This window comes from Erinaceus europaeus, chromosome 9, assembly GCF_950295315.1.
Source record: "Erinaceus europaeus chromosome 9, mEriEur2.1, whole genome shotgun sequence".
Lineage (NCBI taxonomy): Eukaryota > Metazoa > Chordata > Mammalia > Eulipotyphla > Erinaceidae > Erinaceus > Erinaceus europaeus.
This window is the reverse complement of record NC_080170.1, coordinates 41,144,191-41,288,369: the sequence shown is the minus strand read 5'-3', so window position 1 is coordinate 41,288,369 and position 144,179 is coordinate 41,144,191. Positions and strand designations below refer to the sequence as shown.

The window sequence follows — 144,179 nt, the reverse complement described above, 5'->3', positions numbered from 1 at the left end:
GTACCAACTTTTAAATTTATTGATGATGAATCTAATTAGAAAGAACAAGCACTTATAGAACATTTCTCACAAATTATGGTAATCTAATTCTCCTCCTCTCCTCATGCCTTGATTAAAATTGCCTCCTTCCTTTGTTAGGAACTCCGCCCCTCATCCTGGCTCTGCTCTTCTGAACAGGCACACCACTTTGGGGCTCTTTTGCCAACTGTAGCCTCTCTGAGGATTTTCTCCAGCAGCCCCAGGGGCTTCCTGCCCTCTGTCCCACTTATCGATCTGTTCACCCTGTCTGGTGTGTAGAGCTCTGCAACAACCAAAAGCTCCTCATCCTCTTTGCCCTGGCCAACCCCATCCCATAGCAAAGGAGGGTGATATACTAGGGCCAAAGTCAAGGGCAGCTATGGAGTTGAGGTCTGAGACATCGTCTTTCTGCTTTTGGGGCTATTTTCTTTGAAAACTTCTTTAGCACAGAAAGGGAGTTAGAGTCTGGGTTGCTCTGAGAATGCACAGCTTTTCCTCAGTTCTGGTTGAGGCTCTAGCTCTAATAGAATCTCAGTCTAGGAATTTCACAGAGCAGATGGGGTGTGGAAGGGCAGACTGCTCAGTCCTGAGTCACTAAGCTGTTCATTACTAGAGATTCAACTTTTTTTTGTATTGGAGGGACCTATTGCAACTGTTTTTTTAGATCTCTGGGGCTCAGTTCTGTTCTTTCTGCTACTTTGTGTCTTCTCTTTTATAAGCTGGACTGATGCAGAAGGAGTGAGAAAAGCCATAAACAGTCTTAAGACTATTTCCCTGCAGTTACAATGGTTTTCTCTAATATGTTATTTTTTTCCTTGTGAAATCCTTCAGGCTCTCCTTGCTGATCAATACTTTATTTGCAATCAGTGTGATACTCGGGCTACCTCTTACAGTGACTTCAGCCTGAGCATATCATCTGACATATATTCTCCTTTCAAAATGTGTTTTCTACAAGACTGTAACTCTTATCACAGAACATTTTCCAACACCATTTATATCCATAAGACTTAATGAGATTTAATAAATGGGAGACAAAAGTATTTTTGACAGGTCAGACTGTCATTTAGAGATTTTATATTGAACCCACACATTTATTATAGAATTATCGTGTGTGTGTGTGTGTGTGCAGAAAGAAAACTTCTTATAAATGGATATGTACACACATAACACATAAGATAATATAAATACTGATTTTGCAATATTTTGCCTGCCTATAATATTGGACATAATATAGAGATGATAGAGCTGTTCTCAGTTCACAAGATACTCAAATAAGAAAATAAAAATTAAGGTGAAATTGGCAAATAAAAAATATAATTGAAAGTATTTATCTTGCCAAAAATTTTCTCTAAGTGTAGAGTAAGAATGCAGCCAGAAGATAAGAACTTCCTTAGGTACCACTAGATGTACTTTATAAGCACATTTATGAAGTAAATCAGGATATTTTCACTAGATCCTTTTTTGTTAGAAGACAGAGAAGGGAGGGAGGGAGGGAGAGGGAGAGAAAGAGAAGGGGGGCGAGAGAGAGAGATGCACTGAATCTTCTTTCAGTGTTATGAGGGCTAGGCTCAAACCCAGCCTTCAGACATGGCAATGCTACACACTATCCCAGTGAGCTATTTCATTGGACCCTCACTAGTTCCTCAGTTGTTCTTTGTGCTACTCAATTTCAAGAGAACTCGGGTGAGGAGAAACCTAGGAAGTTGTAGTGTGAAGGCTGTCTGTTCCCAAACTTCTCACCTTAGCAAAGACAGAAAAAAAAAAAAAACCCTCCAAATTGAGTTTGTTCTAATTTGGGGTACTATTTTCAACTGGATTTGCAATTATCTATTTTCATAGGCCATTATAGCTCTGCCTTAAATAAATTTCATATATATATATTCATATGTATGTATGCATATATATAGTTCTGATTCATAGGAAGAAGGCTTTTAAGACGATGAGTCATATTAAGTAAAAACCTCTACAGCTTTACATCTCACACTAGTTCTAGAAAAGTTTGAGAATCATCTTGAACAACTGAAGAGTTTAATAGGTAAAGTGTAGTTGTAGGGTCCAACTCAACCTCATGAGAATAGAAGCTCCTGTGATCTGCTCTGTCCCAGTCCTTGGTAGGAAAACCTAAGTCAGATGACCATGGAGACTTCTGACTCTGGAGGATCCCTTTGACTTTGGTTGTATCTCCTAAGGTGCAGAGCTTCATTTCTGGTCTTGTCAAAGAGAACTTAGAATCTTCTAGAACTATTATTTTTAAACCCAGGGGGAAGTGACCTAGACTGTGGGTGACCCTTGTTCTTGTTCAAATATTAAATCAGTACCTTCATGACTTGGGGCGGGGGATGGGAGATGAGAGATGAGAGAGAGATGAGATTTCACTACTCAAGGCTGATTTTTTTTTCCCCAGAAAGGTGGAGTAGAGGCTGGAAATGGAATACTGTAGCACCCACACTTGAAGCTTCCTTCAAAATGGTTAGGATTGGATGTTACCTTTAGTCACACATGTGGACAAATAGCATACTATCCAAGTGAGATATTATGTCAGTAGGACTTTTAACATCTTATGTAAAGATACACAGATACTCAACTTCACATGCATAGTGCTATAAGACTATGAAAGAGACCAAGGAAAAATGATCATCAGATTGAAAGAGTTGAAAGTCAGTATTGTTGATTCCTCTTTACAGGGAGACAAGAAAGCTATCATGTAAATGTAGGGAGAGGATGGGGGACAGAATCTTGCATGTATGTGCATGTCTATGTGTGGGACTATGTGAAAGCTTGGTAGAGTTTAGGGGAGCTCTTCCATCCTTGGATGAAGGTCTGGAAAGACACCCCACTTGTTAACCTCTCTCCTTATTGAGATGAGCCAAGAGGGAAAAGTCTCCCAGACTCAGTTTCTCCTTGTTAGTCTCTCAAGCTCACAGAAAGCCTACAAGCCTGTCACACTTAGTTTCCTCTGCGAGCAGCAAGCCAAATGGCTGCCTGCTTTAGGGTTCACTCAAAGTTCATACATCTACTTCACCTTTTGATCATAAAGGAGAACACACTCTATCACACACCTCCCCAACACCAGGCAGTGAAAACCCCAAATTCTATTTCCTTTGACCTTTGATATCTGTGATTTACATCAAGCTTTTTTTTTTTTCTACCTCACCTTACTGGTTTAACCCCTATGCTTCTCTCAAATGCCTTTGGATAATTAACTTGCTTGCATCATGGAGGCTAATCATTTTGACCTTTATGTATCTTATCAATTCTTGTCATACCAGCCCCCTACCGTAGGGGCAAGCTGACCTTTAAGAAACCTGTAATCTCTGACATATGTGAAAAATATTCTTTGTTTAATTCTCTATAAAAACTGTGCTTTTCTTCCAATAAACAAATGTTCATACCAGAATGTTCCCCGACATCTCTTTCTGAATTCACATGGCAACTAGAGCTGGTGAGGGAGGGTTGGAGGCTAACCCCCACCCCCGTTGGAACCACTCCACATGAGCACCAGCACCTATACACATGCACAGATGTGTGTGTCAGTGCATGCATTAGAGAGCCAGATATTCATGGTAGAAATGTTAAAATATGTCTAAAATTAAAAAGATAGCAGTGTGAAATGTTATTTGGAAATCATTGAGCAAATTACCAAAACTAAAAACTCAGAATTCAATTTCAAGTCCAAACCTACTGATCATTCATTCCTCTTCCACAGCTACTGAAGTTGTGCTTAACTGTATGTTTGGACTAGAGAGGGCAGAATGGAAGAAATGAGGTAACCCCAGTGGAACGGAGAGAAGTGGGGTTATTCATGGGATGATTCCCCCATAAGGCTCACCAGTACTCCTTGAATTTGAATGATGTCAATCAGCATTTCCATCAAAGATAGTGGCAGAGGTAGGAGAAATGGAGCCCTCCTTGGGTTTTGGTTATAATTCTGACCAAACTGCATTTCCAAAAGGGAAAAGCTGTCCATCATAATTGACCTGTGTGAATGTATTAGATGATTCCTAGGTGCTTTTTTTGAAGTATGAGAGACCAGAGGACCACCCCAATACCCATGCTGTTTTATTTGATTTGTCTTTATTATTGCTGTGTGGTATAGGGAATGAACCTGGGGCTTTACACATGTAAGGCATGAACTCTATCAATGAGCCACCTCCCCGATCCTGACCCCTAGATCTTTCAACTCAAGTTCTTGTGGTTCTGTATGTGCTGTTCTGTGCCTGTCCCACATATGTTCCTTGCCATTCCATCACTATATGAGCCCCACCAATTGTTTTTATATCTATCCTACAGGGGCTGATGTCTTTATAGAAATGCAATGTTTGCTCTTCCACTTACTGATTATTAAGGTGAAGAACAGTTATTCACGACAATGAGAAAAGTTACCTCTCCTCACTCTCATCTGAAACTCTAGCCTCCTCTCTGTTTTACTGTTGCTGGGAAACAGCCAGTGCAGAAGGGGAAAAAACCCTCCCGGAATGAAGAAAGCCCTTCATCCTTGGGGAAAGCAGGCTTGGCTCAGTCTGATTCACACACTGAGAAGCCCTGCTTACCCAGTGTTTCTTGTTGCATCCCCAAGGATCCATTAGCACTGGATTTTTTGGCATTTGTGGCTGACAGAGCTGGCAGAATTGAAATCACCCAGGCCTACCAGCTCCAGCCCACTGAGAGTAGGATTTTAGTGGAGGCAGGCAGTGTGTGTACCCTTCTCTGCTAACTGGCCAGAAACTACTCCCACCCTTAGCTGAAGCAATTCAGTCAGAAATGACCCTGTGGTCTCCACTGGATACTGTCTTCAGTAAGGCAATTAGAGTCCTTTCTGAAGACATTTTAATTATGACAAGAGGTACATATTCCAAATAGTTCGAATAGTTCTGTGAGGTTTGCAATAAAGCTCTTAGTCCCTTGCCCTAATCCCATATTCTTACTCCCTAGAGGGAGTCACTTTCAATTATTCAGTCTTTTGACTGGTAGCTAGCTCAATAAACTCAAATACCATGCTGACATGGCAAGTTTTTCAGTCTTAGACATAGCCTATGGATTTCCCTACTGTAAACAAATATAGAATTTAGTTTTCTGATGCATACAAAAATACACTCACATATGGCACATGTACATACACATACCCATACTTCTCCAACTTATAGTTATGTGGCAATTTTCACTGACCCGGTGTGTATAACATTGTACATTTACTTTGAGATCATAGATGAGATACCTACACTGCTAAGTTGTATAGAACACCATGTTTTTTTCCCTCTGATGTAATTCTTTCTAAGATATAAATAATTAGTCTCAATTTTTGTCACTCAGCTATATATTTAACTATCTGTAATTTGTTCCCAGACCAGAACTCTACTCAATGGCTTCAAAACTCATGGAGTAATCTGTTGGTTTGTGTCTGTCTCTGTCTCTCTGTCTCAAAAAGTCTCCTGGAGGCTTCACCTTCTTCACTTTATGCTCTTCTTCCTAGTCTGCTTCCAGCTGCCTTCATATATTTTTTCCCTAGCTAGTATACTGAGGAGTCTCCTTCATTCTCTTGTGTTCTTTTTTCCCTGGTTCATTCTCTTCCTCTCTCTCTCTCTCTCTCTCTCTCTCTCTCTTCTCTCTCCCTCTTCTCTCTTCTCTCTTCTCTCTCCATCAGGATTATTGCTGGGGCTCAGTGACAGCACTATGAATCCACCACCCCCTGGTGTCCATTTTTTCTTTTTTTATTTCTATTTGATTTGTTACCACAGAAATAAATTGAGAGGGGAGAGAGAAAGAGAAAGGGAGAGAGAGAAAGATAGACACCTGAAGATGAGTGGGGGCTTGAACTTGGGTCATTCTGCATAGTAATATTTGCTTTCAGTTGGGTGTGCCACCACCCAGACTCCCTTCCCTCTTCTCCAGATCCTATTATCTCACTCTTCTGATTTACTTTCAGATATTCCAGTAGCTTCCAGAAAAGGAGCCTGGAATTGAGATAACCTTGGAGAAAAAAAAAATTTCAGGGCAGGCAGTGGTACAGCTGGTTGAGTGGCCATGTTATAATATTTTATTCTCTCCAGGCACATCCAGGAGAGGAATAGTTTTCTCTCCACACCTTCAGCTCATCTGTCTATTGCCTTCTAGTTTTTGACATCACTATTGAGAAAGTCTGCTAGTTTAAATTAAAATTTTTAGTTTTTAATCTATTTTTCCTCTGTGGAAAAACATTTAGGTTTTTCTTCTTTCCTAAACATCCTGAAGTTTCATAAAGTTGTGCCTGAACATCCTTTTTCATTCTAGAACGTCAGGTCTTTCAGTTTTGGGAGGTTTTCACAAAAAAAATTCCCTAGTAATTCCCTCCCCTTCACATGTTCCTCCCTTCCCTCCCCCTCCCTTCCCTCCCCTTCCCTTCCCTTCCCTTCCCTTCCCTTCCCTTCCCTTCCCTTCCCTTCCCTTCCCTTCCCTTCCCTTCCCTTCCCTTCCCTTCCTTTCCTTTCCTTTCCTTTCCCTTCCTTTCCCTTCCCTTCCCTTCCCTTCCCTTCCCTTCCCTTCCCTTCCCTTCCCTTCCCTTCCCTTCCCTTCCCTTCCCTTCCCTTCCCTTCCCTTCCCTTCCCTTCCCTTCCCTTCTGTTCTTCCCTTCCTTCCCCTCTCCTTCCTTTTCCTCTCCCCTTAACCCCTCTCTTCCCCTCCCTTCTCCTCTCCCCTTAACCTCTCCCTTCCCTTCCCCTCCCTTCTCTCCTCTCCCCTCCCCTCCCCTCCCCTCCCCTCCCCTCCCCTCCCCTCCCCTCCCCTCCCCTCCCCTCCCCTCCCCTCCCCTCCTCTCCTCTCCTCTCCTCTCCTCTCCTCTCCTCTCCTCTCCTCTCCTCTCCTCTCCTTTCCTGAAACACATCCTTTATGTACCTGCTGGGTTGGGGTTATCATTTTTGTGCAGAACAGCGGTTTTGTTTGCTGCTTGTTGTTACACATGCATCTTTTCTTTCTTCTTACTTTCTCTGTTGTGCTTTCTGAAATATTCTCTCAACTTTTGTTTCTCAGTAGTGAATGTTTCCTTTATGCAGTTGTGGTTTTGATTTTCAGTAACTTATATATTTTCCCCCTGAATGTCCTTTGTTATGTTCTCTTCCTGGCTACAGAGCAGCACAGTGTGTGAAGTGGTTGAACTCACAAACTGGAACAGCTGACTGCCTTGGTATGGAGTGCTGCTCACCTGCTCAACCAGCTAGGAAACACTTGAGAAGCTACTTAAATCCTGTATTTCTCAGCTTCCTCTGCTGTAAAATGGTGACAATAATGCCCCCTCACCAAGTCTCTCTGTAACACTGGGAAAGTGTCCAGCAGCTAGAGAGTGCTCTGTGCATGTCAGCTCTTAGTATTGCAGATGTGATATCTTCCTATCTTCTCCACTTTCTGGAGGTTTTAGATACACTTTAAATGTTTTCCTACCTTCTGTCTTGTTCCTGCAGTCTTTTTCTGTTTATTTCAATCTCTTTCTTTGACATTAAAGACGGTTCTCAAACATCTTATGCTATTTTAACTGTAGGCATTTAGCAAGCAGGTAGGAGGCTCAATGGGGCGGGGTACAGGACTTGCATGCATCAGGCCCAAGTTCGATACCCAATGTTTCAGGTAAAAGAATAGTACTCTGGTCCTTCTTTCTTTCCTTCTCTCTCTCTCTCTGTAATAAAATAAATCATTCAGGAATTGGGCTGTAGTGCAGCAGGTTAAGCGCAGGAGGCACAAAGCGCAAGGACCTGTGTAGGTGTAAGGATCCCAGTTTGATCCTTGGCTCCCCACCTGCAGGGGAGTTGCTTCATAGGCGGTGAAGCAGGTCTACGGGTGTCTATCTTTCTCTCCCTCTCTCTGTCTTCCCCCTCCTGTGTCCATTTCTCTCTGTCCTATCCAACAACAATAATAACTGCAACAATAAAATAAGGGTAACAAAAGGGAATAAATAAATAAAATAAATGTTTAAAAATAAATAAATCTTTCAAAATCAGTTGGAATTCCAATGCTACTTGGATGCTGTGTGATTTTCACTGCCTTTGAGCCTGATTTGGCCTCACTAAGCATTATTTGCTGGCCGTATCATGTTAGCTCCCTCACCTCTAAGAAGGGCATATATTAGGCTATTCATTCTCTAGCCTTGGGGAACCTAAACCAGGCAGTTAGTGTAATTAGGACTGAGCCAGGTTAGGGGCTCAGGTCCTCTTGGGCACTGTGCCATGACTGTCCCTTAGGCCCAGTTTTCACTGCTTGTACTTACTTTGCTGTGTCCCTGAACTGAAGGCCCTCTCTAGACACTCCATGCCTGGGGTTGAGGTTGACAGCTGTCTAGATTTTATAGAATGAAAGAGGAAGTTTGGAAATCTGTTTCTCCTGCTGACATTGAACAAATACTTTCATTTGCAGTCTTACACATCATCTGAGATTTTTCCACTTTGGGTACCAGCCTACTGTGGGTTCCACCTTCTCTGCCATGTTAAATTTATTCCCACTGGTTTATCTGCTCTCTATTGCTAATATGCTGTGGTCATTTCCCACTTTATTATTTTTTTCTTTACCCTATGGAAGGTTTCAACTGTTTTTTTAATTGCTTTACCACTGGTTTACAATAATAAAACATTTTAAGGGTACTTGCTTGCCTATGTGGGTAGGTAACTTAACGCCAAAATTTTAGTGTCCTTTGACCAAAAAGACACCTCTATCTAATTCTCCATTTCTTCTCTATGTTCCCTATGATAATCATTATATTTTACAGTCTAAGAAGTTAAATGTTTTCAAAGTTTTAGTTACAATTTATATATGAGTGAAGCCATCCGGCAGTTCTCTTGCATTTCTTAGTTCACTGAATATAATCACCTCAACATCCATACCTAAAGATATGATGTCATTTTTTAAAACTACTGAGTAGTAGTCCACTAAGTACATATTCCACAGATTCTTTTATTTTATTTTATTTATAAAAAGGAAACACTGACATAAGAGGGGTACAACTCCACACAATTCCCACCACCAGAACTCTGTAATACCAACCTCTCCCCTGATAGCTTTCCTATTTTTTATCCCTCTGGGAGGATGGATCTAGGATCATTATGGGATACAGAAGGTGGAAGGTCTGGCTTCTGTAACTGCTTCCCCACTGAACATGGGCGTTGGCAGGTCGCTTCATACTCCCAGCCTGTCTCTCTCTTTCCCTAGTGGGGTGGGGCTCTGTGGAAGCAGGGCTCCAGGACACATTGGTGGGGCTTTCTGCAGAGGGAAGTCCAGTTGGCATCATCTTAGCATCTGGAACCTGGTGGCTGAAAGAAGAGTTAACATGTAGAGCCAAACAAATTGTTGACTAATAATTAACCTAAAGGCTGGAATAGTTCAGATGATGAGTTGGGGGGGTGTCTCTGTTTTGTAGATAGTTAGTAGACCTATTTTAGTTATATTCCAAAGGGCTCATGACTATACTAGGTGCTTTTTTTTTTTCTGAGCCTGACATCTGATTCTTTATCTAGTTATCTGGTGATGGACATCTAGGTTGATTTCATACTGTGACTATTGTGCACAGTGCTTCTATAAACATTGGGGTGTCCATATCCTTTTGGATTAGTATTTTTTATTATCTAGATACTTAGGAGTGGTATTACTGGATTTTAAAGTACTTCCATTTGTTGTTACTGTTGTTGTTGTTATTGCCTTGTCTTTCTGTGCCAGGATGACTGAGATGTTCTCTCTCTCTCCTTCTCTCTCCCCTTCTCTCTCTTCCTCTCTCCCTCCCTTCAGCAGCACAGAAACTTCTTTCATTGTGGTGGGGGACAGACCTGAACCTGTGTTGCACATACAGCAAAACAGGCACGTTATTGAGCTGTTATTTTGATAGCACAGTATTACTTTTTTCCTTTACCTATTTTTTTGGAGCCACAACTTTACACATACATGATTTCACCACTCATAGGACAAATTTTTATTCGAATAGAAAAGTGGAGGAAGACACAGGGAAAGGGAATGACATAATAGCACTACAGCTTCCCTTGATACATGGTACAGGAGTCCTTTTAATTTTTTTTTTACCTAATAAAATGCAGTTTGCTTTCTAATGTATATTTTTACCTTTTTAAAATATTCCTTGTTAGTTTATTCAATAGCAGTAGAAATCAAGAGGGAATAAGAATTACAGAAGGAAAGAGAGGGAGAGAGGGAGAAGGGGAGGGAGAGAGGGAGAAGAGGAGCGAGGGAAGGATGTGGAGAGAGAGAGAGAGAGAGAGAGAGAGAGAGAGAGAGAGCTACAGCACTGCTTCATTGCTTTTGAAACTTTCCCCCTACAGGTAGGGACCAAGGGCTTGAACTGGGTCCATGCACACTGTAACATGTACACTCTACTGGGTGTGCCACCACCTGGCTCCAGGATTCAGTTTGCCTTCAGTCATCCTTCTGTTACCCTACTCATGGGGTTTCAGAATGAGGCATAGATGTGTTTATCCAGCTCTCTTTATAGTGACACTTCTCAGTTCGTCTCTAGTGAGTCTGGGATAATGCAGAACTGTACACAGTGAAGGCCACATCCAGATTATTAATAGATTCCCTTAGTCTATGAAGATGCTACTGCTAGTCACTAGTAAAGTGTTTGGAGGGGGCTTTCCCCTGACCTAGAGACACTAGGTGTGTGATCAGCACCACAGCTCGTGGACAGTTCTGCTGTGTCCAGTCTTGCTTTCCTGCTACTGCCCCTCACTGTGCCCCCACAATCATGTCAGCTGAGGCCTCTCCTTTCAACTCCTCCCCTGGTGAAGAAAACTTGCTCTTACATTGTGTGCCAGACTTGCACTTCATAAACTGGGCTACTCCGTGCAAATAGTGGGAAGCATTTCTTTCAAAACACTGGGATGGGATGTTGGTTTCCATGTCCATTCCTCATATGAGTCTGAGTGGCTACAAGGCAGTTATCCTGCCCCTTTGCTCCTCATCCTGGATGTCAGTGTTGAGCATGGGCTATAGTAGGTGGACACTACACCAATGGCTGAATAAAAGAGAAGAGAGTCACCTGGTACCAGGATTCAACCAGTCTTGACTGCTGTAGTCATGACTTCTAGCCAGCATAGCAAACCACTGAAGGAATCCATTCCATGACTAAGGCTCTGAGCAGCCTGAGGTGGGCTGCCACAGCTGGTCTGTAGTACCTGGGGGTCTTCCTGAAAAATGACATTCCTGCTATGCCTGCCTCCACATCCTGTTACCCATCTCCTGAGCCATATGTTTAGCAACTTACATTCAATAAATCCAGCCGCAGAATCCGATTATAGCGAGTCTGGTGATAGTTAAACTCGATTGCCAGGGAAATAGAGTTAGAATCCTGAACTGTTTTAATGTATTGCAATGGGCACTTGGAGCGCCCACTCCATATGGCACTGACTCTGCTGATCACACAGCCCTCTCACCATGTGATGGGCTCAGTTGGGGTCAGTGACGAGCATGGGGAGCAATGTGTCCAGGCAGGTGGCCCCGAGGGGCCCTGTTCACTTTCCCTTGTTTCCTCTGTGTTATGGCCCCACAACAGTTCAATGGGCCAGGATCAGTCAGGCTTACATCCTTACATTTTTAACTTGGAACATTGATATTTACCATGCCAGCCCCATTCAGGGCTTCAGGAAAGGCAGAGACAATACTGGGAAGAGAACAAATGCCTCACATAAAGGTTAGTGGAGATTGTTCCCATGCCTCCAACAGGCAGGGATGTGTGTTGGAGTGGGGGCTCTTTTATCTGCACCAGCTCATCTGCTGCCAGCTGTCACAGCTTCGAGGGGTACCCATTAAGCTGCTGGGTGCCCAGTCAGAGGCAAGAGAGGCTGGTGAATCTTCAGTGTGATATTTCCCTTCTCAGATCATTCTGCCCCCAGAATATATCTGAGCACCCCCTTTCTTCTATAGACTGCCTATGGGTGTTCACTCTTCTTTGTCTTGGCAGGAGGAAGTGACTTCCTCTCTCATCATTGAATAAAAAAATCCCCTCAAGACAACCCCCTTTGGGCTCACCTGCTCAGGCTATTACAATAGAAATTGTGCTGTTCCTGGGGCAGGGGATGGCCTGGCTTAAGGTCAGGGCATCCTTCACAAAAAAATCACCCCGTTTAGATCTCTAGAAGACTTACCCCCCCTTAGGCTCCTGGCTCCAGCTTTTGTGATGCTTTCAGAGTCTATTACAGAGAGGCTGATGTAGGCACGTTATGAATATGAACCCAGTTCACAGCACCGTTCTCCCTACCATAAAGGGGGCATCCATGTAATATTCACCGGCATGCTGGAGACAATAAGTCGGCTTTCCTCTCTGGCTCCTCTCCCGTCCGCATGGAGAGGAAGCAGGCTGGGGAGGAGTGAGCAGTCTAGCTTAGAAATGACTCTGCAATGTGGCCTCCAGAACTCATGGCCATTATTATGTGTGTTTGCCTTGGGACATGTCCTTGGGGGCATTCATCCTTATTCTCAGCACCCTTTCTATCTTGGTTTTACCTTTCTGTTTCTTTCTTTCTGAATTTTTTTTAAAGTATGAATGGCCAGGAGATAGGATAGAGCCTGTCCATACATATACTGTCTAGACTTCCTCCCCTTCTTATAGACCCACGTGGGTCTATAAGCACCCCACCAAGGATCTGGTTCTTCTTGAAGATCACTATGGGATGTTTGCCATTTCCCTTCACTTGTGATGTTCTTTGCACCTAGGCATGTGAGAATGTCACAGCGCAGGATGTTGGAGCTCTTTCATTCTCTTATCTACCTCTTCATACATTTATTGTGCAACTATTGTGTGCATGGAACTCATCTCTCCTATGGCATTCCTTCTCAAGAGATTCCTTATCATCATAAACCCCTGACTTAAAGTCTCTTCCTCCTCCTTTTTTGCCTGGAATAAAGTAGAGGCATCAGAAGACTCACCTTTGTGCTTCACTGTTTGCTTTTTTCTTTTCCAGGGATTATCTCTAAAGTAAGGAGGAAGCTTTTCTTCCTTGAAATGGTAAATCCTTGAATGCCTTCGATTCACAGATTAGGCAGTTGGGAAAGGCCTTTGGAGACCCAGTCCTCAGATATGTGAGGCAGCCTCATCCCCCCACCCCCAGCATTATATTCTAGAAAGTCAGGGTATAGGTCTCCTATATACTCTGTCTCCCTTTTTATTTCTTTAAAAGTGCTGTTTATCCAGAATGTCTTCTTTGTGAGAACAATGAACATATCCATCTGGCTGACTTAAGAAGTGGGCCTTTTCTTCCTCTATAGGTTCATGATTATTTATTAGCATCTTCATATAGTCACCAGTGAGAGCTTATGATAATTGTCTCAGGCCCCCAGATAGAGCTGGCGTGGGAGACCCATGTTCACTGTGCTTGATTTCCTGGACAGTGTCGGGGCCTCAAGTTTTCCCTGAGCTTCTAGTCACAGAGGGCTAAAGTTCTCCCCCTGCACCCCCAGTCTCCTATTCTTACTGTCTCTGTTCCAGGGCTGCTGGGTTCACGTGTCACCAGTAGTCCCTGACATTGATGGAGGCAGGTCTCCTGGCCACTGTTCTAGAGACGGTTGGGCAGGAGAGTCTTCCTAGTGCACTTTTCCTCTGGCAGATGGTGCTGCCCTCCTGTGGCCCATCTCTCCTTGGGGATGGGAAATCTGGGCAACCCATATCTATACTCATATCTACATCTCACCTCCATGACCTGAATCAGGCTTGTCAGAGAATCTATGTTGCTCTTCTCAAGCAGACACTCTTATTGTGTTCTTTGTCAGCCAGAGCATTGCACAGCTCTGGATTATGGTGGTGCTGGGGATTGAACCTGGGACCTTGGGCATGAAAGATTGTTGCATGAACTGATGTGATAGCCCCTGCTTACCCCCATGTTCTTTTTTGAAAGGGCTTCCAGATAGATGTCTTGCCTTGCAAGGTAGAAAAAAAGTATGGGAACTGCAGAAGACTCTGAGACCACGGCTGAGATTTCTCTCACCCTGGGATAATTAGAGGGATAAGATGGTGGCTGCTATCACCCCAGCAGTGGGAAGTTTGAGGCTGGCTGCATTCTCTGGGGTGGGCCTCAAAAAAGTAATATATGCCCTAACGTGTGTGTGTGTGTGTGTGTGTGTGTGTGTGTATGTGTGTGTTACCTACCATAATGCAGACATTTTATTTGGTGAGATTTGTTCAATGCCCACTCTAAATCATTGTGTGTGTGTGTGTGAGCATGTGTGTACACGCATGTGCACACATTTGTATTTATTGAAAAAGGAAATAAGACCCTTACTCTGGTTTATTGGGTGTTGTACTAGAGATCAGGAATCAAATATAGGGACTTTCACAGGCAGATTCTGCATTCTGCCTATTCAGCCACCAACCTGTCCCATAAAGTCCTGGCATATTTTGTATCCCATTAATATAATGAATTTTTACACCTTTTACCGGGAATGCCATTGTTTAAAATAGTTCCTCATGCTGTTAGATGTAGCCTGAATTTTGGAGGATCTAAACAATATCAAAAGACTGTTTGAAATGTATAGAACTCCCATATTTTCTCTCCTCTGCCACTCTTGTTCTTGCCATCAAATTGGTCCAGATCACTTGGACAGTGGTCACACTGTTGTGTGCACTAATATGGCCTGGTGCTTCAGTAGTGTGCTTTCCTCTTCTCCCACTCTCCTTCTACCCTGTATCCCCTCCCCCACCCCAGAGAGCTTAGATTAGGGAACTTTTTATTCCATTTGCAAAGCTGTCAATTCTCATGAGTCCAGCTGAAGCCCTGAGCACCCTGTCTGTCCCCTGGGTGTTTAGAAGGGCATTTGCATATTTTCTGAGGAGCAGAGCCCTAAAAAGCCACCATGTCAGTCTTCATCGATACCCTTCGGGAGTAACTGGAGTGGAAGGACAAGGCTCATTGTGTCTCCACTTCAGATTTCCTTTGATGCTGGGAAATGGGGAGTGGAAGGAGAGTGTGGAGGGCAGAGGAAGACAGATGAATGGTTCATGGAGGCTGAAGTGGCAGATTGAGTGAAAGCACAAACACAGACAGACAGATGGATTGATAGATGGGCCTGAAATGTAAATAGGAGAGTTTATCTAAGCTACTTAGATTCTCCCCACTTCTTATCTCCTTCTATTTATCTCTCTGCCTGGAGCAGGGATTCAGGGACTGAGAGGAGAATAGATAGATCCCAGGAGGAGGGTGTGAGATGCCAACCAACCAGGGAATACTCAAGAAAGCAGAGCACCCCAGGGGCTTGGGGGCCAGGAGACCATCCTGTCCCCTCTGTGTCCCCAAATAAAAATACAATCCACTTGCAGCCAGAGAAGGGCACAAGGACTCAGGCTGCTACCTCTATCCCCTTGCTCCACACACGCACACGCCCCTCTTCAAGTTCTGGACTCAGACCTCCAACCCCTACCCCACCCACCCTCATGAACAGCACTGGGCTGATCAGGAAGCTGAGAGAGCAGGCCGCAGTGCCAGCATACACTCTTATCCCAAAGCCTTGCTTTAAATTCCAGTCAGGCTCCCAGGATTACAGCAGTAAAAGGCTAAAGGAAGAGGAGAGAAAAAAGAGAAGGCAGGCTCACCAGCCTGGCTGTGCTGGAAAGCTGTCAGCTGTCAAGTCTGCTTAACTGACAACCAGGTCCCCAGAGTCCCAGGAGTCTAAGTCTGCCCAGAGGAGGGGAGAATTGGACCAGGCTGGGTTGGGGTGGGGTGTGAGATTGCAACACTCTTAGTGAGCTTCTCCACTACCCCCCGAAGATGGGGACATAGCCCTGGGAGACTCTATAAGGTGTATGTGTGGGAGGGGGAGGTGCCAGGTATAGTAAGGTGTCAGCTCTGGAGCCATCCTGGGCAGAAGTTATCACTGGGTTAGGGCAGCTGTGTCCTGAAGAATAGAAATCAGACCAGCTCAGCACCTTTTATGAAGAGAGGGTCTGGAGTAGGGGCATGAAGGGCAAAATGAGGACATTCAGAGCTTTCCAGAGCCCAGTACAGGCCCTGCCTCTGATCCTCCTCACGTTAGTCTGAAGTGGGGCAATCTCTCTGGGGCCTCTCTTGGCCTCCCCTTTCCTTACTGATGCATGCTGGAATCCAGATCCCCACCCTCTCTTTTTCCTGCTCTCTGCTGTAACCTAAATCCTAGGCTTGCAAGTTCATGTTGGTCAAGGTCATCTTAATGGGGGTAAGACATAGTTGGGCTTGATTCTACTTGTCCTTGGAGTGGCAGTTCCTGTGCCAAACACTTACCAATTCTGTGACCTTGATCGACTCTCTGTTCCCTGCTCATGAGTGATCTTGAACTCATGACTGCTTTCTGCAGAGGAGATCAGCTATAACCCATGGCACTGACAACATGGTGCTCAGCAGACATTGCCCCAGCTTTCAAAGTCTAGAAGGCATTGCTCTCCTCTGATTTATCTCTGTTTCCTTGACAGCACTCAAGGTAGCACTTGAAATAGTCAATGAGGCAAAGTAATTGATGGAGGAGCAGTTGTGGAAGAGAGGTATTTTTAAGTTGGATCACAGGATGAGAAGCCCCAGGAACCTGGGCAGGTGGTTAGTCGGTCAGTGTTTGGGGCCTGGGGGAAGAGGAGGTCTCTGTTTCTAGAAGGGAAGCCAAGAGCACTGTGATGTTTCTAGGGGTGTGGCTCACATGCCCGATGAACCCCCGGAATGCATGGCCCATCACAGACTTGATTCCCAGGACACTGTTTCCTGAGTTTTACAACCCACATCTCAATAGAAAGCAAGTTTCTGGAGTTCCTCTACTAATAAGATATTGGGCCTTCCTTCTAAGCAAATCCAGGTAGAGGTCATTTTAGGACTTTGTTCAGTTGCCTTCATAGACTCACTCATGGATGAGCTCAACCAGGCACTGGGACCCCTGCCACTACCAGGCTATAGATCTGTTCTCAGTACATACAGATCTGTTCCTGAGGGGACATACCTCATTAAATTTTGTGACTTGAGTGTCCTGCCTATTTCATCTTTATCCTGGGCATCTGGGGTCAGAGAGGAGGGTTAGAATGGAGTAATTATCAAGTTTCAGAAGACAAAAAGGAGTTTTCCAGGTGACTCAGGGAGAAAGGCACTTCAGGCATAGGCCAGAGTGTAAACAAAACAGAGGGGGTGGAACATGGTTGTGGTATGATGAATCACCCTCCTGTGAAGGTGGTGAGAATCCCGGGTGGGAGGGAGAACATGGAAGGTCTTATGCCAGGAAGCACCTGGAATTTGTCCTTCCAGCTGTGAGAGGCAGGAGACATACATAGTGTGTGCTTCAAACAGAAAAGGGTCTCTAGACATTGTGCTCTCCTGTCCTTGGTCAGGGTGAATCACAGATGCAGGCTGCAAATGCATGCTATTAGCCACATGCAAAGAGGAAAAGCGTAGACTAATTTGAATAATATATTTTATTTGTCTTGCTATATTCAAATATAGTCACTACAACTGTTTCAACATGTAATCCGTATTAAACAATATTAATGAGACATTGTATAGCCTTTCTTACTGCACCAAGTCTTCAGAACCCAACGTGTAATTTTCTGGTACAGCATTTGGTCTGGCCACATTTCAAATGCCCCATAGTCACAGGTGGCCAGCATCTGCATGGCTGGACAGAACATGTCCTCGAGAGAGGAATGTAAATGCTTGAAAGCAAAGGTAAGGGGACCAGACAGTGATGTAACTGGTAAAATGCTACTATAATATAAAGTTACTATCCTCAAGGACCTGGGTTAGAGCAGGTCACCATATGCAGGGAGAAAGCTTCACAAGCAGTAAAGCAGTGCTGCAGGTGACTCTCTTTCCTCCTCTCACCCAATTTCTCTGTGTCTCTATCATAATATGGATTTAAAACATTTTTTAAAAACTATAAAAATTATAAATGTAAAGAAAGAAGAAGGCAGTGGCAGACTTTCACAAGGCTCCAGGGAACACAAGGTGTTTCCTAGTCAGGGTGTTGGCAATTGCAACAGAGAAAAGCTGACAAACTGTCAGGTGATTTTGCTTTCCTTCCCTTCTTTGTCTGTGAAATTGAGATACAGCATTTTTCTTTGTGGGTAATGGAAAGCTGCTAGGGGGTTCAGTGCACATGGCACAAAATGCAAGGGCTGGCGTAAGGATCCCAGTTTGAGCCCCCAGCTCCTGACCTGCCAGGGGAGTTGCTTCACAGGTGGTGAAGCAGGTCTGCAGGTGTCTATCTTTCTCTCCCCCTCTCTGTCTTCCCCTCCTCTCTCCATTTCTCTCTGTCCTATCCAATAATGACATCAATTACAACAACAGTAAAACAACAAGGGCAACAAAAGGGAATAAATAAATATTTTTTTAAAAGAATTTATTAAAAAAAAAGAAAAGCTTCTAGGGGCTCATAGTTAGAAAGAACCAGCCTGGGCTGGAAGAGAACAGAAGCTTAGCAGTCCCTCTCCCCAATGCTCAAGTGGCCTGCTCACTCCAGAAACAAGAACTGACATCCCCCTTGGAAAAGGGGGTGTTGCTAACACTGAAATGCGGCAGCACCCAGAGCATCCTGCTGATACTGGAAGAAATCCCTGCCCAGTCACCCACTGCCCCTTCCCAGGTGTCTATGTTGATCGGTGTCAGGTACAGGGCAGTGGGTGCCTGGCTGGCATGGGAGGCTGGGAGAATGTGAAACAGCCAGGCTAGGGGAGGTTGCAGACACCGGGCAGCAGCCAGCATTTGGCTGCAGCTGTAGAAGATTGAGAACCTGACAGCCTAATTGGTGGAGCTGGAGGACTGAGCAGGGCCAGGCTGGCATGGCCAAGTGCAAGAATGTTCCCTCAGTGCCCACAAGCTTCCCCTTAGATGTATGAGCCCACCTGCTCTTGGGAAATGCTCCTGGCCAAACCTCTGTAAACAAGGCAGGCAGTTTCTAAGTTTCTTGGAATCACTGAAGAGAAAAAAAGACATTTCAGGGAGATGCAGGATATAGCCCTTCAGAAAGACTAAGGGCAGAAGTTGGGCCATGAGATCAGATAGGGCATCTCTGCTCAATGAGAACCCCATGTAGGGCATCCAGAGTATATCAATGAGGCTGTAGTACAAAGACCCTTCTGATCGAAGGCAAGGCCCGCCCACCTCCTAGTCTAACCAAGGTGACTTTCTAAAGAATTTTCTGTTTGTTTACATTCAAAATGGTTGTTTGGGTCAGCTGCAGTCACTGGCTGGGCACTGAGAATCTCCAAATGCAACTGAGTAATTAGTGCCTGGAGTCAGTAAGAAGCTCAGTGAAAGTTCCCTTGGGCTGCCTTTGACTCATTCATTTGCTAGCTCACCCAAGCTAACTGTAGAAACAAACAATCCTTCACTTTCCTCTGGGCTAGTGTGACAAGTGATTCTCTCTTTAGGTCTGCTTAGAGACCTAAAGAGCAGCTGTGCCTCCTGAGGACTCTCCAAGCAGCCATCCCACAGACCTGACATCTCTACACTTCATAGGATAGGATAGGGTGAGATAGAGGAGAATTGCATCTCACCTGAGAGCACAAAGACAGAAGAACATCTGAGGGTTGGACCTAGGAGTTCATTTCTGCCCAGTCTTTTGTAAATTGTTCATGTGTACAGCTGTGTTGAGTTTTAAGAGATTGGGAAATATAGATTCTGTGCCAAGGAGTAATGGAGTAGGGGAGTTATAGACCTTCTAGTAGGTCTTTGTCAGTATCTCTCTTCTCTCCTCCCTTATACTCTCTACCCATCCTCTCCCTGCTCCTCCCCTCTCAGATGCAATTCTCAGAGGATTAAAATAGATAGTCTGAAGCTCTGATTTGATGCTGGAGTTTTGAGAGACTACTGAAGGAAGGGGTGACATTAATTAGAAGGTGCTACTCTAGCGTTTTAGGGTAACTGTTCATCTGGAGAGTGACATGGTCAAGAAGCTGCGATGCCAAATGAACTTCTCTCTTGTAATCCTGAGTTCTGCAGTCTGTGAGACAAGAGAGGAGAGGCACCAGTTAGCAGAGGAGAGGGCTAATGGGCTAGGATAATCATCAGTAGGTGTCAGGCTACCACCCTCCCCAGCTGCACGTGGTGGAGTTTGCTTTATGCCACTGTCACTGTGTAGTCAGACTATGACCCACATAGTCAACAACTGCCACCTCTCCAGATTCAAAGGAGGTCTCGAAACTTTACATCAGGCTCGACCTGACGCTGTTGACTGGCTACGGAAGAAGGGCAAACGCTAGAAGAAGAAAGACTCTGTAGTCCCTACTCTGGGAACCTGAGTCCAGGGCTGCAGGTGTGGAGATCTAAAGACCTTGCCCACTTGTCCCCATTTGGGTCCAGAGAGTGCCAGATAATTTTTACCTCATCTCTGACCTCATTACAAGTCTGTTTCTCTCCTCATCACCTCCTACATGCAGACCTCCAGCACTACCCCAGCCCTACCACTTCTGCAGTAGCTTTTCATTCCCAGCGTTACCTGAGACACACAGTGACTTCAGGAAGTCAAGCTTCAGGATAAGAATCTGGAGGTGGATGGCGCTGGGCTCTCAGCAATTAAGTTCCCCTCACTGGGGTTGGTGGGGTGCTGCAGGTAGTTTCTAAAATAATCCCCACAACAGATGAGTGTGGGACATCCAGAGAAACAGGCATCATCATTGCCTGATGCAGCATTTCTCATGACTGAGATAAGGGCCATGATGGCAATTACAAGGACAATGGGATTGGACAGAGGGTCTCACTGAGCACTGTCAATTTTGGAAGGAAAAAAAAAAAAAGAATGACAGGCTCAGAGGATGCATTAAAGGCACATTTAGAAGAGCCTGAAGGCCTCCTTTTCAGCTTTTAGGAGACCCTGATATCCTACTGCCAGAGCATGCAGAGACCAGAAAGCTAGACTTCATTACTACAGTGGTAGAACTCCAGGGAGGAAGGTGTTCTCTGTCTCAGTCATTCTTGCAGGATGAATCTGCACCCTGGTGATTGTGACTTAAAATTGGCTGAGCAGGTGTGAAGTCCCTTGGCTGGCTGGGTCTTCAGAACCCCCTCACTGCATCAAGAGCACAGAATGACCCTCCTCACAGTGGAGAGGATGAGGAGTTCTCAGATGAGGCTTACACATGGCAAGAGCCATGCTTGTTTGGTTCAGGATCAGCCAGCCTCCTCTCCTGCATACTGGTCTTGGCCACCAGTCCCAACTGGGAATATCTACTAGAACTGAGATTCCAGAAATCAAACAATAGATGGCTAGTCAACTTTCAGTATACTTGCCAATTACAGGGCAGTGGAGAGGTGGGAGGGTAGAAACAGTCTTCTCAGTCACTGGTGCTATAATGACCAAATTATCCACAAACAAAGAGATGGAAGTTGGACCCTTCTCTCATGCCCTATACAAAAAAGAACTCAAAGTGGATCACAAACCTCACTGTAAGAGCTAAAACCAGAAGACTTTTAGGTGAAAGCATGGGTTTAAATCCATGTGACTGGCTTAGGCAATGGATCTTTTTTCTTAGATTTGGCACTGAGAACATAAGGTAACACAGAAGGAAAAGATGATAAGCTGGTCTTCTTTGAGACTTTAAACCTTTCACTTCAAAGGACACTAGCAAGAAAGTGAAGGGGAAAATGCGCTAGATGAGGGGAAATGTGTGTATTTACAAATTCTGTGTAGTTTTTATTTTTGCATATATGTAGTTTGATTGTATGCATATGAGATGTGCTGAGCTGGCAAGTAAATGGTGTGGGAATGACATCTTAGTAAGCTGATACTTCAAAGAGAAGCAGCAAAGAAGGAAGAGTAGGAGGGTAGAATGGAATGTGGAGCAGGCTGCCCCATCATGCATCTGTGCATATGTGCCTGGACACATGCTAGTCCCACATTTTTTTTTTTTTGCCTCCAGGGTTGTTGCTGGGGCCCAGTGCCTACACTATGAATCTACTACTCCTGTACACCATTTTTTCCCTTTTGTTGCCCTTCCTTGTTAATCTGTGTTGTTACTATTATTGCTTTTGTTGTTGTTGGATAGGACAGAGAGAAATGGAGAGAGGAGGGGAAGACAGAGGGGGAGAGAAAGATAGACACCTGCAGACCTGCTTCACTGCCTGTGAAGCAACTCTTCTGCAGGTGGGGAGTCTGGGTCTTGAACTGGGATTCTTAGGCCGGTCTTTGTGCTTTGCACTATGTGTGTTTAACCCACTGCACTACTGCCCAGCCCCTTCCATGTCCCACCTCTTAAAACCACTTTGTTCCTCCCTCCCTGCCTCTCTGCCTCTGAGACTTCAGCATGACTGGAATATAAACTCTGTGCTGAAAAGCCTGATGGCAGCACTGCACTCTGGCTCCGCCAACAAAGAATTCAACCAGGAATTGACTCCAATCCGGAACTTGCTAGAAGTGCACTTAACCTGCACTATTTCAAAGAGACGATCTAATGGGCATGTTAACTAGCCATTCTCTTTGCTACTCCAGGCTCTCTTGCTATAATAAGTTATATCATCACAAAGTGTCCAAAGACCATGTGACCCAGCCTGCCACAGGCCTTTGGGTGATGAGGGATGTTATTATACTGTATTCTTTGCTTTTATAGAGTCTGCATGAGAGCTATCTATTTAAATGGCTTATCTATGTCTCTGCCACAAAATTGTAATGGAAGACCTTTTTCTATTATAGGCCCCTGACATAAGGAACCAGATGATAAATTTCTCTTTGTTTCCAGGAAGAAGATTGTTTCTGTAGGTGGGGAACTTGAATGTTTCTTTTTCCATTTTTCCACCTCTTCCCTTCTCCTTTCCTTTTCCCTAGATGGGAAGCTACTAATGCCATGAAAACAGCTCATATGTATCCTACACACTCCCTGAACCCTTTTTAAATTTTATTTATGTAATAGAAATATAAAGGGGGTAGAGAGACAGAGACAGAGAGACACCTGCAGCCCTGCTTTGCCACTCAAGAAGCTTCTTCCCTGCAGATTGGGATGGGGCATTGAACTGGGTCCTTATGTACTATAATGTGTGCTTAACCAGTCCCGCCACCACTCTGCCTCTACCCTAAACCTTTTATATGCTTTATTTCATTGAACTATCATAACCCTTATGATATACATCTCTTCTGGTTGTGGAAATTGAAGTTGAAAAAGATTCAATGATGTATCCTGTACCTCAAAATTTTCAGGGGGCAGAGAGAGGGTGTGAACCAGAGGAGCCTAATTCTAGAAAGAATTTAAAGCCCAGACTGTGCTTTCCATCAGCTGCATCATCTACTCCCCCCTCCCCTCCTTTCACTTTCTAAGCCATCCACAACATTCTTGAATTAAGGGGATGTACGGACTAAATCCATGTTTGCTTTACTTCCGGCCTCCCCTAGCTGAAAAAGCTCCATAAATAACACTGATTGATTCATTGATTCATTGATTCATTCAAAAGCCATCAGAATTGATGGCTTTTTTTTTTTAATTAATGATGCCCAGGTAGTAATTGCAGAGACTGAAGGAGAGGAGGGCATAAAGGAAAACAGAAATAATTCATTCCTTTTTTTCCATGAGGTGCCCAGGGGTGGCATAGCACCTTAGCTGGCAGGAGTCTGGGGCCTCTGAGAGAGTGGACATTACAGGTGTGGGTTTAATAATCTCATCTGATGTATGCTTCTGGAGAGTGACAGGTACTCTGTGTTCCACTTCGGAACAGATTTACTGTGATAGGCTTGGGGGCATATATATATATTCATTCTCCAGATGGATTTAGCTGGTGTGCTGGGCTACTTTTCTGGGAACACATCTATAAGCAAGCCGGCTCTAGGCACTCAGAATTTTGATCAAGTCTCTTTTCTTTTCTCCCCCTGTTGGTAGATGTAGGTCAGGCTCCTGACTCTTAATTGGTTGAGAGATTAGTGGGTAAAGAAGCAGGTTTCCAAGATTCAGGGCCTCACCTCCTGGCCAGACATGACTGGCCTTTCGGGTTCTTAGCCCCAATACTTCTGGGGAAACTCTTGATTTGGGATCCTGAGAGTTGCAAAGAATCGACAGCAAGAACTCGATTCCCTAAGTAGCCTTCAGCCTAGCAATACCGCATCCCCAGGGAGCTTATCAGAAGTGCATGATCTGCCCCTCCCCCATCTGCAGACTGGGGACACATTGGTGTCAGTACATTGTCCTCTCAAAGGCGAGGCACCTTCTCTCCTAAACAGTCTTCCATGCCACCCTTTGGGGGTTCTTTGGACAGAATAGCCAGCTGCTGGTGGGATGCTCAGGACTAGAAATCAGGGTGCCACCCTGGTAGAGCAAGCATCTTGGGTGGGGTCTGCTACTCTTTGTTCTTTGAAAGGGATGAGGTAGTTATGTATTAAGCCGACTTCCTCCCCCCCCCCCCACCTAGTGTTTGCTATGTCAGGCATTTGGACACCAAGATGGAAGTTTCTAGAGTAACCAGATGGCTCACAGCAGCTGGCATTAGTGGCTGTCTCAGGAGGAGTCTTCTCTCTGCACATGATCACTTGACACCTCACTCCTGGTGTGTGATGCATCTTTACTGACACATCATATTGTACAATTGTTCCTAGCCCAGAACCGTGCTTCCTGGAGTTTGAAATATACCTTCTAGTCTATGACCATACCACTCTGAACATATCGGATCACATCTGATCTCCGAAATATACCTTCTGGCAAGACCTAGCAATTAACACATGGAAGGTGTGCCACACAGAGCCAAAAATTGTGAAAGTACCCGATGGAAAGGTCTCCTTCCTCATTTATAGAAGCAATCCAGGGCCCAGAGAAGTGAGTGGCTTGGGTCACTTACAGAGCTAGGTGGTGAAGGAATCAGGATGAGAGACCAGGAGAAAGAGTCTATAGTCAGGTATGCTACCAGAATTTGTCATCCTACCACTCCAGACCAGGAGTGCAAGCCACAGTTTTGTGTCTTGGGAGGCTTGTTTCTTCTGGAGGGAGTAAGGATAGATTGCACAGCAGAGCATTCCCATGATACCCTTCTCTGCTGTGCTCCCAGATCTTGGCTGCTCAGGTGTTGTGGTCGTTGCCAAGTCTAAGGTGTTTGGATGCCTGTAGACATTAGATTTGTAAAGATATCAAAGCTCTTAACTGGTGATCTAGAGAAAATATCAGGCAATGCAAAGCAAAGGCCAGAGAGATATCACAGTGATCTACACCAGACTTGCACATTAGTGGGTGAGTTTCCAGGCTCAGTCCCCGGCACCACAGTAATTCAGAGCTGGGCAGTACCCTGGGTTCTCTCTCTGTCTCACTGAAGTAGTATTTTAAAAAGAAAAGAGAAAAAGAGAAAGAAATGGGAGGCAGCCTTGGGATTTGGATTGAAGCATACAAGCTTATGGAACCAGAAACTGGCTGCTTTCCTGAGAACTCTCTCCAGCTTCAATTGAAGCAGGTTCACTCTGTGTTCAAACCTTCTCAGGGGAGAAGTCCTCCCCATCCCCCTTTTAGTTCTTCTCACAGTCGATTATCTTCTTGAGAACCAACCCCAGAAAAGAATGTGAAGATCATCCTCCCTCCACCTCTTAGTAGTTCTTCTCTTCTTCCTAAAAAATTGTGTCTTCCCTTCACAATCCCAGGCCCAATGAATTGGGTCCCTGTCATCTTTCCAGAGCCTAAATGTCATTTATTTGCCAAGAGGGAAGCAGATTAGTCTGCTATTCCTAGCTCTGCTTGAGCAAGTTCTTTCACCTCCAAGCATTTAAATCTCTTCTTCCTGTGTCAGAAATGAGTAGACTAGATGACCTTGAAGAAAAAAACCTAGCAACTCCAAAAATCTAATCCTCTATTTTGCTAGTGGATTAGCTTCTAGACTTAATTCTCCCTTGGGGTATTTTAATTTTCATTCAATATATAACAGCAAGAAAGGGCTCTCATATGTGAGAGAGGAGACTTCATGATGAAATTTTAGTTAGGAATTGATGTCTGTGGGACAGGTGGACATAAGAGCTGAGTTCCATTTACTCCTAAGGCAGCTCTGCCCATTATGACAAGTATCTTTACATTTGTACTACCTGTCTGTGAAGTGATCATCACTTATGTTTTTGAGTGTGCTTGCAGAAGTAAGCTTGCAGAACAAAGCATTATATTATTAGCAGCAGGTATTAAATATATCGTTTAGTATTAGAGGCATTAGTCTCAGCATTAGGACAGATTAGCATTTGATATATTCATTCTTAGGGGTTACAATTAAGGCATGAGTTCCTGATTATTATGCCCAGTAACAGAATTGTGATTTGGCTCTTAATTCCACAAAGAGTTCACTGACATTGACAACCCAGGATTCATTAATAAATGGTGATTCTTTATTTTCAGCAGAGTCTGAGCATGGGTAGCTCACATCTTCTGCCTAGTAGAGACTGTTAAGGATACAATTTTGACAGAAGACAGCCTTTTCTTCTTTGGCCAACTCTCAGCCCTGCTTTCTGCAAACCTCTGTACTGTACATGGTTTCAAGCCTCCAAAAGTTTCTTATAGGACACTGCCCACCCTTTACCACCCCTTCCACTGCCTTCCAGAAGCTAAATCTTGGTTCTGTTGCTTTGTTTTTAGTTCTTCTATATAGCAGACTCCCAAGCCCTGTCTCAGAACAGGTAATTAGGCATATATCAGGGAGAGCAGGTGGGATAGAAACATTTCCATTAATATCTTTCAGACCTTCTATCCATATGCTACTTCACCTATACACAGAAGGGCACTTAGATTTGCCAGTGTCTACTAATACTCGTAATGGGAGCTGATGTACCCTACTTCATAGTTTAAACCACCAATGGGCAAGGAATTGAAATCCTTATGATTGGACACATCTCTTTCTAAAAACAGAATGCAGCACACCATCATCTTTCCAGAGCCTTCCCAAGACCCATCTGCTTGATAAGGAGCCATAGCATCTTTCCTGATAACTCAGGAGGTGTGTTCTTCCCAGCGTGGCCTCTGATTAGAAGCTGACAGCAGAGGTCTTCCCCAGTCCTCTTCCGGGTGGGTGGGATGCAAGTCCTGATATCCTGACTTAGTTCCCACTGTGGCAAAGACCTCCATGCCACCAGACACCTGCACGGAGAGCTCTGTGCGCAGTACATTTCTGATTGCTTTATCCCCAGATGCCGGATATTACTGAGCTCGGCATGCCTCTCATTCAGAGGAGACTCCACCCCACACACTTCTGTGTTATGCAGACATTCATCCTCAGAGAGTCCCCAGACTCTACCAGCTATCGTTCACTTCTCAAACCCCCTCGTCAGGAGGAATCAGAGCCCTCCCCCAACTCATAACCCACTTCCCACCTCCATAACTCATCACCAGCCTCCATGGTGAAGACCTCCACCATCCCATCTCCAACCCAACCCACCAGGCACTTGCAACCAGCTCCCTGACACTGGCAGTGACTGATCTAGACAGTGACTGTGCATCCCTAGATCATCCGTCACTGTGCACTTCTATCTGAAAAGCCTTCAAGGGAGTTGTGAGAAAAGACGTGGGGCTGCCTGTCTGCCAAGATTTCATGTCCTTGTGGGTTGGCTGGTGCTGTGATGATTGATTGTGATGCAGAATTGTTCTCTACATGACTATGAGTGTAGAAGTTCTTGGACAGACAGAGATCACCCATTGTTCACCGTCTCCTGCTTCATTTGGGACCAACAAAGGGAGATTTACTCAGGTAGGAAATTTATAGTTTATGAGGATCCTCCCACTTGAATGACATGGGTGTGTGCTGGGAGTGGGGTGGGGTGGGGGGTGTTATGTCTAAGCATTGTACTTAGAAGAGAAATGGGGGCCAGGTGGTGGCATACCTGGTTGAGCACATATTACAATGTGCAAGGACCCGGGTTCAAGCCTCCAGTCCCCACCTGCATAGGGGAAAGTTTCACAAGTGATGAAGCTACAGGTATCTCTCTCCCTCTTTATTCCCCCCCCCCTCAGTTTCTGGTGGTCTCTATCCAATAAATACAGAAAGTTTAAAAAAAAAAAAGAAGCAGGGAAGTGATTCTCCCACACCCAGGGGAGCTCTAGGGGAGAGAGATGCTTATTCTGTGTGGCCAACACCAGACCTCTTTCTCAGGCTGGAAAAGGAACAATCCAACAGGATGGGGGTAACCCAAGCAGCTTTCTTAGTGTGCTTAAAGGGTGACCACAGGTGCAGAGTGGGAAATCCTCTCGATGATGTCTCCAGCAGACATTGGTCCAAAGTGCATTGTATTTTTTTTTCCTTGTGAGCAAGAACTTACATGCTTTCCCCTAAGAGTGAGCAATCCTGGTTTTACGATTTGTGTTAGTAGTCCCACCTTGGGAATAAGGAGAGTGGTCTGTCTTGTTCCTCTCTTCTGTGTCTGACACATACACACACCAATCAAGGCAGTCTCCCTCACACTGATATCTACCATCTTTGGTCACACACACGCATTTAAAAACAAAATCAGGCAACTATATATGCTCTTTTCTCCTCTGATTTCTTCCCTGTTTTCCCCCTTTAAAAAAAAGGGTCTCTTAAGAATATATGAATCCAGGTACATTTTTACTCATATGTTTTTGTGACTGGAGCAGATAGACAAGGAAAACAATCACAAAATAAATATTTTTGTTTTGTTTTTTTAAAAAGAACATTTCCCTATACATCATCTCTCTCTAACTTGGCAGAACTTCTTTCTTGGACAATGGGGGCTGTTGAAGTGGAGGAGCCACAAAGGGAAGTGGAGCTAGTCAGAACCTCCCCCACTCCCGGAAACCTGGGGGTCAGGGGCCCAAGGGAAGGAAAGAAGGGGAGCATGGTGGCCTGAGTCCTAGCATCCTTGCTTGGGGCCATTTCTCTCCCAAGCACTTGGATTGGGGGGGGGGGGGGCTCAGTGTCTAGAAGGACACAGGGAGAGGCAGCATCTTACAAAATGTTGAAAACCAACATTGGAACTGCCCAAACAAGATGACTGTAAGAAATCTGATTAAAAAGAATACAAAAGTGACTCCACAGAGAGGGCACCCCCCCACCTCCCAGGAGCTCCCACCCCTCCCTCCTGCCCCCCTCCTGCATGTTTGAATGACAAAGAATCACTTTGAAAGATATGCATATTGCAGGGTGTGGCTGGTTCTTGTTCTAAATTTCTCCCCTGGCCCCTCTCTTTAAACTGCATTCATTTTAGAAAACACCTTGCTTTACAAATGGGGCTGCTGAGTTGTCATCCCTCCCTGGGGGAGTATGTGTATGCCTGTGCGTGTGTGTGCACACGTGTGCAAAGGCGGTTTCTTTTTCCTTTCCTGCCAGCTCAGTCCAAACCCCAAGGTCCCATCTCCTGAGCACCAGAAGTCTCCAGGGAGTAGCTTGTTGGCACTAAGGTTAACCCAAGCTTGGATGCTCTTTGCACCCTCGTATTCATGTTCCCTGCCCAGTGCTGTAGAGGGCTCCCCATTAGCTACAGAGCTTGCCTGTCTCGTACTCCACGGGGTTGGGCAGCTTGGAGTTGAAAGCCCTCAGGGAGGACTGGATCCTGCCCACCTCGTTGTTGGCCAGCTTGAGCCGATGACGGAGCAGGCAGGAGAAAAGATCCAGCCGGACCTTGCCAGGTGGAGAAAGCTGGTTGACCCTGTCCCGGAGCTCGATGAGCTGCAGGAGGGCCGAGTCCTGGGAACCCTGTGTGTAGGGGTAGTCCAGCTGCAGGATGAGGTCCCGGATGGCTTCAGGGTCAAAGGGCAGGCTGTAGCCAAAGACCTGCATGGTGTTGATTTTCATGTAGCCCAGGTTCTTGGAGGGGTCACTCATCTCCAGAGGCTCGTAGTAGATGGTCTCATTGGAGCTGTCGTCCAGGGACTTGATCCGGCTCCGCAGGTACACGTGGACCGTCTCAAAGAAGGTCTTCCACCTGTTGCCCAGAGTGATGGTCCAGTTTTGGCACTGGGCAGCGGCATCCACAGTAGTCCTCTCCCAGTCCGGGAAGCCACCCTCGTTCACAGGCATGAACCAGCTCTCCGAGTGGCTGCCCCCAAACGGGTTGACGTAGATGGCCATGGCCGGCTCCAGGGTGCTGTTCTTGGTGAGACAGATCTGCAGCGACAGGGCCAGCATGACGTGCACCAGCCCTGGCTTGTATTTGTTGCTCTTGAGTGTGAGCAGCATACGTTTGCGCCACGACGGGTCGAACCAGCTGCCCAGCCGCATGTCATTGCTGATGAAGATGGAGTGCACCTCCAGGCGGCTGTCCCGCTTCTGCAGCAGGTACTTGAGCTCCAGGTCCTGCAGGTCTGTCTCCAAACCCAGGAAGTTGTCCAGGGACTCGGCCACCTCGGGCCGGCACAGCCCCTGGGCCAGCACATAGCCCGGGTTGCAGCTCCCACAACGTGTGCTATTGTCTGGCGCACAGTGTGCGCAGGCGGGCCCTTCCCCCAAGGCACAGGGGATGGGGCCCTGGCACGAAGACTGGTCGTAGGGGCACGTGCAGCTGTGGCTCTGCTCCAGGAAGGTACCGGGGAGGGTGCTTTCAGCACAGTAGAGCAAGGACTGGATCCGGTTCCACCAGTAGGACAAGGACCTTCGGGAGGAAAGAGAAGCAAGGAATCAAGAACCCCCCCGGATGACACAGAGTAGCAAGGAAGGTTATGGTCAGGATACAAAGCTCCCCACTCTCTGCATGACAGGAACTCTCCTGCACCACCCTGGAATGGCCAAGTGAAGCACTGTGTCTGCTAGAGCCACCAGGTATACTTGCCAGCAAACTGCTACCAGAAATAGCCAAGCTCACCCCCTCAAATTCCACTTGATTGATTCCTTCACTTAAAATCCTGCTGGGACAAATCGTGGCCCACCTTGTTGAGTGCATGTTATCATGTACAAGGACCCGGGTTCAAGCCCTCAGTCCCCACCTGCAGAGGGGATGCTACAGGAACAGTGAAGCAGGTATGCAAGGGAAAAATGGCCATCAGAGACAGTTCATTCATAGTGCCAATACCAAACTCCAGAGATAACTCTGGTGGCAATTAAAAAAAAAAAGTCCTACAGAAGCTCTTAAACATCTCATCAGTTCTAAGTCAGCAGATCTTTGAAATCAGGTCTTCTAACAGCTGGTTCACCAAATTGTGTCACCTTCAATCCGTCCCCACATCTCTGTCCCTATGGCTCTTCCATCAAGAGGAGGATGTCAATGACTGAATGGCTCTTAAGACTGGAGTTCTGGGTGGTGGTATTATCTCGACCCTCGCCTCCTCTTCAGATGCACCAGAAGTCTCTTTTAGTCACATCACCCTGTTTTTACACAGGCCACAGCTAGTATCTGAAGTTACTATGTCTGCTTTCCTGTATACAGATCACCTCCCTGCAAATGGCATGAGAGCTGGGATGCTCATCTTCTCAGAAGCCAGCATCCATCCTGTGCATGGTAAGCATCCCCTAATTATTTGTTGAAAAGAAATTAAGTGAGCCCCTTCAAAGCCCTTGCTGGCTTCTCCCATCCATTCATGCTATCCTTCTTCACTGAGTCATGTGACAGGGCAGGGCTGAGGAGGCTTATACCCTGTGGGGTTCCACCACTTCCACCCCTCCTCCATAGTCTGGCCAAGACCTTCTTCTCTGAGGTGGCTTTCTTCTCTAGCCCCTGCTTCTAGACAAAGCTTTTATGTTCTGTGAATATGAATTTAAGTGGCTTTAAGTGGCTGTCACAGTGTTACAATTTTTGTCTCTGTATATTTATTAAGTCTCCCAATTAAATAATCCCTACTGCTTTGTATTAGGACCTTCCCCAAGGAATTCATAAAGACCTGTCCATTAAAAAAGAGCTTAAGAAGTGTTGTGAGTGGGCACCATGTGGCAACAATACCCCCCTAGGTCTGGAGGACTCGGTTGGTTGTCTGTCCCTTCACTTAATATGAGGGAGGGATAGAAACAGCCTAGTGTCTGTGTTTCTGCCTAGATGCAATCTGGAATCAGTTTTGTTTGTTTCTTTGTTTTCACCAGAACAACACTGCTCAGCTCTGGCTTCTGCTGGGACTGAACCTGGGACTTTGGAGCCTCAGGCATGAGAGTCTCTTTGCATAAGCATTAAGCTATCTTAATGGTTAATGGTTCAGCTTTAATGCCACCCCTTCTTTCCTAAAACAGACCTAGTAAACTGGAAATAAGCCAATGAAAATTAGTGTTAGCTATTACAAGATTAGCAAGTTAATTGTAAAACGAGAATAACTATATATATATATATATATATATATATATACACATATATATATGCCACTATTACATTTTAACACCTAATGTATGATGTAAGATATATTCATGATAATTTATTAGGTTGTTGGAAAAGCCATGGTGCAGTTTTGCACAGAAAAACACATCATGACTTTTTAGACAACCCAGTATTGTATGGGTGCTATATTTGCTGATAAGCTGTGATTATAAAACAATATGAAATACCCTATAGGCTATATAACAAGTAATGCTAATAGAGTATCATTATACTTTAATTACAAATACTGTTCTCCTCTGCAGACATGGAGTGAGGACACAGTGAGGACACAAGGGGTCCCCATGACAGGTGCCCCTTCAAGGCGGGGTGCAGATCCCCTGAAGCCTATCTGGGCGGGGTAGGGCCTCACCTCTCCTTGGGCAGCCGGAAGCGTGGCTGACGGTGGCAGCGCTTGCAGAGGTTGAAGAGCCGGCGCACCACACGGTGGGTCTTCTTGAGCAGCACCTTCAGGCTGGCTCCCAGCTGCTGGTAGCGGTGCTGGAGGCTGGCGTCCCCAGCCCAGAACTGCGAGATGGCCGTGGTGTTCAGGAACCTGTCATCCGGCAGCCGTTTCAGCAGCACCTGGAACTCCTCTGCAGGCAAGGATATGGGGCTGAGCTGGGGGGAGGGGGTATTCGGGTGGGGGTGGGGTCCCCAAATCTGGCAGCATACCCAATCTCCCAGTCCCTCTTTAGTAATAGGTCACTGTGAAATGTGGTTTCAGGATTCCCTCAGCCCCCTGTCCCTGATATGCTTCTGAATTTCAGAACAGATCTTCTTCCACCTAGAAGGGCCTGCATGGGCCACTGATCTCAGGGTGCAGCTCTTTGCACCCCTCTGAGTGCTCCCCTGTAGGTCATTCACAACAGCCTCAGGCCAGTCTCCTCCAGTGAGACTTAAAAGAGGTGAAGCCTCCTGAACAAAGGTCAGCCCTGCCAGTGTAGGCACAGAGAAGCTAGAGCACCCCTCCCGGGGATCATGGAAACCCGCTGGGGACAACCCCTTCTATCCCCTGCCTCTTTCCAAGATCAACTCTTGCACATCTTTCTGTCCTTCTCTGTTAATCATCCAGAAGTAGGGGACTTCTGGCTCTCAGAGCTTCCCACACACAAACTGTTCTCACACGTGCTCACATATATCTGTCCACAGCTCTGCTTTGACTTGGGGCCCACGGCCATCCTGTCTTGGGAGTAGAGAGAACCCAGGGAGTCTCCCTCCATGCACTATCAGTACTTCTCGTGGAGACAGCTGACGTACCCTTGCTTAGTTAGTCCAACACAGCTGGGGTGGAAGGACTAACTAGAACTTGGATAGGCCAGGGTGTCCACTTATTCTGATGTCATGAGGCTTCATGCCTCCAGATTATAAAACCAGAGCCTTTAATGGCACTGATAACTCACATGTGCACAGTTCTTTGTGTCTGGCATCTAAGTTCACAAAGAAGCACAGGGAGTAAGAAGATACTCTGTCACCCCCATCTGGCTTCTCAAATTTTGTCACATTGACTTCACCTGAATCATTTCTTACACACACACACACACACACACACACACACACACACACACACAAAATAAACCTAAGACACTTAAAGATGCCCAGTTTCCCCCCTTCCCAATTTAGATGTAACTCCTCTCTTAGATGTTTTATCTCTAGCACATGTTCTTTGGTTTTCTACAAATGTGTGCATTCATCTAAAAATATTAAGTAGTAGCATATTTTTAAACTCCATGTACATAATACAAAATATGCATGGTATTTAACAAAGGACATTATGGTGATATATAAACTGCTATGTAAGTATTTATATAGAGTACATGGCTTTTTTTTTTCAATGCTGTGTAGCTTTACCCATACTTATGTTCATGAGACATACTCAGGGCACGCTGACACAATAGTTTACTTGGATAATGTGCTGTTTTGCCAAATCAAGCTGGGTTCTAGCCCAGCTCACATTGCACTGGAGAAAGTTTTGGTGCTGTGTTCCCTTTCATTCTGCATTACTCCATATATACCTCCTATCCACCTAAGATGATCACTTACATGGGGCCCTAAGATTGCATGGCAATGCATGCTCAAGATGCTGGTAAGTAACTGAGGGCCTCAGCTGTTTAGGCAGACATAAAATAATAAGCCCGCGGAAACTTATAAGCCACAAAAATGAGCTTCTCACAGTCCTGGAGGCTGTAAGTTCAAGGTCAGAGAGCCACCAGGATGGTGTTATAAACAGCTAGTTCATCTCCAAGTCCTCACAAAGTGGAGGATATGGGTCAGCTCTTGGGAATACTGTCTAAAAGACACTGCTACCATCACTTCTCAGTGTCCCTGTCACTTTGCTCAGTTGCTTTCCAATATGTGGGTTTCGAAAGTGTAAATAGTAGAACCACCATACAGAGCAGGAATACAAAGCCAAGTCCCTAAAAATCTATGTTTCCATGTCACACTGAGATGATTTGTAAAGCTTTTCCCCTGCAGGTGGGGGCCAGGGGCTTGACTGAACCTGACTCCTTGTGCACTATAATGTGAGTGCTTAACCAGGTGCGCCACTGCCTGGCCCCTGTTCTGGGCACTTCTTAGGAGCATTCTAGGGGGTTGAGCAGTGACACACCCAGCTGAGCACAAACATAGTGATGCTTGAGGACCCAAGTTCAAACCTCTACTCCCCACCTGCAGGAGGAGGCTTCAGGAGGAGGGCTGCAGGTGTCTCTCTCCCTGCCCTCTCAAAAAATAATGAGAAGTTGGCCAATAGGAGTGGTAGTCTTTGTGCTGGCAATAAAAGGTTTTTTTATGCACTTTATTCAATAAATGATTGATATCCTGCACTTCATTCAGCCAATGCTTGTTACCCTCCTTAAGTACAAGTACTATGGAATCCACAGCCAGCAAGCCAGAACAGCCCCATTCCCTCAGTTATTAAGTCCCGAAAACATCTCTCTCTGGGAGGTAATCTGTCGAAAGTCTGGACAGGAATGATTTGAGATGGGAATGGGAGTGATTGACTAAGCTAAGGAGAGGCCAGGATTCAAGCTGAGTTCTGGGTTCCATATCCCTCTCCCACTGACAGGAGGAAGCAGGGCCTGCTGAGCTCACCTGACTCCTCAAACTGTTGGTTGTACATGGCCCAAGAATCCTGGATCTGCAGCAGGCTGTCCTCCATGGCTTGGATGTCAGCGTCAGGACAGTTGCACTCCGGGAAGCTGGGGCTGCAGTGGCACCAGCAGTCATTCTCCTTGCACACAAGCTCACCCTCTGAGCTGCAGGTGATGTAGCTGAGTGCTGCAGTCACAAAGCGCTCACGCAGGTACTCGGGCAGCAGCACCTGCAGGCCTGAGGGAGGGACGGGTAGGGGGTCAGTGCACAGAGCCAGCTAGCACTCAATTTCCCGCAGCTCAAGAGGCAGGAGTTTGTTCTGGGGCTCTGCTGACTTGTACAGAGCCAGGCCTGAGCCTACAGAGCTGGACAGGAAAGGGGGTTCTTGAAGCTCCTGTGCCAGATAGGGGTGGAGCTGAACATGCAAAGGAGTAGCATCAAATCCCTGGGGTGAGCGGAAGCCCCTGTGCATCAGCCAAACTGAGTGTGCAGATCATATGCATAGGCTGATTTTTGCCTCATCAGCTTTTCCTCGTGGAAACCCAAAGATGCTCCAGATAAAAGTAGAGCTCACAACTCTCGTGGGGGACAAATTCAGCCATGGTGAGCATTTTGCTCTGTCCCCCATGACATCTTGCTTCTAGCATCAAGAGAGCAGCTCTCACCAAAAGCTCCCCTGCCAACTCAGACCTGTACCCCACCCTGATGACAAAGGAAGGTACCATGTGTAGAGGGATGGGGCAGGAATTAGAAGAGTTCATGATCCATCCCTCTGATGCCTGGTCATAGGTGAGAAAACTCCACGCCCAGTTAGCACTGAGCTACCACCAGTCCCTGGTCCTTGTAGCATCAGTTTGCTGCCTGTCTCACTAGGGACTGGCTACCCCATTTCACTATGATTAGCCTCCTAAGGATATTTGATTAAAAAAAAAATAAAGGAGGTTTGGGCCAGGCAGTGGTATACTGGGTTGAGTACATATATTACCATACTCAAGAACCCTAGATCAAGTCCCATAGTCCCTACTTTTGGGGGTGGAGCTTTATGAGAGGTGAAGCAATGTGCAGGTGTTCCTTCCTCCCCTATCAAATAAAGGAAAAAAATATCCATTGGAAAAGTGGATTCATACTGCAGGCATGGACACCCAGCAATAACCTGGTGGACACTCCAAGATCAGTCAGGCCTGGAGATATGGAAGTCTGTTTCCAGGTTCTCTTTCTTTCTAAATCAGCTTCACCTGATCTTGGACAGAAGCCACCAAGTGACTTCAGGTGAAGTTTCCTACCAGTCTGTCATGCCTATGACTTTACTCTGAGCAGAATCTGCTCCTAGGTGGCCCCAGACCAAGAGGAGTGGGTGTTGGAAGCACATCATTGCAGGAGGCTCCCCTAGGAGGAGACAGTGTGACACCCTGTATGGCAGGGTAAAAGACTTTACACAGAATGGGATCCCCTCTTCTCCAATGTCCACATTCTCTTTATTGCCACAGCCTTGACAGGAAGTCAAGAGCCCATCGCAGAAGATGACTAAGTCTTGCAGCAGTGGTGGGAGCTTGTCCCGGCTTGAGGTCTACCTCCTTTTCTCAGCAGCTCCTATGTGCCCCTTTCTTGATGTACCTGTAGGGGCAGGGTAATCCTCCCCTCACACCTTTCCAGGCATTTGCTTCCTATTCCAACCCTCTCCTTTCCTTTTGCCTCCCTGTTCCTCCCTCATCCTCACCAAAGCTCTCTCTACTGCTAGAAAGAAGTGCCCTGAGCCCTGTCAGCAAGAGTGATGGGCTATAAAACTAAATGGCACAGACTATTCCAAATGAACTGCCAGACATCCTACACTGCACTCACCACTGATTTCCAGACACATGCCCGGCCGGGAAGAGAGGGCTGCTAATGGCAGGTGGTGGCTCTGAGGAAGGCAGTCCCCTCTGTCAGCTAGGCCCTGATTCCTAAAGCAGGCACAGGTCACAGCTGCTCCAGACTCCTTGGGATTTGCCATCATAGATCTGGGTGAGGACTATTGATTTTATAATATGGAGACACTAATCTCTTCAACAGAGCCCAGTGCAGTCAGATGTTGCACAGAATAGATTCTCCCCACTGCCAAGCGCACTGTCTAGACCAGCTAGCACAGTCCTACCCCTCCACTGTCTGGAATTTGGGGCAGAGAGCAGGACCTAAGCATTTCTCCATCATCTCTCAGTGGCTGTCTTTTCCTCTTAATCTCTTCTCCATACTGGGATGCAGCCATGGAAGGTCAGACTGAAAACCAAGAGGGATCACACTCAGAGCTGACAAAGGCCGGCTCCCCACCTTCAAAGGAGTCACTTCACAGACGGTGAAGCAGGTCTGCAGGTGTCTCTCTTTCTCTCCCCATCTCTGTCTTCCCCTTCTTTCTCCATTTCTCTCTGTCCTATCCAACAACAATGACATGATGATATCAATAACAACAACAAAAGGGAATTAAAAAAAAAAAAGAACTGACAAAGGACATAACAGTGTGTATGGCTCCTAGCTGAACGTGAAAAATAACTCTGTTCTCAAAGGTCAAATGGCCCCTGATGTGTTCTTAGGGGAAATCAGAGGGTTTTTCTCTTTTTTCTTTTTCTGATTTATTTGATAGGAGAGAGACCTGCAATACTGCTTCACCACTCATGAAGTACCCCCCTGTAGGTGAGGAGCAGGGGCTTGAACCTGAGTCCTTGTGCATGGTAACATGTGAGCTCAATGGGATGTGCTACCATCCAGCCCCATTAAAGCATAGTGTTCTTAGAGAAACCTCCAGACCATCCAGCTCTGGAGGCAAGTTTGTAAAGAAGGCATACTATTGCTAATAGGACAGAAACCCTGAAGGGAATTTCTAGATGGGAGTAACTGTGTCAAGTGCTAGGAGAAAGTGGTTTTGGTTGGAAGACAAGCCTTTTCTGAAATCTCTAAATGCTGCTGGGATGTTGTCTAATGCATGTCCCCCTCTGCTGGGCTAGTCTGTGTGATGGGCAGGACTGTTCTGCTCCTAGGGTACAACTTACCTAGTAATTGCACTTTGTTCTCTGGACTCTGCACCAGGACCGAGCTGACTGAGTCCAGGTTGTCGTAGTTGCTGCAGCCCAGAGGGCCCGTCCTGGTCTCAGTGACCTAGAAGGGAAGAGCAGGACGTGGATTTAACTAACAAGTGAAGCTTTCCTTCCTCCTGTCATCTCATCGTGGGCTCTGAGTCCTGACCTGGACCAGTGCCAGGGACAGCATTGCCTGCATATGCACAACACAAACGCTCCCCAGTGCTGAAGCTTTCAGAGGGTGTCCAAGGGAAGTGTTTCTGGGAAGAGGAGACTCGGCAAGGGAGAGGAAGGCCGGCCTTGGATCTACCCCACCTGCTTCTCCTCTCCCCATGAAGATGGACCCAGATGTGCACATAGCCCCCAGCAACCCTCACTCCCTTGCCACACTGCCCTCAGACTCTGGGACCCCACAGATGGAAAGCACTAGAGAAATATGAATGATGGGTATTATAACCACTATTAAACATTTAAGTCCCACCTCTGCGCTGAGCCGTCCTTAGAGAAAATCAGCCATGGGCTTGCTGCATATTTTAATAAGTGTATTAAATATACATCAAGTCCGTTAACCACACTATATTCCAAAACACCAAGTCATTTAAAAATATTATAAAGTTGGCCGACCCGTTTTTCTCCTGATGTTTAAAGTATCTGATGAAAAATGGGGAGCTTTAAATGCACTGAAATAATTATGTAAGGATGGAAACCTGGGGCTCTTCCCCCCCCCATTCTTTTTTCCACAGGATCTCCCAAGGCTCTGCCAGCAATCCATCAACCAATCAGTGAGTATTTATTGAGCAGCTACCATCCTAGTCCTGCTATTCATCAAGCATTCAGAGTGCCATTCCTGAAGCTCTTTAAGGAAGCCTGCCCTGGTATCATTGACTGTGGCAGAGCTGTGAGCTGCCTTGTCCATCCTTGTCTGTAAGTGTTGGATTCAAGCTTACTTGACTCCTTTCCACCCCAGAGCCCAGCTCCTATTTATTTGCTACACCTGAGGTCCACATAGTGTTGGGCATATAACAGATGCTCAAGAAAGGACAAATATAGGTTTTAATATAGTCTAGATTAGGAGGGGGTTCTCTACTCTGTGGTCCTGGGGATGGCAACCTTGTTCCCAAGTTCTTCCTCTAAGACCATCCTGCTTCATCTCCACAGTAATCCCCCACCCAGGCAATATTCAAAGGAAAAAAAGCTCAGCATTCAAAAAATTATAGTGCTGCCACGATATACTGCCACTGCCTTTTCACTTCAGATTGTACACAGGAACGCAAAGCCTGAGATGTTAACCTTCCAGCCCCAATAATCTGGTGAGACCTTTACTAATACATGGGACTAGCTAGTTCCATTTCAAATGGCACACTCTCAAATTACAGAGCCTAGATAGAGGCTAGGACTTAGGGGACTGAGTACACATATACATGTATCTGTAAATTAGGGGCAACTATATACCTCAAAGTAAAAATGTTTATTAATAGTCTGCTGTGGTAAGACTTAGACCTAATAAACATGGCAATCTAGTAGAAAGGTCCAAATAAAGTGCCATAAATTTCTAATCAAATATTTACTATTTAGGCCTAGACACCTTCCTCTCATACCCTCTACCTCACTTTCCTCACTCTATCTACTCAACTAAGTACACAAAATAAAGTATGATTTATCTCCTCATCTCTTCTGACAGCATCAGCGCTATTGTCATCCCTTGATAGTCTTTAGAAGAAACACTGTATACAATTACTGCCCCTATGGCAACCTTCATTAGAATCATCAAATAGAGAATTATAGTGCCAGCGATCATGGAGCCGAAAGAGAACTTTAACTTTCAAGCTTTAACTTCACAGCATTTTTTTGTTTCCTGTGAGGATGGGTTTAAGAACCATGGGAAATGTGATGTCATCACTCTTAAAGGCAAGCATCAATGATAAATCCATCCACCATCTTTTAGTGATCCTTCCTGTGCTCGCATGGGGCACAGCCAATCATGTCTAGTTAGGAAACTGAGAGCAGATAGGTTAAATAACTCGAGGTCATGCAGCCAGTGACCTACAGAGCCAAGATTCATTCCTCCATCCATGTATACATTGAGGGAATATGTTTCTAGTATTCTGGCATGTCAGCCGGGATGCAAGAACCTGCCTCCCCCCACAGATGGGCTCTGGGTCCCTCTGAGTGAGCAGGTAATTGATTGGTTATTGGACTTGGGTGGGAAGACAATCAGACTTACTTCAAAGTCCCTAAGAGATTTCCTTCCTCCCCCACTTCCCCTTTAGACTCATGGTCAAGGACTAGCCAAGTTCTTTTGGGGGAAGCTTGCCACTCTTGAAATGAGGGGACATTGTATTTAGGAGATTTGTCTGTCCTCAGGTAAAAGCAGAACTTTCTGCATAAAATTCATTTAGTTCACCTTGACCCAAAGCATGTAATAGAGTAAGAGACAGACCATGACCTCACCTCCTGTTAGAGGGGAGTCTCCATGCCAGATCTTTTCCAGTAAGGTAGCCCCAAATAATTTCCACTGTTTCTGTGTCCCCAGGAGAAAAAGAGGGTGGGGCTGGGAGGGGTCTCTTACAGGCAGTGACTTGGTGGTGACAAAAGTCCATAGTGGCTGAGGGTTGGTGTAGAGAAGGCAGGTGCCCGACAGGTTACAAAGGGCCCGGGGCCACAGTGGAGGCACATGCACTCAGATGCACACCTTCAAAGTGCCTGCTGGAAAAGCTTTCACAAAAGGGGCAATAACTGTGTGCTAATTGGTCTGATGACAGAGACTTCCTGCCTTCAGAAAGTCCTGATAGATTGTAGCTTCATTAGCACATCCAGCTTTCCATAAATACCAGCATGTGCAAAACCAGCTCCCAGGAGCCAGCTCTCCTCTCCTGCACTCCACTTCAGGGCTGTCCTCCCTCTTGCCACCTAAGACTGGCCTGGCCTTGGCATGTGCTCTTTCAGTTAGAGTTCACAGCCTTTCAAAGCCTGGATAGTCCTCTTGTGATGGAATAGAGGTGAACATTAGGGAAACAGACCCCAGGCCTCCTGCACAGTTCTGCTCCCTCCCAGGGAACTCTAGGCAGCAGGGGTCTGCATTCAGCCCTGCACAGTGTCATGACTTAGTCCCCAGAGCTGGCAGACTGGGTCATCTGAGCCTGTGGTGGAGAAGAGTGAGGGTCAGCCTCTAAGGACAAAAGTGCCACCTAATCAGAAGAGCTAGCAGTGTAATGCTGAAGAAGGGGTCCAGAAGCTTCCCAAGCTGCCTCAGTCCTTTGGCTAAAGAGAGACTTGGTGCAGCCTATTTGCAGTTGACATGGAAGGATTTGAATATTTTAATACTTGGTACAATGTAGCCCTTGGTTCGGGAGATTGACTAGATGGTAACCTCACAGCAACACTGGTTCAAGGTCATATAAATAATGAACATCAGGTCGGCTGCCCACTGTCCCACTCAGCTGGCCTCTACCTATAGGGTGTAGCATTAAGGGTGTCATTATGCATAGACATCATTAGGGGCCTGCAGCTCTGTGAAACTCTTAAGTCTCTAGCCAGAGTGTGTGAGAAAGAGAGAGAGTTCAGACAGTTCTTAGAGATAGGGAATGAGATGTGGGGGGGATTGGTGGCATCTGAGAGAAGATGGACACCTCTTTTTCAAGTGAGGGAAAAGAAGCTGTTAGAGAAACCAGAACTAGGTAAAGGTTCTCCTCCCCTGATGCTGAGCAAGTGGGCAAAGACCCTTATCCAGTGTTAGAGGGGGCAGGCAACTCAGTAGCAGTAGGATGTGACAGTGCTGGGGCACTTTCTAAAGTGAAGCCCACAGCCCTGCTGCTTAGGTTCATAATTACCAAGGATGCTAAAGCAGATACTTAGGCTAAGGTGGAAGAAATTGGTAGAGTTCCAGTATCCTCCTCTTTCTGATCCTTAGTCTAGCAGTGTGTCCTAGGGACATGCCCTAGACTTCACTTACTTCAGTGGAGATGAGGGCTTGCAGAAATGGAGGTGAGAGAACATTCTAGATTCTTATTTTTTCATGGAAACTCTAGGTCAGCCTGGTAGAAATGGAAGAGTCCTGTCTCACTCTATGTCTCAAAATTAGAGGGTTATGGCAGACCATTTACTAGCACTTGCCCTCTTTTCTTTCCACATACTTCACTAAAGATATTGGTCCAATCATTCATCTGATCTAAACTTTTTGTAGTAGACCAAGGTAGAATGGAATCAGGTTTCTTCTGCAGGGAGATGAGAACTGTGCGGTGAGAAAGAAAAGTTCCAGTGTTAATGGTGGTCACTTAGAGATTTCAGAATCAGTGATTATAAGTCAGTCCCTGAGGTTATAACTATGAACAAGAAAACACTACATTACAGAGAGATGAAAGAGAAATACATTGTTCAGCGATGACTAGGCTAACTCCAGAGCAAGCAGAGCTACATGTAAGCTCAAATGTTTGGTACAAAGGAAAGTCTGGACTGAACTTGGCCCAGAAAAGCAGAGAGATAAAGTGGGTGGAGACCGTTACTCCAGGAAACATAAAACAGCTAGGAGTGAGACGTTTCGTTTGTAAATCGTGGGTGTCCTGTCTGGTGTAATGCCTTGCTTTTGGAGACGTGTGATGACTTTTAATCATGGTCCTCTTAGTTAAACCATTCCTCTACTCGGGTTACTAAGGAATAGACTTTCTGTTCCTTCTAATGTGCTCAACCGCACTTGCACATAGCCTGAACCAAAGAGCCTAACCCAGGTGAAAAATGGTGTGTCAGAGACACGGTCATTCATTCATCCATCAGAGCAAATACATTCTCCAGCATGAGCTTGTGGGTGAGCGCTGACATCTTAGTGAGAGGCTAAGGTGAGTAAGAGCCCATCCCTTCTAGGGGATCCTGTCATCTGCTTAGCTTTCAGTCATCATCCACACACTGAAGCGCCCCCTGTACACATTTCAAACACATACCTCTCTCACTGGCCTCAACTGCCTGGGGAGGCAGCAAAGATGCCACGCAAGCATTACTCTTTAAGCTGAGCAAAGCAGGGTGAGGAAGAGCAAGCCAGGTGAAGAGACAAACACTGCAAGTAAAGCACACAGCAGGTGCCAGAGGAGGGGCAGTGGCACACTGGAATAAAGAGTAGTTGGATGAGACTGGGTTACACAACATGAGCGAGAGGGTGGGGTTGGAAAAGGTTGGCAGAGAGTAAAGACTGTTTGGAGATCAAACAAACAAATCAGCAGGGCTGTATCTTCAGTGCCACTGGAGTTGTGTTAAAAAGAGGAAGAATTATCCCTTTTCAAGCTCCAATTGTGCTATTGTTCATGCTTCCTATACCTTTTCTTACTTGATTCTCATGGTAAAATCCTTCAAGGCAGAAATTATTCTAATTGTGCAACAAGTCTGAAGGTGGAAACTGAGACTCTGAGAAATTTAGAAGCTTGTTCAAGGTCCTTTCATGAGCAATGGCCATGCTCAGACCTTGGCACAGAAGCCCATGCTCCTCCCATTGAGTCACACTGCCGGCTCGGCTGGCAGACAGTTGGGAGTCATTGAGAGACTCAAGCAGGGGGATGATGTGATGTATTTTTGCAGATTTCAGCAGCACACAGAGAAGATCTGAGAATGTGGGTGGCCTAACATAAGCAAACCAGGTAAGACTTTATAGGACCTGAAGATCTAGCTCAGGAAGGGAAGGGAAGCCATGACTGGTGATGGAATGCACCAAGTTGGTTAAGTCCCAGGATATGGTGTCATGGAGTTTTCACTTATTCCTTAAGCCTATTTCCTCTGTAGTCATTTTAAGCTGCTGCTGAAGGTAGTAGCCACACAGTGTCACATCCATGATCCCTTCCCTGGACCTCATAACCAATCCTCTGCCATCTCAAAGTCTTTTCCAGAACAGCCTCACCACTCACCTATAACTACAACCTGGAGGACCCCTTCTCATCACGGCTGCTTGAAAGCAAGGCCTATCAGCCCTCCTTGTTGGAGTCTGTTTTTCCTGTTCACCACCCTCAATTCATTGATAAGCTTCAGTGTCTAGTTTGAAATGTAGTATAGTATTTACCATCTATCTTTGCCAAGTCTTATTTCCTGCTGACTTCACCACCCTGTCCTCCACCCACAGCCTAAAACAGGCGCACTTTGTCTAATCATAGTATTATGCACCTCCTCTAGACTTTCCCTCTTGACCTGACAAATCTTTCACTTTCTGCCATCCCTTAATGGTGTCAGAATTCAATTGCTGGTCCATCACTGTAATCACTCCTCAGCCCTTGCCACTTCTTTCACCTTACACACATACACTTCATGTCTTGGCTAGATCCACCTCTCCATCTAGCCCATGCCTGCCCAAACAGGAAGTGCCTCAGAAAGCTGATACAATTTACAATATGCCAGCCAGTCTCATGTCTTTCAATAATCCTGTGTCTCCATCAAGCCCTCAGTGCTGCCCACAAACTCACAACATTAGAGCTCGTAGACATACCAACCCCTGCAAAGACCATTTCCCAATGATTCTCTCTCCTTCATTTTAGTCAGGGACAAGGAATCAACCTGAGGAGACCATCTGCATTCTCCTATCATACCCACCACTTGTCCTGTGCATTTCCCCATGCTTCCTGTTACAAAGGGTGAGTGTTTATGCTCTTCTGTAAGGCCTGCCCTCCACATTCATACACCATCAACCTCTCACTCAACTGCCTCTGCATTCATCTCCTAACTGTTTCTCTTTAACCAGCAATTTTAATCTTTACTCCCAGCACTCTCCAACTATCACTATTTTTTTCTGCTCAATTTGACAATGAAACCCTAAAAGTATTATCTCTACTTGCCCCTAATTCCTCACTCTGCTTTCTCTCTTAAATCTTCTCCACTCAGTGTTTTCTACCCTTTATGCCACAAAACCACTCTTATCTAGGTCCCTGCTTGCTTCTGTGTTACCCAGTTAATAGCCAGTTTTTCATTAGATGTCTTAACACAGCTGTTTGGTACTGGAGAACACCACAGTCTTCTTCACAACTCAACCTACTTTACTAGCTACAGTCCTTCTGAAGAATCTCATGATTTCTCTCAGTTTGAAATAATGACTAAAAATGTATATATTTGAATGCCACATTTCTTTTTCTCCATCTGTGACCTTTCTCTTCCAGTCCTTGGAGGGTCATTTCCAATTGCCTGTTAGATGATTCTGCTTGGCTGTCTAATAGGAATGCCACATCCAATGTGACTAAAACTAAGCTCTTGCTTTACTACCTTCAGATTCTTTTTTTTTTTTTTGCCTCCGGGGTTATTGCTGGGGCTCAGTGCCTGCACCTTGAATCCACTGCTTCTAGAGGCCATCCCTCCCCCCTTTTGTTGCCCTTGTTGTTGTAGCCTTCTTGTGGTTATTATTGTTGTTGTTGATGTCATTCACTGTTGGATAGGACAGAGGGGTAGAGAAAGACAGACAACTGCAGACCTGCTTCACCTCCTGTGAAGCGACTCCCCTGCAGGTGGGGAGCCGGGGGCTCAAACCGGGGTCCTTAAGTCAGTTCTTGTGCTTTGCGCCACCTGCGCTTAACCCGCTGTGCTACCGCTTGACCCCCTATCTTCAGATTCTTGATCCCCATGTCATCCTTTTCAGTCAGTAAATGGCAATCACTGTTTGCCACATACCTAGGACAAAAGTCTTGTCCTTAATTTTGACTCTTTTCCTTCCAGTTCATTAGTTACTCCTGTAGGCTTTGTCACCAAGATATATTTGGAAAATGGCAACTTCTGCTCACCTCTGTACTATCATCTTTGTTCAAAACACCATTGCCTCTCACTTTGACCACACAGAGGTCAATGGATTAGCTCCTGAGATCCCCCACCCTCCTCACCCCTCTTTCAGTTTCACATACTTCAGTTGAGTCTTCTCTGAAGGGATCACCCTCTTGCTTGGCTTCCTTCCTTTACTTCCAGATGACACTGGATAGGTGTTTTAACACGTCTCTGCCTCTAGGCTTTCATCCTTAGAAGGGCAGGGACTTCATATGCTTTGTTCACTTTTGAATTCTCAGCGCTATTTGGTGTGTATTTACTAGATGAGTAAGTATATGAACAGTACTACCTTGTACATTCAAGGTGAAATAAAAGTGGAATATATAAAACTCTCTATTCACTGTTCTAATCTTAATCTTATGTGTAGGATTAAGAAGTTCAGAATTCTTTCTAGTCTTCTCTTTCCTTAAAGTACATGCACTTCCCTAGAAGTTGCCTTCCTAAGTTGTAGAATCAAAGAGTGGAGGTTATAGTCATTGAAGCTGTAGTAATTACTACTGACCTCTTCAAGCATAGGAGATGATAAAGTTGTGCTAAAAATTTTAGTGGCTTTTCCATGGCTCTTTGTCTTATGTTGAAAGTTGTGTCTTCTGGTACCATCATCTTTCTGTTCAAGCAGTTTTCTATGTAGTCCACTATGGCACTAAGCCAGTCCTTGCCTCAGGGCCTCCAGACTCATTGCTCCCTCACATCTGTGCACAATTGACATGTGGACGTTCAGACCTGAGCTTCAAAGTTTAACCCAGAAGTGTCCTCCAAACCTATCTACTCCTTCTCTCACTTCAGGAAATTGAACCTTAGTACTCTGCTTTTTCTGGGCATCATCATGTGACCTCAATTTACTGATTTTCACTTCCACCAATTCCTTGTCAAGAGCCTGCAGGAAGGTACCCACCCCAGGCTCTGCTGTAGTCTAAGGCTGATAGTCCCTTCATTAGAAAGCCTTTGCCACTTAGCAGCCAAGCCTGGCTGTCCCTCCACACTTACCTTGATAGCACCTGTGGCTATCTGGATATGGTGAAGCCTGCGCAGTGTGCTCTCTCTATCAATGAAATAGGAGGCTGCCAGCTGATGCAGGGTCTCCAGAGCCACAGCCGAGCTGTTTCCACTACCCCCAACTACAGGGCCACCTCCTGCCGACTCTGACTTCCGGCTCAGCTTCCGCTTGTCCACAAAAATGGTGAGAGACTCTTCTCCTACAGCAAATGACATGGGTTGGTGGGTGAGACCTCCTGATGCCCTACCAAGAAGAATAGGAGACGCTGGCCAGGATGGACGATGTAGAGAGGGAACCCAGCCCATGCTAGCTACCTCTGGTCAACCCTCAGTAAACAACAGACCTCACTGCCTGAGGAGGTCCCTTGTCTGGATCCTGTTCCTTTACCAACCCCTATGGATGTACCTCAGACAGCCCACCTTCGTAGAGGAAAGAACCCGTTGTTCTCAGCCTCTTCAGAGCTAGTAATGCTCTCCTGGGACCCAGCCATGGGGTTCAGCCTCCTCACACCCCAACAGGCCTTAGTAGTTACAAAGAGGGATCAGGAACATAACAAAAGTTCATTTCCTTGCTTGTCGGTCTGATAAATGTAACTACAGTCATCTGGATACGAAGAATCCTCAGGGTTAGATGGGAGAGCCCCCTGCTAGTAAGTACTTACAGAAGCCCATGTGCCTTGCCTCCCCCACCCCCCAGGATGATATTAAACAAAGCAAAACATCCTGGGAGTGAATTTCTATATCAAGAGGCTGGCACACAGGGTAGAGTGCACATGTTACCATGTGAAAGGACCTGGCTTCATCATAAAGGCACTGAGCCACAATAACCTTGGTGGTAATTTTTTAAAAAATCAGAGAGTGGGAGTGGGGAGATTACTCATCCTGATACCTACAGTCCCAGTATCACATGTGCCCTCTAGTAAATAAAATTTTAAAAAGAAACTGACAATAGGGAAGGGAGAGTATTACGGCTCTACTCTATGTGCAACACGATGGCGAGCCACTCACGTGAAAGAGTGTCCTCACTCACCTCCCAGGGTGGCAGAAAGTAAGAAATGGGTGCCGTACTTCTTGACCAGGTTTTCAGTAACCTGTTGCAGGTTGGGCCTCCTCCCAAGGAGACGGATGTTCCGGATAAACTCTGGTGCCAGAGGCAAAGGCAGACTGAAAAAGTCTTTCCTCTCCAGAGCCAGGCTGTTCACTTTCCAACGGGCAAACTCCCTGCAAGAGAGGCGAAGAAACTCATTGGGGTTTGGAACATGAGGCATAAATTCTGTAGTCAGTATGTTCCTCTTCTACTTGCAGCCCTGCCTCGACATTTCCACTAGAGGTTAACTTATCTGCCTAATTTTAGAGAAGAAGTTACAATAGTCCTGAATACAAACAGAAAAACATCAGCAGTCTGGATGCAGGTATGTGATGTAGTTGACAGTCTCAGTGACTCATTTCCAAAGTGAGGAGATGGCTGTAGAGCTGCAAGATTTCTCAATCCTTTTGATCTCAGGATCCCCATCTTTGATGTTTAGCTCTATTGACAACAATCATCTTAGAAATAAAAGCTGAGAGAATTTAAAATTGTTATTTTGCTTGAAGATGGCAGCAGCATATCTACAAAATAAAGCATTTTGTGGCAAAACTTTTTTTTTTTTGTAAATCTAGTAGCTATCTGAGCTGCAGATCCTCTGTTTGCTTCTGCTATAATAATTGTGGCATCTGAACCCATTAGCAATGAACTTTTGGTAGTCTGTCACATTAAACCCAGTATATTATACTCCCCCCATCATCTACAGCTTTCTAACACCATGCATTGATCCCCTGAAAAATATGGGTTCAGTACATCATCCACATTTTGACACTTTTCATTACAGAAAATCAAAATATCATTCATTAATAGCACCACCAATCTCATCAGAAAAGTCTTTAAATATTAGAGAGCTGTCAGGCTCATGATGACAAATACAATTTTTCCAAAATTCTAATTTTCTTTTGAGAGCTTAAATTTTATCATCAGTAACAAATACTGTCAGTTGTTTTCTTTGAAGAAGCAGACTTATGTCATTCATATATATTTTTCAGAAAATGTTTGCCAAACATTAGAGGCTGAATAGCTGTAGTTTGTCTTTCAAGAAAATAATTACGTGCTATGGAAAAGGTGTCAAGTTCACCTCCCAACTCAGTCACTGAAAACATTTTTCTTTGAGACAGGAACCCTGCTTCAGCGACGTTGGGTGTGCATTGGTGAGCAACTCCTTTTTTCATACTGAATATTAAGAGCTCAAAATGCAATAAAAGTAATACATAGGACTATTCCCCAACCATCCTTACGTAACATTAACATGTGTGTTTATGGACAACTGCCCTGATGTCAGAAGTGTTATTCACCTTTGGTATAAATGCCAATCAAGACTACCCTATAAGGGTCAAAGAAGATGCACACTTTGAAACTTTGCATTGCAAGAATTGCAAAAGTTCCTTTTCAGTCTCATCTAGAATTTTAATCCTCAAACTTTGTCCTTCACTGAAATGTGTTCTCTTGTCTCCACCCTACACTAGTGAGGGCCAGCTCCAGCGCCTGAGATGATAGTAAATGACTCTCCCAACATCCTACACACACATTAGCTTTAACATACTCAGGTGAGAGGCATAATGGGTCTGGGTTCTGGGGTTTCAAATGTGCTAATCCACTGCTATGGCCCTGCTAGTAATTCATCCTTCACTTAGCTCCCCCAATAGAGGAGAGAAAGCTGAATAAGTTTCTGTGAGGACAAATGTTTCTGTTTGACTATGGGGACCCAGGGCCAGCAAAATTGTTCTCTTCCATAGTGTCATGCTTTGACATGTATACATCCCAGGTTCAAGCCTGGCCCCCACTGCACTGAAGAAAAGTTCAGTGTTGTGGTTTCTCTATAAACAAACTCAGTGTTTCCTTATAAAGCCTTTCTCCTCATTAGGTGCCCTCTCCTTTCTTACATCCTGCCAAGTTAAGAGATCTTAACAAAGATGTCCTCTTTAAAAGCCCAAGCCCTGATGCATAAGAAAAGTAAAGTAAGTCAGAGCTCGTGTGGTACTTATATGGAAAGTAAAGTAAGTCAAGAGCAAGCGTGTATCCTTTGATATGAAATACTCTTTTTTTTAAAACCTGCATTTGCTAGGTAACAATGTTATCCACAGGGGGCAGGGGGATGGTTTTAATTTTCCTTTTCCAACCTGCCTCAATAGCTCTATCTAGAGATCATCCTTTTGTACTAGCTAGAACCTCTGGCTACGATCCTGAATAGATGAGGAGTACATTAGACTTTAGTGTCTACATAGGTAATAACTCTGTTCCCTCACTTGTCAGTTCTCAAATGTTTCCCAGAAAGAGAGCCCAGTGCAGATGTGGGTTCTGATAACAGACTCAGATGCAAATGACTGCTTACAAATACTTTACAGTGTTTATCATTAAAGTTCCTGTACATCTATCTGCTTAGCTTAAAATATGATTCCCCAGGGCCAGGAGATAGCTAGCCCAGTAGAGTGCATATTTTACCATGCATGAGAACTTGGATTTAAATCACAGGCATCATGTGATTTAAATCTCTACTTCTGCCTGATGTTAAAAGTAAAAGAGCCCATCAGGAATGGTGGGGTGGCATGTCAAAACACAGACACACATTTCCCCTCTAAAAAAGTCCAATCAAATTCCTGCTCAGGGATATGCCACTTTTATTTGGGTTGGAAAAACAGCCATGAGTTAGACTTCCTACCACTCTTAGGTGGGGTATAAAAGCCTTTCAGTTCAGAGGTTGTAAGGTCTGTGAGGTACTGTGTTTGTTTTGCCAGTGAAACTGCACACTCTTTAGAGATTGGGTGTAAAGAATTTACACAGAAACTCCATTATTTGTCTTATTTTCCCATTATATCAGCTGGAACCAAACTATAATTTACAACATACATACACACAAATATATAACAATAACAGCAACATATGGAGAGTAGAAAATCCTCTTATAACTGATATGAAATGGAATTCTTACACTGCACATGAAATTTGAAGTCTAACAACTTTTTAAGTAACATATACAGATTTTACTCCTAATATGTATATTGGTTATTAAGAAGGGATATATAAAGGTTAACACAAGAATAGTGAGAATAAAATGCAATTTTTTAAAATCTAGTTGCCCCGCAATGGTCAGCAAAATAGAACCAACTGATGAGCTAAACCTACCTGTAACTATGCAGAGACAGTATGCAAGGTCCCTGGATTATATTTCATGCAACTTTATGTGAAGACTGTCACTATAAAGGTTGAACTTTCTCAAAACTAAAATAAAAAGTCTCAGCAAGCTCCAAGTAATGCAACCTATTAAAAAAAAAACCAGAATTTAATAAAAAGGGAGCTATGGAGATAGTTCAACATGTTAGAGCTTTGGGGATTTGCATGTCTATGGTTCCAGTTTGAACTCTGTCAGCACCACAAGCCAGAGCTGAGTTGTGTTCTAGTCAGTCTTTCTCACAAAAGTGAATATATTTTAAAAGGCAGGAAAGTATATATGATGTGAGAATCAAAGACGCTTATATCAGAAGAACAGAAGGATTTTAGAGCAGGAAATAATGTATACAACTTCTCATCCTCTACCTACAAGGAAGGGGATCAAATTGGTCCTGAGACCTCAGGAATTCCAGTCCTTTGTACTGCTGTGCATGACACCCACTGCTAATGACCAACAGTCCCATTCCTCTACCAAGGCCCAGGCAACTTCTGTCACACACATGGTGGTAAAGAGTCCCAAAGAATTGCCAGAGTTTTGAATACTTCCTTAGACTTCAAATTCCTTTGTCCAGCATCATTAGGAAAATCACACATTTTATCCATCTAGGAAGAAGTTTGGATGTACCTCACTTGCAGGAATGAGGCTATCAAATCTCAGAAATCCAAATGACTCCAGGAATGACACTAACTTCCTCAAAGGAAACCTGGGGTGTTAGAATTGGAAGAAACCTTTGCTAATCTGTTTTACACTGTCATGTACCTACAGTTTCTCTTTAGGAGACACATCAAGATCAACTAGAGATGATCAAGACAGGGCAGGTCATTGTCACCAGGGGTCAGTATGGGGGCAGACTGCATTCCCTTTACCCACACCTAGGGGGCAGCATGAGCTCCAGTTAAATTTCCAGTCCTCACATTAGGAGAAAACCCTGAGAGAAGTGATTTGCTTAAAGCAATATATAGGTAGCCTGCATCAGAACCAGAACAAAAAATTAACCTTCTGAGTCCCACCACAAGTGAGACCCAGAGAGGTTAGCAGGAACTTTCTGGAAGTTGCACTATCAGTAAGTGGCAGAGCTGAGTTCAAAACCCAGATCCATATCTTAAGGCTGTTTCTCTAACACTATTTCCCCTTGTGCAGATTCACTTAAGCATACTTTATTGCTTTTTTTTTAATGTTTACTCTCCTTAAATGAAAATATTTTCATTACTGGGAACATTCTATTCTTTTAATTACTTACACAAAATGCAAATTTATCATAAACAGTCCAGCATATGCATAGGAGCAAAACCTCTTTGGATTAAAGGGGATTCAACAAGCTCATTTGCAGCAGGAGAAAATAAGATCTAAAAAAAAGATAAATTCATAGAGAGCAGAGGGAGGGTCTTACATTAAGACCTGATTTTCTAACTTATGGGGCTGTTAAAGTAATCATAACACAGAGTAACAAATGACCTAGGAAAATGAATGATGCCATCTTTGGAAGCTTTTTATGAGCAAATGTAAAAGGTAACGGCTAGCATTTAATGAATTCTTAGTATGTGCTAGGCATTTCAAGCATTTTATAAGTATTAACCAACAGAATATTTAAAGCACCCCTGGAAGGGGGGAAAATATAGTTATCTTGATTTTATGGATGAGGAAATTGAGGCACAATAATTCATTCCCTGGCAGGTAGCAGCCAGTAGGTGGCAAAGTCAGGATTTAAACATAGGCCTCTGGTTAAAGGGATGATCATGATTTGTGAATGGAAGTGTGTGTGTGTGTGTGTGTGTGTGTGTGTGTGTGTGTGTGTGTGTGTGTGTGTGTGTGTGTAAGAGTTTCACTGGAGAATAGATGCTGGGGGCTAAGTGGTGGCTTACTCAGTTCAAACTGCCAATTTCTACCTACAGGAGGAAGCTTTATGAGCAGTGAAGCAAGTCTGCAGGTGTCTCTCTTTTTTACTTTTCCTCCCCTGGCAATTTCTCTGTTCCCTATCACATATAAAAGGTGGGAGGAGGCCACTGGGAACAGTGGATTTGTCATGCAGGCACTGAGCCCCAGCAATAACCTTGATAGCAATAAAAAAGATAAAAACAGGAACTATATTAGGAATTTCCTCTCATAAACACTCTCAAAACAAGAGCCAGAACTTGCTGTGTAGGGTCTCCACTCAGCATCAGTGAGGGGGTGAGGGGGCAGGAAGGCTTAGACGCTGGGCTCACAGTGGTGTCTCTTCTTCATCACTAAGTTCCCTCCCCTCCCTCTGGGGCCCTTCATTGAATCAAAATAATGGAGGAAACATCTGTGAGTGGGGCTGAGCCAGAAAGTGGTAAAAATGTGCTTACAGAACTTGTTAACCCGGTTCCTTCCAGCATCTGAAAATCTCAGAAGGCAGTCCTGGAAGGCAGCCTGAGCTATTCAAAGAATAAATGTGCATTTCTGATTTTTCATTTAGTACCTTTTTCTTCCCCAGTAATAAAATAATCAAGGCCTCTTTTTTTTGCCCCTAGGAAAAGGATGTTTTCTATATATCAATTATATTAAGACACTACTTCAATTATGCCATCTTTGTTTCAATTAAGACATCAAGTAAATCTCCATTTCAATTTGGCCATTTCTCCAAAATAAAAAAAATAAAAAATAACTCCCACTGTATTTGTTAAGCAATATGAGAAAGCAAGTATTTCATACAGATGTGAAGCCCCTCTGGAATCAGCAAAGGACACCAGGGGAGTCCTTAACTTTTGGATTAAGCCAAAAGTTAAAAAGAACTCTCCTATATGGCCTCTACCATCTGGTTCACCTGGCACTTTCTTCTAAGGGGCCCTTTAAGAAGTGACAGTGATTGTCATCAGCACAACTTCAGTTCGTGTCCCCTCCCAATTTAGATTAGCCTACAAGGAGCACACATTTCTGTCAAAGGGCTGATACCCATAAAATCATTACCCCAACCTTCAGAGCCTTAGGATTCAGACTAGAGGCTAAAATCCAGCATGACAGAAGCAATCACATGCACTAACACTTACAATTTGAGTCAGAACACAAAATCTGTGTCTATATTATGAAGTGCTTATGTTTTTCTTTGCCCCTGACTTAACAGTAGTCATCTGAAATGCCAGCAAAAAGATGCCCTTGGTAATATGTGAGTTTAGAGATTTCCTAGAAACTAAAGGGGTTGCCAGGACAGAACCACAGAGATGCCCACTTCTAGGCAACAGGAGTTTCCACAGAATCTGGGGACTGGACCAGCTCTGGGTTTGATTCCCCAGCACTGTATATTATGAAGGACTGCTCTGATCTCTTGCTCATAAATGTTTTTAAAAGATAACAGTAAAAAGAGATGGGGCAAGACAGGTGGTGACACACCCAGTTGAGTGCACATGATATTATGCACAAGGATCTGAGGTCAAGCCTGGAGTTCCCATCCACAGGGGGCAGGAAGCTTCATGAGCAGAGAAGCAGTGCTGCAGGTGTCTGTCTGCCTCAATTTCTGTGTGTCCAAAAAAGGAAACAGGAAATTGTGAAACTATATTAAACAAAAACAATAAAAAGGTGTGCTTCTGACTCAGAGTTCCTGTGTCTAATGTCCCCCCACCCCCAACACTGCCTCCCTTCACTACCTCACACACAATCAGCAAGAGACTGGCACACTTTAACGATGGCCCTTTTGATCACTACCACGTCACCCCATCATCCAGGGCCCTAGTCAAGAAATCCTGAGATTCCCACATAGATAATGATAAGCCTAGACCTCCAACAGGTCCCTCTTTCCACCATCACTGGTCATCTCTATCAGGAACAGCATCATAAACTGTCTTGCTGGCCTCTACAAGACCTTGTTCAATGTAAAACAACAATGGTAGAAATTGCCCCACTCGCCAAAGGGCAGATGCCGCTCCAGGAATACTGGTCCTGAAATGAGAGAAGCCTCAAATGTTCCTAGGTATGACCATGGAATGTGACTTCAGACCAACAGGGATGCAGAGGTTATGCAGGCTCCTGTGCTGAATATGAATAGACATGGACCTTGGGTCAGATCGATGGAGTTTACAGTTATTTATATACTTTCCCCATATTTGGGAGCTACTCTCTTCCCTGAGCCAGCTTTCTAGTCCTATTTCCAACTCTGACACCATCTATCCAGACAAACTTTCAGCCCACCTGCATGTTAGCTATCAGGCTCAGGCAAAAATTAGTAAAGTCATGTGCCCCTTGGAACATACCTAAAGCAGACTTCCTAGCCTCTTCCAACATGAAGACCCCAAATCTCATCTGCTGTATTCTTACCTTTAGGTTCCTGATTATTAAACAATTTGTTTTACTTTATATCTTACCACCTTTCAGACATCAACTTGCAGATGCTACCATGATGCCATCCTGACTTCCCTGGGCTGACTACCTCTCTGATGTGTCCTGAAATCCCACCTCTCCAGAGCCCTGTCCCACTAGGGAAAGACAGGAGGATAAAGAATAGGGAACCTCCCAATTGAAGGTATGCGATGCAGAACTTTGTTGGTGTAAACTGTATGGAATTGTACCCCTCTTATCCTACAATTTTGTTTATCATATTAAATTAAGAAGAAGAGCTCTGCCAGCTAGTGTGCTCTTGCAGGGCCTCAGGGTCCAAGCAGCAGAGACTTTGGGAGCACAGCTGAGGGCTCCCACCCCGGTGCTGTTCACAGGAGCTTCACTCTGAGGCACCACATTCAGGAACTATAAACTGAGCATATCAATCTAGACCCCACTGAGAGCCATTACCTGTGAAGCCTTCAATGGACCCCCCCCCCCTTTAGAAACAAAAGCAGGACCACACCTCAGCAGGGCTGAATAGTAGTGCAGCAGTGAGCACTGCAGTCATTTTAAAGAGGGTGGCTCTGCTCGCACCTTGTGCCAAATGCCAGATTATCCTGTGACCAGTTTTCTGGTGAACACACCTTTCCAGCACCTTGTGAGAATCGTGTGGACCCATTCCCAAGGTCATCCCTATGCCTGCCACTTGAAAGATCACATTTTCTGTATCCTGAGTCTGCAACTCTGCCTATGTGCATCTTCTGGGGTGCCTTAATGGACTTGTCACCATCCTACCTTCTATCTATGTGATAGGTACCCTGTTATTCCTCTGAAGTTAGTCTCAAGGTAAGGCTGCCGGGGAGGAGTCAAATTTGCTCTTCAGATGGCAGTTCTTGGAACAAAACTGGGTCTGAGGTTGGTTAGGGCTGGCAAAATAGCTCATCTGGGTAGGGAACCTGCTTTGCCTTCATGCAATCCAGGTTTGAGCCTAGTCCCTATTGCTTTGGTGTTGTACAGAGGTCTTGCCCTCTGTCTCTATATACTTGAAAAAAGTCAGCCCAGAGTGGCATAATCCAGACAGAGATAATAATTAAAAAATAAGAGGTTGGAGGGGAAGTCTTAAGGCAACCATACAGCAAAGCGCTCACCACCTTTGAAAACAGCAGAACTAGAAAACTGTCATCATAGATAAGGTTGACTTTCCTTTGGCCCTCTTGACCTACTTCCAACCTTCCTCCAACCTTTAGCATCTGGGACTGAACTAAACAGCTTTAAACATCCTTCAAGGGGTGATTTGGGAAGACTAAGCCCTACTGTTAAAAGTGTGACAAATATTATTTGAGAAATGAGGGGAAACTCTGTTATCAGAGATTGAAGAACTTTGGAACAAGAGCTGGCCCTAAGTCAAGGACACATAATTTTCTTCCCATTTTTTCCATGACTTGACTTTCACTGCATCAAATATATTGAGAACAGTGTGGTGCAGGGAAGACTTTCTCACCTACCACCAAGTTCTGGGTAAATGCAGATACCTTCTCAGAATCCATCTTTTTCTTGGAGAGCTACCTTCCTGATTTACCTGACATTTGGCAAGTGAACACAGGAGTCTCAGTAAAACAATACCACCAAGTACTGTGCTCCTGATTTTCCTAAAGTCACAATTCCAGGCACAAAGAAGTCTTCTCTTTCTTTAGCCTTCTACCAATATTTTTCCCACCACAGAACTCAATCTGCCAAGCTACGGAATCACCATTTGTTTTCCACAGGACTCACATTCTTCATATGGAAAAACTCACAACCACAAAAACAGTAAAAGCTAATGGCATATAGAGATGGACACCAGCTATCTGCCTCTGCCACTTAGCAAACATGGTTTCATGTTTTCTACTTGGACATGCTAGAGGCTTTGCGATAGAGCTTGCTTTGGCTTTTGTACAGCAGGCAGTATTTCTTAGACATCACATCATCAAGAGATTTCTATCTCAACAACAGATTACTGTAATGTACTTGGCTATTAAAGCCTCTACTGCTGTAATGAATAAGACATGATTAATCTGAGCTATAAAAAGAAATTATAATAAAAACCATAATCTCAGATTAGTGTAGAGCTTTCCATAAGATATTTTTTTAAATGGTATACAATTTCTCACATACACTCAACTACCTTCTATAAGGGTCTGGAGGAATAGGAAATAACAATACTTGATGATTAACCTTTCACAGATGAACAAATGAAGAAATGGAACAACCAAAACTGAAGGAAGTGTCCAGAGACTCAGATAAGTAATGGCAGAGATCAGCGAAACCACTGAACACTATACAGGTGATTTTCCCCCATCAGTGACTTGTGCCCAAGTGCACACCTGGCCACACTTCCCAGGAAACCCTGCAGGCAAGAAGGCTTCAATCTGGGAGACTTTGGTTAAATGAGATCTCAGTCTGGTCCCTGCCACTCTTGGGAAGATACAAGAGCAGAATGGAGGGATGTCCACTCCTGGTGTCCTCGTGCCTCTGTCCTTCCTGCTGTCTGGAAGAATTTAAGAAGCCTGGCGTGGAGGTAATTTAGCAGCCTGCTGTGTTCTCACACAATGGCCCATAAACAATGATTGGCCAATTTCATTCTAATCTTCCAATTTTGCTCTAATTAAAATCAAGCTGCAGCTTTCAAACAGTTTAATTAAAGCTGATTGGGAGAAATGGGGAGGGGAGACTCAAGCTTAGAGGAGGAGGAAGAGGAACTGTTTGGAGCATCTCAAGCTGCCCAGTTGGGACATGACAACATGGAATAGGCACTTAGAGTGGCACCTGCTGAGAGTCAACAGGAAATACTACGGTCACAATGGAATGAAGGACCTGTGAGTCTATGGAGACTGGAAGGCACTAAAAAGGATGCTAAAATCTGTGTTCCCCCAGGCAAAGATGCCAATACAGAGCTAATATCCTACCCTGGTCCCTAAACTCTTCTGTTCAACTGAACAAAGCAGTTCTGTTTGCCACTCCTCATCTCCCTTGTCATTACTCAGCCAGCTGATACCTCATGCAAATTCACATCTCCCAGCAAATTTCTATTGGCTTCCCCCCCCAACTTCCACCCCCCACAGTTCCTTTATGCTTTAAGTCTGTTCCTTCTGAAATTTGGATTGACTTAACTTTCCATAAAGGTCATTCGTTTTGCACTCAGTATTTTCAGTTCCTGCTACACAGGTTCCAGGTCCCTATACCTTCCCTGTACCATCTCTCCTTATCACTGACTTTCCATTTAAATATGGTGGCCAGGGCCAGTGAAATAGCTCACTTGGATAGTGTGCTGCTTTTCCAAGCACATAGCCCAGGTTTAGCCCAGCTCCCACTGCATGAAGGAAGCTTCAATACTTTGGTCTCTTTAACCTCTTTCTCACTGCCTTTCTATATCTAAAATAATGAGAATGGTGATGATATGGTGACCAAAATTCAACACAATCCAGAAGACACCTAGAGCCCATGAGGACACAGTATCTGATTGCATTGCCATCATCATCATGGTAATTGCCACCTTAGTGCTTATTTACTAAGTTCCAGGCAGGGGACTGGGCTTTGCTCATTGTGTTTGCTTGTGGTGTTAGTTAGACACATAGGCAATCTCACCACTCTCAGGCTGGTCTTTTCATTTTAGGTAGAGAAAGACATATAAAGGGGGAGAGGGGAAGAGAGAGAAAGGAAGAGACCCTCCAGCTGTATTCCACCATCTGTAGAGCTTCTGCAGGTTACCACAGTATTCCCCTGTGGTACTGAGCCTCAACCCCCAGGCTTTGCGCTTGGTAAAGTACATAGTATACTGGGTGAACTCTGTCTCTCAGCCTGCTGTACTGATTCTTTAACTTGTCAATTATGTCATTGATAAATGTCAGTGTGGCAAGTTGGATCCTGATACTTGTATTAGAATATCTTTCGACAGATGGTTTTGTAGCATCTTTCACTCATGGGCTTATTTTCCACTGCCACTATCCTTGGGAGTGGCTGGGTGGCTTTGATTTAGGCAAAGAACTTTGGACAGAAGTGACTGCGAGCTGTCTGGGCCAAGATCTGCACCCCTCCACCCCCTGGCCCCCCATCCCTGTATATCTGGACTCTACTTGAGAGTTAATTAACTTCCCCCAGTTAGTGACACGTGTTTCCCTTTCATTCTGAGCCCCAGAATAAGAATCCTTTGAGTAGATATCCAGTGAGCCCCTTGCATACCCTAAGTATAACTAACCCAACCAACCCATAGGTGCATGAGTAAAAGAAATTGTTTTTAGCTTCAGGGGGATTTGTTGGTGTGCTTCTAGTTATGCTTCTGGGATCCCTTCTGTTACATTGCTTGATGTTGTGGCTTTCTCAAAGACTGACTGCAGCCAGCTGCCTTGGGACTCTATAGGCACTCTATAGGACTCTATAGACTCTATCCCCCTCCTTGCTAGGTAATACCCACAGAAGCAGGAAATGCCCGTCGAGGCAAGAAACGCGCCAGAGGCAAGAGAAGCCCACAGAGGCAGGAAATGTCCTTTAGCTTGATAAGCCTTGCCCACAGAGGCAAGAAATGCCCCCCTCAGGCCTTCCCTTGGCATCACACTGGTTCTTGTTGCTCGTGTACTTGTTCCTCCATGTTTGTGCCAGTTTTTTTTTTTTTTTTAAATGCCTGTATGATATAGGTGTCTGTTCACCCCACACTCCTGATACTATAGTCAATTAGTTAAAAAAGAAAAGGGGGAATTGTTGGTATGCTTCTAGCTCTGCTTCTGGGATCCCTTCTGTTACATTGCTTGACGTTGTGGTCTATTTACATGGTCATTCTGTTACATTGGTTTGGTCTTACTCTCCCTGCCTCTGGGAGATTTTGGTTCATCCCTGCTACTTCGCACTTCTTCCTTCTCCCCGCCCCCTATCCTATGTACTTCCTTGGTTCCTGACTCTTCCGCCGGGGGAGAGAGAAGAAAGATAGAGAAGGAGAAGATTGTGATTAGAGATAGCTTAGATTGCGCTGTGTTCCACATCAATAAAGAAATACTGCTCTTCACTCAGCCATGAGCCCCTGGTCATCTGTCTCTCGCCTGCGAAGCTAGCCTGGCATACTGGTGCCCTGAACTGGGACTGACAGGGATTACTTTTATATTGATGGTTATTAAAATTATTAATTGGTATACACCACAAGCTTTAGTCCTATTTTATAGCTGAGCAAGCCGAGGCTCAGATAATTGAAGTGTCTGAGTCATGGACATATAACTAAGCAAGAGAGGAAGATAGTTTATGATCTTTCACTCTACATACTTCCTTTGTTAATAAACCCAGTGTTGGGGGGACAGGTGGTGGCACATCAGGTTAAGCACATTACCTGCACAAGGACTCAGGTTTAAGCCCCTGGTTCCTACCTGCAGGGGGAAAGCTTCACGAGTGGTGAAGCAGGGCTGCAGATGTCTCTCTTTCTGGGGCCTGGTGGTGGCACAACTGGTTGAGCACACACATTATAATGCACAAGGACCTGGGCTCAAGCCCCCAGTTCTCACCTTCAGTGGGAAAGCTTTCTGAGTGGTGAAACAATGCTGCAGGTGTCTGTCTCCCTCTCTATCTCCCCTCTCAATTTCTGACTGTCTCTATACAATAAAGACAATTAAAAAAAACTTAAAAAATAAGCCAATGTTGTTTTCTTTTTCAACAGTGATAATATAGTCAAAAGGGACTCTACATTGTTTCCAACTGACGACTGTATATACAGTCATTGTTAGGCTCTGCATCTTTTATTCTATTTTACTCTATATAGATAAAGTTGACATTTTGAATGTTCATTTAGGGTTTTGCATTTCACTGCTTGCTTTCAACCTCCTGTAACAACAGATACTGGGAAATTGTCCTCAAAGATGCTTCTATTTCTTCCCAGTCCTCTATGCCCCACCCCCAAATCCTTCTGCATTTAAATGTAACCATGTAACTGAGCTCTGACTAGCTGACAGCTGCCCCCTAAAATCACTCCTGAATCTTCATGTTCTCTCCATTTCCTGTCTCCCAGGATTCCAGGAGGTAGGGGACTCTGGTGCCCTTGAGGATGCCAAAGGAGACTAGGAAAGAATTTGGGTCCTCCTGAATGACTTCATAAAGCCATCTCCTTTGAACTATTGTGACATGAACAAAAATACATAGATTTGTATAAAGTCAAAGATTTGGGACTGTGTATATCTGCACTCTGACTGGTCTGACTAGTACTACTTTGAAGGTGTCCATACCATCTTGCAGCCTGACTATATCATCTTCACTCTTCATTCTATTTCCTGTCTGGACAAGGGTGCTGTTCAAGCCCCAGCATTGTTTGGTGTAGACTAACAGCTACACTCTCACTTCACCTCTCCTTTGTAAATCTAGATGGGAATAATGTTGGGCCCTTAACTTTGTGCGGTAGGTTGTTGTTGGTATGCTTCTAATTCTGCTTCTAAAAACCCCTTCTGTTTCATTTGGTTTAATCCCCCCTGCTTAACACTGCATTCTGTTTACATAACCACTGTATTCTATTTACATAACCACTGCATGGCATTGGTTTAATCCCCACTGGTTCATGATGTCTTTTTGCTCCGCCCCCTCTACTTGTCACACCCTGATTTTCACCAGTCACTTTTCTCTCCACCCTCTCTATGTCACATCCTGTTCCCACCCTACTTGGCAAGTATATATAAAGATAGCATTGTGAGTTTTAAGTTAGTTTTAGTTAGTTTAGCTTGGCTTAGATTGTGCTGCATTCTACATGAATAAAGAGATACTGTGTACAGCTCAACCATGAGTCCCGGGTCGTCTGTCTCCTGTCAGTGAAGCTCAGCCCGAAAGGTTGTGATATGCTGTGTGAGTCATGCTCTACAGGGAAAGGGCCATTGATTATTTAGAATTTATTTTTAATAAATGAGTATAAAATCAACAGTTAAGGAAGATAGTATACAGACCTTAAATGACCCATTTCACTCAGGTATGGAGATGGTAACAGAAATAGTTGGATCAAGATGACAGTGTCTTATTTCCTTCCTTTTTCTCAGTCAACTCCCCTGCATTTATTTATCCTTGCCAAATAAACATCTGTCTTTCCATAAATAAAATAGATGCTTTTTAGTTACCACTTATAAAGAAAACACTATTATTCTACTCACTTATGAGAAGGATGGGGCTCAGATACAAAATGACTTGCACAGGTTCACAAAGTTAAAAGATAGAACTGGCAGTTAAGCCCACACCGTGTGATTCCAGATCCTCAACCACATGTTTCATGCTTCATCTAATTCAGGCCCAAGACATTATACTTTTACTGAATGGTATATATATATATATATATATATATATATATATATATATATATTCCCTTTTTGTTGCCCTTGTCGTTTTCTATTGTTGTCATAGTTATTCTTGTTGTTGATGTCGTTGTTAGATAGGCCAGAGAGAAATGGAGAAAGGAGGAGAAGCCAGAGAAGGGGAGAGAAAGACACCTGCAGACCTGCTTCACCACCTGTGAAGCGATTCCCCTGCAGGTGGGGAGCCAGGGGCTCAAACCGGGATCCTTATGCCGGTCCTTGTGCTTGGTTTTCTTATATTCTTACATGAAGCAGACACACTACTGGCTGCTGGGGATATAAAGGTGAAATAAGATGTGTTCTTTGCCTGGAGGAGTTCAGAGCTATGTGAAGACTAAAAGATAAGGTCAATTGATCACTGGATCAACCAGTCAACCAATAAGAAAATTATTCCACAAGTAAGTTCTAGTATAGAAATATGACTGTTCTGATAAGAAATCATAAGCAGAAATAGCTGTCTTTCTAGCAGGAATCAAAGACAGGTTTTGGAGGAGATGGTATTTAAATAGGATTGGAAGGTGAGGAGGGGCTCAGGAGATTTTTAGGAAGAGAGGACTCTAAATGGAAAGAGGGTGGGTCCCACTGAGCCTCCTGAATCTGCATGAATGTGGACACAATCACTGGGATGAGGATGGAGGAGGAGTGGAAGAAATGCAGGCCTGAGCTGGGGTATAGGGCCAGTGTCTACCAAGTGCTGAAGTGGGAACAGGTGGATTTGGACAGGACTCCAGGCCAAGAGAATATGTGTTTTATCTAGACAGGAACCAACAGAGGACTTTGAGCATTTGGATTAGAAAAGGAAAAGAAAGCCCAAGCGGTCAACACAGCCAGGTGGGAAGAGAAGATAAAGAGCTCTGAGAAAGAAAAATCCACAACTGAAGTGGTGGATGAGGACAGAAAGCATAGATGAAAGACAAGTGACACAAGGGCACAGCATTAGGCTTGAGGAATTCAGTTCCAGCTGTGTTTCTGTCATGGAAACAAAATCTAGGTGTACAAAACTTAGTTGGATGCAATTTGTTGAGAAGCTCAGGAGAAAGTAACAATTTTTCCTACTGTTTAACTGGAGTGAAAAGCTTGTGTCCTTTCCCCATAAGCCCAGCTAACTTTTCTGCAAGAACTAAGCCTCAGGTCCCAAAACATCCCCCAGTCCTACCTCCCCTATTTCCCCAAGTGTGATGTGAGCTAGAACTACTTATCCCTGATCTCCACAAACTACCTAGAGTGCAAGTTAAAGAGGTCTTTAAAAGCAGAGAAAAAAGCCTGATTCACGCATCTCCAGAACAGTGAATGGATATTGATCAGTGACAGAATTCCTGAGCACTTTGAAAGATGAATGAGCAGCAAGCTCCCTGGAAGCCAGAATTGGTCCAAGAAGAAAAGCTTCTGTCAAAATAAATTTATTTTATTTTGTTGAGGAAAGATGGGAAAGAGAATTGGAAAGAGAAACGAGGTCAGTCTGAGAGTGTGTGTGAAGTGGGGGGGAGAGGGAGAGGGAGAGAGAGAGAAAGTATAGCTTGCTAACAAGTCTAAGACTAGTAAGGGTAATAGCTGTCTTCAGAAATATGTAGATTCACTGGACAGAGATGCATTTAGACTTAATCTGGAGAAGTTAGCAAAGACAAGCTGTAGAATGACTATGATTTAGTTATGACAATATCTTTGTGTTTGGGGACATGGAATGAAAATGGGCTTCGGTGTATTCTTAGAAACTTGAACTCTTTAAGTCAACAAAATTGCCCACTTTCTTGGGCATCTTGTGAATGATTGACTGCAATGAGTAGGAGATAGGGGGTTTTAAACCTTCCTTCTAGACCAGAAGGATATATCCAACGTTTCAATGGAAGAGATCTCTATCCAAGAAAATTCTCACTAGTTACATTATAAATGAACTTTGAAGGACTGTCCAAAAAAGCTCTTTGGACAAACAACAGTTAAAGAAATTCATTATCATTAAACCTCCCCTGCAAGAAATACAAGAGAGACTTTTATATATAGTGAACATGTAGAATGATCTCACCTATAAAGAGCAAACAAATAAAGCAAGGACTATAAGCAATGTCCAATGTTAATATTTGGATTCAGGTTTAAGAGCTGAAGAGACCAAAGAGGACTAGAAGGGGAGGACTGGGCTCTAAGAACACAATAGTCCAGTGGACTTTGGTGCTTAGATGGTGAGTATGCTATAGTAATAGATGTTGACGTGTGAAATTATACTTCAAAATTTTTGTCTTCTATAATACTTCTAAAATTCTATTCTTATAAACCAAGTTTATCTCAAAAGCACAATAAGGCTATTTTTAAAAGTTACCTTCTTAAAAAATAAAAAGTTACCTTCTAAGTCATGCATTTCATCTTTGGCAGTTCCTATTCTCTTCTTTCCCAATCTTGGGATTTTTAGAAAATACTTTATTCAATGAGAAAGATGGAGAGAAGCAGTGGGGTTAACCAACTAGAGCACTGCTCAGCTCTGGCATATGGTAGTGTTTGGGATTAAACCTGGAACCTCAACAGCCTCAGCATGAAAGTCCTTTGCATAACCATTATGTTACCTCTCTAGCTTGATCTCAGGCTTTCTTATTATATAATTAGCATTGTAACAGCTTTGACCTCCCGTTCTAAGCCAACGACTGAATTTTTGGTTTCTAGATGGAACTTTCCACTCATGCTCTTGCCCATTGAATGGATACCATCCCACTTAGTAGCCAAAGAAGGCACAAAGACATGCAGTTGTTCCCCAGAATGGCAATTCTTCCTGTATAGCTATAGACTCCCCTCTTAAGACAGCTTTTGCTGCACACCACAGGGTGTAGTAGTTGGTCTCTTCATCTCTGTTGTCCTCCAAGTATTTTTAAAGTTCTCTTTTGATTTCTTCAGTGACACAGTTGTTATTCAGAAGCTTATTATTTAGTGTCCATATTTTGCGTGTATTTATTTTTTCTTTTTGTGGCTGATTTTCAACTTCATGGCCTTATGGTCAGAAAAACATATTATGATTTCAAATATTAAGGCTGGCTTTGTGTTGAGAATGTTCCACATGTACCTGAAAAAAATGTATATTCTTTTTTTTTTTGGAGGGGGGGGTGAAAGGTTCTATTAAGTTCATATCATCTCTGACTTCAGTTAAGGCCTGTATTTCCTTGTTGACTTTTGTCCTGTTTGTTCTCTTGCTGTGAGTGGTGTTAAGGTCTTCTATTATTGTGTTGCTGTTGATGTCTCCCTTGGGGGCAATCAGTATTTGTTTTCCATATTTGGTTGCACTCATTGAGGACATATCTATAGATGATGGCTATATCTTCCTGCTGGATTGGCTATATCTTCTCTGACTAATATGCAGTATCCATCTCTATGTATTATCACCTTATTTGCCTGAAAGTCTTCCATCACATTCCACTCAAGTCTGAGCTTCTCCACAAAAGAAACTTACATTTGGGGGCTCCAATTATCACCCCTCCACACCATCTCTTATCAAGGCTCACAGTGTAGGACACACAAAGAACCAGGTGCAGGGCTGGCTCTCTTGCCAAAGTTTACATCTGTTACTAGTAAACCAACCCTGCAGCTCATGTCGAGGGATCCTTAGTGTTTACGTGCCACTGTAGATCTAGGAGCACTTGTTCCCCAAAGAGCTTTCCTTCCTGTCCCTCCTCCGTCACTAGCATGTCCCCAGGTGAAGCCCAGGTTCTCCTGGCACATAGGGAACATGAGAATTCTCCAGGGCAACTAAAGGGCTCCCATGCAGTATAACTTCTGGCTACTTTTTCCTTTTCCACCAGGACCATCTGCCTGGCTAGGGAGAGTTCTTGCTCCCTCTGACTCATTCTGACGTCCAGAGCTCCTTTGTTGTTTGCAAAGAGGGAGGCATATTTCCAGACTCAGGGGAGGCTCTGTCAGGGTAGCAGAGGTACAAAGGAAAAAACATGGCAAAGCGAGCTCTACAGATTCCTGCATCTTCCCACCCTATGCCCAGGCATGCCAAGCCTAGCCTGTTTACACTTACTCCTGCAAATCCTAAGCTAGCATGGAATCCCAGCCTCTGGGTCTTCCACTGCTTCAGCTAAGCCCATGGTGTCCTGTGGATGCAAAGGGCAAAGGAAGAGGCCCAGAGCACACACCACTGTTGTCTCTGTAAGAAAGTCCCAGTGTACAAAGGTTACTTGCAGCCCTAAAGGCTTCTTTGGGCTTTGTGGAAATATCCTGTGGAATATGTCATTTCCAAGTAGATAGATAGGTGTGTTTATAAATCCATAGCACTTGGATCCTAAAGTCAGGGACTAGAGATTTATTTAACATGGAATTTTTATCAGCCATAGCCAGGCCAAAAAAATGAAGAGACTGCATTTTGGAAATGGCATTAAGCATCCCTCTAGTAGAGGATTCGATTTACAGAAATTCAATTTACACTGTGCCCTTATAGAAATAGAGCAGCACCTCAAAGCCCACACACACAGAAAGGGCTGTCATCTGTAACCTCCTCCTGGGACTCTCTAGGGCCTTGGAGTGCAAGGAGCAATAACCAGGTCTCTGGGAAGGATGAGCCTCTCCAGCCCCAAACCTGTCTTCTGTGTCCATGGTCTCAAATTCATTGTGATGAGGACAGGGAGAGCAAGGTCCACAGAGTGTAGTGGTTATCACTAGAGTTTCTAGGCTCCCAGGTGTATATTATTTGATATAATAATAATAATCTAATGGGGGGCTGTCTACTCTAAGGGTTCAGTGCCAGTTCCCCCCAACTGTGTGACACCCACTGAAACTGTGTCTTTCTCTGCAGAATGTATATGAAAAGAGTATGGCCCCTGTAGACTTCTCATAAGAAAAATCTTAACCATGGCCCATCGGTGGATAAAGCATTAGACTCTCAAGCGTGAGGTCCTGAGTTCACTCCCTAGTATCACATATGACAAGTGATGCTCTGATTCTGTCTCACTGATAATTAAATCCTTAAAAAAAATTAGCCTATATAAATTCATATGTATATATATATAGTCACACAAATATAAATTTTAAAATAGGGGCGGGTAGTGGTGCACCTGGTTGAGCATGTTACAATGCATGAGAGTTTGCATTTGAGCCCCCAGCCCTCACCTACAGAGGAAAAGTTTTGTGAGTGGTGAAGCAGTGCTGCAGGTATCTGTCTATCATTCTCTCTTCCTGTCTCCCCTTCCCTCTCGATATCTGATTGTCTCTGTCCAATAAAAGATTAGTTTTTTAATTTTAATATACACTTATGTATATTACACATATAATGTACAGTATATGTAAGTAGCAATTGAGTTGCATAATGCAAGCCCATAAGATAAAAATATACATATAGATATATAACAAATATTACATAGAAAGATGAAAACACGTGTATAATTATATATAAAATTTCAACAACATACATAAATAAATGCACACACAGCACGGAGGTTGACTGGCATATGACTCAACTCCCAATATAAGTAATCATTTATTATCCAGCTGCCCTCCTGAATTATCTGCTTTCTTTGCCCCCTTCCATCTTTTTGAACCCTTTGGAAGATGGCATGGGGGCATGAAAGAGGTTGCTGATCAGGGGTCTGCATGTAACTTCCATGCAGACCCCATTCTTAGTTCCTCAGGTCACCCCTCAGGTGGGTGATCTCCCAAGGTTCTCCATGCCAAACCCACTTGCAAGGCCCTTCCTGCTGCTGGGAAGATGTCAGCCACTCACACTTGCCCACTGGTGACTCTATTGAGAGCACTGAGCCCTGGGCCCAGGATGTCTCCTTCTTCCTGTGTGGCGGCACTGTAATGGGGTGGGGGGGTTCCCCACACATCTTCCACAAGCAGCACCACCCACTCTTCACAGCTCCACAGGCTGAAACCATTTTCTTAAGGGAGATGTTGGAAGCCCTGAGGTGGGATAAATGTGGCAGAAACTGAATAAAGGGAAAAAATTGAGAAGCCCTGACCCAGAAAAATATTACTCTGTGGAAGGAAAAAGGGAAAAAAAAAAAAGTCTAACCCCCATCACATGGCCAGCCAGAGTCTCTGCCTGCCTGCCTGGCTGCCCATCAGGACGGCTTCTAGAGGAATCCTGCCTTGCTATTTTCTACCTCCACTCATTTTTAAGCAGCAATTCATTCATGAATAAAATTAATTATTTCTCAAAGCCAAAATTAGTCTTCTCTCTCTCTCTCTCCCCCCGCCCCTTTCCTCTGCCTGAAAGATCTCGCTACTGAATCTCATCTGAAAACAAAACAGATCCTCCTGGCCGATTTGGGTTCTCTGTCCCTTGCACATTTTTAGGCTTGCATTTTCTCTTCATGTTGGCTTGGCCGCTCTCTTCCAAATGAGAAGGGGTAACCTGTGTAGACCCCTAAAAATACATTGGCGGGGGATTGGGAAAGGAGTCATTTTGTCTGAGGGGGCCTGGGCCCTGCATTCTGAGACTTCCCTTTGATATCGACTCTGTGGACCAAAGTCATCCATTCATCCTTGAGTTTGCATCCAACTGTGCTCCAAAGTATGCAAGATGGTATGGCCAAAATGTTTCCTGGGGTATAGTGCTATTGCTCCAACTTATCTGCTGACCACCTGCAAAGTGGCAGGACTCCGTTTCCCCTCAATTTCATAGCCTGCTGGTGTGTCCAGTAAGAGGAGTTCTCAGAATATTTGAGGGGGCCCAGTAAATAAGCAAGCAAATGCCAGGGCTGGGGTACAGAGCCTGCATTCAGTGTTTGCAGAGTAAAGGACACCAGGCTCATGTCAGCAGAACTAATAATAAGAGTGGACCTGAGAGCCTCACTCTTTCTCCCATCTAGAGATGAAGAAGCTGCCTGTGGTCTTGTGTTCCCTAGACAATCCTCCTTCATGCAGGAAAATGACAGGCCCTCCCCTCCATGAGACAGCTTACTGAAATTGCTCCCTGGAAGACATCAGTGTCTAGGCAACACTTTTAGGCATTTTGGAGTGGCAAGCTGAAGCAGAAAAAAAAACGGGAGGAAGAGCAGGGAGATGGAGAATAGTCACACTGACATGGATGTGTGAGTGTTCCTTGCTGACCACACCTCCAGCTTTTATGCCTTTAGGCACATGGCCTGTGTCTACACCCTCTCCCCAAAGATCCCCACCTGGAGATACCCCCTTAGCCATCAAGGCGAGCTCTATGTTTAGTCTACCTTTCATTCCAGCTTTCCTTGACCTTTTTGTGTAAGGTGATCTAGAACTTTCTCCAAATATTCTTCCTGTGAGTTCCACTGTATTAAGTCATGGGGGGGAGGGGCCTCAAGGACTGTGGTTTGATCCCCTGTTCTCCACCTGCAGGAGGGAAGCTTCACCAACTGGGAAGCAAATACTGCAGGTGTCTCTCTTCTCTCCATTTCTCTGTCCTATCAAATAAAAAAAGCAAAGAAAGAAATGGCTGCCAGGAGTGCTGGGTTTGTCATGCAGGCACTGAGTTCCAGCAATAACCCTGGTGGCAGTAAAATAATAATAATAAAATAATAAAAATCAAAGGATCACTGTGCCTATATAGACTCAAATCTTGTAGAATCATAAACATATCTCCCATACCCCAAGCTGGTTCTGAGCCCTAGCTTCTTCTGCATTTAAACTCCTCTCCCAGCTACTAGGTCTATCCTGTGAACCCATGTGCAGGATGACACCTCAATTTCACCTCTCGGCTACTGGAAGCAGTGGCCAGTGCTAACATCTCTTGTATATCCTACTCTCACCACAAATGCAAGCTGGGCTGCTGTCCCCACCCTCTCCCTCGCCTAAGCATTCAAGTGAAAGCAGACAGCACTTTTCAAGCCCTACTGTCTTACTGTTCATCCGGGGCTCTTGCAGATTCTGGTTCTGTGGGCTGGGTGAGGGATGGAGTGAAACTGAGGTCCTGTCACCAGCTCTCAGATGTGGCTGCACAGACCATGCCTGGGGTGTAATGGATACCTCCTTCACCTGTCATCTGTCTCCAAACTGCAGTTTAGAATTCTGGTGAATTCTAAAGGATTGTCTTTTTTTTTTTAAACAAAGATGTATTTACTTACTTAGTTATTTAATCTGTAAGGGAGCAGAAGGAGGAAGGGAAGGAGAAAACCAGAGCATCAGGCTAGCAAATGCAATGCTTAGACTCTAACTTGGTCACCCACACTTAAGTTCCTAGCACCGTATCTACTGTGCCACCTCCCAGGCTGCAGGATTGTCTTGCTTAAGGGTGGACTGCCTGGCACCAGCTGGCCTCACCAACACCATCTACCTCTGTCCTGCCTGTCCTCCAAGAGTTTCCAGGAACACCTGCTACACTGCCTGGCTGCAGGCACCACTCACATGCTCGGTTTCTAGCTTTTCTCTACTCTACTCTTTTGGAAACTTACAAACTTTGTCTAGAACAGACTGTCCTTGTGAGCCAGTGATGGTATCAATTTGATTTCATTTTCTTTGTCTTTTCCCCAGAACTTCTGATGTAGCCTTTCATCTCTTAAAAAATAAGAAGAGGCAGATAGAAAGGGAGGAGATCTTGACCAAAGTTGGTCTTGAGACTTGCATCTTGTTTGAGTTCCTCCTAGCCATTCCATCAGGTTTATTGTTCCCGGGGATTTTTCACTCCCCCCCACCCTGAGTTTTAATTTATTCTTTTCGAGTTTTAAGTGTTTCATCATAGTGGCTTGGATTTTTTCCAATCCCATGATTATCTCTCTATTAAAGCTTTAATACAAAAAGAAATTAAAAAAACAGACTGCTCATTTCTTTGATTTGTAGCAAGAAAGAATGGGGTATTACCACTCAAGTGTTTTGAGAAGCCGTATTTACATTTGCATCAGCTCAATTTGGGTGCCTGATTAGGGTGCATGTTCTGATGAAGATATACTCAGACTTCCAAGGGAAGTCTCTGGTCTCAAGAAATGAGCAGGAGATAGGAGGCAGGAGCCTGGGGGCTATGTCTGGCAATAACTGACTGGCTACTTTTCAGACCTTGAACAAGTCCATCTCCCTGTCTTGGAGCCTAACATCCCCATCTTCCTCACAGGTTCCCATAAGGGCTGATCCCAGACGTGACTACTCAGTATGAGCTGCAGGGTGGAAAAACTGAACAACTTAACACTTAGACTCAGTAAAAACTATGGTTGTTACTGGGGGACAACAGTAGAGGTAATTTTTTGTTGTTGTTGTTGTTTTTGTAAGGGGTCTAATCCAGGTAGCTCTCAAAGAGGGTCCTAAAGCAGCTACTTGTTACCATTCCTGTCCCCTCCCAAAGGTTCAACAGTCCAAATACCATACTTTTATCACAATAACCAGTTACCATTTCCTCAAGTACAGGCTCCTGTAGTTGACCTCAGAGAACTTGCAAGGTAGGTACAGTGTGAGAGCTTGTTATGTGAAGTGACCAGAAAGCCACTAGCAGCTGATAGTGTGTAAGTGACCAGAATCCTCATGGCTGCACTGAGTAATCAATCACATATGACTTCACATGGTCCTTCAAAGTAGATGTGGCACTGAGTTCCCAGCTGACTACTTCAGATCCAATATACTTTCAAAATGAATTTTCAGGGAGAGCCAGGGAGTTAGTTCACTGGATAGAACTCAAGCCTTTCTACACAAGGTCCTGGGTTCAGTCCCTGACACCTCCTGGAAACAACATGGAATGAACCAAGGGAGCTGCTTCATGGGTGGTGGAGCAATGTTTTGGTTTCTCTCCTTCTCTTAATATACAGAATAAAAATGTGGCCATGGAAGTGATTCACAATGTGTCACAGGAGTGGGGTTCATTCCTCGTAGTTACATAAAAATATTTTATTTTCTTTGATAACCATGCTTCTGAAAATGCTGGGATAAACTGAACAGTAAAAAATTAAATATCTTTTCTTATTTATTGGGTAGAGACAGCTAGAAATCGAGAGGGAAGGGGGTGATAGGGAGAAAGACAGACTCCTGCAGCCCTGCTTCACCACGTGCAAATCTTTCCCTCTGCAGGTGGGGACCAGGGGCTCAAACCCAGGCCCTTGCACATTATAACATGTGCTGCCAACCAGGTTTGCCACCGCCCAGCCCTGAACTGAACAGTCTTAAAAGTAAATTGAATCTTGTTTTCCCAGTCTGGATGGAACCACTGCTTAGACACATTCTAGGGTGGATTTTCTCCTTTTCTTTCAATCAAGGGATCAAGAAAAATCTCTGTAGAAAGACTTATAACCTTTAATGTATCTTCCATAAAATATGGGGGAGGGAGTGCTAAGGCCTACATTCTTATATCTTTACTGAAAGTTGTGTTCACCTCTTCTGCTTGTCTGTTTCATATCTGCACCGGTCACCCCTGGTCTGAGCAGATGGCTCTCTGCCTTGGTGGCCCTCTGTGGGTGGGTTTGTAGGATGTTAAGCACCCAAGCCATCCAAGTAGAGGGGGAATTGCCCTACCTCCAAAACCAGATGGGATCTAAACACAATGAAACCTAGTGGCTAGAAATTTCTGAGTGGGCCATTTCTGAGGTCACTTCTCTTTCTATCTCTGTCTGGCCTCCTGAGAGAGGGTCCCACGAGGGAGGTCCCCACATTTTGCCTGACTTTGTCCTTGAATCTGCATCTGAGTGTGGTTATCAAGCAAATAACTCTTTTCTCTTACCTTTTGGGAACATCCACTTCTGAGCAACTGAAAAGACTTAACTGCCTAGACACATTAACCCAAACAGGTCGAGCGGTTATTGCAGAAGTTAAAAAACTCACAGAAGCAGAAAACTGTCTCCAAGTAGAGTTGAAGAACCTAATTTCTAGAATCACACAAGTTGGGATTAACTATGATTCCATCTACAAACTGTGAGCCATCCAAAAGTTCTTTAATTTATCAAGTTCTTCATCTGTGAAAGGGGGAGGATAACTTCTTCCCAACATACAGCTCTGGGAAGGGGTCAAAGGACTAAGGCCCATATGGCTGGTGAAGTGCTAGGTCTAGAGGGCCCCCAGGGTCTGTTCATAGGATGGGAAATGATTGTTCCCTGAGGGTAGTAAGAGCAACTCCCCACTTATGGGTGCTTTCCTGCTTATTTCTCTCCCTGCTTTTTCAGATTCTCTGCATACAGTGTGCCTTAAAAATTAATTTTAGAGTTGGGAAGACAGCATAATGGTTATGCAAAAGACTTTCATGGCTGAGGTCCCATGTTCCTGTACCACCTTAATCCAGAGCAGAACAGTGCTCTGGTATGTGTGTGTGTGTGTGTGTGTGTGTGTGTGTGTGCGTGTGTGCGTGCATGCGCACACGCCTCATTAAATATTTTTAAAAGGAACTAATTTGTAATTGTAAAATAAATTTGATAAAATAAAAACAAAGCCAGCAAAGCTACCAAGGCTGTTTGAAACTTATAGACAAAAGGGGAGTGATGGTCAGAAGATGAAGGAAAAAAGAGAATTTGGGGAGGTACTCAGTAAATCCCCGAGGCTGGTGTGCATGAAGGTGAGGACCGAGACTCCTTCTACATTTGAAGTTCAGGTCCAGAAGGCAGGCAGTGCATCTAGCTTACTGCAAGGTCAGACAGAGGCCAGCCCAGCTGGGGCTAGGGTGCCTCAGAAGTGAGGCCTGGCTCCATCCTGACCCAGAGGGCTCCCCAGACCAAGCAGGCACAGGCTGGGGCTGCCTTTCCTTCCTGTTCGGTTGACTCGGGCTCATGGAAGTATCTAGCCCATTAGTCGAAACTTAGCCCCAGCCTTTGAGTTGGACCTCCCACTGCAGCCCAGGGCTGCGTGCTGACTCCCGGTTTGTCCTGGATTTTTAAGTGGCCAGGTCTATAAATAGAAAACCCTTTTTGCAAAGCACCCCAGGAGGCACCTGCAGGTTTGCCAACTTGGATCTCTTTTCCATTTTTGGCTTTTTCAAAAACCAACACAGTCAGTTCACGACTAGTTCAGAGTATGGTTTTGCATTTGACTAAAAGTAACCACCCCTGATTTCATCAAAGGAGGGGGGGGCGGGGGGAACGACTCACCTGTAGATTCTGTACCTGGTGGTGAAGCCCTGGCGGAAGCGCTCCATGAAGTCAGAGTACTCCTGTGCTCGGTGGAAGGGCCCCCGGTCCGAGAGCAGCCAGTCCAGGGGCGGCCGGCTGGCCGTGTGCGCATGCTGCTCCGGGAGCACAGCAGCCGCCGTGGCCGAGACCGTCAGCACCCAGCCAGGGAGGCCCAGCACCAGCAGGGCTGCCCATGGGGCCACCGGCCCGAGCCCTCTAGAGCAAGCTCCGCGCTGCCGCCTCATGATCCTGCCGGGAGGTTGGTGTCTTCATTCTCTCGCCCGCTCTCCCGCTCCTGCCGCTCCTCCTGGGCTCCTGTAACCAGAGAAGCAAAGCTCACAGGTCAGTGCCACACTCCGGCCTCAGCCCAAGCACCTGCAAGCTGAGGGCAGCACTACAGCAAGGCCCTTTCTGTGAACCCAGTGCCACATTTCACACCAGGCATAGGGTTGAGTGCTTGATGGCTATTGCTCTTAAGTCTGAAAACCAGTCATGGAGGGAATACCAGTGCCATCGTTTTGTACAGGAGAAATGAGATTCAAAGGAAGAGTAAAGGCCATGCAGTCTTTCAGCAAAGAAACTAGAGTTGGGTAGGGGGGAGGTGTCAGATAGCTCACTGGATAGGGTGTCTGTCTGCCATGTATATGGCCTAGTTGGAACCTGAGTGCCATACAGGAGTACAATGGTGGCACTGGGGGATGTTGGATGTCTGCCACCTTTCTCTCTCTCTCTTTTATTCTTTAAATTATCTTTATTTATTTGATAGAGACAGCCAGATATTGAGAGGGGGCTGGGAGATAGAGAGGAAGAGAGAGAGACACAAGCAGACCTGCTTCACCACTCATGATGCTTTCTCCCTACAGGCAGGGGACTGGGGGCTTGAACCTGGATCCTGCTCATTGCAACATATCTGCTCAACCAAGTGCCTCCCCCATATCTCTATCTGATTAAAAAGTTGGCCCAGAGTGATGTTATTGTGTATGTGTGAGACCCTGACAACGCACAGCCTAGAATTCTGGGAGTTTTATTTTTATGGATTTAACATTGGTGTACAATCTTCTAGAGATCCAAAGGTATGGCCACACACCTCTGACATGTGTATAAGGCTTCCCACACCCACCACCAAAATTCAGTATCATCTCATGATAGAAAAGACCCCTCTGCCTTTTCCTCTTACCCCTGTGCCAGTCTTACCAAAGTTTGTAGAAAATCTAAGAAGTAGGTTTTGGGGACAGTTTGTTTGCTTTGGTTATTTGTACCACACATGGGTGAAACCACCTGGCAAAGGTCTTTCACATTCTGACTTATTTCACTTAGCACAATCCTTGTCAGTTCCATCCATGTTGTTGCAAAAGGCGCGCCCTCTTTGCAATGCCTAAGGCATGTTCCGCTGAGTCCAGTCCCACAGCTTCTCTACCCAGCCACCTGTCAGTGAGTACTCACGTTGATTCCATGTCCTGTTATTGTAAATAGTTTTACTAGGAACACAGGAGTGCAGATGTCTCTTATGAATTAGTGTTTTCATAGCCTTCAGAGGAATGTCTGAGTGTGGTATGAGAAACCAGGATTATGAACTCAAGAGATCTGACTCTGAAACCCGAGAGTATGTTGTTTCCCTGTCTCCCATGTTGCTATCACACCAACTGCTTTGGTCTTCCTCTCTTAGAAGCTCCCAGTGATTCGGTCATGACCTCCTCATTGCATGCTGCACCGAGAAGCTTCATGAAGGGCACACAGGAGAGCCACTTCTTCAGATGGCAAACTGTAGAACCAGGAAGTTAGAATCCCACTGCTGTTGTGCAATGTGGGTGAACTTGGGAAAACCGTGCCTTTCTCTAGGTTAGTTTCTCATATAGGCAATAGGAGACTGGAGTAAGTGATAGCTAAGAACCTTATAGCTTTGAGTATCTGGTTCCTTCTTTTATAGATCATGCAGGGAGGGCATTTGGATGGGAAGTTAAATGGCCTGGCACCATCATGGGAGCTGACCTGATCATGTAGGAGGCCTGTGATGGACTCTCTCTCTCCCAGACAACGTGAGTACAGGGAGTGTCTGACTGTGTACCCCACTGCATCCCAGCTCCTGTGGGCTGTCTGGGTGAATGAATGATGAGTGTATGTCCTGTTCTCTGATGTAAACACCAGTAATATTTGGGTCTCTCTATATAGGGGCCCTAGGTAAGATAGATGGGGTTAACAGTTAATGGTATTTATATACTTTCCTCATATTTGGGAGCTATTCTCTGCCCTATTCTAGTTTTCTAGTCCTATTCTCACCTCTGACACCATTTTCCAGATAATATTTTTAGTCCACCTGCATGTTAGCTGTCAAGCTCAGGGAAAAAATACTAAAGCTATGGGTCCCTTAGAACATACCTAAAATAGACTTCCTAGCTTCTTCACACACAAAGACCCCTAATTTCATCTACTCTATTTCTACCTTTTGGTTTTGGTCTATTAATCAGTTTGTCCTGCTTTGTATCTTACTGCCTTTCAGCCACCAAGTTGCAGATGCTACCATGATACCATGTTGATTTCCCTGGGCAAATGACTTCACCAGTGTGTCCCAGAACCTCACCTCCCCAGAGCCCTGCCCTACTAGGGAAAGATAGAAACAGGATGGGAGTATTAATCCACCTGCCAATGTCCATGTCCAGCAGAAAAGCAGTTACAGAAGCCAGACCTTCCATCTCCTGTACCCCATAAGGAATTTGGTCCAGACTCCCAGAAGGATAAAGAATAGGGGGAGTTTCCAATGGAGGGGATGAGACACAGAACACTGGTGGTGTGAACTGTATGGAATTGTAGCCCTATTATATTACAATCTTGTTAATCATTATTAAATCACTAGTGAAAAAAAAAGAAAAAGAAAAGAAAGAAAAAAAAAATTTGGGTCTCTTAACTTCTCACTACCTTTGGATCCAAGGACCTATACATCCAAGGATAACTAGTCACCTTGCAAACTTCTGGGCAGAGGCAAGGGACTGATTTAATGCTCTGGTGGGGGAACTCTTACGATTGCGTTCATTTTTCAGTCCTTAATTTCCAGCACATGCTGTCAGCATCCCCTCTGCCTCTCCTCACCAGCACCACTCACTGTGTGCTAGAATGACTTCCAGTCCCTGGGCATCTGTAATTTGTGACTAGAGGACTTTCTCCTTGGTTTTAAGTCAAAATCCAGGCAGTGGCTCCCTTCGGCTGCAGCATGGGGTGTTAATTCCCTAGCACACCCAGGCTGCTGTAGGGCAGGCAAAAAGGGCTTGAGAATCCCCATTATCCTCCTTTTCAGAAAACCCCAAGAAGCTCTACAGTGAGGTGAGTTTAGTTTTGCTGAACCAAGCCCCACCTCCACCCCCACTCCCACCCCAGACGAGCGCGAACCCCACAGGCTGGGACCAAGCGTCCATCACAGACACTCCAGCCTGGGCGTGAGATCTCCAAGCAGAATGTGCACAAAATGCTTTCAGTAGTCCCTTCTGGAGAGAACCGAGGGAAAGCAGCAACAGTGTCTGAAGTTTTAATGTCACTACACCTCTCCAGCTGTTAAATATTGATCACTGCAGGTGCTGGGTAAGTCTAGAAGTTGCCCCAGGGCATTCTCATAGTATTTTTGTTAAGCCTGTGCTATTATCATAGGTTGACATTTCCCTGGGATGCAGAAGGTTTGATCCAGAGGATGAAACTGTGGCCTAACTTTTTTCAGACATTCCAAAGAACCCTGTGCTGGGTGCTGTGCAGTGGTGTATCTAGAAGAACACATGTCATTATACACAAGGATCCAGGTTCAAACCCCTAGGCCCACTGACAGGGGAGAAGCTTCATGAGTGATGAAGCAGTGCTGCAGGTGTGTCTCTTTCTCTCATCCACTCTACACTTCCCCTCTCAATTTCTCTGTCCTGTTGAATAGGACAGATTAAAAAAAAAAAAAAAAACAGAACCCTGTGTTGAATAAGGAGTTTGGGGCAAGTGGCAAAATATAGCCCTCAACTAGAAAATATGTGGAGATATGGGGGATGAATAAGAAGACTCAGGGAACCCCAGCCCTACTGGAACTTAAACCATTCTATAGCTGCAGTAATGAAAATAGGTGACACTAGCAGGCAACTTCGACAAGCAGATCGATAAAACAGAACTGATAGCTCAGACATGGACCTTACTGCACAGAGGAACTCGGGTAACAGTAATAACATTGGGGGTGAATTGGATTAGGGATGGCATCGTTGATAAATAACTTTGGGAAGTTAGTTCCAGATAGATTAAAAGGTTAAGTAGAAAAAAATAAAATCAGAGAAGCAATAAAAAGCCCAAAGTGTTTTTTATAAAAATCCTGCACTTCCTTTTTTTTTCTTTCCTTTCCTTTCTATTTTCTTTCTCTTATTTTTTTTTCCACCAGGGTTATTGCTGGGGCTCCGTGCCTATACAAGGACTCCTAGTGGCTTTATTGTGTGTGTGTGTGTGTGTGTGTGTGTGTGTGTGTGTGTGTTTGATTGAGAAGGAGAAAAATGGAGAGGAGAGGTAAGAAAAAGGGAAGGAGAAGGAGAGCAAGAGACTTGCAGCACTGTTTCAGTGCTTGTAAAACTTCCCTTTTGCAGGTGTAGATCAGGAGCAGAGCCTGAGTCCTTTCACACTATAATGTGTGCAGTCTACTGGGTGTGCCACTACCCAGCCCCTCCTGAGTTTCTTTTAACAGGGGAAGGGAGATTAGGGCTCAGTACCTGATGCTATAATGAACCTTGCTCATGGCAAGTTCTTTTTTTTTTTAATTTATTTATTCCCTTGTTTTATTGTTGTAGTTATTATTGTTGTTGTTGGATAGGACAGAGAGAAATGGAGAAAGGAGGGGAAGAAAGAGAGGAGGAGAGAAAGATAGGCACCTGCAGACCTGCTTCACCACCTGTGAAGTGACTCCCTTACAGGTGGGGAGCCGGGGGCTTGAACTGGTATCCTTGTGCTTGCATTATGTTACCGCCTGACTCCCCATAGCAAGTTGGACAGCTGAGACATATATGCTTTTTGAAATCAGTGAGTTAACTTAAGGTTGCTTGTGCTTCATGCCATTCTTGATTTGTCAGGATGCTTGTTTAGAGCTCACATGTGCTAGAAGGTGCCTCGATTGAGGAGAGTCAGTGCTGAAATCAAATGGTTTTGACTGTGGGGCCAGGTCTGCTGAGTATAGCAAGAATGGACTGAGGCTTCTTTGCAAATACAGCCCAGGTTGCTTCTGACTTCTGCATGCCTCCTTCAAAGACAATTGGACTTTATAAAGTCTCTTAAGAAAGAGAAGTTTTGGGAGTCGGGCGGTAGCGCAGTGGGTTAAGCGCAGGTGGTGCAAAGTGCAGGGACCGGCGTAAGGATCCTGGTTCAAGCCCCCGACTCCTCACCTGCAGGGGAGTTGCTTCACAGGCGGTGAAGCAGGTCTGCAGGTGTCTATCTTTCTCTCCCCCCCTGTCTTCCCCTCCTCTCTCCATTTCTCTCTGTCCTATCCAACAATGACGACATCAATAACAACAACAATAATTACAACAATATAACAAAGGCAACAAAAGAGAATAAATAAATATAAAAAAGAAAGAGAAGTTTTAAGCAGGCTTCAAAAACTGTCTTAATCACCTATCACAGTGTACATGTTACCTAAGGTTTAATGACCTGGGTTCAAGTTCCCAGACCCCCCTGCCGCAAGGAAGATTCATGCACAGTGAAGCAGTGCTGACAGAGTCTCTCTCCTTCTCTCTATAAAAAAATGAAAACGAACAGCAAAAGAAACTACCACTCAGTGTATTGTACCAAAGTAAAAGACTCTGGGGTGGGGGGGGGGTTCAGCTCCTGGAATATGATGGCAGAGGAGGACCTAGTGGGGGTTGAATTGTTATGTGGAAAACTGGGAAATGCTACACATGTACAAGCTACTGTATTTTACTGTCGACTGTAAACCATTAATCATCCAGTAAAGAAATAAAAAAGGGGGGGATATCCTCAGGCTCTTTCAGTTCCCCTGAGGCTTCTCCTGCTCATAGTTCCCCTGCTATGTTCAGGACCAGCTAATGAGTCTAATATCTTCCAAAGCCATTCTGCCATCGTCCCAATTCATGGTTAGTCACAATGAATATTAAAATAAAGATTTACAAGGGGGAAAAAAAAGAAACCATCACCCAAACAGACTCCCCAGAGAATGGGAGTTCTTAGATGCCATACATCAGATAAGATGCTAATAACCAAAATATATGAAGATTTCTCCAAACTCAGCAACAGAAAAACAAATAACCCGATGCAAAAATGGAGACAATATGAACAAAATATTCACCACAGAAGAGATTCAAAAGGCCAACAAACATATGAAAAAAATGCTCCAAGTCATTGATTGTCAGAGAAATGCAAATAAAGACAAGCATGAGATACCACTTCATGCCTGTGAGAATGTCATACATCAGAAATGACAGCAACAACAACTGCTGGAGAGGGTGTGGGGACAAAAGAACCTTCTTGTACTGCTAGTACGAATGTAAATGGGTCCAACCCCTATGGAGAGCAGTCTGGAGAACTCTCTGAAAGCTAGAAGTGACCTACCCTATGACCCTGCAATTCCTCTCGTGGGGACATATCCTAAAGAACCAAACACACACATCCCAAAATATCAGTGTATACTTATATTCATAGCAGCATAATTTGTGATAGATAGCCAAAGCATGGAAGAAACCTAGGTGTCTAACAGATGAGTGGCTAAGAAGGTTGTGGTATATTATACACAATAGAATAATACTTAGCTATTAAAAATGGTGAATTCACCTTCTTCACCTCATTGTAGATGGAGCTTGAAGGAATTATGTTAAGTGAGATAAGCCAGAAAGAGAAGGGTGGGACTTCTGGGAGGTGTGATTTATGGAGTAGCTTTGCTCTCCCAGATACAACTATTGTATACAACAAGAGATCGAACACCTAATCTACAGCTGAAAAAACCCACAGCATCAGGTCATGCCACCTTCCAGACACTAGGCTGCAGATGCTACCATGACTCTACCCCAAATTCTCTGGGCAGATGACCTCACCAATGTGTCCTAGACCCTCACATCTCCAGAGCTCTGGTCCACTAGGGAAAGAAAGAAACAGGCTTGGGGTATGGATCGACCTGTCAATGCCCACGCTCAGTGGAGAAGCAGCTACAGAAGCCAGAACTCCTACCTTCTGCTCCCCATAAACAACCTTGACCCATACTCCCAGCGGGGGAGAAGGATGAAGATAAGAGGGCTCTGAACTCCAGCTCCATCAGCACCCAGAGAGAGAGAAGGAAAAGGAAAGGGACACATGGAGGTAGTTATGATATCATGAGTGGCTTAGAGCGAAAGAGAGGATTGAATCAGAAAAAGAAGGGGCAACTATGTATAAATGTGGACAGATCGTTGTAGAGATGGTTGGCTCATGTCTAAAACTTTAGGAGAACTGTGGTAGATTGCAGTGGGGAGAAATGGGGTGAATATGGAATGACCTCACTCACAGACAGAAGCTAAGAACCTGTGGGGGGGGGTGTGTAGACAGCATAACAGTTATACAAAGAGACAAAGAGACCCTCTCGTCCCTGAGACTCCAAAGTTCAATCCCCTGAGCAATGCTCTGGTAAAAACAAAACAAACAAACAAACAAAAAACCTGCAGGGGGAAACTTCATGAGCAGCACGGAGCAGGGCTACAGATATCTCTCTTTAAAAAAAAAAAAAGATAAATTTTATTATCTTTATATATTGGATAGAGACAGCCAGAAATCAAGAGGAAAGGCGGTGACAGTGAGAGAGAGAGAGAGAGAGAGAGAGAGAGAGAGAGACCTGCAGCACTGCTTCAGCACTTACAAAGCTTTCCCCCTGCAGATAGAGACCAGGGGCTTGAACCCAGGTCCTTGCGTACTGTAATACGTGTGCTCAACTAGGTGCACCACCAGTGTCTTTCTTTCTCTCCCCCTCTCTATCTTTCCCTTCCCAATAAATAAGCAAATAAATAACAAAAGTAGAAGCTGAGAAATAAGAACAGAAAGGGAAAACAGAGTAGAACTTAGACTGGGTTTGTGGTGTTGCACCAGAGTAAAGGACTTGGGATGGGGGGGGGCACCTTTCAGGCACTGGTACCTGATAATGGAGGAGGATCTAGGCTGAAGGTGAAAGTGTTTTTACAGAAAACTGAAAATTTTTACATAGGTATCAACAACTGTATTTACTGTGAACCATTAATCCCAATAAATTGCAAAAGAGAGAATGAGGAGGAGGAGGAGGAAGAAGAGGAAGAGGAGAGAAAGGAGGATGAGAAGGAAGAGGAGGAAGAGGAAGAAGAAGGCAGAGGATGAGGAAGAGGAAAAAAAAGAGCTAGAACAAAAAATGGCCACCAGGAAATGGTGTAGTCATTTTGCAGGCATTAAGCACCAGATAACCCTGGTGTCAAAAATAAAGTAAAAATCCCCTGTACACATTCTTTCACCTTAAAAGAAGACAGGAAAAAAAAGAAAAGAAAAGAAAGTGCTGCCATCTCTTATGTTCCCCCAAGAACAGCATTGAAAATTTTGTAACAGCAACCTGCCCAGCAAATTGCCACTGTCTCCATTTTCAGGGGTTCTGGTGGTTTTGCTAATATCGAACAGGTCCAAACAATTGGCTCCTTTCTGATGTATGCTTCCTTTTGTTCCTTTTCTCCTAAAGCTAACTGTGAAGTAACCTCCATGTCATGCCTGAGTAAATTAAAGGAATAGCTATGCTAGCTCCTTGAGGAAAAAAATATAAATTTAGTTTTGAAAGCCAAAAATCTCATTCACTTAGCCCATGCCTAAGACAGTTTTTATGCTTATACAAATAATAAATGAGGTTCAGACCAAAAGTACAAGTAAAATATGTCACAGGCTTTCCTTGGTGAGTACATTAGTGCAAATCTGTGCAGTACACCAGAACTTAAATGTGTCATCATTCCACCCATTGAAAAAAACCAAGCATAGACAATGGGCACATGAGAAGTAGGCACTACAGCTGGCAGAATGGAAGCCCTTAGAAGAATCACATTTTTGCCTTTTGGAGATGATCACCTCGCTGAGGACTTCGGGAACTCCTTTGTGGCCTCCTGGTGGTCGCAATGATGTTGGTGTGTCAACAGAACAGTTAGGATTGCAAGCATCAGCAGCCATTGCACTCTGTCTGAGCACCTGAGGTAGCAGTAGGAGTCACCTCTTTAAAAATTATTGCAGAGGGAGGGCCGGGCAGTGGTACACCTAATAGAGCACACACAACAGTGCACAAGGAGTCAGGCTCAAACCCTTGGTCTCCACCTGCAGAAGGAAAACTTTGTGAGCAGTGGAGCAGTGCTGTAGGTTTTTCTTCTTTCTCTCTCCCTACCTTCACCTCCCCTCCTGTCTCTATCCAAAATAAATAAACAAAATATTATTAGAAAATTATTGCAGAGAAGAGGCTTCATATTGGTGCAATGATGAAGAGTGCTAGGCCATTGTTAGAGATAAAACAAGAAGAGAAATGAGTGTAAAATTACTGTTACAGTCAACAGACTGTTAACATTATCAACAAGGATCACACAAGTAAAAATTGACTTAATGCTTGAACTACAGTCACTGCTTACAACGTACAGATGAGGGAGTAGGGCAGTAGCGCAGCGGGTTAAGCACTTGTGGCACAAAGCGCAAGGACCGACATAAAGATCCTGGTTCAAGCCCCCAGCTCCCTACCTGCAGGGGAGTCGCTTCACAGGTGGTGAAGCAGGTCTGCAGGTGTCTATCTTTCTCTCCACTTCTTTGTCTTCCCCTCCTCTCTCCATTTCTCTCTGTCCTATCCAACAATGACATCAATAACAACAACAATAATAACTACGACAACAATAAAAACAAGGGCAACAAAAAGGAAATAAATAAATATTTTTTTAAAAGTTTATCACTTAAAAAAAAGAGGACAGATGATACAAATGGATTGGGTTTTCACATCCTAGCTGTTCCGTTCCCCTTTACTGAAGGGGAAAATGGAGACCAGCACTGAATAAGCAAATGCTACCATACTGGATTCTGGATACTATGTAGACATGTTCTACATCATGTACACAGTGCACAGATACAAAAACACATAAACTTTGCCTCTTGGGAGTTGAGTTCTTGGACATATCACTGCCTTCTAAGAGCCTTCAATTCAGTTTAAGAGGTAAGGTGTTTCCTTCTGGTCCCAGGCTCCAGTTCATTCCATCATGTCAACGTTCTACAACTACACAAATCTCAGGGTGCAGAGATGGGGAAGGGGTTGGAGCATAGCACTGAGGGCTTAGTCTTTGGAATGGAGCCTGTGGCTCCAAAAGGGAGTGGAACAGAAGAGAAGTTTAAAGTGGAAGTGCTTTGCCTGTTGGCGCAGTGACATTTAATAAAGTAATTAGGCAGTGACATTAAATAAGTTTTCAAGTCATTTGAGTGTTTAATTTGGCAACTCCACGAAGAGATGCTTTTGTGAGGAAAGTATGGGTGGCCTTGGTGAAGGCTCACAGGGAATGTTGTTTGTTCTCCACATACTGACATAAACCCCTTTATTTGGCCTAGCAAGAGCTGGGAGATAAAGAGGAGGAAGAACTCTAGGCTGGCAGTCTTTAGGTTGGTCAGGGTGAAGGCTTAGGGTGCTACTGAGGGTGTCACTAGGTCATATCCATGCCTCCCCTCCACCCTTGTCCTCCACCAGATAAGTGGGCTTCATTCTCAACAGAGAGGAGCCACATTTCCCCCCAGAAGAGGCCCCTGCTGTACCACTCCCCCAGGTGAGCCCCAACAGTTTCTCTTCCCTCAGGTTTCATAAGGATCCACTTATCCCCCCTAGAACCATGCAGCTGCAGGTGATAGATCTCCACTGATAGGTCAAGAAAGGGCCTGGAACACGTAAGGCGTGTGGCTGGCTGTCCTCTCTGGCAAGAACTGGGTGAACCACACTCAGCATTTTTTGTACAAAGAGAAGGGCTCTTCTCAGCTATGCTTCACTACCTGTCAGTGCATTCTGGAGACCTTGGGAGAAAAAGGCCTGGGGGATGGAGGCCACTCAAGGAAACATCAGTGAAGCTCTGAGGCTCCCTCAGAACATCCCTAACTCAGCCCTCTTCATCTTCACCCACCTCTGCCCAGCTAATAGCCCAGTACTTATTAAACCATTTCTGTGCAGCAACACTATGGTACAAACAGGGGTAAATCAACAAGACAGACTATGTACTTGGGGTCTGGAGACAATTCACCTGGTAGAACACATACCTTACCATTCTGGGGGCTCTGAGTTCAAGCCCCAAAACTATGTGGGAGTACTGTGTATGGCATCAAGGGCACTGCCATAATGATGGAGCAGTGCTGTGATGTATCCCCCTCTAGAAATAAACTAGAGAGGGATTCACCCTCCTGGAGCAGAATAAAACATAGGACTTGAGGTTCCTGTAATGAACTTAAAGAATAATACAACAACCACCCACCCCTTGTCTTTCATTCAACGCTTCAGTGACCTAGGCCATCTAGTATCCATCCTCAGCACCTCTGATGTCTATGTTTCTGTCCTGTGATGACCCTTCATTTATAAAGGACAGAGACACTTCAGCTGCAGGCACAGACTTGAAGGGTGTCCTTGGTGCCTCTAGGATGAGACCTCTTGTCCTGAGCCTTCCTAGAGGCCATGGGGGTATCCAAAAGAATCAGAAGGCAGTGCTGCCAATCAAGTGGATATTTCCAAGTCTTGTAACTTGATTTCCCTGGGGACTAACTAGCCTCAAGACCATTTGGGTCACCTCTACTCAACTCAGAAGAAGCTGCTGGGGCCACTGAGAGCAAACCTGCCTTCTTTCTCTATTTCCCTCGGCCCCATCCCAGAGGAGGCTTCAGGATGGAGGATGAAAGACTGGAGGCAAAAGGCCTGCATTCCATGTTGACTTCACATTTCTCCAATCCACCTTCTTGCACCCCTGCTGGCTCGTGCATACCTGCTCCTAGCACCCCCACTTCCCACTACAGCACATAGACCTCCCAAAGTTGCCTGATTCTGCACTTGTCCATGGCTTTGTATATTCCTCTTTATATATTCTGGCCAATGGGTTGCTCCTCCAGTGATCCAGATGGGCCAAATCATGTTATTTGGTCCCTGGCCTGGCCAAATAAAATCACCATTCTGGGTGCAGTTCCTGAAGTTCAGTCAACCTCCCTCAGTCCCACCCTCCAGAGAGTGTGTTTTTTCTACCACATTGGCTGCCTTTGCTGAAGCCCCAGCTTATTTCCCAGAACCTCTGGGCCCACAGAAGGTTCTAGAAGTGCTTCTATCAAGCCAAGAGGCCCAAACCCCAGTCAATCATAGACAGAGTGTCTGCCAATGGGCAGGTTGGGATGGGGTCAAAAAGCACCTCTCAGCTGATCCTTCCTCATGTCTCTTGAGCTCGGCTTCCCATCGGGCTCTTCACTCAGCCTGGCCTTGTGGCCTGTGTTCTGCTCTCTCCCTGCTTTGGCATGGAGCGGATACATGGATGACAGACACCATGCCATGAACTCAGGACTCCTGAGGAGTTATCACTGCAGCTGTGACCAGCACGCACATTGTTTCCGGCATGGTGTTTGTAAATATCTGAGGTGCCTGACAGCTTGCAGAATTAAATATAGATGCTGCATCCCAGACTTGCTGGAAATAAATGGGATATGGCTCAGTGAATATCAATAAGTCCACCTAGAAAGACTCCTGATCTCTTTCTGGGTTGGAATCCAGAAACCCCAGCCCAGAGTGGGGTTAGCTATTTTTTTCTCCTTTTTAGATAAAAAGCTTGAAGTCAGCTTCTTTTTTTTCCACCTACCCAGGCTTCCTAACCAGTCCTGGGGACGAAGAGGAGGTGGGAGTGAGGAGGAAGGTTTGGGGGAGATAACCGGAGTATAATCTAGAAGCATACTGCAGTGGGAGTGAGTGAATTGGGGGTAGAAGAACTTCAGAACCCTGATCAGGAAGAATAGGAGGCATGTTTTGTGACTGCTGGTCTCTAGGATTTATTTCTAAAAGTAGGGGAAGAGGTCTATGGGGGAACTGGGAAAACCCCTGATGGAAAGAGAGCTTCTCACTATGCATTCTTGCTGCAGCTCCTGGGCCAGGAGGCTCCATTCCCTGCCACTGTTACAGGCTGCTGGTATATAACAGCCTTTCAGATGAACAGAAGCTGGTACTCACTCTCTACAATTAGCTTCTCCAAGGGTAGGATGAGCAGTGTGTGTGTGTGTGTGTGTGTGTGTGTGTGTGTGTGTGTGTGTGTGTGTGTGTGTGTGTGTGTGTGAGAGAGAGAGAGAGAGAGAGAGAGAGATAACACAGAGCACTGTTCACCATCTATGATGTCCCAGGGTTTTTTTTTTTGTCTTCTTATTTGGTGCTGGGGTTCACGCCTATGTGCAAGACAGGCATTCTACCATGCTACCATGTTCCTGACCCCCTAAAATAAATTATTCAATAAATTATCTCTGGTTCACACTGCCATTGACTTCCTAAACTATTTGATGATAAACTAAGCCCATTGTAAAATGTGATAATAAGTTTCATTCTTTCACTTTAGGGAAAATTAATAAAATATGTACTCATTTGTCCAACTAATACTGAATAGACCAACAACATTCCATGCAGCTAAAATGCCAGATGCAGGAAGGTGAAGGTAGGGGGAGAGTCTAGAAGGAAAGGTATGGCTTTCTTTGAAAGGAAGATGAGTGACAATCATCATTATTATTACTCATTTTTTCATTATTATTCCCTTGCAGCAAGCCTTATCAAAGTCACACTAGGGAGATTCCATGCTGAGCAGGACATGTTCTCAGCCACAAGGCAATACTAAGTGAAGCTCAAAACATCCACTTTCTGAATCAAAGCTATTACTTTCCATCTGATTTGGAATTGTGTCAGTGATTTTCCAAATTTTATCAAAATATTAAGTAGGGTTTGGGTGGTGGTGCACCTGGTTGAGCACACATGTTAAATGTACAAGGACCTGGGTTTGTGTCCCCAGTCCCCACCTGCAGCGGGAAAGCTTCATGAGTGGTGAAGCAGGGCTGCAGGTGTCTCTGTCTCTCTCCCTCCCTATCACCCCTTCCCTCTTGATTTCTGGCTGTCTCTCTCCAATAAATAAAGATAATACATTTTTTTTCTTAAAAAACAAAAGTTACTTTAAAAATATCATATATGCATATATAGTCTCTATTAAGAATTTTAAAAATGAAATCAAGGAATTAAGTCCTAAGCATGTAACAGAATATAGTGAAGACAGGGCCAAGCATTTGCTCCAGTGGGTCTCAGAGAGAGAGAAAGAAAGAGAGAGAGAGTGAGAGTGTGTGTGTGTATGAGAGAGAGAGAGAGAGAATTTGTGTCAGATGACCTTCTGTCAGTTTCCAGAGAAATGTTTGGTTTTAATAATTTGGAGAGGGATGCTACATCTACTGTGCTCAGGCCAGCAGCTGTTGAATGTCCTATAACACACACGCCTTCTCTCCTCAAGAAATAATACCCTGACCCCCAAATGTCAGATAGAATGCTGCGGAGAAGTCCCAACTTATGCCAACAAATTCTCATGAACCTAGACTTATAAGATGTCTCTGAATAATAGAAGAACAACTTTAAATTTTTTTTCAGGAATTTAAATTTTATTTGGGAAAATTGAAAACATGTTAGAACAGGAGAGAAAGAAACAGAGAGACAAGAGGGAGAGAGGAACAGAATTGATACTCACATGATGATATCTGGACAGAGAAAGAGTCAATTTTTTTCATGCATATCTACCCCCCTACACATGCACATACAATTTTTACTTACAAGATGTTATCTTAATAAATATGGTGTGTGTGTGTGTGGGGGGGGGAGATGGCATTAGAAAGCCATCATTTAGTAATCAGTGCAGTGAGAGACCATTCAGACAAGAAACATAAATTAGTGCTAAATCTGAAAGGTTAAAGGTTGATGAGTGATGGGATATTTCACAGCCTCAATTATTTACCTCAAAATACTTATTATCTCATGGAGGGGGATGAGTTTGTAGGGGCCCAATCTGAAGTCTTCATTGTATGCAAGTTATTAGAGCTTATGCCACCAGAAATCAGACAAACAGAAATCATGGTAGGATTACTGCTAGGTTATCCTGACCCAAAATTCATAGATTGAATTCAGCAAGAAGAAACAGCAGATGAACTCACATGGAACCTCCCAAAATAACACATCTCTAGGTCTGGCGAAATGGCTCACATGGACAGTGCACAACTTTGCCGTGTGTATGACCCACATTCCTGCCTGCTCCCCCATCACAACAGAGGAAGCTTCGGTGCTGTGGTCTCTTTCACACATTATCTACCTCTCTGTCAATAATTCAATAAATTAATAATAAGCTTCTGACCCTCACAACTATTAAGGTGACAGGAAGTCAGATAAAGACCAAGGTGTTCTGAGGTCCCAGGTTTAATCCCCAGCATACCACAAACCCAGAGCTGAGCAGTGCTCTGGCCTCTCTATCTTTCTTCCTATTTCTCATTAAAATAAATAAAATGGCAGCAACAAATGCTGGAGAGGATGTGGGGACAGAGGAACCCTTTTACATTGCTGGTGGGAATGTAAATTGGTACAGCCTCTGTGGAGAGCAGTCTGGAAAGCTCTCAGAAGGCTAGACATGGACCTTCCATATGACCCAGTAATTCCTCTCCTGGGGTTATACCCCAAGGACTCCATAACACCCAACCAAAAAGAGGTGTGTACTCCTATGTTCATAGCAGCACAATTCATAATAGCTAAAACCTGGAAGCAACCCAGGTGCCCAACAACAGATGAGTGGCTGAGAAAGCTGTGGTATATATACACAATGGAATACTATGCAGCTATCAAGAACAATGAACCCACCTTCTCTGACCCATCTTGGACAGAGCTAGAAGGAATTATGTTAAGTGAACTAAGTCAGAAAGATAAAGATGAGTATGGGATGATCCCACTCATCAACAGAAGCTGACTAAGAAGATCTGAAAGGGAAACTAAAAGCAGGACCTGATCAAACTGTAAGTAGGGCACCAAAGTAAAAACCCAGTGGTGAGTGGTAGACATGTAGCTTCCTGGGCCAGTGGGGGGGTGGGAGTGGGTGGGAGGGATGGGTCACAGTCCTTTGGTGGTGGGAATGGTGTTTATGTACACTCCTAGCAAAATGAAGACATATAAATCAGTAGTTAATTAATATGAGAGGGGGAAATCAATTGTATGTCTCAAAGTTTCTCAAAAGACAAACTGAATCTTTTTAATATATAGGCTATGTATTTGATATGCGGACTCTCTCAAAAGCCTAGACCAAGTAGATTAGAAGCATCCAATAGCACAGCTATATACAAGATACTGGGTACTGTACAGCAAACCATAACAAAGGGACTTTTCAAACTTAACCCAAATAACAAATAATGTGATGACAATATTAACTATCGATTGTCTTTTTGAACCCTAAGACAGCAGGAACCTCACGTCTTCACTATAGAGCCCCTACTTCCCCCAGTCCTGGAACCCTTGGATAGGGCCCACTTTCCCGTATGCATCTCCCAATCCAAACCAAATAATATTGCATCCGCCGATCACAACCTAACCAAAGCAACGATTGCCACCTCAACATGCTTCACCTCAGACTGTATCCAGAGACTTCACGTGTGGAATGACAACCCTTCAACTTCATTACTCAGGTGAGACCTTTCCTTTTATAGTACACTCTAATTTCATCTCAGGTAGTTCACTTTCTAACTAAGTCCCATAATCTAGATATACACCAGTTTCTGTGAGAGAGAGCTTATGTGCACACGTATCCATAAAATACTGCAAAATATATACCTGAAAGCAGAAGTACACTAGAGTTTGCAGTGAGTACCTCCCTAACACTTCCTCTCCACTATTCCAAGCTTGGGATCCATGATTGCTCAACAAATTGTTTGGCTTCGTATGTTAACTCTCTTTTCAATCACCAGGTTCCAGATGCCACCAGGATGCTGGCCAGGCTTCCCTGGATTGAAGACCCCACCAATGTGTCCTGGAGCTCAGCTTCCCCAGAGACACACCTTACTAGGAAAAGAGAGAGGCAGACTGGGAATATGGACCGACCAGTCAACACCCATGTTCAGCGGGGAAGCAATTACAGAAGCCAGACCTTCTACCTTCTGCAACCCTCAACGACCCTGGGTCCATGCTCCCAGAGGGCTAAAGAATGGGAAAGCTTCCATGGGAGGGGGTGGGTTATGGGGATTGGGTGGTGGGAATTGTGTGGAGTTGTACCCCTCCTACCTTATGTTTTTGTTCACTAATCCTTTCTTAAATAAAAAATTAAAAAAATAAAATAAAATAAAATAAGTAAAATGTTGTTTTTGTTCTTTAAAGAAAGATCAAGGTGCTAATTGATCCAGATTACTGGACACCAGGAGACAGGACAATTTTGTGCAGTCCCGGGTTGATGTTTTGTCATAAAGATGCACTTGGGACTAAACTGAAAAACTTGAACAAAGTCTAGCAGTAAAGGGTGTGTGAGAGGGGCTGGGGAGTGGTGCATATGGTTGAGCAAACCATGTTATCATCTGTAGGGACCTGAGTTCAAGCCTTCTGTCCCCACTTGCAGAGAGGAGCCTTGTGAGTGATGAAGCAGTGCTACACGTGACTCCTTTTTCTCTTCCTATCTCCCCCTGCCCTCTCAATTTATCTCAGCTTCTATCCAATAAACAAATAAATAAATAAAACATAATATCTATAAATAAATAAAGGCCATGTGGGAGTTATTTATACTACTGTATAGCTGTCATACAAAGTTGGAATTACTACAAAGTGCAAAGAGGAAAAGGAAAACAAAATCACATCATGTTATAAGGGCTATGTAGCCAACACTGAGACCTTTACTGTTCTAACTCTGATGCTTGTGCTATTTACCAATATTCACGATTCTAAAATGTTTGTCCAGTATGGATATTCATTAAAAACTCATCAATTCAGATATACCAACACAAATGGCATGCATTTGACCAATTAGTCCAGGCATGTATCTCAAGGACATGGAGATACTAATTCAACAGGATATCTATCAATATACCCTATTGTTTCACTACTGTAGACATGGCACCAACCTAAATGTCTATCCACAGATGCCTGGATCAGGAAGGTGTAGAGTAAATATACAACAGAATATTGTTCAGCAATAAAGAAAAAAGACTTGAAATGTGTGACAACATGAATGGAACTTGATGTGATCGTGCTAAGTGGAATAAGACAGAAAGGGAAAGACCATTACTGAATGGCTTTACTCATGTATAGATACAAATAACTAAAGTAGACAAGCTGGCCAAACACAACCTAAACAGCTCATAGACTTTGTGAAAACTATGGTGGATACCAGAGGAAAACAGAAGGTAGGATAGGTAGAGGGGTCATTTTGAAAGAGAGATGACACTAGAACTTTGGTGGTAGGGGTCTGTAAAATACTGAGCTGTCAGAAAAATCATAAGGTATTTTCCTATGCAAAAATGCATCATAGGGCCAGGTGGTGGTGCACCTGGTTAAGCGCACACATTACAGAGTGCAGGGACCCGGGATCAAGTCCCACCTGTAGTGGGGAAAGCTTGACAATCGGTAAAGCAGGACTGTAGCTATCTACCCCCCCCTCTTTATCTGTCTGTCTATCTATCTCCCCTTCTCAATTTCTGTCTCTATCCAATAATAAATGAGTAAAAATAGAATTTAAAAAGTACATCTTTAAAAAACAAACAAAAAAAATGTATCATGACTTTTCTGAGAACTCTGTAGCTCAGTTGGCCAGTGTGCTGCTTTTCCATGAGCATCACAGTGGTACAAGCCCGGCCTCCACTGCATTGAAAGAAGTTTTGGTGCCTTCTCCCTATTTCTCTCTTTCTCTCTTTCTCTCTCTTCCTGTCTCTAACTTAGAATTTTGGTCATAGTACTCTGATATCTACACAGATACAAGAATGAAATTGCATTGCTTAAATTTTAGAGTAGCGGGGGTCGGGCGGTGGCGCAGAGGGTTAAGCGCACGTGGCGCAAAGCGCAGGGACCGGCGTAAGAATCCCGGTTCGAGCCCCCAGCTCCCCACCTGCAGGGGAGTCGCTTCACAGGCGGTGAAGCAGGTCTGCAGGTGTCTATCTTTCTCTCCCCTCTCTCTCTGTCTTCCCCTCCTCTCTCCATTTCTCTCTGTCCTATCCAACAACAAAGCAACGTCAACAATGGCAATAATAACCGCAACAAGGCTGCAACAACTAGGGCAACAAAAAAGGGGGAAAAATGGCCTCCAGGAGCGGTGGATTCATGGTGCAGGCACCGAGCCCAGCAATAACCCTGGAGGGGAAAAAAAAAAATTTTAGAGTAGCAAGTCAATAAAATAAACAAAATGTCTGTCTTGAAATAAAAGATGTGTGTCTGGAGTTGTAAGACAGATAGCCTCTAGCTGGTTATAACTAAGAAGGTAAAACTTGCTGCCAGGGGTGAGACACCAGGTTGAGCTCTCATGGGACCATGTGTAAGGACTGAGATTCAGATCCCCAGTCTCCACCTGCAAGGGGGAAGCTTCACAAGTGGTGAAGCAGGTCTGTAGGTGTCTCTCTCTCCCTCTCTATCTCCCATTTCACTCTCAAGTTCCCTCTGTCCTATCATAAATACATAAATATATAAATAAAATCAAAGGACAAAAATTATTTTATTTTATTTTTGAGAGAGATGCAGAGAGAGAAAGACACAGAGAGAAACAGCAAAGCTCTACTCAGTCCTGACTTATGGTGGTGTGGGGGGTTGAACCTGGGAATCAGAGCCTCAGGTATGAGAGTCTCTTTGCATAACCATTATGCTATCTACCCCCACCCCAAAAATTATTTTAAGAAAATGAAGATAAAACTTAAAATTCACATCTGTGGCTATAACTAGTATTGTCTATAGGACTGTAACTCAAACCATGCAGATATTTTTAGCTAGCATTTACATGAAATGGTAAAGTAGGGGCTGGGCTGTGGCACACCCAGTAGAGCATACACATTACTGTGCACAAAGGCCTGGGTTCAAGTCTCCAGGCCCCACCTGTCAAGGGAAAGCAGCACAAGTAGTGAAGTAGGTCTACAGTGTCTTTTTTTCTTCCCCTCCCCTTTCAATTTTTCTTTGTCTCTATCAAAAAAAAAAAAAAAAAGAGAGAGAGGGAGTCAGGCGGTAGCGCAGTGGGCTAAGTGCACGTGGTGCGACAAGGACCAGCATAAGGATCCTGGTTCGAGTCCCTGCTCCTGCACCTGCAGGGGAGTCGTTTCACAGGTGGTGGAGGTCTGCAGGTGTCTATTTTTCTCTCCCCCTCCTCTCTCCATTTCTCTGTGTCATATCAAACAATGATGACATCAGTAACAATAATAACTACAACAACAATAAAAAGGGCCACAAAAGAGAAAATTTTAAAAAATGAAAGAAAGGGGAGGAATGGCCACCAAGAGCAATGGATTCTTTGAGCAGGCACTAAGCCCCAGCTCTAATGCTGGTAGCAGCAGAACTACTACTAAAAAATAAAATGGTAAAATTTGATGTGATTCATTGTGTTTTATTTAGTTTAACCTAATAAATCCAAAACACTGAAGTTTTTCAATACACACTGTGTGTGTGTATATGTGTGTGTGTGTGTGTTGGGGAGAGAGTGTATGATAAAGGAAAAGTACTGGTAACATAATTTACATTTTTTCACACTGAAATCAGAAGTCTGAACTCTTAGTATAGTTTACACTCAGAGCCCATCTCAATTACATGCTCATTTTGTCATCAGAAACACCTGATTCTCATGTAGATTTGAAAGGATCTGCAGTTGAAAACTATATCCACATGCTCCATAATATTCCAAGAGTACTTAATTTTCCCCCTAATAACTAGAATAAGTAAGCATTTTAAAATATGAATGAATGAAAACTAGATAAAATGGTGAACTTGGCCGTGGCTCTCTCCCATGAAGTGCCAGCATCATACCTGGCTAAAGGTGCCCTGACTGAAAAGTACGGAGCTGGGCAGGCCTGCAGTCTTCTGCTCTCATCTATTCCTGAGAAGGTCTGCCTGCTCTAACCCCACTGTACACACACACACACACACACACACACACACACACACACACACACACAGGGGGGGGGGGAGGAGGGGGAGGAGGGGGAGAAGGGGGAGAAGGGAGAGGGAGAGGGAAAGAGATCCAACACCTAACCTTCCCTGGAGCAGCAGCCCTTTGTATGTTGAGATCTTGAGCATAAAGACTTCAAGGCAGGTTCTACAAAATAATGGGGCTACAGCTCCTGCTGCCTGCTTGTCAGTTCCTGGGTTTAGCTGCTAAGTTAACTCCCCTTGAATCACCCATGTCTCTGGGTTAAAGCACAAGTGAATACATAGAGAAAACACAGAGCAGAGCAGTGCCCAAAGGAGCAGTCCTTAACAACTGAGAAGCCCTTGTCAGAGGTTCAGTGTCCAGCTTGGTTTTATCTTGGTGAGACCAAGATGCTAAACAGTCTGTTCCTATGTTCGTTTGACTTCTCTGTTACATAATTAAAAGGGGCAGGGCACTCTTTCCAGAAGTTCTCATATCTGTGCTACACACTGGATTGGGAGCTAGCTGCAAAACGCTGGGCTCTCCCAAGAGAAATGTATAGCAAGTAAATCTATACAGATAATTGCTGCAAGTGGTGCAATTACAGAGGCATTTTATTCTCTGTGATGATTATGCATGTTTCCAAATTTGCTACCAATAGTGCATTATTTCTGCAATCAGAAAAAAAAAACCTTTTTTCACCTCTTGAAGTAAAAAGGAAAGTCTCAGATGCTTCTATCCCCATTTGTCTCATCATCTTAAGGCTGAATGAGGCACCAGTCTCTCTCATCTGAACAAGGCTTTGCCCCCCCCCCCCCCGAAACACACACACACAAGCAGATGACCTTCTCACTTCCTACCATCTTGCTCTCATACTTGGGTTGTTCCAGTGATGTGAGGTGGAGATGGGGCTTGATAAAAGCAAACAGGAACACTTTACCCAGCTGATTCACACATCACCATGGCAGCCAGTCCAACCTGCTGTTTGGCAACCTGGTACTCAGTTAGCAGCTGTCCAGGCAGCCATGGGGAGAGGCCTGGCCCCATCCTGGAACCTGCACTGGTGACTGGGCAAGATAGGCTGGTGTCCACATCCATTCTCTCTCTCTTGTTCTGCCCTGACCAAGCTGCCCCAAGGCTGAAAGTACCCTCTTGACATCACAGCTGGTGCAGAGGGCCTGGGGAGCCATTGTCCATCTGCTTCCTGTCCTTGTCATCCCTGTCAAGTTTCCATTAAGATTGCTGTGTGTTTCATCTTGGCGTGGGGCCTTCTCCCACACCCCACCCCCAGCTGGCAAAACAAGATGGCTCAGACCCAGACCCAGACCCAGACCCAGATGTGTCTCCACCACTCACACCATAGTCTGAATAAATGGAATCCTGTTTGGTTAAGTAGAACACAGCCTGAGAAGGCCCCCTGGGCTTTCTCTTAATATACCAAGTGAAGGACTGGGGAGAGAGTATAATAGTTGTGCAAAACTCTTTCATGCCAGAGGCTCTGAGGTCCCAGGTTCAATCTTCAGCATGTGGTCAGAGTAGAACTCTGGTTTCTCTGTGTTGCATTAAATCAAACCTTCTAACACATAGTATTGTGTTCTACTGTTTTTTTCTTTTTTCCTTCCTGTTATGGCACAAGAAGTCAGGAGGCAAAGAGTGGAAGTAACTATTCGAAGTGTCGAAGTGTTGGTATTTCAGGGCTTGGGTAGGTGGTGTGGCCCCAGAGCACAGGTTGCAAACATTTGGCTCTATATTTCTCTCCTCCTATCTCCAGCGCTTCACTGCCTTTTCTGAAGCCTTAGCATCTCCTGTCTTTCCTGTCTGCTTCTTCTCTTTCTCCTGGCTCCTGGGATGCTGCTTTCTCTTGCTTTCCTTGCTTCCCCTCCTCCTGAGAGCTCTGCTTCCTAATCCATATTTCTCTCCTATTCTCCTCTGAGCCTGCAGTGTGGTCTTTTCTGCTTCTGGCTCTGGGGCCCAGCCTTTTGGAAGGAATAAGGAAAGGGAACCCATCAGAAAAAAACAAAATGAAACAAAACAAACAAACAAAAAACACTGAAAATGACACCAATAAAACTTGGGAGGCTCATTTGTACCCTCTTTGGCAGATCTCTACACTCAGAAAACAGCCCACCTCTTCTCCCCATTTTCTGGAGGAGCCAGAGTCCAGAGTCTAGATGAGTTATAAGCTTTAGGCCCAAGGCAGGATTGGGATTTGAATCAAGGAGGTATCTTTGCTTCCCAGCCCAGATGATCATTGCACCCCAGATCTAGGGTTCCTACAAAGGTGGGAGCGACCCCACATTCCCAGGGCACCTCCTCCCTGCTACCCTTAATTACCATGATCCCAATGAAGCACTGATTTTCAGCAGCCTACCTGTCCCCTCCAAAGCCTCTTTCTGTCCTACTTTCTAGCTTCATCTTGGGCTCTGAGCCAGTCTTCTGCCTGCCCACATATCTGGGCGAAGCTGGGTCTGTCCAAGCTGTTCATTGCTCTGGACACAGATAACATCTCCTGCTTTACAACCCTTGTGTTTGGCAGGCTATAAAGACCATCACTGAGTCAATAACCCTTTCTTTAGAAAAGGGCAGAGGGAGAGGCATGGCCTCTTTAATTCACATCTAACACATCTTAGGGCTTTACCAGGGACATTCAAAATGAGGCTTTTGAAAAGTCTAATACTGCAGTGGTTGGGAATTGCTAGCTTCCTGCCCATGGACAGAGCAGCTTGTCATGGGCTGGATCATGGGCCTCCCTCTAGCTCTCACACCCTAGGATACTATGTACCATCTCTTACTTGGGGAGAGATCTGCTGCTTTCATTCTTGCCTCCTCTATCTTCTCTCCATGCATCTCTTTCCTGGGCTCTACTTCTGTCCCTTTTCCCCTTCTTTCTAGGAATCTTTGAATTTCCATGTGAGCAGTGTGTTTCCATCTCACACGCCGGTACTTCTGCCAGCATTCCCTGGCAGTGAAGCCACACAGAGGGCCTGTTAACACTCTTTCTCATACATTCACACAAGTCTTCCACAAGCCAGCCCCAAACACACCAGTCATGGAGAACATATTATCACATGATCTACCAGCCTCTGCGGAGTCTGATCATTGTTCCATCCTTATTCCTGCTCTGGACCAACTAGTCCTATACAGACATAGTTCAGCACACATGTATATGTGCAGGGGACAAGAGTTGTGATGACCATGTGACTCTAGGCTAGTGTGGCAAGACTGAACCGTGTCACACAGTTGCATCCCCTTTCATCTTGCAAGAAGTGCATGCAGAGATTAAACTACAAGGATGACTGGTAGGTTGGCAAGGGAGAAGGAAAGTGCCCTTGATCTGACCTTCTGTTTCTAACGTATATTGGTTAGTGACTGCTATTTCCCATGATACTATCATTCCAAGAGGTCACAAAGCAACTAGTGCAACAAGTATGGAGGTTTAACCCAGCAGCCCTGCCTCCAGACAGTGATCTCTTTGCTGAAAATCAAGGGGGAAGGGAGGGGTGAGACTTAATGCTGTTTCAGCCTGAGTTTACATTTGATCTAGGTCACCGACTATTCTTTTTCAGAAACAAAGTTGACTTTTACCCTTAGCTTCTTCCTCAACCAGATTCTAACCTGAACAGGTGGAAGGGAAAATAGTACTTCTCTCCCCAATTCCCAACTAGGTTTTCATTTTACACTGTGCTCCTTAGGATAGTGGCAAATTCCAAACAACCTAAATGTCAAACAGTAGATTGCCTGAGCAAATTATGGTCTCACTCTGCAATTCAGCATAATGTAATCATTTCAAAGTGTGTCATATAGGAATATTTAATGATATGGAAAATTGTTTAGGATATACTAAGTGAAGATAAGAGGTGATAAAATAGTAGGTAAGCTATTATTCTGTTAAAATAATGTAGATTTTTAAAGCATATAATTCTTTTGAAAGACTCCAAGGAAGACTGTGTGTGTGTGTGTGTGTGTGTGTGTATGTGTAGTGAGATTGTGGGGAGTGACCATTATTTGGCTAAAGTATTTTTCCTAAAATTTCTGTATACTATACTCATCTCTGTAATGAGGAACACTAATGAAAAAGTTTGCAGATATTAGTTCAGAGGTTTGATTACAGCACTTAAATTTTTGAGTGTTCCTTATTGGGGAGAGAGGCAGATATTTGAGAGCTCCACACCCCCACTCCACTTTCATAAGTCCATGTGACATAAGGGAGCATTCTTTCTTTCTTAAACACTCTCTTTCCTTAGATTCCCTTCCCCTATACCATATTTTTATGCTTTCTCTGTGATCAAACCCAACAGACACAGTTTTCTACCCATCATGTTAGTAAATGGTAGAGTTTCTCAAAGTCAACTCTAGACTCTTATTCCTCTCGTGGGCTACAACATTTCTAAGTGACCTCCCTCCCATTCAAGGCTCCATGAAGCCAAGTGAGTTAATATAGTGACAGGACCCACAGATGATGTGAAGCCTGTGGCATGGCCCCTGCCTTCCTCCTCAGCTCCCCTGACTGATGAACACTTGCACTAGATGCCCCCAGATGTCCTCAAACTCAAAATACCCGAATTTAGCCTCATGACTATCAGAGGTTTCCTGTCTCTGAAGGACAAACTAACCCATCTGTCCTCTCAGCATGGGTCAATCCTCAGTGCATATCCAGGTACTGCCTGATACCCCAAAGAACCTAGTTTTCAAAGTCTGGGGTTGGGTCCTATAGTCAATATTTTCTCAGCACCCCTGATAGGTTTAATGAGTAGACAGAGCTGTGTCTCTCTGCCCTATTTACCCAGTAGAAGCCAGGAGTTGGAGCTGGAGACAGATAGTGGTTATGCAAAAAGACTTTCATGTCTGAGGTACCAAAGTTCCCAGGTTCAACCACTATAAAGCTAGAACTTACCAGTGCTCTGGTAAAAAATAAAGTAAAATTAAAAAGTCTAAAAATTAATAATATTTAAGAAAAGAAAGCGGCCAAGTGTCACTTTTGATACTTTCTTCTAGTTTGCCCCTTTAATGTAACACATTACTAAATTCTATCAATACTCTGGTTTCTCTTCAGATAGCATAAATCTTTTGCCTTTTACTAAATTCTATCAAACTTTAACTCTAGATTATAATCCAGAGTTAACAATAATGAACCTTCATCCTCACTTCCACCACACTAACTGATCTGAACTATCCTCTCTCATTTGCATAATACAATGGACCTAGACATGCTAGAATCCCCTAAGGTGGTCACACCCTTGTGATTTAAACCTTGTATAATCCCTTCCCTTGGGGATAAGCAGGACCTGTGACTAACTTCTAGCCAAAGAAAACAGCAAAAGGGACAAGTGTCACTTTCATGATTAGGATATAGTCCCTGAAGCTATTTCTACACTTCAGAGAGATAGCAGGTCTCTGCCCTCATGATCTGGTGTAAGGAGGGTCATGTGGCAGGGGCCTGTGACAGTCTCTCAGACCTGTGACTAGGAGGAAGATGGACCCTCCAACCTAGAAGTAAATGTAAGGAAATGAATTCTTCCATCAAACTGAAAGTCAACTTTTGATGTCCATGTTTTCCTCTATTCTTGTCTCATACACTGTGAGGCATATTCCTTATTATTTTATCTCCCTATATAATGCAAAAAATATTGAGTAATTGTTAGAAGCTGCCGGGATAGCCTGAAGGTGCTTCTTCCAGAGCTAGTGCTCTCTGGGTTAGAGAGAACTCAACTGGAGCCGATCTAGGCTGCTGCGTGGGAGAGGGATCCGGAACTTGTGCCGCACTAACTTCGCAGGAGATACACTCTGGAACTCTCCAAGTAGGGTGGAAACAGAATGTGACATAGAGAGGGTGGAGCGAAAAGTGACTGGTGGAAGATCAGGTGTGACAAGGAGAGGATCAGGGTGTGACAAGGAGAGGGGGTGGAGCAGGTGAGAATTCTACCACTAAACCACCAATGCCCTGGAGGGAGTGTGGTGCTTTATGTAAATGTAAAAGTGATTTATGTAAATAGACCAAAGCTTTGAATGGGATCAATTCAATCCCTATATAGGCATATGGTTAAGCAGAAGCCAGGGGGAGCTGGCATACTACCCAACATCTCCCCCTTTCTTTTTAACTATTTGTCATAGTATCAGGAGTGCGGGGCACTTTGTGAGGCAGGGAGACTGATAAGAGGCACACTTTTGGGGGTTCTACTGTCCCTCCTTGCTCAACCTCTCCATAGAGAGAAAGACTAACAGGATTGACACACCCCTCAGGCCCAAGCCCTTCCAAGCTCAACCATATCCTCACAATTCCCCAACATCTCCCTCTTACTTAATGGCCATATATAACTGGGTCAATGTCTGTAAAAGGCTTCATCTCTGTCAGGGGAATAGCAGTGTAGGGGTGAACAGAAACCTGTTGGGAAGAAAGCAGAATGATAGTGTGTAAGTGTCTTCAAAAAGAACTAGTACAAGACAGGGAGGAATAAGTAAGAGTAGCAAGAGACAGAGTGAACCTGATGGGTGGAGGAGTGGGGGCCTGATAAGCCGAGGGGCTAGAGGGGTGATGTGGCATTGCAAAATCCCGAGTCAGCTGGCGGAAAGTTCTATGAACTGCTACAGTCATTCTTCAAGAAGTCCAGCAGTATAAAGGGAGTGTCCAGTAAGTTCTATAGAAGCATCAGTCCAATGTCAATGGCCAGGAAATAAATGCCACACGTCTATCTTGATGGAGGAGGACAGCCACTGGAACTTTTCTTCTCTGTAGAGAGTGACCTGGAACCACCAAAACATGATGGGCGAAACAGAAGCAGGAAGAGCAGACACCGATGGCTGAGAAAAAGGCAGTAGGAAAGTCTTGTCCTTTGGAGTCTGTGAATCAAGTTCTCCAGATCATGTCAGGTCACATCACGGGTTTCGGGGGATGGCTGTAATTGTGGGTGATGTCAGAGGTCAGGGGTCCAAGATGGATTTCTGGGGATTTTATAAAGAGCAGATGCTTCTTTATGCGAAGGCTTGTCATAGCTGTAGTCAATTACTTATGAAAAAACTTTATAACAAATTAGAAGTTTACTACAATTGATAACTCAATGATTATAATTGGTTTAGGTATCTTTATAATTTCGTGTAAAGGTCATCTTATGTGACCTCATGTAGCAGTCTCTATATAGCAAAATTTTCATACCGAATTTAAGTCACATATATTGATTCTTAACTATTTTTACATTGGGTTTTTAAGGGTGTTTCCGCCCGGTACCCAACAAGAAGCTACCTACCAAGCAACTACTTCTTTACTACATTCTAGTGGAAAGGTGTAGAGTAGGTGCATCAACACATGTAGATATAAAGCACTGCGGGCAATGGAGTCCATGGAGAAGGAGGAGGGGAATGCCTTGGTGAGCCCATACCATAGGTACTGGTACCGGGACAATAACTTGACGCAGGGGAGCTGGGGACCAAAAGGGCCCTTGGGACATCAAATTGTGCCTGGTTACAGGTGAGGCCAGGCAAGCAGGGGCTTATTTTGTCTGCCAGAGGCCAACATGGTGGCAGTGCAGTAAGTGACAGGGTGATAGCCAGACCAGCAGTGCACATGCAGATTCAATTACAGCCTGCAGGAACCTGAGCCTTAATCTGAGTGTGAGCTGGGGCTGCAGCCAATGGACTCTGACTCTAGGCTGAACACAGACTTCAAGATGCCAAGGATGGAGCTAAGACTAGGTCAGAGGTCACAATGTCAAACCAGGTGAAAGGTGATGGGCTGTGGGACTCGAGTAGTTCCCAAGGAGATGGTGACAAAGGTAAAACTCTGTGTTTATATCCAGAACTATGAGCAGCTTTGGAGGCACTGGCTAGGGGTAAGAGAGAGAAAACTACAGCTATGCTCTATGCCGGGCTGAGCTAGCTTCACAGGCGGTAGAGAGACGACCAGGGACTCATGGCTGAGCTGGGAAGCAGTATCTCGTTTATTAATCATAAAATCGCCTTTTATGCATCTCTTCACCGGAAGTGGCAAGCGAAAGGAAATGACTAGGAGAGGGGGCGGAGCAAAAAAAAAGAGCATGAACAGAACATAGAAAGCTTCCATCTAGCCAGTGGAGATTAAACCAATACCCTGCAGGCAGGGCGGGACCCAGGTAAAACAGTGATTATGTAAATAGACCACATTATAAGTAATACAAGCGAACCTAATGTGATGATCAAAACAGAAGGTCTTATAAACAGAATTTAGAAGCATACCAACAGTTCTAGAATTCTCTCTTGCCCTGATTTCCTACAGCAGCCACAATAAAATCTGGGGGACACATCTGAACCCCCAAACTTGTCTTCCTTAAGTGTATTATTAATGAAAAGAAAGTACTGCCACCATCCATTGTTTGCATGACACCTCCCATTAGAACTGCCAAATTTCTCAGCCCAGATAAAAATCTAAAATTCAGAATGTCAAAGAAGCATGTTTCCTTCTGAAAGTGTTGCCTTTTTGGTCTCTCTGCCAAAGCAGATGAGAGAAAGGCTTCGGCTGTAGCTTGAGGGAATCCACTCGGATGCACAGGAAAGCCAGATCAGACACCATCATTGAGTGTGGAGAAGAATCCTTAACAGATTTTTCAATTCCAAAACTGCCTGGAGCATGGGGGAGGGCTGATGGCCTTCCAGTCAACTCCCAGCTCTGTGGTTTGGGCCTCAGAAGGAGCTGATGATCAAAATGATCCCATAATCTCCTCTGTGTGAGCCTCTTGCTGTGCAGAGTTGCCCTTGAAATGTCAAACAAAAAGTGTTCCAGTGCTTGAGGCCAAAGGTGATGACCAAGCCATCACCCACTACAGAGAGAGAGGTCACTACTTCTCCTCAAGTTGGGCTACAACTGCCCCGTCCACAAGAATTCTGCTGCCAGTGGGAACCACCTCTGACTCCAACCATGGGCTGCAGGGGGCCATGTAGCACAGCAAGGGCAAAAGGCCTGTGTACTAGCTCACCTACCCCTGCCCCCACCCTAGCCCACAAAGAGAAAATTCTGTAAAGGTCATTCTCCCCTTCCCTACAGTATGACCTTAGGGATAAAAACAGAAAGCAATGTCTAACTGAATGGTGTATGAGGTGGGCTCATATAGAAAATATTACTTCTTTCCTCTACCCTCCCCCACTCCCCACAACCAGGATATTTGCTTGGGCTTGATACCTGCAAGACTCTATTCTTCCCAGAAGACATTTTGTTTGTTTGTTTGTTTATCTATTTTTGGACAGGGCAAGAGACAGAAAGATAGGCAGGGAAAAAGGGAGAGGGAGACGAGAGAGAGAGAGAGAGAGAGAGAGAGAGAGAGAGAGCACAGGCACCTGCAGCACTCTCAAGGCACTTTCTATTTCAGTCTTAGACCCACATGTGTGTGTCCTTATTGGATGTTTGCTTTGAACCTGGAATCAGGTTTCTTAAATCTGCTCCTCCTTAACTCTCATCAATCTGCCCCTCAAAAATCATTATATGCAGAAACTTTTTCTTTCTCCAGTAATTATTATCCTAAAAATGACAACGTGATCTGCTATAAACTCTTCAATGGCTCCTCACTGTTCATATAAAAGAGCTTAGCCACTTTGCACTAAGAGTCTCTGGATCTGACACAATGACACTAGCTTCAGTTTCCACTACACCTCACATCCACCACCCATTCCCTGTCCTATATTCATCCATGCTTAAGAAGAGCACATACCCGCTGTCTCTGTCTCTCTGCACTTGTGCTTCCCTTCTCTTCTTTGGGGTATGTATTAGTCAACTCAGGCTGCTACTACAAAATAGCATAAATGGTGTAGCTATGATCAGGATACCATAGCTGGGTTCTTCTAAAACTCTCTTCTTGACTGACAGGTGGCTGACTGCCTTTTTGCTATATCTTAGGTAAACAGATGGGTAGACAGATATTTTCCTATATAGCTACAGTTATATCAAAGTGAGTATATTGACTGAAGAATTCAATGTGGAATCTCAAGCATCTGAACTTATATGCAGGGTGGATTAAAAGACAGTTGTCTCTTTGTCACATAGGACTTTCCCTAAATTCTGGCATTGACGATATCCTCTTTGGACAAGGGCTCTCAATTCTGACAATGCAATAGAACCTCCTTGTGCACTCTCCCCAGACCAGCCAGTGCAGATGCTCCATGCAAGGGGCCTGGGCAAGTCTGCAAAGTTCATGGGGGTGAACCTGATATAGAACTGAGTTTGCAAACAACACAGTAGGGGAAAAGTAATCTAGCAAAATATGCCTTTCGCTCAGCATTATCAGTCTCCTACTCCTGACCAGGAATTTGTTTCTCTTCTCCCAACACAAAGTGCCAGCTTGGAGCAGTTTTGAAATGGGGTAAATAGAGAAATTAGCATTTGTAGAGCACTTTACAGTTTTCAAAGCACTTGCATACTCGGTGTGTCATCAAAATCTTAAAATAACCCAGTGAAGAAGGTATTATTATTCTTTACAAATGCTTTGAGGCAACAGCCTGGGGAGGTGGCAGTGGGGGGGGGGTTTGCCCACCAAACCCCTTTAAAAGAAGCAAGAAATCAGCAAAATGCCATCTGCCGGGGTCTTCTTGCTCTTGATCTATCTGTTGCCAACAATGTTATCTCCTAGCCATCGCTGCAGCTCACTGCAGGGCTTGGACTCTAAACTTTATTCTCCACATGGCTTCTGGTGTGCCTCGTGCCATGACTGTGTGGTGGCTTCTGCTTTGTTCCCTGCTACCCTAGGCTGACAGGGCTCTGAGTTGGCTGCTTCTCAGGAACTGGCTCACTCTCACTCGATCAGCTCACTCTTTGCCCCCTGGCAGGCTTGAGTGCTACTCACAGTCAGCACTGCACACCTTCCCTTACCTTATGGGTGGTGGAAACTTAGATGCAGAGGATTTCAAGGCCTTGGCTAGATGCTCATGGTGAATAAGTGAGAGACTGAGATTCAGCCTGAAAGGAATCAAAAAGCTGCCTGGACAGACCAAGTGCATCATGCTAGGAGTAGGAGAAAGAGGCTACAGGAAGGGAAGGTACTGGATGCATGTACTCCCATAATTCCTCTACGCAGGGCCACCTCTGAGTTGGTGGGCACAGGATTAACTTTAAAATGATCTCAATCCTTTGCAAAATATGCCAGAATGTAAATCCCCCAAAGATAGTATTTTGTGTATCCAAGGGCTCCAGTAGGTACAATGTTTTATTCCAGGGATGTGGTAACGACCCAAGAAATGCTTTGGAAGTGTCTCCAAAACCTGAAACACATCCTTGTAAATATAAGTAATGGTGGCAGATATTTGTCCTTTGAGGGGATCACTTATGTTTTAGATTTAAAAAGTCATTTGTGACCATGTGCAAAAAAATAAAAGAAGAAAATAGGATTAGGGGGGTGGGGGTCTGCTTAGGAAAACCCTGGGCTTCCACTTCCCTTTGTGGGGCAAGGGAACAAGTTATCTTCATTTTACACCTGCAGACTCTACCATGCTTCTATGTATTGGGTTGTCTGAAAAGCCTGCACAACTTTTCTATGTTTTCCTGTGCAAAAACACATCATGTCTTTTCCGACAACCCAATGTAACAATATATAGTAAGTACCTGGTGGGTGTTTAATGAATAAATTCGTAAATAAATTAATGAGTTGACATCCTTTTTGGTAACAGACCCAGAAGGTGATGTTTTAAAAAACATCATGTCCTCATGGCCCAGGAAGTTACTCAGAAGCTTCAGCACAAAACATAAAGTGTGATGTCCTGAGTTCAATCCCTGGCATTGCATGTGGTAGAGAGATGCTTTGGTTTTCCCCCTCTCTCTTATTAATACATGAATTAATCTTTTAAAATGGTGCCTGGAAACTGGGTGGTAGTATGTCTTTAAAGCACACTCTACCATGTTCAAGTCCCCAGATCCCACCTATTGGGGGGCACTTCATACATGGTGAATCAGTGCTGCAGGTGTCACTGTGTCTCTCTCACTTGCCCATCCTTCTCCATTTATCTCTATATAAAAATTTAAAAAATAAGTAGCTTTTTTTTTTTTTTTAAAAAAAAAGGTGTTCAACCATGCCTCTTCAGACCCCTATCCTACTAGGAAAAGAGACCAGCCAATGCCCATGTTTAGTAGAGAAGAAATTATAGAAGACAGAACTCATTTCCTTCTGCACTCCAAAAAGAATTTTGGTCCATACTCCCAGTGGGAGAGAAATGATAGGGGAAGATGAACAGAGGGCCCTGAACCTCAGTTCCACTGAGACCCAGAACTTTTGTGACCAGGAACCTTTGTTTTTGTACCTCACTGAGAGGGAAGAGATACTAGAGCACACCTGAGGAAGTCAGATGCTATTTTGCTTATCTGAGTGAAGAGGGAAAAGGAAGGACACCAGTCAGATAATTTCACTCATAAGTGGAATACAGAGAATTGCAATATGAACTTAAATAAAAAAAATGTATATACAGTCAACCCATTACTATGATCTCGGGAGAACTATGGTGGTTACCGTGGGGGGTAGGGGAGACACAGAACTATGGTGGTAGGAATGGTGTGGAATTACATTCCTATTATCTTACAATCTTGTATGTAATCACTAATAAGAACAACATAAATAGTGGTGTTCAAAAAAAAAAGTGGAGCTAACTGACTGTCATTGGAAAGAGTTATAAATCGTTTGAAACAAAAATTACTGAGGGACAGCTTATTCAATAATGTGGATCCTGAAGTACATGTGTGTGCATGCACACATATACAAATATACCTACATCCCTTTAGTGCTACCTGGTCTAGTGTGACCTAGTCCACCCACATATACACATGTACGAGCCATCCCTCTACATAGGGAAAGAGTTAAATCTTGTTAGTCATGTGTGTCTGTTCAGGAGAGAGGGAAAAATAAAGGCTTATTAAAATCATAAGGGGGAAGGGGGCCAGGTGGTAGCACAGTGGGTTAAGTGCTCATGGCACCAAGTGCAAGGATCAGCACAAGGATCCCAGTTCGAGACCTCGGCACCCCACCTGCAGGGGGTCACTTCGCAAGCAGTGAAGCAGGTCTGCAGGTGTCTACCCTTCTCTCCACCTTTCTGTCTTCTCCTCCTCTCTTGATTTCTCTCTGTACTATCCAACAACAATAACGACAACAATGATAAACAACAAAGGCAACAAAAGGGAAAAAAATAGCCTCCAGGCACAGTAAATTCCTAGTGGAGGCACAGAACCCCAGTGATAATCCTGGGTAAAAAAAAAAAATCATAAGAGGATAAAAGGATATTTGATCCACTAAATGGTTAAACATCAGGTTTTACCTGCAAATTAAGAATGCATCCTATCTCCTTTCCTGACAGCAGGCAGGTCATCTTTTCTGCAGTCTTGGCTACTGAAACTGGCTTGTCCTGGAAAGAGGTGTGCAGGACATAGCTCAGTAGAACTGGGATATCAAGTGATTTACTGGGGCAAAAAAAACCCATTATCAAGTGTGTTCAGGGTGGTATAGCTGTAGACAGAACCCCATTATCTATCCTTCTTGAACTGTGGATGATAAAACAACAAAGTTAAAAAATATAAATAAATAAAAAAAGTTCATGAGGAAAAAGAAAAACTGGGCTAGAATCATTATTATAGAAACAGATATTTGGGACTTTGGAAGGCATGGAAAATGTGCACATACAAGTTTTCTAAAACAGAAAACCAAAAAAAAAAAAAAAAAGGCCCTCCATGTGTCTCCTATTGAGTAATGATGGAAGATAAAGAACACCAGTGTTCTCCCCTCCTGCTTGCCACAAAGAAGGAGATACATGATGAGACAACTCCTTAGTCTCATTAGCACCAGCTTCACGTGCCAGTCTCTGTCTAGTCCTGGGCCAGCATTTCCGTTGCGAATGCAGCAGGTAAAAGTTCAAAGTCATGGACTGAGAAGAATGGGTGTAGGGCTCCAGCTTCAGCTCATGCCAATAACCAGCTGTGGGACCTTGAACCTAACCCCCTATGCCCCAGATGCCTCCTTAATAAAATGAAATTGGAGATGATAACAGCTGTTGTCCTTGTCATACTGGCCAACTAATGCTTTTAAAACATAATATCTCCCTTTGAAGGGAAAGAGAAGTCTAGAACAAGACGGTTCTGTAAATGTACCAACAGTGTCTGGGGAAAAGACCTCCCCTTTGCTGAGGGCATAGGTCAAATAGGGCAGGTTCTTGCTGCTTGTCAGATTCTGCCTGTATCAAGTTCAAGAGAGGTCTTTTTTGTTCCTACTTCTGTACAGACACAGATCAAAAAAAAATTTTTGTTGTTGTTGTTAAACTACCCAACAAGGGGGAAACTAAAAATCTCATGCAATTACATGGTTCCTGAAGGTTCTTCTAATTGAATTATCACAGGTGCCTGTGGGGTATTCCCAACCACGTCCATCCCCCATAATTCCATTAGCATTACCTCTGTGGATCCTGTAAACGCCATTACCATAAGGCAGATATTTGCTTTCCCTGAGATAACACAGATGATTTTGCCTAATTTTCTCCCTAATCCCTCCCCCTCACAGCCTGGGAGATGGCTTGCAATTGCTCAAATCCAGGCATTTATTATTGCCCATCAAAACTGCCTTGGAAGGAAGCAAGACAGCACTTGTGGGGAGGTCTGCTCCCTTCCCTTCACTCATAACTGACTCATCTCCTGCCCATGCTCTTGCCGTCTGGAATGAAACAAACCCTTAGCCCTGAAATTTCCACACTGAAACCTAAAAGGGGAAAAGAGTCGGAGGGGAGAGGTGGACAGGCCGTGATTGCGGGCACAAGACTGCTGTCATGTGCATGATGCTTGGGAGTCCAGGCAGGTTTTTGTTTTGGAGGCTCCCCACCCCCACATGGGCAGAGGCGTGTGCCTGGACTCACCCTGGAGTCCTAGTGGGCTGGCTCCTCCCACCCTACCAAGTCTTTGTTATCCACAAATTTGTTCATCTTACTTCCAAATCCAATCTGTCTCAGGTTACTGGGCATCCTTGCTTCTTTGCATTTGCAATGACAACCAAGCATGTTCTACAGGATGAAAATGGCTCTATTTCACACTTGTTCATTGCTCCAATGAGATATCTGTGAGAAGGTCTATGTGGACTAAGTGTAAGGTGTTCTGTGGATTACAAGTATTCATGTACCAATACACCATCAATAATCCAGAGCTGGACATCTGGGCTGGCCACTGGTCAGGGGTAGTAATAAAAGCTGAAACTCAATAGTAGGAAATGAGTGATGTTCTTAATAAGAGCAGAGCTGAGATGGGTTTGTTTCTTTTCTACAAATCAACAGACTCAGGCAATGTGGTATGATGGAAAAAAATAAGTTAGGCAGAATATGGGACCAGAAGGCTTTCACAGCAGGTCTCTCTAATCTCACCTATATTTCTGCAAATCAATTCCCTCTTAGACTAATCCTGTGATAATTACCAGGCCCATCCACCCACTGGAAGCCTCCTGCACCAGCACCCGGGAAGGCAGGGTGACTTAAGCCGTGTGCTGTCAATCAGAAAAGCTAGTCTTTGTCTTAGCTGCAAACAGTCTACCTGGGGCTAGGGATATAATTCAGCTTTAGAGGGCTGGACTTTAATGCCTGAGGTCCTAGGGGACCCAGGTTCAACCCCCAGCACTTCTATAAGTTTCATCTCACTCATGTAAGAAGTACATATATTTTTAAATAGATCCTCATAGCTAAAGAGGTTCAAGTAAGTACCTCTGAACTTTAGGACACTGGGAGGAATCTCCAGACTGGGGTACCGAGACAGGAAAGGGGGTTCACAGAAGACTCCCTATTATCTCTGATAGCAGAGCAATTGATGAAGGAATTGCTCTACTGTGAACAGGAACTCCACACCTAAAAGTTGTTCCCCTATTATTTTCATTTTATCTAATTAGTGGATGCCATTGTTAAACCCATTTTAAAAAGATAAGGTCCACTAATTACAATTCTTCTCCTACATAAAATTGACTCCTGACTTTCATTAAAGAAAATATAAAGAGAAATATGCATGTTAGAGTATAGAAAGCAGAGCTGATCTTTGCAAGGGCTATTTGGTATAAACTTTCAGCCTGGAAATCTGTAGCAAATTTGGGTGTTTCCAACCTAGATTTGTTCTGTTCACATTAGAGATGAAAGATGCATGAATCAAACCAGACTGATTTGGAAAGGGACCACCAGGCCATTAAGCCCTGTGTCCCCAAGGGCTACTGTAGTTTCTTCCTTGCCTCCTACTCTCCAGAGTTTTATCCAGTTTAGTTTGAAATGTCTTAAGCAATGCATTTCCCAGAGGAAAAGCTCTGGGAAACAGAACTTGCCATTAGAAAGCCTTCCCAAACCAGCTCTGGCTGCTCTTTGAAATTCAGCCCCAGAAATGCTCTCTGAACAAATTAACGCCTGTTCAATTAGGACACATGTTTTGATAGGGCTTTTTAGCAAGGAGAGCTGGGGTTGGTAAATGAGGGTTCTGGGGCTGACATGACCTTGGAGGCAGGAAGCCTGCTGTGTGTGTGTGTGTGTGTGTGTGTGTGTGTGTGTGTGTGTGTGTGTGTGTGTGACTGATGATGCCTGTGCATAGGATGCCACAGCCCACAGCCAGGTCCCTTTGCCACACCAAGGTGCTGCAGTCAGACACTGATCTGTCTGCTCCTTGGTTTGGGATGCTATCATAACGAGAGCTCTGAGCTCCAAATGATCTCTCTTAGCCCTCACTGGAGCCCTGTGAGGAAAAAAGCATGATCATCCACACTTTCTATATGCGGAAGCATGGACCTTCCTAATGATGCACCCAGGATCACATAATGAGTGGAGCCCAGGACTGAAAACAGCCATCTGACATTAGTCTGTCCTCCTAATCACTCTATTGTGGTCCACTCTGCCTGGCTTCCAGCAGACGAACTGGTACCCCAAATCTCATGGCCCATCCTATAACAGTGTACCTCATTAGTGAGGAAGGAACTGGCAGAAGGGTCCAGTTTGCCTAGAACTGCTTCAAAGGGGGAGGCGCAGGCTTTTCTTGACTGACTCCCACCAAGGGAAGAAAGAGGAGAGAATAGGAGTCTGCCAACCTCCACAGATGGCGTGTGGGCTGCTGGGGAAATGGGGAGAGAGAGATTTCTGCTGGCTGACAAAGAACAAGGGGAAGGGATTGAAGAGAAGTGTGACATAAGCAGAAAGAGCTAAACTTGAAATAAATGTGGATGAGAAGAAGATTGAGGGCTCAGGATGGAACCAGGGGACAGATGGGCAAATAGACTTCAAAGGACATCTTTTAAATGCCATGAAACTCCAGTCGAGTAGGGAAAAGTGAGCGAGGAGGCACAGTCAGAACCAAGAAGAGAAAACTCTTCTCTGTAGGGACTGCGGTATCCCAACTGCAAGCATCAGAGGACCCACAGCAGACAGTCCATGCACAATATTCAGGATTCAAGTTCGTGGCCAAAGGAAACATGGCCTAGTCAAGTTGGAGTCAGCAGTAGATGGGCACATTCAAAGAAGTGTCTCAACTCCCATCCGTTGTCAGCTGAGTTGCAGAATGGGGACATGAAGAGACTACAGGATTTTGTTCAGCTGAAACTTGGGGATGTTTTCCTTATCACCCAGGGGCCCACCCAGATCTTGGCTGAGAGTCTACCTATGGTGTAATCCCTATCCCCTCCCTCCATCCCTCCCTGCACACTCTCTCCCCATCAAGAACCTCAATTCAATCATTGATGCACATGCCTTCACTTATATGGCTTATTCATGAGGTTGCCTTAGGAGACAGGAGACAGACAACCCACCTTAGTGCAGCTCTCTTGAGAGTGGCAGCCACACATGCTGCTATTCCATCAGGCTCCAGAAGGACAAGGCAGCTCGGTGTAGATGCCTCTGTTTAAAATAATGATCAATGCTGCATAGGTCCCCAGTGGAGAAGCATTTACATTGATTGAGTGGCTGGGAGGGGGGGTTTGAAGTGGGGGGAATGGGAATCAAAGAGGCTTCAGCACCACATGAGGCAGGTTTGTGTTAAGGAGGAAAGATCAGTACCTCAGACTGTGTGGATCTGAAACAGACCCTCAGATAATTAGCCAACCATTGCTGACTATACTCTTCTCTGGAAGAGATCAGGAGCAAACAACTGAACCTCTGGCCAACCCTCTAACCCATACACTGTGGTCAGGGGCTTGACCAGAGTGAAGCCATCTTGGATCTTTTTCTGGGAGACTTCAATGCTAAAGAACTGGTGAACAAGTAAGTATTGTTGACAAATATTCTTTACCTGTCTGATCATTCCAGGGCAGAATCTCATTAGCAGAAAATATCTGTTTCTGTATTTTTCTTCCAGCTTCTTTACTTCTTTTTTATATTTATTTATTTGTTTATTTTCCCTTTTGTTGCCCCTGTTTTTTATTGTTGTTGTTGTTGTTATTGATGTCACTAGATAGGACAGAGAAATGGAGAGAGAAGGAGAAGAAAGAAAGGGGGAGAGAAAGATAGACACCTGCAGACCTGCTTCACCACCTGTAAAGCAACTCCCCTGCAGGAACTGGGATCCTTAGGCTGGTCCTTGTGCTTTGTGCCACATGCACTTAACCTGCTGTGCTACCGCCCAACTCCCTAGCTTCTTTGCTTCTTTAATAGCAGTCTGTGGTCATTTGTTTGGAGTATTGGGGTTTAATGTAACTAGGACTATTGTTTTCAATTAAGGTCACATAATGTATAATTGCGTTCCTTCATTTGCATTAAGACATTTTTAAGGTTTTGTCCTGAATAGGACTATATTAGGCCATCAGTTGTGTCTTTCCCTTGCCCTCTGAGACCCTGACCTTTTCTCCCCCTCCAGGAATTTTCCTGAGCTATGGGTTTCCCTGCAATTTACACTTTGCTCTGAGTTTGCTTAATTGGAAACATCAAACTAAAATGACTTTAGAAATTATTACTGTTTTTAAAGGTATAGGTGAGGGAAGAGTTGAGCTTGATTACAAATATAAACCCTGCAGTTGCTGTCGTCCTAAAAAAGAACTTCAGGAAAAATAGGTGTGGGTTTATTTTCCACAAACAATTAGTGAGCTCTTAACCTACACATAATACAGAACAGGGAGCTCTTGAATGAACACAAAATAATACACATTCTCAGCTCTCAAGGAGCTTTCAGTGGCAGTAAAACACATACACCAGGAAGTTAAGAATGTAAGAGTCAAATATGGATCAAAGGGTGTCACCAGGCAGCTGTAACTCACTGAATATTAATTTTCCACTTTGAGGGAAATTCTCCAAATAGTCACATGGCTCACTCCCACACAGTCATGTGCTCTCTGCTCTGTTGTGCCCTCCTTCCTGAGTCTCACCCTGTGTGTCTACCTAAGCCTGAAACTCTTCTATAAGGCTCCAATCTCACCTCCTACATTTTCCCCACATTTCTTGTTACCTTCTAAGGGGGCAAAAAACAAAACAAAACACATGCACTCATTTGTCATGATTTCCATCTTCTCTCACCAAAATACAAGTTCCATAGAGGTAGGGCTTTTATCTTTCCTCTGTTTTGTTCACTGCTGTCTCTGGCTCCTAGAAAGACACTGGCATCCCAGGGGAACTCCACAGAGATTTGTTATTCTCTGAAGATGAGCTTGGACTTAAACAAGAGTGAAGGAATAAGTTGCAACATCCGCTATAAGGAACTCACAAAATGATACTAACAACAAAGATAAACAGTAACGGAGACAATCAAAATAATTTATTGAGCACTTTATTATGGATCGATCTTTGTGCTAAGCTCCTTAGTTCACTTTTCACTTAATTTCCACACTAATCCTTTGAGACAGAAATTATTTCTATTCTGTTGATGAGAAAAATGGAGCCTCAAAACTGTTGCCACTATATAACAGAGTAAGAAAGTGGTTGTGCTGGAACTTCAGCCCCAGGCTCTCATTCACTCCAAGATTTTTTAAAATCATTTAAATCCCAAGCACATACAAAAAAAGAAAGAAAGGAAGAAAGAAAGTAAGAAAGAAAGAAAGAAAGAAAGAAAGAAAGAAAGAAAGAAAGAAAGAGACCATGTTGTGAATCCTTCTGTATCCATCAACTTCAACCAACAATGAAACATCCATGAATGCGAGTTCACCAACTGAACCACTTGTCCTACGATCAAGTCAGTGGAAAAGAAAATGTACTCCTTAAGAGCACAAAAAAGAGAGGGGTTTATATTTGGGAGTGGTTAGGAAGGACTTTATGAGGCCCACTTTGGTTATCTTTCTTCTCTGCTTTTCTTCCTTCTCACTAGTTTCCAATTCTGGCTTCATAGGAAGGTTCAGAACATGGAATGCTAGGTCCCCATCCTGTTCCTGACTCTGCTCTAGAAATGTCAGATCTGATTCAATGGAAAAGGGCATATAATCTTTTAATTATTATTACTTTTTAAATAATTATTTATTTATTTATGAGAAACATAGGAGAGAGAAAGAGCCAGACATCACTCTGGTACATGTGCTGCCGGGGATTGAACTCAGGACCTCATGCTTGAGAGTCTGATGCTTTATTCACTGCACCACCTCCTGGACCAGTATTATTACTTTTTTTCACCAGGGTTATTGCTGGCACTTGGTCCTTGTATGATATCCTGGTGACACTTTTTTTTCTTTGATAGGTGGTGTAAGCAGGGGGCCGGATAGATAAAAAAGAGATACCTGTAGCACTATCCCACTAACTGTGAAGCTTCCCCTGCTGAAGGTGGGTATCAGGGGTTTGAACCTGAGTCTTACATATGGCAATGTGTGTGCTCTACTGGGTGTGCCACCACCTACCCCCAAGAGTATCTAATTTAAAGAAGATATGAATAGATACTTCTCCAAAATGACATACAGGCACATATAGAGCTATCCATCATCACTGTCAGGTAAATGTAAATCAAAACTACAATGAGACACTACCTCACACTTGAGAATGGCTGTCATCAAAAGTAACAGTAATTCCAAGTGTTGAATGTGTAGAGAAAAAAGAATTTTCCTGTACTACTGGTGCAAACATTTTTGAAAATGCTATAGAGCATCCTCAAGAAGCGTAATAAGAGTCACCATATGATCCAGCAACTCCACTTCTGAGTATCTATCCAAAGAATACAAAAACATTAACACAAAACTTCATTTTTACCCCATGTACTGCAGGTTTATAATTGTTAAGATACAGAAAAAAACTGAAATGTCCAGCAACTGCTTAAATAATGATGAAATCGTATATATATATACATAGCGGTATACTATTTGGCTATAAAAAGAGGAATATGCAATACAAGGAATTCCCAGATATCATGCAAAACAAAGTCAGATGGAAAATGTATTGGGTGACTTTTCCCTTATGCATGTGATACAAGGTTATAAAACTGATCAACAATAAAAACAACAAGGGCAACAAAAGGGAAAATAAATAAATATAAAAAAAATTTAAAAAAAGAAAATAAAAGAACAGGAGGAGGAACCACTTTGGTCTGTGCACATATTTACTTGGGGAAGAAAGACTTTTCTGTTGAGCCTCATGATGCCAAAGGGTGTGGGGTCCAGGGAAACAAGTTCAGAAAGAGAGAGCTTTCAAGTAGTCAAGGGCTAGACTGGAACTCTCTACGAACTTCTGGGGCTGGTGGCTCATGGCAGGTCAGTCAGCCTGCTGTACCATAGTATTATCTGTTATGGAATATGCACAAACTACTATAGTTGGGAACAGTGGATGTAAGAGCATGCAGAATTTGGGGAATAAGAGTTCTAGAAAGTTTACCTCCCAATGATTCCCATGTGGTTCTGAAGAGCTATCTCTCAGTTCTCCTTGGGAAATCTCTATCACCGCCTTTTTTGATGTCTGCGTGGATGAGAGACAAGATCAAGTACCTGGGTTGATAGATGTGACTTGGGTTCAGAGTCTATCTTTCTCACCAATAACACGTTTGCCCACACCTCAGCTTCCTGACAGGAAAAGGGACAATTGCATAGCACACATTTTTCTGTTGAGTGTCTAAGTATTGTCTGGTATATGTTCTTAAGAAATCAGGGCTGGGGAATTCTCCCTAGGTGTCATGTACCATTTCGCCAGCATTCATTAAGGAAGAAGATGCAGAGTTCTCAGTGGGGTGTGCCCACAACTAAAACAACTCATATTTTTGCAAAAGAGGACATGCAAACAGCCAGGAATTGGAGCTGGATTTTAAGTCCCAGTGGCCCATATCCCACATGCATTTTGGAAAAGATCCAGGAGCCAGGAGCCAAGATGGATCCTCAGCTCACTCCCCAGAGCCATTAACTTCAATCTCCTGTTAACTCTACACAAACACCTTTCCATTTTAATTCTCCTTTTTATATAAGTGATTTAATAGGTTTATAGAAATTTGGAAGATTTGGGGACCAGGTGGTGGCACATCTGGTTAAGAACTCACATTACAGTCTGCAGAGGTTCAAGTCCCTGGTCCCCACACCTCCAAAGGGAAAGCTTTGTGAGAAGTGAAGCAGGGCTGCAGGTGTCTCTTTGTCTCTCTCCTTCTCTATCTCCCCTTCCTCTCAATTTCTGGCTGTCTCTATCCAATAAATAAAGATAATAAACATTTTAAAGAAGAAATTAAAAAATCTTTTTAAAAAAAAAGCTTAGAAGATTTCAGTGCTATGATTTCACACCCACACACGGTGAGTATAAGTCCTACACCTATCAAAAGTTCTGTGCACCTCTCTCTTGAGCTCACAAAGTGCAAGAGACAGTTTGGTCACCACTGTTTTTGGTAAGTTCATTTGCTTTAGTCATCTATTGACATATGCAACATATGAGAGAAACCAACAGGTTTCACCTCTTATTTCACTTAGTATAATCACTTCCAGGTACATCCACTTTGTTCCAGATTGTGCACTCATATTTTCTTTTTATTACATAACAGTGTTCCATTGAATCTACATACCATAAATTCTCTTATTTCTCCCAGGCCATTTTTTTATTGGCTATTAATAGTGGCTTCTTTACATCAGGATCAACCTGACGCTGTTGACTGGCTACGGAAGAAGGGCAAACGCTAGAAGAATAGTGGCTTACAAGACTGTAAGATTACAGGGTAGAGTTCCACACTGTACCCACCACCAATGTTCTAGCCCCAATGATTAGTATTACAGTTCCCATTATAAAGTCTTAAGGACAGTCTGTTTACTAGGTCTTTGTTTGTTTGTTTTTGACTTTTGCAAGTGCAGCCACATGAACACTTCCGAAAGTACTAAAGATAAAAGGTCTCCTGCTGCCACCATGTCAGCCTTGGCCCTGATAGTATAAAAGTCAGAACCCTTCCCAAGCACTGGAATAAGCATTTCATATATATGCTAATTGTACTCCTATAATACAAACACTATAATATATATCACATCAGCAGTACCAGTATATACCAGTCATACATATGTATTATCTTATTTTTCTCAATAACATAGGTATCATTAATCACCTATCTTCTCTCCCTCCTCTATTAAGGTTCAAAAACAGCTAAAGAGGCAAAACAGTTTTGCAAAAGCCGAAATTAGGGTGCTGGGTGGTGGTACACCCAGTTAAGTGCACATAGTACTAAGCATAAAGACTTGCAGGAGCATCTGGGTTTGAAACACCCCAGCCCCACCCCTGCTCCCTCGCTGCAGGTGGGGTTGCGCTATCACAAGCAGTGAAGTAGGTCTGCAGGTGTCTATCTTTCTCTCTTGCCTTCTGTCCTTCCACCCTCAATTTCTCTGTCATATCCAATAAAAATGGGAAAAATGGCTGCCAGGTGCAGTGGATTCACAGTGCTGGCACTGAATCCCAATGATAATCCTGAAGGGGAAAAAAAAAAAGCCAAAATTAGACTGTGTTATCTATCCCAACTTCCCCCATCCCGGGGCAATCCCAGACTCTGGAACAATGAAGGGTAGAAAGACAAAACTCCGACGACTATGTTCTACATCAAGGTGCCGAAAGGATGACCAGAACTTCAACCCAATTTGGGACTTCATCAGCATAGAATTCTACCTAATTACTCCCCATGACTCATCCTCATCAGGTTGTTTGACTAAGCATATTTCCTGTTTAAGTACAGCAAATCTTGCAGAGGTTCAAGGGGTCAGTGTAATAAATACTATGATGAATAAGGTATAATGTTTCCAGGTTCTCTAGTCTAGGAAGTATTTGGAAGCACCTGGTAGTGATTTGGAAATCACCCTCCTTACTAGAAGACAGCAGTTCCCACAGAAGACCTGGGTTCACATCACACTTTTCTGCTCCCTAAATATGTGGTCTTGATTGCATTATTATCCTTCTGCTATCTCGGTTTCATCTTCAGTGGAATGGAATTAATAAAAATATCTGACTCACTGGGATCCTCTGAGAAATAAATGAATGGATATATATTAGATTATAGGCTAGTGCCTAACAAGGGACAGGTGGTCAACAAATTATGGCTATTATAACAAAACACTTCTACAATTGATAAGATATCTCCCATGGTTATAATTTCTTCCATTCCACAATTTGTTCATGCTCTCTTGGAACCTGAACACAAGTTGTAGAGCCAGGCTGCAATATCAACTTTGTCCAGTAGGTGCTGCTCACCAAGTCATGGCAATGTTTTCCACATCCACTTCATCACAAGAATAGGTTTTAGCAATAAAGATACAATAAGTAAAGCTAAGACCTATTGAAAATATATGGTTAAACAAAATTAAAATATGCTTTATTGCAGAGCTTCTCAGGGCTTCTAATGTTCTAAGAGTATTGCAAACTCCCAACTGAATATGAGGGGATGTGTATATGTGGAGGTTTGGGGGGGTGGGTAGGAAGAGGGGGAGAAGGTACTGTGTTCACTAAGCTTTCCAAGTACCAAACCATTTATTTATTTATTTATTTATTTATTTATTTATTTATTTATTTAGTTCACACAACACCCATAAACTACATAAAGGGCAATAGTCTTTTACCAAGCTGACTTTGTGCAGCATTGCATTTGGATTACCTTAAAATAGTGGCCTTTATATTGCCTGCTTGTTAAAATTCAGCTTTCTGAATTTTACACGAGAAATACAGAATCAGATTCTCTGAAGGAGGGGCTGAGTTTTCTGCATTTTAACAAGCTCCCCAGGTGCACATTAAAATTTGAGAACTAGTGCCTCAGAAAAAGAGGAAAGAAAAAAGAAGGAAGGAAGAAAAAAACCCTTCCCTAACTTTGAAATTATGTTAATTTCAACAATCCTGAATATTAAATTTTCCCTAATAAGAAGGATACTGGTTAGCTTCTCCAAATGCCATAGATTCATGAAAACAGGGTAGGTGGTGAGGCTCACCTAATAGCATAAATAAAAACCATTTTCCTTATGTTGGATGCCATGGTGGGAATCTGGTGATACAAGAACAAACCAGACTCAAATCCTGCCTTTGAAGTGTTTGAGGTCTATGTGTAAGGGGTGAACTGGGGGCCATACCAGCTTCTATCTCAGAGTCACCATAGGGCCAGGGACAGAGGCACCTGAGTGGTCAAGTTTACATGTGACAGGGGAGCCTCATTCTGGGAATCAAAGGGAAGTGGAGAAAGAATTCACTTCTCTCCTAAGTGGCTCAGCCATGAATGAACCACCAAGACATTGTTTAGGATTGTTTTTGAGAGCCTAAAAATAAAAATCTAGTAGGGAACAGGACAAAGTAGTCACATGTAGCAAAGGATGAGAGCTGGATGTAAGGGGAAGAGAAATCAAATAGTGTGATGAATTATGGGAGGTGGGGAGGGGGAAGGCCAGCCCTGCTGACTCTGTTCAGTTTAAGGTGAGGAATAACAGGATTAGAATGTCAAACTGCTGAGTCCTACCTACCTGACCCATAAACCTTTTCTTTTCTTTTTTTTTTTTCCTCCAGGGTTATTGCTGGGCTCGGTGCCTGCACCATGAATCCACCGCTCCTGGAGGCCATTTTTCCCCCTTTTTGTTGCCCTTGTTGTTGTAGCCTCGTTGTGGCTATTATTATTGCCATTGTTGATGTTGTTCATTGTTGGATAGGACAGAGAGAAACGGAGAGAGTAGGGGAAGACAGAGAGGGGAAAGATAGACACCTGCAGACCTGCTTCACCGCCTGTGAAGCAACTCCCCTGCAGGTGGGGAGCCGGGGCTTGAACCGGGATCCTTAAGCCGGTCCCTGCGCTTTGCACCACATGCGCTTAACCCACTGCGCCACCTCCCGACCCCCCCCCCTAAACCTTTTCTAAGCGGTTCAGCTTTTTCCTCTCAGTAGTCACTAATTAAATATTGCCTAAGAAGAAATAAAGGAAAGTAAACTAAAATGTAATGATGCCAAGTAGAAAATACAGGGCTGGGAAGATAAGATGGTGGGGTAGTAAGATAGCAGAAGATTTGTCTGTCTGAAACTCGTCAACCACTTCCTCTTTCACTTTTAAGATCTATTCATTAATGAAAGAACGAGAGCATTATTCTGACGTGTGTTGCCAGAGACTGAACTGAGGACCTCATGCTTGCAAGTCCAGTGCTCTTCTCCACTGTGCTACCTTTTTAAAATTTCTTTATTTTATTTTTTTGGCACCTCTGTAGCCTCTTATTTTTACAGAGAACTCTCTTGACCTTAACAGTGATTGCATATAGGTGGGCTTTTCTTTCCCATGTGATTTATGCCAAGACTGTAAACCAGAGAATCCCAAGGCATGCCATAACTGGGGTCCATAAAGTATCCCTACTGTCAATAGGAGACAAGGTCAAGCAAATTTTCGGAGTCACCCCAAATCGGTGTGTCTCCTGTAATTCGGTATCACTTCTACTGTTATCTCCTTTACCCAGCAGATTCCTTCATAAATGGATTAGGTTCTTGCACATCAAGCTTGCCCCATTGGTAAGTTCCTAAATCTCTTCTCCCTGATTTCATGAAAACAGAGTGTCTGTGTTCCAGGGTTGGAAGTTTGCAACTTTATGGTCAAATAGCAGAATCTAGCACCTGAGGCCACCGTGAGTCCATTTTCCATTACATTCTCCTCTCCCATGGGGAAGAGGCTGCCACCAAAAAAGAAGTTAACTGACCACAGTCTGAACAGAGGCATTACTGATCCCAAAATCTTCTGCTGTTTGCCTGCAAAATCCTGCCACTGCTCTATATGCATATGGCATGTGTCAACTGCTTTAAAATTAGCCAATTTTCCCTAAGCATAAAAACGGATTTTCGTCATATCACATGAACCATGTATTACAGAAACAAACCAATTTTTTATTGTGGCTTTTTTTTTTCTTTTTAAAATACATTGAGTCTTTTTAAGTCACTGCCAAATCCACTTTGCATGCTGCATTTGTGAAATACATTTAAGGAAACCAAATATGGTGGGGAGATATTTCATAGAGTGCTGCCATCTGAAGAGAAATTGAGGTCATTACCAAGTCAACCACACTTAAAGAGACTGGACTACCTCAACTAATTTTAAAGGGCAAATAATACAGGTACATGCACTGCGTGCGTGAGTGCCTGCATGTGCATGAGCGTGCGTGTGTGTGCGTGTGCGTGTGTGGTGCTCCCCTCCCCCTTTTAGCTTCATTAGTCCTGGCCTATATATATATTTTTTTTTTCTCAGAGTGAGACAGAGGCCTGATGGGTGGCTCACCCAGGAGAACTCACACATTACCATGCAAGAGGATATGGATTCAGAGTTGAGCAGTGGCACACCTGGTAGAGCATGTATGTTACAATGCTCAAGGACTGGGGTTCAAGTCTCCTTTCCCAGCTGCAGGAGGAAGTCTTCATAAGTGGTAAAGTAGTACTGCTGGTTTCTCTTTATCTATACTTCTATATCTTCTTTCTGTTTTTCTTTTTTTTTAATTTTTTAAATCTATTTGATAGAGACAGCCAGAAATTGAGATAAGGGGGAGACAGAGAGAGAAGGAGACAGAGAGGCACCTGCAGCACCACTTCACCACTTGTGAAGCTTTCCCCCTTCAGGTGGGGACCAGGGGCTTGAACCCGGGCCCTTGAGGACTGCAACATGTGTGCTTAACCAGGTGTGCCACCACCCAGCCCCTCTTTCTGTTTTTCTATCTCTATCCAAAACAAATACATAAATTTAATTTTTTTTAAAAATTAAAAGAAATAAAATTACAAAAGAGGACATGGCTTCAAGCCCCCAACCCCCACCTGCAGGAAGCTTCATGAGCTTCCTTCAGTATGGTGGTAGCCAGGCTCAAACCTGGGCCACACATGGCAAAGCCTCATGCTCTCCAAGGGAGCTATTTTGCTAGCCCTAAATACAGTATTTCTATGCTGCCCTGCACTCAAAAAGGTGGGGGTAAGGCAAAGAATAAGATGACTGGCAAAAAGTTTATACCATAGCCTCTATGCCCCAGACTTAACAGGAAGTACTGTTGCCAGAGACTGAACCTGCAGTGTTTTCAGACTCAAAAGGATCCTGTGACATGAGCATTTCCTATACACTTTTTAAAAGGCCTGGAGCCTGAGGCTCACACAGTTATGTGACCTGGAAGATCACAGAGTTAGTGTACACCATAACCTGCCCAGGGCTTGGCCCTAGTTCATCATTCTGAGCCCATTTTCATTCATTCTCAACACCTCTCTCTCTCTCTCTCTCTCTCTCTCCATATATATATAAAATTTATTAATGAGAAAGACAGGAGGAGAGAAAGAACCAGACATTACTCTGGTACATGGCTTCCGAGGATTGAACTCAGGACCTCATGCTTGAGAGTCCAATGTTTTAATCCATTGAACCACCTCCCAGACTACCCGAGCCCATTCTCTCCATGCCAACTCTTGAGTTCCAGATTTTCCCCCTTAATTAAGGTCATTGCAGGGGAGTGTCATTGTGGCCTCAATTACTTTGGGTTCTGTTCCTCTGTGTCAAGTCAAATCTCCTGTAAGCTTTGGAGGCAGTGGAGGAAGGAGTCTCCATGCCTTCCCCCCAGTCACACAAAGCATAGTTGCTAAAGTTTGTTAGAACATTAGAACAAGCCTTTTGCTGGGGGTTCAGCTGAAGCCCCTACCCAGTACTCCCAGCCCCCTGCATTGAAGATGGCAAATGAAGCAGTGTAAATTCATCAAGGCAATTGTCTATTTTAGCCGGGGAGGACTGGGGGGGGGGGGGGTTGCTGGTTCCACTCAAACAGGAAGAAAAAAAAGGCCCCACAAGTATTCACTTTGGGTAAAGATCTGATTTTTTTCCTATAAACACTTATGTGTTAATTGAGAGGGCAACACATTCAATAATTATTAGTCATTAATACTCTGGCACAAAGTAGTCGATAGGACTAATGAGAGGTGGGAAGGGCCTGGAGGGAATGATGGCTTTTTGAAGGAGGTGTGTGTTTGGGAGGTGTCTCCCTGGGGGTGAGGTGGAGTGCTGACTTTGGGGGGGCTGCTGAACAGAGGGGAGGTTCTGGTACCTGGTACCGGGGAACAGAGAGCTGGTTTTCATAAGGCTAACAGAGGGAGGGTCGAGGGTGAGGTTGGGGGAAGGAGGGAGTCTAGAATTGCTTCTAACACACATGTACGCACCTGCTGCTGTCCGATTGGAGATGGTGGGGACCAAGTTAGAAGCAAGGCTTTTAGGGATGGTACCAGCCACTCCAACCTCCATCCAGGCAGGGACCTCCTTATGCCTCTGAAGGGAACTGTAATGCAGCATCTGGCCCCTAGGGGTCCCCAGCACCCTGACTTGCTCCCATTGCTGGGTTGGGCTCCCCAAGAGTGAAAAGCATGCAGACAAGGAAAGAAGTGCATGCGGTGAACCCCTCAGGACATCATCATTTCCACTCCCTGTGCCTGGTGCAAAGTTAACAGGATGCTGCCTGGCTGAACCCCCCAGTACAGGGAACCCCCTGTCCCTCCATCTCCGTATTTCTACAGATGACAAGGGATCCCTTCTTCCAGGCCAGACTCCAGGGACACTGGCTTTTCTGCACCCCACAGGCAGCTTGGTGCTCAGGAGGTTGAGGTAGCACCAGACCCAGAAGGGGGAAATTAGAAACCCCTGTCCTCCAAGAGGCTTCCTCTGTCGGTGGGACTGCAACCTAAGAGTCAGACCCTGCCTGACTCAGGGGTACTGAGGGAAGGGGTCCTGGAAGACCAGAGAGGCAGTGAGATCAGAGGCATCAAAGACCAGAGAGCCTGTCAGTGCTTTTCTACCCAGTCTCACCATTGGGAAGTGTTGATCAGAGAGGAAGGGACTCTGAGATGAGATCTGTCCCCAGCGCCACAGTGGTAGGGAGGTAGGGACATTCTAACTGCCTCCCTCTCCCTTCCCTCCACACAATGGTCAGGGACTGGATCCTAATGCCAGTACTTATATGCTAGGAGATTCCCCATTACTAACTGGCTTCACTTCGTATCTAATTCTTCTCCCCTTCTAGAACCCACTTCACAGGAGCTCCTCACAGCTGCCTGAGATTTTGTGCATAGTGTCCAGCCCCACATCTGACACACAGCAGACCTGGGTTCACCGGCAATAGGGGGTATGCTCCTTCAACCACTCAGAACAAGGGAGAATACCCAGTGTTGTTAAAGTTCGGGCCCAGAAACTGGCCTAGAATCCTGGGATTCACAGGTGTGATGACTTGGTGAGAGTCTTTGTTTTAACTGATTTTAGCACCTCCCAACTTAAATGCAATTATTTATTTAAGATGAATGAAATGGAGCATCACACAGCCATAGGAGGAGCCTGGGATTGAACTCAGGACCACACACAGGGCAAGTCCTGCACTCTACCAGGGGATCAGCACCCTTGACCACTGCCCCTGCTATTTTAAATCCAGCAGGCAGGCCTTGTCTTTTGCAAACAAGTATGACGTGGTGGTTTTAAGTGAGTTCAAATCAAGCTGGCTTTCAGATCCCAGGAAATGGTTCTGTGGCCATTTGTGCTAAGTAGAATGAAGGCACAAGTGGGGCAGGACCTCCCTACCCCACCCCCCAGGCCTGTGAAGCCAGGGAGACCCACATGGGTCTGCTTTATACATCATGGTTCCAGTTAGGGGTGAATTTGATGAACATCTTCTGTTGCTTGTTTTCAGAGTCTAAAATCCACTGCCAGTGAATCCAGGTGTCACTGAAGGAAACTCTTCACTCTGAGCCAAAGGACACTCAACTCTTCCATTGTTTTGAAAGCCTGTTCTCTTGCAAATGGAGTACACACCTATATTCAGAACCAGAGCACTTGAAATATTCAGTGCACATGCATCAAGTATGCAGAATGTGGAAAGCATTGCACTTGAAATTCTACAGCATTTTGAATGTGCACCAGCTCTCTTAAACTGACCCAGAAATCCTCACCTGGTCTAATGATTCTCTGTGTCCTCCTGACCCAGGAAGTCCAGAGCTGCAGGCAGTTAATCTCCCTTGACAACAAAGCTGCCACACACCCCCCATATGGCCAGTGATGACTTTGTAAGCTCTGAGCTCAAATCTGTACTCAGCCACTTCCAAGAGGTGTGACCAAAGGGACAGGAGGTAGCTCACCTTGTCAAGTGAATGCCTTATGCCTTATGCTGTACAAAGTCCTAGGTGAGTCCCAGGCATCACATTGGCTAGCGTCAGGGGAGCCCCACTGATGATGAAATGGTATCTCTCCTCTCTGACTCTCTGCCTGAATCACCTGCCCCACACCTCAATGCATACATACATATATACACACTAGAAAATGGGCCTATCTCTCTCTCTTTGAATGAAAAAATTGTCAGCCCAGGAGTAGTGAAATCAAACAAGTGAGATCTTAGCTATCCCCCCACCCCCACCCCCCCAAAAAAAGGGAAGAAGAGGAACCGGAGGGTGGTATACTTGGTTGAGCACACAATACCATGTGCAAGGACCTGGGTTCAAGGCCTCTGGGTCTACTTGCAGGGGAGAAGCTTCTTAAGTAGTGAAGCAATGCTACACTTTCTATCCTCCCACCCCTCCCAACTTCTCTCTGTCACATCAAATAAAATAAATGACTGTCATAGTGGAGGTAGCTGGGTGGTGGCACACATGTAGCATCCTGAGTTTGCTCCCTAGAGTACTATTTTCAAAAACAAACAAACAAAGACATGGCCGTGGATCAGTTATTTACACGTTCTGAACTCTTTAACTTTCTCCTCTATAAGCAGAAAGTGACAGGCCTCCTGCCTTGCCATGCACACAGTCCAGGATCAAACCCTGGCACAACACAGTAGGTACTGTAACACTCAAGGAAGCCCTAGTGCCATGGTGGTGTCTGTCCCACTCTGTGTCCATCTGAAAAAGTCACCCACAGCTGTGAAATCACATAGGTGAGGTCCCGGCAACACCAGTGAATAAACAAGGCAACAAATGTACTCAGTGTTGTAAGGTGGTTCAGTGAGACCATGGCTGGAAAGCACCTAGCATAGTGGCTGGCATCTGCCGCCCCCTGCCAGAAGTCCCTGACTCCCTGGCCCTGAATAACATACACAGAAATCACCACCTGCCTCTCACTCACATTGGCTTTGTGCCTGCATGGCTCATCATGGCACTGATGTAAGCTGTCATACTTGTGGACACAAAACTGTCACTCTGGGGCCAGGAGGTGGCACACCTGGTTAAGCAATCACATTACAGTGTGCAAGGACCCAGGTTCAAGCCCAGCCCCCACCTGCAGGGGGAAAAGTTTCATGAGTGGTAAATCAGGTCTGCAGGTATCTCTTTATCTCTCTCCCTTTCTATCTCCTCCCTCAATTTATCTGTCTATACCCAATAATAAATAAATATATATTTTAAAAAAAGTCACTCCTATTTTTCTGAATGCTCATGATGTGATATTTACTTGTGTTTTTGGCCCGTCTTTAACCTTCTCAACCTGTTAAGACAGAAGCCATTTTATAAGGCGTGGTTCTCAAGTTCAGAGAGGTTACTGAACACATCTAAGGTCACACAGAAAGTGATCCAGCCTGCACTAAAGCCCAGGTTCAAGGGCCCCAGAAATCAGGGCACTTTCTATCTTGCTGATGCTCAGAGATATCCTGCATGGCAGGAAGAGGGCATGGTGCAAGGACAGGAGTCCTGAGTGTATCTTTAGCGATTTCAGTCTGGAAACAGGAATGCTTTCAAGAGTAGGAAAAAATCCAATGAAGATTAAATAAGGGGTCCGGTTAAGTGCACATAATATGAAGTACAAGGGCCTGCACAAGGATCTGGGCTTGAGACTCCATTCCCCATGGATGCTTCACGAGTGGTGAAGCAGGTCTGCAGGTGTCTCTCTCCCCCCCGCCCAATTTCTCTCTGTCATACCCAATTTAAAAAGGTGGGGGGGGGGTAGCTGCCAGAAGCACTGGATTCATAGTGCTGCCTCTGAGCCCCAGCTATAACCCTGGAGGCAAAAAAAGAAAAAAAAAGATTAGAGATCATGCAAGTAAAAGGCTACAATTGTCCTACACAAACTTCACCAGCTTCTCACATCACTACTACAGCCTTAGTAGGAGAAACCTATGTAGAGAAGGAACACATGCAGGCACATCTGTACAAGCGTGTATCTATACACATATACACGTCCAGGTAAGATGAAAAAGCCAACAGTAAACCAGCTCCCAGGCCAGGGACAGCACTGTCAACACCTTCATGGCCCTCCCTGATCGAACTCCCATTTCTCCTTCCTATTCAATTCACTTCTCATCTCATTAAAAAATAATTTTCTTTTTCCCTTTTTGTTTGTGCTTCTGGACTGTCTCCAGTCCTTTGGCCGGGCTGTGCCTGTCACTTTGCGAAGGATCTGAGTGACACGTCATTCACAGCAAAGAAAGGAAATAAAATGGTTTTGGAAAGAGAGGTGTGCGTGTGTGTATGCATGTACGCATGCATGTGTATACCTGCTACCTTTGTGGCTAAGTCTTCAGCCTAGAGAACAGAAGGGGCAAGTGAAATCGGACAAAGTGGGGGAGGGGGTATTCAGACATTTGCTGCTCTCCAGTATGTGGTGGGACAAGTCTGGTGCCCTCAAGGATAAGGCCATGCACATCATAGGAACTAGAGTTTTGTTTGCAAAGAGCAAAGTACCCTGTTGTTCTCCTTCTCATCCCCAGGTGCTCCCCTGCCCTGGGATTTCTCCCTTCTCCAAGAAACAAATCAGATCTTAATTTAGACACCACCTCTCTGAAGAGACCTCCTCTGACCACCATCTCAGTGACTACAGTACTTGGGGTTCACAATTACCTGTCTCAGCACCCAACTGATCTCATTTACTTGTCCACATATTTGCTTTTCTGGTTACCATAGTAATAAACAATATGAACTTGGGCATAAACTTGGTTAGAATTCTAACCACCTTCCCCACTTAGCTGTGTGAGCTAAGGTAGAGGTTTTAAGCTCTCTAAACTCAGTATCTCTGAAATGAGAATACAGGATGTATTAAAAGTGAGGGTTCAGGGAGTCGGGCAGTAGTGCAGTGGGTTAAGCACACATGGAGCAAAGTGCAAAGACAGGCATAAGGATCCTGGTTCAAGCCCCCAGCTCCCCACCTGCAGGGGAGTCACTTTACAGGCAGGTCTGTAGGTGTCTATCTTTCTCTCCCCCTCTCTGTCTTCTCCTCTCCATTTCTCTCTGTCCTATCCAACAAAGATGACATCAACAACAATAACTACAACAATAAAACAGCAAGGTCAACAAAAGGGAACAAATAAATATTTTTTTTTAAAGTGAGGGTTCTAAGGGATCCTGGCAGTGGCACCTCCAGTAGAGTGCATATGTCATCATGCGCAAGGACCCAGGTTCAAACCCCCAGTCCCTACCTGCAGAGGAAAAGCTTCATGAGTGGAAAAGCAGTGCTGCAACACTATCACTATCTCCCCTTCACTCTCAACTTGTCTGACTATAAAATAAATGAAAGTCAAGAAATAAATGAGAGGCATAGACTATTAGATGAGATTGTGAATGTAAAACCCCAGCACTGAAGCTGACACATGGCTGTGTGTCACTAGAGCTTTCATCAGCTCCACTGTGACCATCACCCCACCCTCCCTCTCAAATGGAAGACAGTGGATGGCAGGGCTCCCTCTGCTATTCATGGTCGAATGAGAGTTACTGGCACATCTTCACAGCAACATACTGACTAAACATCTGAGATGCCTCTGAGAAGCCCCATCCTGAGCCCGCCTTCTGACTGTGCAGCTAGCCGCATAAACAGATCCTTATAGGGTGGGGGGAAGGGGCTGTGCTGAACAAAGTAAGTGAGATGTGTAGGAGGAGAGAGGGGGAGGCTATTCATTATTTCCCAGAGTCTTGGGGCTCTCTTCACCAAGGAGATCATCTTTACAGAGCTTGTTCCTGAAGCTCAGTCACCTCCAGAAAACAGAGGACCAGAGGGGTAAGATTCTGCAAAGAAGCATCCCCAAGCTAACAGGGACCTGGAAGATGATTTGGGTGGCTGAAAAGAGAATGGGGCAGGTGGAGAGGTACAGAGAGGCAGAGGCCAGTGTCTCTGGTCTGTGGTCTTCAGAAATGTGAAGTTTTGCATCCTGGGAGGTGGCAACAGCAGTAGAACAGAGGACTTGAAAGTATGAGGTCCAAAGTTTGACCCACTGTACCACATATGCCAAAGTGATGCTTTGGTTAACTGATCCCCTAATTAATTGTAAATATTAGTTTTAGGGTCTGGGTGGTAGTATACACATCTGAATGCTCCCCCCCATCAGTTTTGGTTCTGTCAAAATGAGGGGGGCAGTGGCCTCTGAAGGTGCAGGCAGTGGTGTCCCTGGCTGAGTGGACTCTTTACCATGAACAAGGACCAGGGTTTGCACTCCTGCTCCACACCTGCCTGAAGGGTGCTTCATGACTGGTGAAGCAGTTGTGCAAGTATCTCTTTCCCTCTCTATCTTCCCCCTCCCCCTCTCAATTGCTCTCTGTCCTATCAAAATAGAAAGAAAAAGAACAAAAAAGAAAAAAAAATAGGCTCTGAGCTCCCTCCCTCAAATGATTTTGATAGAAAAAAAAATGGGAAGGTTGTTTTTTAAATTTTTTTATTCAGATAATTTGGGGGAGTTTTGAAACATCACTCCTATGCAAGGGAGAGACTGAAGGGCCTTGTGTTCCAGAAAGAAAAATAGGAGACCAGCTTTTGGGAACATCCAGGTGAGAAGGCATGGGATCCCAGGAGCAGGAGGGGAGCTGGGGTTCTGGAACATTAGGAAATGGGCCTTCGCAGGTCTTGGTGATTGGCTAACTATGGAGGTCAGTGTGAAAGCAACTGGGGTCCAGAACCTTCCATATCTTGTCAATCAGGCCTGGGCGGGGGGGGGGGGGGGGAGGTGGGGAGGGAGGGGCTGTGTTATCATCCAAGCAAAGAAGTAGGGGAAGGAAAAATGGTTTTATGGGGGAAACTGGTGCAGACTACGTCACTGGTGGTGTTGTAATCATTGTGATGCCAAAGTGCAGGCTGCTGGGAGAAGAGATAAAGATGCTGACTGAGCATCTTGTGCATTCTAGCTCACTTGGGTCTTTTTAGTGCTTTAGTTGGTTTAGCGCTTGAAGGAACTTTTGAGAGTTGAGGTGCTGTTTTTATTTTATAGATGACGAAACTGAGGCTCAGAGAGGTAAGGGTCCCTCCTCTACATTGTTAACTCAGAAAAACAGCCAGTAAACCAAGCAGATGAAGCAAATCTAGAACAGCCAGTAGTGAAGGTAATTTGGGGACAGAGAGCACGGAAAGCCTGGGGTGCAGGTGAGTTGCCCCATTCAGGTGTGCTGAGCATCATGGAAAGAAACCCAGTGATGCCTTCTGTCAACTATAGAATGCTGAGCACATAGGAGTTCAGGGTATAGGCTAGACCTCAGTGCAATACCTAATAAAAAAGCAAGGATGAGTGGATTGAAAATGTTCAAATCTATAATGATTAACTATGATTCAATCATGGTCTGTGCCCCCATTCTTTCTACGGTGAGGCCCAGGAAAGAATAAGGAGGGCAGTTACTCTACTCTGTATAAATACCACAGCTTTCTTAGCCACTCATCTGTTGTTGGACATCTAGGTTGCTTCCAAGTTTGGGCTATTACAAATTGTACTGCTATAAACATAGGTATACACAGATCTTTCTGAATATGTTTGGTTCCTTAGGATATATCCCCAGGAAAGGAATTGCAGGGTCATAGGGCAGGTCCATTTCTAGCCTTCTGAGAGTACTCCAGACTGCTCTCCACAGGGATTGAATATGGGATGGCCTCACTTTTGGGTAGAACTTAGGAAACATGGACATAAAACAGAAACACGGACATAAAACAGAAACAAAGTAAACTTTGGACTAGTTTGGTATATTGCATCAAAGCTAAGGACTCTGGGGGTTGGGTGGGTTTTCAGGTCTTGATACAAGACAATGGACTTAACTTGAGAAAGAGAGTGTTTTGCAGACCCCTATCTTGGTGAGATGAGAAATTGTGCCATCTGTACTATAAACCATTAACTTCCACATTAAAAAAAAAAAAAAGTTTTAATGCTGCATCCTCAAGGGGAAAAAAAGGGAATCAGGAGAGCACAGGTGTGGCTTTTCTTTCTCCCCATCTTCCTGGCCATGTGTTTGGTGGGAAGGAAAACGCCCAGAAGGAAGGGTGCTAACTGGGTAGAGAGGCTAAGTCCACCCAGCTGGTCCCCAGTCAGAATCATGCTGGCTTTCCCATCCTGTGAACTGCCTTGGCTATGTCTACTGGCAGGCAGGCACAGAAATCTTGGGATAGTTGTTTGAGAAATGAAGGCAGCCAGGCAAAGATGCTAGGAGAGGGGTTGCTGAGTCACCCTTGATGAGCACCCCCACCCCCAACTGTAAGCCACAGAATTCTCTGCACCTCTTTGACTTCCAATTTCAGGAACAAGAACCCAAAGAGCCAAGTACAGTTATGGTGTCATTTTAGGTAAAGCACTCTGTTCTCTTGCTTGGTAGAAATCTGTCCTTGTTGGAGTAGGGCCACCCAAGCAGTCAGTGACGCATCCTTCTCCAAGGTCTCTGTGTGGCTCAGAGGGCCCAGATCATTGACACTGCCCAAGAGGGGCGACTCTCCAGAAATGCATCTGTAGATCCCCTTGCAGTCATAGCCAGGACAGAAGAGACTGCTGGAGCCAGTCAGAAAGGATGCTCTCCAACCCAACACACCCACAACATGAGCATTCTGACATGTAGTCAATCCAAAAATTGTTGATAAGTTACAATCTTTCAAAAGAAGGTTGCAAAATCCATTGTGTGTGCTTTACCAGAGTACAAATTTCAAGTGGTCAAGAGCCACTTCTAACCAGAGGGGACCTAAAGGTAGTAGAGTCCTGTAGGTTAGTATTTGGTAGGTTGGATGTGTTGGTGGTATAGTGTGGGCTGATACTACGTGTAAAGCAGTGACATTAGCTCTCTGCTGAGACAAGTACCTGGTGGTACTTGATCCATGGTACAGTGTGGGCAACTAGTTCAGTGTGGTTACTGGAGGTAGTGTAGTTCAGGTTAAGTACTGCAGGTGCTGTAGTTAGTAAGTATGAACAATGCAGTGCACTCAGCATTGGGTGGGTAGTTAGCAGTGTGTGGATAGTACTCTAGAATGTTGCATCATGGGTTTCCCATTTAGCCTGATGAGATGCCATTCACCAATCCTTTTGCTCAATGTAGCGTTCGAAGACTTTGCTGGAGCTACAAGCGCCAGAGCAGGGCAGGACAAGGACTGCTGCTACGGAAGGTCCTGCCAGAGTAGGCACAGCAGGTAGAAATGAGCAGGTGGAAGTTCAGGGAGTTTAACTTCAGGGCCCCTCTTGCAAGACAGCAACAAGTGTCCATCTTGCAAGATAGCTGAAGTGCCAATCACAAAAAGGAGTCAGGTATCAGATAGAGCAGCCGGCAAGACCCCTCCTCAAATTCAGGTGGATTCAGCTCCAGAGCATCCTGACTAAAGCAGGATATACAACCTCCTGTGAAAACCCACCTTCGGTGCAAGCGCAGAAAGACCTAGCACCCCAGAGTGACTGCTTCATTATTATGAATGAGCACTGCCGTTCTGAGAACCCGCTCGTCTTCTGTATATATTGCAGACAAGCACACACATGGTATAGACAGCATCACCTGGCTTGTCAATCAAACCTATCACCTCTGCCTCAAACAGCAAGTAGACTTCTCCTCCTCCCCCTAACAGCTCTGTAACTTTCTTTTGAGGGTACTTTTGATTACTTTATTAAATTCTTCACATTTCTGTGTGTCAAGCTTTAATTCTTTGCTGACTGTCACAAGACCTGAAGTTGCTGTGGCTCTCTGGCCCTGGGTCTTGTGTAAAGAGGAACAGTTCCACAAGAAATGGAGTTACTCAAGTCCACCTCCAACCTGTGATCAGGGGGAGAGGGTCCAGTTCTAGAGATATCAGCAGGCAGCCTGGCTGGGCAGAAGACCGAGCCCCTGCAGCCCCAGTGTGCAGGGTTTTCTTTGTTGTTTTGTTTTTGTTTTTAAGATAAGCAGTGCACTGCTTATCTCTGGCTTATTGTGGTGCTAGGGACTAAATTTGCAAGTCTCAGGCTTGAAAGTTTTATGCTACTTTCCTACCCAGAAGCTAATTTCTCCTTCCCCAAAGCAGAGCTAGAACCCACAACCACAACATTCCAACCCAGTGGTCTCATTTTTCCTTCTCACCTTTCCCCTAAATTTGGCATGGATCATTTTGAAGAGTGAGATGAGACTTGGGACCCCACAGTGAGTTACAAGTTCTCTGAACACAAGAAAACAATGGTGACAGGAAGACACAGGATGGAAATTCCAGGGAAAGTAATTACACCTCAGGACCTGTGCTCAGACTGAAACCCTGGGGCCCAGTCAGGATTTGGGGATTCCTCACCTCCCCCTCTGAGTGCAATTATGGTGCCAAGTTAGGCAAATCATTTCACTGTGCTGCCCTACTGGAACTTTGTCCTTATCAGGCCACTCAAGGTGTGAGTGGCATGCAGCTTGGCACCTGCAATCAAGTGAGGTGCAGGGAATAGGGAGGCTATGTCACCTGCTTTTCTTGGGCCTGCCACTCCTCTGTCCTCAGAGCTGGAGCACATGTGTGTGGCTGACTGGTGACAGCCACCTCCCAGTGGTGGCCAGCAGCCCTCACTCAGCACTGTTCTGACTGGCAGGCTGCCTCTCCCCTCTCCTGGTCAGCCTAGCAGTCATGAACCCCATAGAGCAGGTACAGGTGAGACTACACCCCAGCCTCCTGCTCTCTGTGGTCTCCTCCTTTGTGGCTGCTACAGCATATGTTTTATTAAAAGGGAAAGAGGAGGGGAGACAAGAGGTTATGGACATGGGCATGCTCAAGAATCTTAAGATGGAAAAGCTCCTGCTCCCTGCTAAAAGCTTGAGGGCTTTGGCATGTTGCCAGCTCCTAGTAAACCCCAGTAGGGACATTTGGGTGGGGAAAGAGGAAATGGAGACAAATCAAGACTCTTGTCTTAGGAGAGTCTGATGGCGGTGGGGGAGGGGGAAGAATTATGAAAACATTTTTTCTCATGCTTTCTTGAAATTTGCCTTCTCTCTCAATATCTTCCTCCAAATTGTCTGAGCTGCTGTTGATAAGCTCTCTGACCTTGAACATGAATTTCCACCATAATGTATGGATTAGTCTTGAGGGTGGGTGCAAGTTTAGGTCATTTCTGATGCCTAATGGGAGCCCTCTGTCCAGTGTGAGAGCAGCTTCCTCTAGGTAAAAGCAGGTGTTTGGTATTCCCAGGCTTTCAGCAGGGAAGCAGCCCAGATAAACACCCAGGCACCATGCAAGCCTCAGCTTTCCTGGCCTTCTCAACTGTGCTGCTCTAGGAATCTCAGTTGAACTCCTCTCCCCAGCTTTCTCTCTCTAACCAATCCCCAGTCCCTCTTTCAGGGTAGCATTCCAGCTCTCCCTCCTTGGAATACTGATAGCTCTCATTATTGGTACAAATCAATCCTAGATTCATTAGGTCAGCCCTGACAATCACTGGTATTGAACAGCTGTTTAGAATGAACATTGTCATTGGCCTTTCCCCCAGGTGGAAACCTGTTTTCCTAACTAGACTAGAAGATGGCTGAGGGGAAAGGCGAGGTCTTACAAGACTTTACTGTATCAGTGGAGGAGGGGGCCTTAAGTCCCTGTGACCTCCCAGACCTGGAACAGCAGAAATCAACTCACAATGACTATGATGAAATCATTCCTGAGGAAGAATTGGCGGCATCTGGGATGGGTTTGGGAGGCATGAAACCCGCACCTTAATCGCCAAATGTTCCAGAATAAAGCAGTTCTTTTCCAAGATCTCAACATTCCTTCTTTTCCAAGAAGGGGCCTCAAGTCTTTCCAGCTCACTTCTTAGGGTAATCAAAAATAAAGGAGACCAAACACCGTGTGAGGATTAATTAGAGGAGTTCCCTTAAAATGCTTGCAGCCCTTTGGAAAAGGGTGCCATTATAAAAAAAAAAAAAAAAAAAAAAAAGTATATAAGGTCTTGTTATTCAAAAAGAAAAAGGCTTGAATCACCAAAAATATACTGCACAGTGGGAAAACAAACCCCTCACCAGGAGCCCTCCAAGCAGATCCCAGCAGATCCCAGTCAGCAGAAAGTGCCCATGCAGATGTCTCCAGATTACCTCTTGTTTGTGAGGCAGGGAGGGACTCTGGAGCTGTCTCAGAGGGGACCTCTTCTCTGCCAGGGGAGTATCCCCAGCTACTGGCCTGTGCCTTGGGGAGGGGGATGGTTCTTGGCCCTCTGGGATCCTCAGTAAACAACCTGTTAGGAGGCCAGCAGGGGAGCCCTTCCCAGTCCCCCAAATGGGGTGGCTGGTGTAAAGAACCAAAGAGGAGGAGGATGTTCCCATCCCAAGAGCCTCTGCTTCTCCTTCCTTGTGTCCACAACATAGCACACATATCTCTCCACTGGGGGAGACAAAGCCAAGCCCATGTAGGCCTGAGTCAAGGATGCTTCTGCCTTCTCTCTGCAAACTGCTTCCCTCCAGCAGCCCAGATTCTGGTCTGATATTTGCTTCCCTTCCTTCAGACACTTCAAAGCAGCCACACTCCACACCTACCCACATTTAGTCCCTGTGAGGAGGAGCAGAGCATGCATCTCTCCCCAGAGCTGGCAGCAGCTGTGACCTGGGTAAGCTCACAGGGCCACCTGGCTATTCCCCCCAAGGGGACAAGGTAAGTTATTGTGGTTTCCAGGGATGCCAGAGCGTTCTGCCACAAACGCATGCACATATGTACACACACACACACACACACACACACACACACACACACACACACCTGGGTCAAGGGTGAGAAGCCACAAACTCCAGCATCACTTTGCTGATGCCTGATATCATCAGACTGCCCCCCAGGGGACTATGCATAATACTTTAGCTGCTTGGTTAATCCTGGCAGTGCCTGCAATCTAGACAGCTTGGTCGGACACTCAGAGAGAGTCCCTTCTACAGGACAGAGGCAGGAACATTTGGCTTACAAAAGACCTTTTCTCCTCCAGATTGACCTGTGCTGACATATCCCCTCCAGCTCAGGCCCCTGCACCCAGTCAAAAACCTGGCCTGTAGTAATTCCTACCCTTTCAGCAAAGCATGAGTTCTTGCTCAGGGCATTCAGTTCCCAGGGTGAGCAAGAGCACACACAGTTCTTTACAGAAGGGTCCGTTCCATCACACTACAGTGCATTAGTCTGATTATTAGTTAATATTTGCCTTAGGTCTATAGACCCTGGATAAACATGTGCCATGCAGAGTAGGCTGCCTGGCAGAGAAGAAACTCCTTTGGACTGCAACAACAGCTCCCAAGTTCATGCTCATAATAGAAAGAGACCCTCAGAGCCTCTGGGGCCTGGGCAGAGAGCGGCACTTCCCAGCTTCCTGCAGACAGCTGTGTGCATAGCACCGGAGTTCACACATACACACAAGCAGACACAGAGAAATACCATCGGCAGTGCTGGACTGTGTTCCCAGATGTCTACAGAAACAAGGAGGTGGGTGGCAAGACAAGCCTGGTATGTTCCTGCTTCCAGCCCAGCCAGGCTCTCTCCCTTAGAGTTCAACTCAATCAATGGGGTTTCTGCCACCCCCTTGGGGAGACTATTTGCAACCTATGGGGTTTCCTCTCCGGGGGAATTGTCTTCCTGGGTTGCATGTATGGGGGAGAAAGAAGCAGGTGTCTACAGAATGCCCTAGAGCCCTCAATGCATGCCATTTACAACCTCTGTTCTTTGGTCCCACCCACCCCTCGCCACCAACCCCCCAACACACTGAATGGTGCCCAGTTTAGTCCAGCGTCCACTCTCATCACCTCCTGCAATCATGCAGTCCAGCTGGATTTTCTGTAGCTAATGGGAGTTGCGCTAACTTTAAGGACTCAAGCCCAGGCAATAGCAATATAGGTCAGGCAGAGCGCAGGAGCCCTGTGACAGCCATGCAGGAGGCAATAACAGGGAGCTCTCCAGCTAAACCCCAAAGTCCACTGCTCAGGCCTCAAGACAGACACCAAGACTCGAGTAGGGGTGTCATTTCCTTCAGCCTGCCAATTCACAGGCTCCAGGGCCAGAGGGGAGGAAGGCCAGATGAGCCCACTCCTGGGGGGACACACCAAAAGGACAAGGAAAGGGAAGCGGTGTGGAGAAACGCCAGACAAACCCAGAGCCCTTACCTTGAATCCTTGCAGGAGCGCTTGGTGCTATAGACCTCCGCTGATGAGGAGGGGATTCCAAGATCCCAGGTTTTGGAGCTACATCTCCTGTGGCAGCTTTCCAAAGTTTCTACTTCATGATTTCTGGTGGCTTTTCCTCATGTGGGGGTTAGCGGGGCGCCAAGGCCTCCACCCCCCCCCCCCGGGCTTGCAAAGGGGAGCAAACCAATGTCCGTGTGCAAATGCTTCTGTACCCCGCTCTGCCAGCTCCGGCGCCCCCTTCAGACCCCCTGCTCGTCGCCTTCCAGTTGAGCAGCCTGGAGTCCCGGGCCCCCAAAGCGTGCCCAAAGTGGGGCGCACGCGGGGTCGCTCTGCAAAGTCCAAAACGCAACGTGGGAAGCGGGTCCCCGTCCCTTGCCCAGGAGATGGTGCCTTCTTGCCAACTGTAGCGACTTACCCGGCCGCTTGTTGTCCCCTGCACGGGGGTAAATACAGCTCCCCGCCCTGGCTGCCCGGCTCCCCTGGCGGTCCGCAGACCGGTCCCCACACCCCAGGGCAGTAGAACATCCCTGGGAGCGCTAGCGGGGTGCTCCGGGCTCCCGGCTCCCAGCTCCCGGCTTCCAGCTCAGCGGGGCGAGGCGCGAAGGCGTGGAGGGGGCCGCTTCAGGCTGAGCTGCAGCCGGGCGTCCCCGCGCCTCCCAGGGCGCTGCACCTCAGCGCTGTCACCTGCGGGCTAGCGCGCCAGCCCAGCGGCGGGAGCTAACAATGCTGCCCCGCCGGCCTCGCTCTTTCTGGCTCCTGCGCGGCGGCCCTCAGCCAATGGCAGCCGGCGCCATACTCCCCGAGGGCGCCCATTGGCTGGGAGGCGGCAGGGGGCGGGCTCGAGGAGCACCGGCTGTCTCCTTGGGGCAGGGAGGAGGGGAAGAAGGGAGGTGACCCCTCCCAGTTTTGCAGCAAGGACTTTTTGAGAGGGGCTCAGGAAGCTATGGCTTCATCCAGGGCTGGGGACTTGGATAGTTATAATCTTGTGCCTCAACCAATTTGCCTGGCTTTCTTAACTGGAATTATCAGAGATTAGGGGCCCATTTTAACCAGTTTCCTAGCAGGAGGTGTGATTCAGTGGTTTGGTAAATTTTATTTAGTTCCTTGGTCCTGAGCTACTTAATGAGAAACCCTTGATGACACATACCTGTGTGATTGTGCACACAGACAGATCAGAGAAACAGAGAGAAAGATAGCAGGAAATCAATAAGAAGGGGAGAGTGAGAAACAGATTTAGAGACTCTGAACAGCTAAATCAAGAAACATTCTGTCCCCAAATCAGGATGATGCAGACAAAAGCAAAGAGGAGATATCGAGTTTCTAGGGAGAAGTAAAGTGGGTAAATGTTCTGCTTCCCAAACAAGGAATTGTTTTTGCCAGTGGTGTTTTCCTCTGTGTCTGCTTTCACTTCTGAGTACAGAGAGAGGAGGGACCCTGGCTCTCTGTTGGCTTTGTAAGACTGAGAAATTCAAACAGGAACAGCCTTGTTTCTAGGAAGCAGGTGCTGTTGCTGAGTCTGTGGATTGAAAAAGCCCAAGGAGTAAAGAAAATATAAACTTTGAATCAAAGTGTACAAAATAGATTCTTGGTATGTCCTAATGAGAATGCAAAATTGAATTATGTCCAGCTAACTAGCCCACTGCATAAAATGTTGGCAGAAAGCTGGGAGTGCAATAGTTGAAGGAAAATGCAATTCAACAGAAGACTGAGGAATGACACTAGCAGAGGAATTTGGGGGATTTACACTAAATGGCATAAATGTCCTGTGTGTAGGGGGGGGGTGTGTAGAGAACCTAGAGTAAGAGAGAGGGGGATGGGAGAAATGTGTTCTTTCTTGTTTAGTTTCCTTGAATGGAGTGCAACATCAGAAATTATTTTATTTAAAAAACAAAAGAGGAAGATAAGGAGTAGGGGAAGGAGAAGAGAATGCAGACATTTAGTGAATATGAAAGTAATATAACTCATGATTAACTGAAAAAGTGATGTTCTGAATAAGTGGTGGGAAATATTTCACATCTAAACACATCAATCCACTCATTTCACCTTTGTGGTTTTCTTGGACTTCAGTACTGTTTTGACTTTCCTCCTCCAAACTGTAGATATCAGTTTGCCTAAATGACAAGACAAAATGTGTCAAAGCATGGTGGTTCCAGAAGATTCCCAGCTTTCCTGTAAAATAAAGCATCCAAGTGAGGCAGTGAGAAGCTAAATCTTGTCATTCAGCTGCTAAGTTATTTGCTCCATTGTTTCCTAGAGATAGTGGGAACCCTGACCTTTACATCAAATGTTCAGACCCTGCTAAAATAGTAGGAGTAGGCAAAGAAAATGAGTGAATGAACAAATGGTCACCAATCTTAATGGAAAGAAAAATTTCAATATCTCTATAGAGGAGGAGAAGGAGTGCAATTGGGAGACACAAAAAAAGACTTGCAAAAAGGAGAATGTACCTTTGTATTCTTCTCCTATGACAATCCCAACTCTGTTGAAAAATTAACAAGAGCAGCCCAGGAGGTGGCATAGTGGTGGAGTTTTAAGCTTGCAAGCATAGGGTCCTGAGTTCAATCCCTAGCACTATATGTAACAGAGTAGAGTACTACTCTGGCCTCTCTTTATGTAGCTCATAAAATAAATATTTAAGAAAAAAAACATATTAAAAAATTAATATGTTATCCCAGGAGGTGGTGCAGTGGATAAAGCATTGGATCCACAGGCATGAGGTCCTGGGTTCATTTTCCAGCATGTGCCAGAGTGATGATCTGAATCTCTTTTCGCTTTCATTTTTTTCATTAATAAATAAGCAAGAAAAAAGAATAAGGAGAAGAAGGGGAAGAATACAAAAGGATATGATACATATTTTTAAATCTAGAAATTGACTGACTGATGTATTTTTACCTATAGATGCATTTATATGAATCCCTATCCAAACACAGTAACTGACACCCCCTTCTAAGTCGACCCCCCACCCTTCCCTCTGGAGATAGCTATATTGCTGTCTGTCCTCAGAGGATTTTACCTGTACTTGAACTCCATGAATATAAAATATTCTATGTAATATCTCATTTTTTTCACTTATTATGACTATGAAAAACATCTTTGCAGTTGTAGACTGACTTTTTATTGCTGTGTGATATTGTGTGGCTATGTAACATTTATCCAATCTCCTAGTGAATACTCTTCTGTATGTCTTTTGGTGGTTGATCACAGGCAATTATTCAGCCTGGGTATATACCAAGGGTTGAAAATTCCTTAATTTGCTTTTGGCTCTCCAAGGGAGAGAAGCCATGAAGATTCTGAAGCCTACTTTCTTTCTGATATAACTAAGGGGACAGCCGCAAAGGCCATCATACTAAGTGAAGCAAATGCCTAATGTGTCTCAGATCTTTCAGGCACTGAATCTCATTTCTCTAATCGCATTTAGAGTCCTCACAATAGCTCTAAAGTATGTGCATTGTTGTTTCTGCTTTTCTATTTATATTTAGAAAATTGAATGTAAGACACTGTACTAGAAAAATGACCCTTAGTGTGTTTTTTAAGAGGAACTATGATAAATGGGAATGATGAAAGTTCTCATGGCATAGATGAGGGTCAAGGCTTTTCAGTAGAGATAGGAAAATACAGAGAACACAGAGTAGTGAGTCTCAGGTAGGCAGATTGGCAGATTGGAAACAGAAAATCAAAAAATGGGCTTAAATTTCAATTGTAAGTGTTGTGAGGGAGGACTGATACTGGAGCAAGCAATAAGTCTAAGATCATAAGGACTGGGTGGTAGTACACTTCATAGAGTTCACTTGTTACTGATGTTTGAGAGCCCAGGTTGAAGTCCGTGGTCCCCCACCTGTAAGGGGAAAACTTTAAAGGTAATAGAGCAATGCTGCAGTTGTCTCTTCTTCTCTCTTTCTTTCTCTCACTCTCTATGAAAAGAAAATAGAAACATGAAATAAATTGAAGGCTGCCAGGAGCCGTGGAGTCTTCATATAGGCATAGAGCCCCATAATAATACTGATGGATAAAAAAGTCCCACACCATGTATGAACTTTCTGTGAAGGTCAACCTGGTAACTGTGTAAAGAATAGATTCACAGAGAGGAAAGCATTTGAAATTGATTTAAGAAGCAAGGAAAGAGGCCTTTGGTACTTGGCTATAGGAAGATGGACTTCAGGAGAAAACTCAGGGTTGGAGATATCCTGAGCTTGCCATTTTATAACATCTTAATGACCTCAGTACTGGAACTAATTTCCTTTGTGAGCTCTCAAATAGGTAGAGATTATTACTGTATCTTATTGATGGGAAAATTGAAGATCAGTGTGACACTCAAACTCACCTCCAAATACATTCATTTTGAAGTTGAAACAAGAACTCAAGTCTGCTTTGTTACACATCATATTGTTTCTACACAAAGATGTATATATATATATATATATATATATATATATATATATATATACATATATATGACACCCAATCCCATTTAACTATAAACATCAGATAATATAGATAATCTGATTTCTGTGGACTTCAACCTCTACTCCCATCTCTAGATTCTTAATGCGTTCAGAGGAAGGCATGTGACAATATTGCATCTATGTATTAGAATCCAATGCTCTGTCAAAATAGGGCTTCTTTTTATTTCTACAGTTCTTTTATTGGACACATCCAAAGAAAGGTCTATAAAAGCTTGAGACATCAACTTCCAACTTAATGTACATCTTTTAAT

The 144,179-nt window shown here is 44.6% G+C and overlaps 1 protein-coding gene across 2 annotated transcripts; it reads right to left on the bottom strand.

Annotated features, from left to right (window-relative positions):
* Nucleotides 1-28,422: 28,422 nt before the first annotated feature.
* On the bottom strand, nt 28,423-140,181 carry BRINP2 (BMP/retinoic acid inducible neural specific 2). 2 transcript variants are annotated; one of them, XM_007531465.3, is made up of 8 exons: nt 139,445-140,181; nt 74,835-75,170; nt 48,058-48,248; nt 47,019-47,227; nt 38,232-38,337; nt 35,212-35,448; nt 32,495-32,717; nt 28,423-30,441 (listed from the first exon to the last, which is right to left on the bottom strand). In XM_007531465.3, exons 2-8 carry the CDS (start codon nt 75,098-75,100, stop codon nt 29,325-29,327), a joined length of 2,349 nt encoding a protein of 782 aa, XP_007531527.1. In that variant the 5' UTR covers nt 75,101-75,170; nt 139,445-140,181; the 3' UTR covers nt 28,423-29,324. The 2 variants fall into 2 exon arrangements, with proteins under 2 accessions (XP_007531527.1, XP_060053713.1); XM_060197730.1 differs by lacking the exons at nt 74,835-75,170; nt 139,445-140,181 and having other exon boundaries at nt 47,019-47,271; nt 48,058-48,140.
* Between the last annotated feature and the right edge of the window lie 3,998 nt (nt 140,182-144,179).

What these genes read in the sequence shown, in the direction of transcription:
- BRINP2 (XM_007531465.3), bottom strand. Translation starts at nt 75,100, where the DNA reads ATGAGGCGGCAGCGCGGAGCTTGCTCTAGAGGGCTCGGGCCGGTGGCC. An exon ending in ACCAGGTACAGAATCTACAG is followed by an intron (nt 48,249 to 74,834) that starts GTGAGTCGTTCC and finishes CCTCTCTTGCAG; the next exon opens with GGAGTTTGCCCGTTGGAAAG. An exon ending in ACTTTCTGCCACCCTGGGAG is followed by an intron (nt 47,228 to 48,057) that starts GTGAGTGAGGAC and finishes CATTTGCTGTAG; the next exon opens with GAGAAGAGTCTCTCACCATT.